General features: G+C 41.6%; 1 protein-coding gene across 1 annotated transcript; it reads right to left on the reverse strand.

Annotated features, from left to right (window-relative positions):
- Positions 1 to 12,678: 12,678 nt before the first annotated feature.
- Positions 12,679 to 115,410, reverse strand: ARNT2 (aryl hydrocarbon receptor nuclear translocator 2). Its single transcript, XM_082060530.1, has 19 exons — positions 115,190 to 115,410; positions 90,113 to 90,224; positions 84,128 to 84,175; positions 78,179 to 78,392; positions 75,945 to 76,158; positions 57,279 to 57,381; positions 55,590 to 55,655; positions 55,040 to 55,125; positions 45,110 to 45,186; positions 42,936 to 43,070; positions 41,987 to 42,061; positions 37,850 to 38,001; positions 30,995 to 31,067; positions 30,734 to 30,857; positions 26,733 to 26,832; positions 24,455 to 24,593; positions 21,884 to 22,049; positions 19,300 to 19,436; positions 12,679 to 17,328 (listed from the first exon to the last, which is right to left on the reverse strand). The coding sequence occupies exons 1-19, from the start codon at positions 115,218 to 115,220 to the stop codon at positions 17,230 to 17,232; spliced, it is 2,151 nt and encodes a 716-aa protein (XP_081916656.1). The 5' UTR covers positions 115,221 to 115,410; the 3' UTR covers positions 12,679 to 17,229.
- Between the last annotated feature and the right edge of the window lie 28,769 nt (positions 115,411 to 144,179).

The raw sequence follows: 144,179 nt of genomic DNA on the forward strand, positions 1-144,179 counted from the left end.
GTGGTCAAATACTGGAATAGATTGTCCAGACAGGTGGTGGATGCCCCATCCCTTGAGACATTCCAGGCCAGGCTGGATGGGGCTCTGAGCAACCTGATCTACTTGAAGATGTCCCCGCTCATTGCAGGGGCGTTGGAATAGAAGGTCCCTTCCAACCCACACTATTTGCTGGTTCTATGATCCTTGCCGAGGCTGGCAGCTCCCCCAGCTGCAGATCAGGACAGTGCATGGTCAAGGGGTAGCAAGCTCGTAGCAAAGCGTGAGTGTACATCTGGTGTGGATCACTGACTGACCTCATTTCCTTCCTCCTGGCTCCCTTGTTGCGCTCTGCCCAGCCATTTTGCCCAGGTCTGGCTGTTATCCAGTCAGTACCTAGTTTTCTCAGGGCAGGGCAACAGATAGCACTGTCTTCCCAAGGCGTGGAGTAGCTAGTAATCATCCCAATGAGCCTTCGTGGGTACATTTTCTTTCTCAGGACCCACCAGGTCTCACCAATGGCATCTGGAGAACATCCAGAGCTGATGGAGCAGTGAACAAGAACTCCGCTGTTATACCTGCCTGTACTGGAGACCACAACTAGTAAAACAGAGAGGAAGATTTCCATTCCCTTGGCTCATGAGGCTCTCTTAAAAGCGGGAGACAGGAAACATTATCTGTTAGGGACTGATCACTATTTGTGCTGCAGCAGCTCTGGAGGCTCCCACTGACATCCTGCTCTTGTTATTCTGGGCACAGCCACCAGATTGAAAACAGTCCTGGCCGTGAAGACTTTGCAATTGAACCCAACTACAATGTGACTAGATAGGGCCTGTCCCACCAGCAGACGCACAAACCATTTAGCCAGAGCCACCAGGGATCACTGTATCTGTGCAACCTGCTCAGCCTAGTCCAAGTCCAACCAACCCATCCCTGGCCACGGAGGATGCTACTGAGTCCATACCTGGAAGGACAGCAGCAAACACCTCCTTTCACTCCTCAATAGCTCATTGTTTGATTTATGGTTTTGATGCTTAACCTCATCGTCTTTAGTAATTCCCACAGATAACAAAGCCAGACAAACATCAGGGCTGGGTGAGAGAAGGTCAGAGGGTGCAGGTCCACAGCACAGCCAAAGGCTGAACCCAGGTCATCCAAAACTCAGTCCTGTGCCAAGCCAGCTGAACACCACCACTTCTCATGCTTTACCAGCCTGCAAGTCTTTTTCTTACATATTTAGGAAATGGTTCACTCAGTTTTTCAGTAAATACCTGTTTCTGGTAACGAGGACATTGCAAAGAGTTATTTGACTATAGTTGTCCTCCTGGCAGCTTCCTCAAACAAAGGCTTAACAAAAAAAAAATCACACTAAATCCAGGCATCTGCTCCAGTGACTTTCCTGGTAAGACACAAGGCAAAGAAAAGAGTTTTGATGTAGGTTCTGCCAGATCTTCCCCTCTTACTCATATCTTTTAAACCCCTCAAACCTGCACAAGGGTACACAAGACAGTGTTTCTTTTCCAGGAGAGGTTCAGCTGCTTTTAATCTCTCCAGCTAAAGCAGTATCTTAAGTTGATACTTCATTTATGACAAGAAATGGCAAAAAACTAGAGAGAAGCTTTGACAGATATCTGTCAATATCCATCAATACCATTAATAACAATCCCACTTTAATTTCAAAGTCATTGGTATATGCTTGGCTTGGGTGATACTAGGCTTGCATTACATTTAGGAGGGATAAAGGAGAAGAAACAGAGGGGAGATAAACTAACCATTTATGGAATATGCCTGAAGTCTTTTCTTTGTGTTTAAATGACAGGAAAAATGTTTTGTCATAGTCATTTTCTGGGGTTTCCAAATTGGAATGAGAAGCTCCCCAACTCTGCAGACCTCTCTCTTTGTAAATGTAGTGCTGCCTCTTCTTGAATGGGAAAGACTGAGTTAATTGCCAAGAAGTGGAAACTGTGCTATAATACCTTGGCGAAAGTGTGTATGATGAAGAGCTGCGTGTTTTGCTAGACTTGCAGTGCTAATAACATACATGTGTCTACTGGACTATGTGCCATTTAGAAGTCAGCTGTAACTTGAGGACCTGTGCGGTGTTGGTGTGGGTCAACCATTAATCAAAATCTGACAGCTGAGCCCAGGAGGGTGCAGAGTGGGCAAGGAATGGGCAGAGGAGCAGGCAGAGGAACAGGCAGAGGAGCAGGCAGAGGAGCAGGCTCTCCCCACGCCAAGTGCAGCATCAGTATGAGCTGGATCCAGAGCACCGAGAGACTTGTGGCTGCCTGGATCTGGCATCCTTCTCTGATCTGAACATACACACCAGGGCAGAAGTATCTGACCTCGGGATCAGTCAAGCACATGCATTAAGTGGCTGTAACAATGTGCTTATCAGTCTCTCATTGCTAAATATTATTCTCCAATGTCTGCACCACTTGCAAAACCTGGAACTGGCTGGGTTTGTTCCTCCCAGAAGGTATATGCGCAGTCAGCACTATTTAACCATTCCCAGGAAGAGATGAGCTTTCCTCAGAGGAAATCAATGTTTTATCCCCACCCAGAAAAATCAGCAAGACTGGATGAAATCTGCAGTCTGAGTTCTGTATGTGAGCCCAGGGGCATGGTTAGTGAGCACAGCTCCTATCAGCTCTTTCAGTCCAAATGAAATGTTCACAAAAAACGACTTAAGCCTGAGTTTCCGTACATTCAGTGTGAACCAGAGGAAGCCCAGCCTGGTTCGACTCCCCTCCATCCCTGTCTGTCACCTTGGCTTCCTGCCATTGTCTCCAGCAGAGGTGGGGCGGCTGCGAGAGCATAGGGAAAGGGGGGTACTTTCTTCTCTTGCCCACCATACCAATTATTCATGGTCCTTTCAGGTATTTTCCAACCCATATATGTTTTGCTCAAGTGTCTATATACGCACAGATACATGTGTATCTATACACGCACACACACCTACTTTAGACACATATTCCTGCATATACACACACTTGTATGGTGACCTTGGTCCTTCAGAAAGTGCGTCAGACTCATTTCTGCCATGCTTATGTATTTCCAGCAACAAACGTACAACTCCCACCTCTTTTCCTGCAAAATAATGACACAGAAGGGTAGGATGAACGCTGTGTGGGAGGGCAGCCTGGTGCTGTCTGCACTGCAACATGAATGTGGGGGTCAATAGGTGGCCAAACTGGGCTCGTCTTTGATGGTTGTGTCACACAGCTCAGCTTCTAATTGCCGTCTCTAACCAGGAAGGACTCAAACACCTATGTAGCTTTTGCAACATTGGGCCTTCAGGCCAGGCTCTCGGCTTGTCTGGGCTTTGTTTAGTGCACCTGGGCACCTGAAGCAGCTTTTCAACATCCTCCCTTTCCTCCGGGCAAATCCTGGAAGCAGTCCAGCCCCTGGAAGCTGCTTCACTTGTGTCAGCAGTACCGGTCCCCTCTGCTGCCTGCTCGCACCGTGTCAGTGTCACAAACATGTGCCCCTCCCAGACTCCTCTATTGCTTGGGAGACACTGGGTCCAGGAGCAGGTTCCTGTAACTGTAGATTTCCAGGCTGCTGAGGTCAGCTTTTCTTCCCTTTCCTGTTCCTGGGACTGGCCAAGGCATCTGGCTTTCATTAGTCTTCAGTGTTCTACTCTAGGAAGCAAATTCTAGTTTGACAAGGACTTTTTGCTTTACACATTATGCTTTAAAGAAACTACCGTTTTAAAAAAAATGTTTTCTCATCCAATGTCATCACCGGTAACACTGAAAGGCTGCTTTCAGCCTGCCGAAGCCTGGCCTCAGGGAGACCTCACCACCTGCTAAAATCCTGCCCTGAGCCGGGGCCTCTACAAAAACCCCGCACCACAGTCCCCGTCAGCAAAATTCAGAGCCTTGGGCAGCTTATGAGGCAGGTGGATGCTCTTATTCCAGCCTCAGAGTAATGGAGAGCAGAGGAACCTCACAAGAAAGCCAAGGCTGACAGACCCACCAGCAACCTCATGCAGCTGCCGACAGGCGCCCGGTTGGGACGGGGCTGGGGAACCACGTGGCATCTCCAAGTCTCTACCCAGCACAGCTTCCAAAGCTTCACACCTGAGTAAAGCTCGGCTTTATTCCTGGTGTAACATACAAGAGGAGCCCAGACCTGCCCACCCGGGTGAGATGAACAACTCTACTGACCTACCAAGGCCAGGTAAGAGGTTACATCCACAGCATAGCTAATGCTGGGGCCCAGCACAGACAGAGTCCACTCCAAATCCCTGCACACAGGGCATATATCACATTCAACACACCTAGAGAGTCATTTTCTCACCCATCAGGTGGTGTTAAGCCCTGGAGACAAATCCAGAGCAGAAAGGGCTGGGGCTGGGAAAGGGGAGGCCAAGGAAGAAGGGGAAAATCATGGAGGAAACGAAGATAAGAAACAAGCCATGAAATCTCCCTTCCTGTGATTTGCTCTGTGAGAAATATCTGCTCTCAGCCTTGCCAACGTGAGCGTTTTCTTTAGCATCCAACACTCAGACTTTCTTCCTGCCTGTATTAGGCATTCCTGCTTAATTAGCACACCTGAAATTTCTGAACCATCTTTCATTTACTTCACTGGGATAGTGACCACCTGTGAATTTTTATTATCCACTGTCTAACATGATAGCATGAGCAGAGCTCACAATCCCACTAAACAAAGAATGAAAATAATACATTATCACTAATCAGAGCTATAACCTGAGCTGAGCCAGCCCACTGCGCCTTTTTGTAGTGCTCGGCTCATTACTTACTGCCGTCACTTGGACTCCAGCCCCAGAAGGTCTCTGTGAACCTTGAAGACCTTGTGGAGCAACCTTGCTGCAGGTGACACAGAAGGTGAACATTTCTCTTTCATGTTGTCCCCGTAGTGGCAGTTCCAGTGCTGCATCTCCTGCCCTGCACATCTCCAGCTCTGCATGTAACTGCTGGGGAGGAACAGAGAAAATACTACAGATAAACGCTGCGGAAACAACATGGTACATGCCTGAGAGCAAAGCTGGGGGCTGAAACACGCTGTCACAGTCTGTGGATGAAGCTTCCCGCTGCTTTAGAGTGAGTGCAGAGCGGTGGGATCTGGGAAATGCTGTCACTTAGCAACTGCATTAACAGCAGAACCTGAATCAAACTCTTTGGAAGTGAGAAATTTCACTATTTTGTGATGCAGCTGTGTCCACATGCTGGAGCAAAGGGAAGCGATTTGAGTTCTGGAGCATCTGTGCCATGTACAGAGCCAAGAGAAGGGCCCTTGACCATGAACTAGGGAGCAAATCCCACTGAAGCCTGAAACACGTTTTCAGAGAGAAATCAGCTTAAGCAAGTGCTGGGGCACTCTACTTACCCAAAACCACCGCCTTTCATCCTCTTGGAGTGGTAATAAATGGCAACCCTTCCTCTGGTTTTTATAATAAAAACCAGCAAAAATTCATTGTATCAGATGTTGCTACAAATACGTTTGGGAAGATGGGTCACTTTGGTACTAAATACAACTCGTCACTTGTTGTTCTGTACCCTGCAATGCTCGGGTGAAAAAGGGGGATTTCAAAAAAAAAGGAATAAAGATCTCCTGTTGGGTAATTTGCCACAGCATACACCAGGCAAAGTTTTGTCTTCCCATAATACAGCCAAGATGAGAAAACACAATACTGAATATTGAGTGTGCTCGGAACTCATTATTACTCAGGAGTTTCAGGACTCACAAGATGAAGAGAGAGGTGCCTTCCCCACCTGCTGTATCGGCACCAGCCCATCCGTCCCCAAATCTGTAACAGCTCTCAAACGAGAAGCCAGCTCAGAAAGTGGAGTCTCGTAGAGTGGAAGAGGCTCACTGTTCAAGAGGAATTTCAAAATTCAAAACTTCAAAATTATGTGGAATTATTTTGTTTTTCCTCATTTCCCTATTTTGTGTTTGCATAAATATCATTTTGGAGGAGGGATTTAGGATTTGTGCTTACAAATAAAATAGACCATAACGTGCATAATGGGAGCAGTTTTACATGGTTGTCTCTCGGCATGTTTACACAGCTGGTCAGACACCATTAAAAGATATTTTCTCAGGAGGCAGTGTGGTCTAGTGGAATGAGCATGGGCCTAGCAGTCAGGAACTCCCACGTCGCGATTTTGGGTCACCAGTGATTCACTTTGGTGCACAAACCCAGTCATTTAACCCCTGTGTGCTTCAGCATCCCCAAAAGACATCTCATCACAGCTTGATTTTGAGGATCAATGTGCTAGTCCTGAGGTGGGAGAGGACTAGGGCCTGATGTGGTACCTAGGGTCGAAACACCCAAATAAAGACTGCGGAAGGGTGCATTGGCTCTTTCTCCTCTGTCCTCACCTCTTGTGAGTTTGGGTTAGCCAGTTTCTGAATCAGAAATGATGGATCTGACATGGTCTTATATAAGTCTTTCTGCTCCAAATTGAGATCCCCCATAAGCTTGCTGCAACAGTTTGTCACTCTTCCCAGCAGCAAAGGAGCACAAACCTTCTTGGTAAGACCACCACGGCTTGGCAGATCCTTAGCGAAGGGAAAAGGCGGACAAGAAGCAGTGCTAACTTGTAGCCCAGGTATATTAATAATTAAAAAGCACCAATTTCCAAAAAGCTGATGAACCTATCAAATATTACATCTGAACAGGAGCTTGCATGGCAGTGTGACTAGAAGTACCATGAAGTGCCTGACTCCAGTTCTAGATCAGACAGTTAAAAATCAAATAAAACCTAAACTGGTATTGAACTAGGACCTGTGCTGTGACACCGTTTTAAATTCCAGCTTTCCTTCCTAGATTCCTTCAATTCAGGATACTTTTGCCACAGCATCAAGATTACTGAGTAGACTTCACATCTGCCCTAGAAACTGCATGCACACCAATCCATATCACTTCTGGGTGATGATGATGGAAAATAATCTTACAGGAAGGTATTTTAGCTGGTAGCTAAATTGGGATCTTACCCATTTAATGTCCTTGTTGTTTACTTCGCCCACTGCTGTTACGTCTGGTAAGTGCTGTGTTTGCATTTCATTCTGCTGTTAATAACGGTTTTATTTGATGGAATATTGGAGATCATCCAGCAAAAAAAAGTTCCAAATCAGGCAATAGCTATTTGGTTGCTTCACTATTTCTTCCCTCTTCTTGGTTTCTCAGGGCCTGTAATAAAAAAGGAAAAGTTGCTTGCAAAACTCAGGGAACCGATAGACTGGATCTCTGGAGTCTTGTCAGCAGCTTGAGGGGATTTTTGTCAACAACTTGAGTCACTTTAGAGAACTGGTCTGCGCTTTGTAAAGCAAATTTCTGCAAAGGAGGACGGGTGTGGGAACAGCTTGGCGGTGTAACAGCTGACAGGCAGCGCGGCACAAATCACTTTCTCAGGGCTTCTGGGTATGGGGAAAGGACACGTCAAGGGGTGAAGGAGACAGAGGTGGCCACAGCCCAAGAAAGTCTTGTGGCCACGTATCTTCAGACCTGCGGCTGTTGTAACTTACTGAGGAGGCCAGCTGGACTGTTTAACTGACTCAGGGTCAGTGACAACATAAGGATATTGGTGTCTTCTCTGACAACGTGGTTGAGGGCTGGAGCTGACCCCACCGAACCCCAGGAATGCTGGAGGTGCAGGATCCAGAGACCTGCCTCCTCCACCTCCTGGGGCAGCGGGGCCCTCCCCAGCTTGACGGCTGGTCAACCAAGGCTCTGCCCAACCAAGGATGGAGACAGCAGGACCCCTTGGCAGCGGGTTCCCAAGCTGCACAAGCTCTCCAAGTGAAGAAGTTTTTCCAAGTGTCCAAACAGAACCTCCTGAGCTGTGGCTGCAAAGTCCCGCCGCCACCTGCGGTTCGGGAATCCACCCTCCTCCTCCATTGCTGCTGGGCTCCAAGTTCAGGGAGCAACCGAGGAAGATGGAGATGGCAACCGAGGAAGATGGAGATGGCAACCGAGGAAGATGGAGATGGCAACCACTTCAGCAGCATTTCCGGACACATCTGAGAAAAGTACAGTTTTCAAATTCGTTTTCATAGGTGATGGGGAAAGATTTTTAAAATCTGATAAACACAGTATCTAGTGCATATTCTCTTCATGAGAAACAACTGCAAGGAACTGACAGAACTTAAAGCCTTTTTTTTTTTTTCTAGAGAGATATTTTCTCTTCTGGATGGCAAACTTTACAACAAAGAAATCTGAGCCTTCAGGGTACCTTTAACCCAATTCAGAACCTCCTAGAAGTACAAGGTTCTAATGGACTTGTTGCTGGAAGCTCAGCTCCAGTGTTTTAAATGTCTGTGAAACACGCTCCTGTTGGGAAAACAAGCACAAAAACAAGAGAAAACCAGGGATCTGTTATCTAATATTCCCACCTCTGCTAATAAAGTTCTCTTTTCAGTGCTAAAGTCTTGGTTGGTTTTAAAAGAATCTTGTAAAATTGCCTTGACACCTTATTAACAACAGTACAAAAATCTACTCACCCACCCTTCGCTGACACGGTGGTACAACGGATAAAACACAGAATTTTACAAACCTGTCAAAGGAAATCTGTTGCTTGAGCTCAGAGTGGGTGTAGAGTCTGTGATGAAGTGTCATGCATATCTATAGTGGTCTATAAATACCAAATATTGGCATTTACTGAATTAGGGCTTTTGTCTTTTAGTAGCCTTATTTATATAATTGACACTTGCTTCAGTGGGTTTGCTCCAGTATTTCATTACCAGATGATATATCCAGGTCAGCCTCGGCAGGTTAGTGCAGAACCCCACTCCCTCAGCAGGAGCTGAAAATTTAGGTCAATTCGCATAACTTTGATGAATCTGTAGAACTAAAATGATTAAAGTGACAACCTCCATTGACTCCCTTAAGGTCTCTGACCTTAAATCACAGAGGTCACCAAAAATATGTTAAGAATCTAAGTGAACTCCAATTCAGAACCTCTCTAGATTAAGCATCTCTGTGCAGTGGGAGCATCAACATGACATAAAGGAAGTGCAGAACACTTAATAGTTTCTCTATAATTAAAACTTTTCATAGGAATTTCACAAATTTCAATGTATACCTTTTTTTCATCAACCCCACCCACCAAATGCAATTTTTCAAAGACTGGAAAGCATCAGAACTTCAGATGAACAAGGCTTCACTTCTGCAAATTCTTTGTAAGGCTGTAACAATCTAGTTTCAGGGTTTCATAGAATAAAATCAAGACATTTCAGTTAAAGGGTTTGACATTTTTTTCCTCACCGTAGGATGGATGCAAACATTCAAGTGTCTGAGGTTCATGGGCAGAGTGACAAAGATCCCTTCTACGCCACTGAATAAATCATTGCCCAAGAACTTTCCCCAGTTACACAAGACAACCACGATGACACATGTGCTTGGTATTAGAGGCTGTGATTAGTGTAAAATTAATGTCCAAAGCCAGACTTTATTGTACTATACCTAATTAGTTCAATTTTGAAGAGCTTTGCGGGTGCTCCAGGGGGTTGAGCAGTCACATACAGCGAGGTGCAGGGAGGACTGCGAGTCCATCTCTGTAAGCTGGTGCCAAAGGGACACTGCGAGTGGGGTCAGAAGCTCATTTTTCTACCTACCTCTTTTATGAAGAAAGGATGTGCACCCATGCTTTCCCCAGCAGACCACGCAAGCTGACTGCTTGCATCTTTCCCTCATGTCTAATGACCAACCTCAAGCCACCCTAAATTTTCACAGAGCAGTCTATGCTCTCCAGGTGGCTGGAGAAGGTGGCAGGAAATGAAGGATGTGATGTATCCATCCAGAGTTCCTTTACGAAAAGAAAAATTAATTCTTCAGTCACTGACACTGTACTGTGTTGCCTCCTGATGTCTTCTGCTCAAAATTACACAATCCAGAAGCAAAGCCATGACATTTAGTTGACAGAGCATGATTTACATGAAGGAACATGAAGGAAGGAATCCCACAGCATCTACGTCTCCTCTGTGAGTCATGTTGTGGTATCCCTCGTCCTGGGCCTTCACACACATTTGGCATGGACATGCTGAAACTGCACACAGCAAGGGAAACCAAGGGAGAGGAGGGCTGCTTTGGATAAATCCCACAGTACCAACTCATTTGATAAGTGGAAATATTTACAATCCAGTTGCCTCCCCGCTACACGCACCGAAAAGAAGGCAGTGTGGGTTGTGTCCATGTGTGCCAGGGCAGCATTTTCTTGTCTGTTTATTTAGCAAAGTGGAGGTCTCAAAACTACAAAAAAAAGCAACAAACTTAGGCCTTCAAAACGTTTGCTCCTCCGTGACAATAGGTCTGACCATCTGGCCAGTAATTCCAGCGCTAAGTGGAAAATAACCATAGTGTGATTTTATTTTGCAGACCGAAGCTGCCGCCTCTCAGGGCCACACACAGAACTGCTGTGGGCTCTGAGGGACGGGTCATCGGCCACAGCACCCGCGGGTGGGCAGCGCCTGGGGAGGCTCTGCGAGCCACCCAAAACACGTTTCGGATGACAGGGTGCACCAAAGGAGTTCAACCTTGCACTGCTTTTCAAGTCCTGCTTTTAAAACCGTTTCAAGTATTTAAAACCTGACATTCTTAGCTATGAAGAGGCATTTATTGCAGCAACGCCAAAGTGTTGGGTGATGTGTTCTCTACCCCGGTGTGTGTGTTGGGGCAGGTTTGCAAGCTGTGGTTGAGACTTTCTTCTGTCTCTCAGAGTTGCACCTGCGTATCTGCCATTACAGCAATGTGTGTACAGCTGTTATATTTTTGGCTGCAGGAGCCATGGTAATTGCACTTAAGCATTGCTCCATGTTCCATGTGTGAGCCTTGGGTTGACACTTTTTTCAACTGGGTCTCAAATGGCACATTTTGTATATTAGTATTTAGTGCTAGTCTATAATTAGAAGATAATTTTTTCCAGAGCTAATGAAAAGATGACCCAGCAACCTCTGGATCTGATCCCAAATCCATTAAAACCATTCAAGTGATTCTGTTTTACTTACGTGAGACAGACCAAGAAGTTTGAAGAAAGATGCTAGCAAGTATTTCCAGTCTGGAATATGCCAAAACTTGGTGAAAAAGGATGGAAGAATTCATCCTGTATCTGTTCCTCTTACATCCAACTTGGACAGAAAGTGGGAAAATTAAATGAGTAATACTTCCTGAACTATGATGCTGTACATTGATGGAAACGTGGCTAAGAATTAGCTCCCGTGGAAAAATTACGAAAAATACGTTTCTATCATTGTAATGAAGACTTAAGCTGTTGCTATTAGTCATTAGTGCCAGTTTATAGAGCCAAAGATGAAAAGTGCAGGGACGCAGGGAGCCTCAACTCCATTTCTGTCCCGTGTGCCAGCCTTTGCATGTGTATGTCGACCATGGAGTCTTGCCATGCTGAGCTGCAGCGACTATGTGTCACCAAACACTGAGCTCCGTTTCACATCCCGTATCTCCAAACCCAGATTCCACACCAAAATTAGCAGCTCCCAGCACTTCCACACTCAGTTGTCACCCTGGTGCCCAGAATAAACTTGGTTAAGCACAAGAGCATGAGTTAATGATGATCAATCTAAAAGGTGAGGTAGGAGGGATCCTAAAACAGCCCGACCACACCATAGCTGGCTTGGTATTTGTGCATCACCCGTTCTGCGTGCACCCTTCTGTTTGCATAATGTTCTTCAAAAGGAACTAAGAGCCTATTAAGATTAATCAAAAAAGCACCAGACAGTAGCGATGACGAAGGTACCGCTGCACTTTCAAATGGGGTTCATGGTCTGGGGCATCTCCATTCATCACAGATTTTCACAAGCGTCTGGGGAAATGCCCAAAGAACATCGCTTTGTTGAAAACCCAATTTTCACAGCAAAACAGCACGAACGGAACATTTTCACTGACCAACCTTTCTCTTTGGGATGAGCACTTAGCGAGTGGAGCCCAACAGAGCAGACGGGGCTGGTGGCCGTGTCAGATCAAGCACATCCCAGTGCCCCGATGGGCCCCAGCAGAGCCTGTGTCTGTTCTCCACAGACACAGCCCCAAAAATGCGGTATGGGCTGTGACACCACCTACCCTGCACCAGCACCGCATCCCGAGAGCACAGCATCTTCAGCTCCTCCTGCGGTCCAGTCATCAGCTGCTTGGATTTATTCGCAAGGTAAATCCTGCTCACAAACTACGAAGCTGACAAAGAAATACAGTACAAAAACAATGAAGAACCACAGCGAAAGGCAAACGCGCTTCACACAAGAAAGTCTGAAAAGGTCACCAGAATGTTTGTGGGAAGGATACAAGTTATTTTTTAACTTTGAGCAATGAGACTAAAAGGTGGACAAAGAAACCAGAATGTTGCTGCCCCAGGGGGTGAATAGAAATTGCCACATACTACGAATTAATTCTGAATCAATTGTGCTCTAATGAAACCCTCTACAATACAGATACGGATTCACACACCTCGGTGTCAGCACAACAGGGCTGTTAATGAATGTTTTTCTGAACTTCTTTGAAAAGCTCAGATCTCCAACCACCATTCCTCTCCCACTCCCTCCGGACCAGGACAGATAAAAGGGAAACTTCCCATCCACAACCACACAGGAGATTTCAAAGACAAAGATCAATGCCTAATCGCCTGATTTTTGGCACAAATCTTACCATTCAGGGTTATTTCCTACTTGACAATTCCCAGCAGTGTATCTTATTTATTTACAGAGAGACAGGAATAACAACAGCTCATGACATTTTTATTTTAATGAAATTTAAAAAGGCAGTTATTAGTTATACATACACACAACTGATTCTGTCACTTGTTAGTCATAAATATAGAACATTCAGAAGTACAAAATACACTTTATCCACAGCACAATTTCACATCAATATGAAGAGTTTAAACAGATAAGTAACCAAGTGCCTAACAATGACAGAAGCCCATTTTTGGAGTTCTTTTCTTTTTAAAATTTTTTAAATTTCATTTCTCCGCCCCACACACCCTTGTTTTTCCCCTTTTTAAAGAACATTAATCTACACAAAGTAAGCAGCGCCCACAGTCATCAGTTCCATGAAATGCACTCTGGTTTACAGTAGGAAAAGACCGACCTTTTAAAGACAATTAGATGCCATCACCATTTCTTTGCTCCATTAATAGAAACAAAACCAAGCCCACATTCTCCTCTTCTCACAGCGAACCACTGTGAAAAATAGAATTCTGGCAAAAATCACCTGAAACCAAACTTGAGCAACTGCCAGGAAAAGGGAAAATATCTGAACTAGAAATTAGTCCACTCGATACCTTGCAAACAAAGAGCAACAGCAGTATGACACTGATAAGGCATTAATGACAAAATGGCTGTATTACTCTCGAAAAAAGAGTACACCTATGTATAAAAATATATGTCATAGCAATTGGGTAAATCCAACACTATTTAACACTGTGCCAAAAGTAATTAAGAGTTAAAAAGGCAGTACTGCAAGAAGTATTTACAGTTTCATACTGTACTTCAAAAGAAGAGAAAAGGCAACAAAGCTACAAATGGAACTATCTGGTCAAAGCATCACCATAAGTACTGCCAGTAGCACTTACAACAAGTGATGTGATGGAGTCCCTCTTGTTAAACAGCATTGCTTGTCTGAATAAATGAATATAAATATTTTAGTATCTAAAAATCTTCTCAGTCTACATGCCCGCTCTTTGAAATAACTCGCCCAGACCATCACTCTTAGCAGTTTCTTGCTCCATCACTTTAAAAACCAAAAGATTCAGTTTCAAGAAACACCGTGTTTCCAACACAGTTTGATCAGAAATCACAGCTTCATTTCCAGCTTAAAAACCACAAAAGATATGAGAAATATACCACCTGTGAAATTCTGGAAACCAGCAGCCAAAGTGCCAGCAAAGCTACACCGAGGGCACATAATAAAAAAACATTAGCATTCCAAATGCACTTTATAACTTCAGCTATAGGATAAGTAAGTTGCTTTAGTAACGAAACATGTGACAAAAAGAGCACAGCCAGCACTATGCAGGTTTTTTGGCCTCAAGAGGTGGGACGAGGCTGTTTGAGAGGAGCAAGCCACGGACACGGCGCAGGACACGGCCAGGGCAGCACGGGATGCCCAGCAGCGGTACCAAAGGCTGAACTTACTCGTTAGCTCGGTCAGAAGCAGAAAAGTTGCCAAATTTTAGGCTCATTAAGCGTCCCCTCCTCGCCGTCTCGAGAACGGCAAACCCAACACCTTCCCCACGGGTGTGGGAACGCGCTGCGGAGATGGGATGGCCAGGAACGGGAGGGGAGAGAGGGGGAAACATCAAGAAGGAAGCACTGGGATGGGTGAACAGAAACGGGGACGGTAACGGCTCGCAGGGAAAACCCAAACCTGGCACTATCTGGACCGCTCCTCCACCCCCTTTCCCCAGCAGAAAGGCAGGAGCGGTCTACAAGGTGAGCAGCAGCCCGTGCTCTGATGCCTCAGGCGTAATGGCTTCAAAAATATAATACTGTGTTTAAAAAACAACAATGAAAAAAGAGAGATGTGCTTGAAATTCTGCTAACAGTGCACTTGCAGCTGCACAACCAAGTTCTGTACATGACAAGGCTTCTGCAGTAGTATAAAAACCATGACACACCGAGGAAGTCATCGCTGATGGCAGGAGAGAGAAAATTTAAAAGAACTTTATTTTTAGATTGAATTCAGGAGGAAAAGTAAATTATAATTATACTTTGAGCAGTTTGTTGGGTAAAACAAAAGAACAGCATTTTTTCAATTCACTTTTTACTTTTCATTTTACAGATAAATGCTTTTTAAAAATTTTAGAAGAACTGACATTTATCGTGTCAAGCGTCTTCTGGGCAGAGACATAAACTGCTCAGCCCCTCGTGATCAGCCCCTTTTAAAACGCTCGCCCTGCTGTACAGATGCTGACTGCCTTGCACAGCTGGCACAGCATCTGGCCACCTTTTACAGACATCAATGAATTTCATTCTGGGACAGCAGAGCTTTGCCTGTCTAATCCAGCGAGCAGCCGTTCGTTCAAGTGTGTTAGCGGAAAGGGAGAAGGCTCCAAGAGAATAAACATCCATGAATTTAAAATAATAGCGCATAAGCGCACGGCTTGCTCACCTAAGACGGTATTTTCCCGATCTCTGGGAGAGATGAAAGGTTTTTGTTTGTTCTCAGTGTGAATTTGGTGAGGCAAGTACAGACCAGGAGATCTGAGGCCTCTCCAGTGCTGCATCTAGAGAGATTAAAAAATGTTGTAAAAAAAGAGTCCCCAACCCCACTTGCAAATAGGGTAAGAGATTGGTCCCAGATTTAGCGAGAGAAACAGTAGGAAGGACTCTTGCTGGATAATGAAAGCTACACGCTGTTCTCGGGGAAGGCTGGGGAAGCAGAGTTGGATGGGACCACCACCACATGGGCAACTGCTAAAGCTGCATCCCTGGGTCATGCTGGCTGCAGCCCAGCTGTCTCTGTTGCTTGTCAGCACAAAACCCACGTAGGCAGAGCAGGCTGCAGGACAGACACCGCCTGCCTCTCAAGTATTACCCTGGCCAGATGGACTGCAGTGATGTGCAGCCTCCAATTCAAGAGGAGTGAAGAGAAGGCAGAGCTGACTGCTGGCAGGTCTAAGAACTGCTGCAGAAATCCAGGTCTTCTAGATGGGGGCTGCTGTTTCAAGATCTGTGATGGCCCCTGAATATGCAAAGGCTGAGGGAAGCTGCTCCCTTCCTCCTCCGCAAAGGCTGGTCACCACCATCCAACCTCCAAAGTCATGAACGACCTGCACGTGTGAACTCTGGGCTCCTTGTCCTTTATGGGAGATTCCTTCTCCTCCCATCCCAAAAGAAACTATCTGGATAAAAATGCTGACCTTACAATCCAACCTCTGTAACTTGTCATGCATGCGAAATACTGAATAAACAACTTTCTACCACATTTCTGATTAAGACATATGGTAGGGGACTTGCTGAAGAGGAAGGTGATTAACTTACCTCTGCAGAAAAGCATGCAGCATTCAGAATAGTCAAGAGTCCTCAACATACTTGGTAGGCTGAAAATCCCATATATAACAGAATAGGGTCAACAGGGTTTAACAGAAGTGATTGCTTGGGAATCCAAGCAAAAATTCAAGTTATCACTGTGTACGCAGTGGACAATAGTCCAATTGATATCTATTACCAACTCACCCTAAAAAAATGATACACTACAAAACCATCTCACTGCTTGAAGCAAATGAGCTTGAACGATTTCCTAGTAGTAGGCCACCACCTTGCACTGTTAAAATGTGAGGTTTCACAGTATAAAAAGGTACTTCACAGAAAGGAAATGCAGCTACTATAGAAAATGCAATTTTGATGTGTTTACAGTCATTTTTTACGAGGCAATATTTTTCGGGAAAGCAAGAACAACAGATACTAAAGCAGCCAGTGAGAAATGTGTAGAGTTATAGGCCTCAATTCAGTGCAAAAACAGACTAATAGCTTATGTAAGTAAATGTTTGTTCTGAATAGAGAACCACCTGAATTAAAAATAAGAACACCTATGTGAAGAGATGGAGACTCCCACGATATCTAAATCCTCCACATATATCATCGACCTTTTCAGTACACTCCAGAATGGACCCTTTGCAAAGGCAAAAGAAACCAATACAGGAAATCACTTCATACAGCACAAGATATACATAAAATACCAAAATGTACACACATTCAAGTTTAAGTTAGAAAAGGCGGAGCTGAATCTTCTGGTGAGAGAGGCCTACATTATGTTGCTTAATCTCACATTTAAAGTGACCTAAAAACTACAAGAATCAAAGAAAACAGAATACTGTGTCTGCTTCCAGAAACTTAAGCTTAAAGCAAGGCATCGAAATTGAGCGGTAGGCACTGTAACGACACATTACCTTACCTTTTCTCTGTTAGTCTTTGTTACTTCATTATCTATTTAAAAATTACCATTCAAAGGAAATATTAGGTATCATTCACATTCAAATATTTAAGACTCAGAGATTTTTTTTGTTTTAAATCAAGCAAAGTTTTTCATCTCTGAGGTAGAGGACAATAAAATCAAATAAAAAAAGGAGCTGTCAACTAACACTAACAAGTGCTGGAGCTCCTCTGTCGGCACTGACGCACCCCAAGGAGGAGAAAGCAAGCCCTACACCACTACCTGAAACATGAGAGATGTGGCTTCTGGTTTAGTAGCTTCTACAGAAATGCAACACAGAAAAAGCAGAGCCAAAATTACACCGAAATGGCCTTGGAGAAGAGCTTCCATTTCTGCTTCGCAAGCTACTCAGAAAATGGTGGAAACATGCCCAGGTCAGCAAAATCTTCAATGTTGTAATTGCCAGTACCCTGTGTCGGATCTCCCGGCATTGGCAGCATGTCCTGCACGATAAGGAAAAACCAAAGTGAAGTGTCACTTGCACGTTATCCAGACACAAACTGTTTCCTGTTCATCTTTTCAAGTGTAAAACCAGAAAAGTCCAAAGGTTAGATAAATACGGTGAAACCCAGACCTGTGCACGGGGCTGGGCTGAGGTTTATGTGCTGCTTATGTTTTGCTGGAGCGTTTCTGAACAGGAGGTGGGACTTTAGCAGGGCATAAGTTTTGGATTGTTCCTCTGAATAAGCACATTTGAGGTACCCCATACTCCTCCCAGGCTGAAACAGCTCCCCTTGAAACGGGTAGGTACATATGGAGAGAAGCAACCTCCCCGGTTTCACTATATGGGAAGTATTCAAACATCTCACACACTCCCACACCCTACAGAAGGAGCTCCTGCTGAATGAACGTGGGTTTGGGGAGGATCTCGCCCCCTCACCAGCGTGCTGTAAGTGCATTTATTACTGCTCTTCATCCTCTGAGGAACACTAAAGCCTGGACATCCACCCCAGCCGACAAGATGCCCAAGCAGCCTTCATGCATGTACAAAGGCAGAGGAAATAGCAGGAACTTCTCAGGAGAAACAGCATTTCATGGTAATTGCTCCCACGTGTCTTGAGCCAAGTGAGGTCCCTGCAGGAGGCTTCAAAAAATACTCAACCTTTCCTCTCAGCCGGAGACCGAAGCCGCAGGGAAAAGATATCCCTTGCTGAGAAAACCAGAGTTTACGCTTGCTTTTCCTGTCAGTCCTTACAATAACAAGCTCTTAATGCAAAGCCAAGTTTTGCCAGGAATGGCTCATTATCCTTACAATAAAAGAAAACCTAAGGAGCAAATAAGAAAGCTCTCTGAAGGAATAACTACCGAGAGCTGCTGTGTACTGAGAAGTTACCCCAAAATTAAGACAGATCAAAATCCATCTGAGGTCTCTGTGGCATCCCGGTTGATGCTTGTGAAAGAGGCTGTGAACACAAGAGGCAGTTTCTCAGCTGCCTTCATTTTCTGACCAAAACTTCCACTTATTTTATGTTTTCCCTCATGCCACCCCAGCATAGGGGGAGTTGCAGTTGTCCCCGCCTGTTTAAATTTCCATCTCTTTGAATGCATTTCTGCTGCTGGTTCCTCTGAGGCAAGGTCTCCTCAGTTACAAACCCTCTCGAGTCTGCCACGGGATACAAGCATGCAGACAGGTAGTTGATGGAGTGATATTACTTGTTCCTATGTGAAGCAATGGTCTGTTCACACATGATTATTTTCAGGCTAACGCCTCTTCTGCAGCGTTCCTGCGAGCAATTGAGCACAAGCCCAGTCCTGCAGGTGAATTTACTTTCTAAAAGATAATGAGGTACCCCACTTTCAAACCTTGCTTGAGGCTTGAACTGTCTTTCCTGCATTGTTTTGTTGCAAACTGTCTTCTTGATCTAATTGCAAAACAAGCTATACAAGGACAGAGACGTTATTAGCTAACTTACGAAGTCCCACTCCGTCTGTAGTGAAGCCCCAAATGATACTTAATATTGAAATTAAGGCAGTTGAAGAGGATTGTTTACCGGCTACCTGATATCTGACTGGGTTTAACCTTAAAAAATTACTGGCCACTATCTTCTATCCAGTATCAGCCGCCTTTCCTGCTTGAACTATCAAAGAGAATTACACTGATGCCTAACTGGACTCGACTGAGATTTCAGGGGCCAGCACCAGGATAAAAAGACACTATTTGAGACTATTTCCCTGCAAGACGCCAAAGCCCTAAGTAAAGGGTGCAAAGAGAAGGGCAAACAGCACTTTAAATCAGCAAAGCTAAAGAAAACAAAACCATGTCAGTTGTAGCTAATGGCAGCACAAACCCACGGCAGCACCCAGCAAGAGGCAATCACTCCAAGCCCTGATGGCGCCCCGCTCATCGAGGACCGTGGTTCTTCAGCGCCGCCGTGAGAAGTTGTCAGAAGTTGGGCTGTCTGGACTCTCCTCACCTGGAACACCTCGGTCTGACTGGGCTGCGGGTGCGAATGCTGGTCGCTGCTTTGCTGGTTGTGATGTTGGCTCTGCCACTGGGACCAGACTTCGGAAGGTCTCCCCTGGAACTGGCCGCTGCTCTGGCCTCCTTCAGCTGGCCGGGGCGGGAGAGAAAGGACAGGTCAGAGAGCAGCTCTTTCAAAACGCCTGCCTGCTCTTCATCCGTCAATGCCCGTGGTCACAAATGAGTCTTAGCAAAAAAGACCCCGTGGGGCGGAAGCCAAAGGAGTTTCAGCCCCAGCTGCAGATTGGGGGCCACCCCCAGAGCAAAGCTCATTGCCGTGGCTGCACAGACACGGCAGGTGAATCCCTCACAGCAAAATGCACAGTGACACCACAAGCCAGGCACTAGAAGACAATTTTCAAGCTTCCCCCATCACTTTTTAATCACTAATAAAGAACATTCACCATCTCACTTAAAAAACAGACTGCATCATCTGAATGCTCTTTCCCTTTCAAAGACTAATCCTTGTAGAGCAGTGGGTGCACAGTTGCCTACTCATCTAAGGAAAACATTTTCAGATCTTGTAAGCAGATTTAAAAACAGATCAACAGACAACAGTCTTGCTGTATTAAATGCAGACTATTGCTTGCTGCACTATCTTGTCCTCCAGGAAAATGATTTAACATGCAGCTTATAGCCATTTATTATCCTGTTAGTATGGTGATGGTTTCTTAAAAGTCTGAGGCCATTTAAATTTCTTCTAAAATTAAATATTAATTTCTTCTAAGTAGTCTACCAAAACAAAAACAAACATGATGCCACACACATTAATTTGATCACCTGTTAAAGGTACACTTTTCGTGACTATAGTCACAGGTCACACTTAAGCTGGACTAATTTTACCCTGTATTTCTACAGACTATGTATATGTATAAAATCTTCCTTCAATTATTTATAACGTCCCCGTTTTAGAAATGCTTGCTGCCAGGATTATACTTTTTCTCTAAACTATTTTTTTTAAAATATATCTACTCCTACTATTTTTGCCTATTTTCCCCTGAGTGCAGAGAATCGAGCTGGGTAGATCTGGTTCTCCCCAATTATCAGCGCCCTCTGCCAAGGGTGCCCAATCTCCTGTGCCAAACTTCCACACACGTGCTGTGTCAGGTCTCTGGTAACCAGACTCCATGGTGTCACATCAGCCACTACTCACAGCTGTGGCTTCAGAAAATACAGAAACACATGCTTAGTCCAGTCCTCTTGGCTACCAGCTAAACCACGCAAAACAGACAAAGTGAGCATTTTACAGGAAAGCAAACAGGCCGTAGTGACATATTTCTATCACATCTGAAGTAGATAATTACAGCTCTTCCCTTACTGACATTACCACAACCAATAATTGAGCTGACTCAGAAACCCTGCAGCCACTTCATGGGCCAAAACTAAATTCATCTAAGTCACCCTTTAAAAGAAAACGGCACGGTTATTCTTTTTTTTTCTCAGAACAATACATTGAAATTAACTCAGTGAGGCAAATGAAGCTTCTTTTCAGCAAAACGGTTACTGCTAGGCGGAGGTTCAAGACATTCATCTCTGTGAAGGCTGTGTTATTAATAGTATCCAAACTGATGTAGGTCAGGAAATGTTTCTCATTAGGCAAAAGGGTTCTTGCCAAGTAGCTTAGGCCTGAAATGCAAGGCTGTCTCATAAACAAATGTACAAAGCCTGGTGGAAATGGAGGCATGAATAAGGTCTCTGGGAAGAGCTCTGTTTCAATGCCCTTTTTCTAGTCAACGCAGAGCAGGTCTGTGCTCCGCGAGGTTGAGCTGCAACAGCTCTGCACCCATTTTATTCTCAAGGGATAACAGAAAAATGACAAATATTAGCACAGTGCTACCTACACTTTTTTTGGAATCGCACGTTGTTATCAGCCAGCAACATTTTTCAAGGACTCCAAATGGGTTTATCACTGATGGATTCATAATGTTTTTTCTCTTGAATATTATTGTGCTGGTGGAGTGCAGAAAATTTATGAAGGGGTCACCCACTGGGTCACAGTCTGAAAGCCACTAAATGAGCATGTAATAGGAAAAGAAAACCATTTCAAAACATGGCACCTACTCTGATTAGGTTAGTAGTATTGTGTACAAAAATACCCTGTTTGCAGCCAAACTCCAGCAAGCCACCTCTGGGCAAGAGGACATCGACATGCAGCCAGGGAACTTAACAAATGAAAAGAATGTAAATTTGTGCCATAAGTGTTCTCCTGAGAAATGAAAAGAAACTGAACCTGCTGACTACAACTTGGGAACATGTGTACTAGTGATGAACTAGCTGAATCTTTCATGGCATCATTCACTGAAGGAAAAAAAAGCCTGCACACCATAAAATGCCACAATATTCTCAAGTGTGTTGGATGTGGAGATGTAGCACAGAGGAAACAGGTCATCTCAGTCCACTCTGCTCAGTGGGAGAAAACAAAACCCTTTCACGCACTGGGCTTCCCAGCCAACCCATCAAAATAACAGGTTGGAGGATTTTTAATGAAGTTAACGCCGGAGAGTTTCATTTTGTGCGTTAAGTCATTTAAAACTTACCAAAGCCTGCACTTCGGTTTGCTAAGCTGGAGTAGGCGTTCCCACTGGGAGAAGAGGTGGCGGGGCTGGAAAGGGGGCTGTACGAGGATGGATCCGCCGGGTAGGTGTGACTGGTCCCAATCCCAAAGGGAGATGACTGAGCCTTGCCAGACTGAGACGGAATTTGCTGCGGAACAAGGGGTGAAAGAAAGGAATGAGTTTTACTGTTGAGGAATAGCGCAGCAGACTCACTGTTTAACAGTGTAAAGACTAAATAAACTCTGCGGATGCAAACAGGCACGTTATTCCTGTCTCAGCCGTATTTCATTTCTGTCAAAGCCAACTTGTTGCTGCATAAGGAACACAACAGACTACAAACCTGCTGATTAACTCGCACGTACTCAGTATCAGAGCTATTTGGAAAAACATGATTTCCTTCACCTCTGTTACAAGGATTCATCTCAAACTGAACAGCTACAAAGAATTCATTTGCTGTGTGTTTTGATTTTGCAGCGCGCCAGTAAAATTACAGTTATCAGAATGTCTTGCAGAACATATGCAGTTCTCAAATGAGTAGAGTCTCCAGTGCTTGGGGGGTAAATGGTCAAAGAGGTTTCAAAGCTAATGAGCTGCTTTCTCTCCCTGCCTAAGAAGTACATGCAGCCAAGTTATTTTGCCTTGTAAAAGGCTTTGGAGTGTGAATCACCAGCCCTGGGAGCAGGGAAGAAACAGTCTAACTTTGCTTTAGCTGGGCAGCTGAGTTAATTCAAGGGTATGAAAAACCACCTTGCTGTCATTTTCATCTACATAATGGCTTTGTCACAGGGTCTCCAAGGATGCTACACACATGATCAAAGGCTGCAAGACTGCTTTGAGACGTGTACCCTGAGCCTAAAGCGATGTGAAGTGCCACATCCGAAGTCTCGTGCTGCAGCAATGTGTAACGCTACAGACAGAATCTGCTTATAAACCGTTTCCTGCATTATGAACAAATCCAGCAGCTCCAAGAAAAACTCGCTGCCTAACCAATTCCAGAAATAGAAATTAAAGGTGATTACATGTCTGGATACTTCTAATGATGTGCAGTGTTATTGGCAATCAATGCACTCAAGTGAAGCTATTTTCTTGGACAAATGTAAGGGAGCTGGGGGGAGGAAAACAGATCCCAACAGGCATATAACGTGATGAAGATGCTATTAACTCTTTAGCTCAGTTCCAAGCTAAGAAATAGTACATTTCTAAAGCCTTCTACAAAGACAGTGAAAGCATGATGTATCACTTCTGCAAGGTTTAACTCTATTTTACTTTATTTACAATTGATGAATGAATTCTGATTTCCCTACACTCACATACAAACTTTGTTGACTTGGACAGAATTTGGATGGTAGGAGGGATGATTACTTTTTTTTTAAAGTAATTTTTAGAATACTCCAGATCACTAAAAAGGAAAAATTAATGTTATGACAGCATTTCATTAAACAGGTGTGAGAGAATAACAATGGTACACTGACGGCTGGGAAAAAACAGTAATTAATGTGGAAACAATTCAGTTACCAAATAACTATTCAGTGCCTGCCCCAACATGCCATTCTAACCTACTGTGAAGTCAAGAGTGATTAAGAGCAGTGTTAATGATAGATCAAACATGATTATTTCCTATTATTTGTCTTTAATGGAGTTTCAAAACAGTTTTTTTATTGTTGCACAGACCACAAGGTGATTTCTGGACAAACATTGTCAAGCACAGGCCACCTGATGGAGGGATGCGCTGTTCCCTACAGCACGTGAGCTACACTGGGCTCAGCAGCCTCTGCTCTGAATTCATATTATAGCTGGATTTGTTTGTGCCCCTTTCTGATAACTCTGCCAACTGAGGGTAACGTTGCTGGGTGCAAGGGCTTGGTCCAAGAAAGATTTAAGTCACAGGATTAACACTAAAGCTGAACAGCTGCCCTCCTTTTATTTCATTCAGTGCACATATAAAAATAAGTGCAGGGCTGAGCTCTTCCACTGGGATTCATGTCGGAGTTACGACTGCCACTATTATCGACACTATTACAAATTAAATGCAGTTACACATAGGGCAGCTCTCTCAAGGAACAGAAGTGGGGAAACTCATTGCCCTCCAACCACAAATGATAACGACAAAGTACATTTAATCACGTTATAAATGGGGTTTACTAATTCTTCTGTAGAAAGCACAGAGATTGCAAACCTTTAACGAACCTTTAACTACCTGAAGGGCAGTTCTAGCCAGGTGGGGATTGGTCTCTTCTCCCAGGCATCAGCAATAGGACAAGGGGGCATGGGCTTCAACTCTGCCAGGGGAAATTTAGGCTGGATATTAGAAAGAAATTCTTTACAGAGAGAGTGGTCAGGCATTGGAATGGCTGCCCAGGGAGGTGCTGGACTCGCCGTCCCTGGAGGTTTTTAAACTGAGATTGGACATGGCACTTAGTGCCATGATCTAGTAAACGGACTAGAGTTGGACCAAGGGTTGGACTCGATGATCTCTGAGGGCTTTTCCAACCCAGTCGATTCTGTGATTCTGTGATTCTGTGAACATGAAAATAAAACACCTTTAATCAATACCTGTCCTGGGAATGGTGGGCGATTTCCTGTCCAGGCAACCTGACTCTGGTTTAGCTGGCGAGAAATCTGTGTCAGATTCTGGCCCGTTGATGAAGACGACTGGATGTCGTTCACACCAGGCACATGCACCACAGACGAACTAAAGGAAAAGAGACAGCGCCTCGTTTGTAGGGTATATTCTCCATGCACAAACAGTATTTCACCTATGAACATTTTCATAATCACCTTAAACCTAATTGTTTCATCTCTCTTAATAAAAAATGACTTAAAACCATCACAAAACTATGAAAGCTTTTAGCATTCTAAAATGCCAGTTCAAACAGACACAGAGGGCAAAATTATTTTGAATGACACTTCTATAATGTCTTTAGAAGGGCTTGCAAGGATGAAGTCAGTCTAACAGACAGTGCACAAACACTTAGCTCCATACTAGTTTAATGTTTAATGCATTAAAAAACCTGCTTGTAGAGTGTATTCAAGCAGATGCTTTATTTATAATTTGTGCTTAAATCAACAGTACTTAAGGCATTTACTTAAATGCCATCCTAAATGAAGGTGTACAAAAAAATGACAGTTTTAAGTGCTGCTTTGTCTGTTGCGTGGGAAATGAAGAAGTGAAGTGTGCAATACATACTAAAAATCTGAGCTTTTAATTCCTATTTTCACCAAATGATTCTAAAGAAGGGTATGCAGCTATATACCTAGGCAAAAGAATAACCAAGACGGAAACTTAAACCAACGTAATAGATTTGGAATTAAAAAAAAAAAAGAAAAAAAAGTATTCCCAAAGGAACTTTTTATATGTTAACTGTTTCCTAATTACTGAATTTCACTACAGAGAAATTTCCCAGAAATTCCTAATTAGGAGGAAAATTTGATGAAGGATTGCTACACTTTACCATTTTAGTCTTGTGGAAGTCTTGAACAACTAAATCTATATAACCAGACTTGTGAATGCGCTTTTATATCATTTTATATATAAAATATCTATTTCTTATTTTAGATGTCATATATAAATAGATAAATGAATATAAATGAAGACACTACATATAAAATGGCTTTTGTACATGAATTGAAACAGCATGCACTTTGCTCCAATCCCTTCCCTATTGTCTGTTTTCACAATTATGCAGAAAGAGAAATAAACAAGGCTGAGCAGAGAGGAAGCAGGAATGTGAACCTCTGAGAAGGCTGACAAAACCCCTCCCAGAGCAGTAACCAAAACGTGGCAGGCATTTGAATACGGGAGTTGTTATTCTGTCTTTCTTAGGCTGCCTAAAAGCAAAGTGTGTGTTTAGAGAGTCTTTGCAGAGTTTGTTTTCTATTTCTTTATGTTTCTTTTTTGCTACCACAGAATCTCCAAAGGGGGAAATGTGGACTAGAAAGGCCACCTAAATCTGGCTGGACGCAGAAGGACATCCCAGCCTGACTGGCCAGTCCCACTGCCCAAGGGCCTGGACTGCATCTGGAATACGCTTTGAAACCAGCAGCCTGTAAAACAGCACCTAAAGGCTGCCCAGGCTCAGTGACCAAATGGACCAGCCTGGAGAACATTCAGGGACGACAGTTCATGGAGGGTGGAAAAGCTAAGCAGATGTGTCATTACTTGATATAATAGAACAGCAGTAGGAAAAAAGCTATAGGAATTAACAAAGGAAACAAATAAACAAAGGAAATGAACAAAATACAGGCCAAATTCCAAGATGGCAAGGTCATCTATTCAGTAATATACAATATCCAATTAAAAGACACTTTAATTTACTGTCATAACCCTCCTCCTCCAAGTTATTTTTTGTTTTAATTTGACAAAACAAACGCACGGGGATTTTATTTCTCCCCACTGACATTATTAGCAATCATAACTTTAAGAACACATTGGTTTAAATACAATTATAGTTTGCAGATGTTTTCTAATTCCTGGAACTTACAACCTCTGAATGGCTGTTCTTTCACTTTCACAATCTTTGTTGGTCTAAAACAGGAGAATGAAACTTCAGTATCACGTTCCCGGAACAGTGATATGAAGGGCACTATGGTGAATATCATCACTGTTACCAGATTCTTAGAAAGTGACTGGAAATGCAGGCAAACTCTTAAACTTCACATCAGCCAAACCTGTGCTGCCAGCTGGAAGGCAACAACATGCACCCTGAATATCTCTTAGCTGTGTCCAATTACCTCATCATAGCAACAAGTATCTACTTATCAGCCACTATTTTGAACAGAGATATCCAAATCATCTCATCTTGCAACTGCCGAGACATCATGTAGTCAGTACCTGAAAGTCTTTCCCGAATGTCCTGGCTGAAATGGGCTTCCCTGTGAGTAAAGCTGCTGGTTTCCTGCTGTGGATGCTGATGCCATCATTTTTTTATCTGCTACAAAAGGAAAACAAATCACAGAGTTTAGGGGATGAGAAAATTAAGGCAAAATTATTTAATGAGAATTGCCATGTATATATGCAGCAGGGATTTTTCTTTCCTTCTTAAACACTGATGAAGAAGCCCTATGGAACACATTAAGAATGACACAGAAGGGCTATTTGACAAGTCAGTATGAAACAAGAGGCACAGCTGGTTTGTGTCTACTTCATACCCGCTTCCCAGGATGTACCTCATTTATGTTATTGTTTGCATGGAACATAACACTGGTACATGCCCTCCAACCACGCAGCCCAGAGCTTCTCTGTGCCCGCTGGAAGCTGCTCCTGACCACACAGACATGAGGAGGAATGGGACGCAGAGAGTGGGTCTGGCCGAAGCAGACAGTGATGGGTGCCTGGGTCCCAGGTGGGCAGTGATGGGTGCCTGGGTCCCAGATGGGCAGTGATGGGTGCCTGGGTCCCAGATGGGCAGTGATGGGTGCCTGGGTCCCAGATGGGCAGTGATGGGTGCCTGGGTCCCAGCTACAGACTGGAAAGGGGATAAAAAAGTTTTCTGGAAGAAAGATGGGAGAGTCTGCCCAGGGGAATAGAGGAATGCCACATGAAACAAGCCTGGTCCAAAGAAGCAGCTCCAGAAGAAGCCCTCCAGGGCTGCCGCTGATTGCAGCCTCTTTACACTGAGGTAGTGGCTGAGACCTCAGATGCCCCTGGGCTGAACATCCCAAGGAATGGTGTCAAAGAGTCCCTGTCCTGATCAGGTGACAGCCAGAGAGGAACACGCAACACTTGGTGGCATGTCGGCAGACCTCCGGGTGACCACCTGCAAGCCTGGGTGATACTGCAGCCCCCACCTGCATTTCCATCTCACAGGTGGCTACAGGCACTTTGCTTCTGAGTGTCCCCAAGGCTTAAGCACCTGAGCTGTGGCAGCACAAACCACTGGTTTCTCACAGATTTTGCTGTCCTATATGTGGCTTGAGAGAGCCATGAGATGGGATGCAAGCATCCCAGTGGGGTGTAAAACAGACTAGCACAGTGAATAACGCACATATGGAGAAGCCATTAACTTTTATAGTCTACTGTTAATTAGAAATCAATCTCTAATTGAATGAAATGAGATTGGGTGAACAATGCCATTTGGTCCCTTAATTTAATTTTCTGCCACTGGATCATTCCAAAGCCCAGGGAAACCTCACTACGACTACTTTTCTTAAACTAATTTAAAGGTCTGATACACCACCCTTTATTCACTTTCCCCATCTTCCCTTACTACCTCCAAGCACAGAACATCCTGCAACTTGCTGATGGCTTTGCAACCATTTGTTGCCACATACCTCTGACAGGCCTAGAAATCAGGTCTGCCTGCTCACTTTCCCCTTTGCTCTTTTCAGATTCCCACTCATTTCACAAGATGCTCTCCTGGACTAAAGACCCACTCAGCTCACAACTAACAGAAGCATTTTTGAGTTTCCCCTAGCTTTTAAGACCTTGTGAGTGTGACTCATCAAAGGCCTCCAACATACACCAGATCTCTGTTATCTAAGTTCTTATTAACGTTATGTTCCTAACAAGAACCTAAGCTCGCCTTCCAAAGAAAAAAGTCACCTCAAATTACCTCACAGGAACGCTGGAGAAGAAACATGTCTGCCACTGATGCAAGCTGTCATTGCTTTTCCTCTGTAATGTATATATTTGTAGAAATTCCTCACTGGTTACACGTCACCCTGCACAGACACTGAGTCTGGGCTGCAAACCTATGCTCTCGTATAAAGAAAAAGGGAAAAATGGGGACAAGGTCTAGAGAAGGTCACATATGTGGTAGGAAGGATTGAGAATGGGTTGCAACATCTCTGAGAAGGACAGATGATTTTGCCTTCTTTTGTAGTAATGTCATTCTTGCATGAGATGTCCCATTTTCTAAGGCCAGCCTTTACAGGGATACCAAACTCTCAGGGTTGGAAGAGACTGAGCCAAAATCCTGGGGGTACTTTAGATATTTGAGAACAAGTCGCCAGCAAAATAGAGAGTGCCCTAAATGAACTGGAATTCCTCAAGTGGAGCAGAGTTGCCATGGCAGCTTCCATGGTCTGTGCCGCAGGACGAGGCCAAGACAAAAGGAATGGCTACAGTAATCGCAAAGAGCTTAATCGGCTTTAAAATCTCTTTCCTGAGTTTCATTGAATGCTCTTCAGCCTCTGAATCTGGCCCACATCTCTTCCAGCTGCGGTCCCACTCAGGACTTCACAAGCTACTTCTCTCACCTTTGGTACAGCACTGAAAACCTATTTTTTCTTGGTGTTTTTAACATGCATCCTTAGACTTGTTTCTCTCTAAACCCCATCACTGTACTGGTCAATGACATGTATTTCTCCCATGAGGACCAGAGTTTCTGCCTGTAGAATGAAGATCTCTGTAAGACCCACATCATCCTGTGCTTCAAGGCACTTGCATGAACCCGTGAAGCCAGGCTTCCTCTCCCACTTTCGTTTTTTAATTACGTGTGGCCACTGTATGGAATTATGGCAACAATCTCCCTATGTCAAAGCTGTATTTTTACAGAACATAGCAGAGAATGAGATCGAGTATGAATGTAATGCAAATGTCTTGCAGGCAGCATGCAGATTTGTCAATATTGGTTTTGGACAGTGTATCTCATCTCTGTGAACCATCTCTTTTTATCATTCAGAGAAGACCTTGATCACAGCTCCCAGGAGAAATTCAGACAGCGTGAATGTCCCAAAAAAAGCATAGCCTGTAAATTGATAAGAATGAAGAGACAAATGGCATTTCCAAGAACATAACCTCCCAGCTACCTCACAGCTTGATAGACCCTTAACCCTAACCCCTCCCCACAAACAGTTGAGAGCTGCCTGAAAAAAAGCCAATAAGGCAGCCAAAAAGCAGGATGTTCTTGCTTGGAAAAACATATTCTGGTGTTTAGGGTTGGAGTCTTGCTACCTTCTAATGGACCCCTTTTATGGCCTCAGCTGTTGACTTCACTGTTAGAGTAGACAGACGAGGATCAACAGGAATAACAGAGAAGTCCTAGCAACAGGAGGACAGACTATTAAGTCTGTCCTGCAGTTACAATGCCTTCTCCATTTGAAAAGGCCAAGCCAGGCACAAGAAACCAATGCAGTTAGGTCATCTCCACACACCCCTGGAGTCAAACCCTGTGGGTCGTTTCCTTCATGCACTGTGTGACACTGGCATGTTGATTTATTTAAAACAAATGTAAAAAACCTCTCTTCTTCAGTGAGGACAGTTGAGAACAATAAACAATTAACGAGTTCTTCCACAAGCAGTGGAATTAATGAGCCTGGTTTCCTACAGATATATTTCAGATGACCCCTTCAGCTGCCAGTCTTCTCAAGAGCAAGGACTCAATGACAGGTAACGTGACTGAAGATGCCTCAACTGACCAGAAAACAAGTATATTACTACAATTCATGGCAGCATATGCACCTGAAAGCATCAGTGCAAAAGCTGGTGATCTGATAAAAAAGTGCAGGCCTATCTTAATCCAGGTCTATTTAGAGAGATGAACTCACATCTGCTGTTTAAGAAAGAAAACATATACTCTGAAATGGCAAGTTCTGCTCAGTATGTTTAGTATCTACGAACACTGATCAAGGTGCCCCTGTGAAATGAAAAGAGAATCAAGCATAGGTAGCTCTGGTGACACAAAAGCTGTCCTTCCCTCCTTGAATTTACTCCTCGTCATCTTTAGGGGAAATATCAACTAAAGGCAAATTCTAGGAAATGTCCTGAAGACTGACATTGCTTGGAAATTTCTCTGCCATGTTGTAGTTTCTCTTCATTCTCTCGAAGCTGTGCTACATACCATGTAACCAACCTTAACACATATTAAAAATTAAACAGAGACATTCACTTACAAGCAGTTATTCCAGCAAACATCTCAGCAAATCTAGGATCTCTCTCTTGGGAGAAGATTGCATCAGGTTTCTCCACAGACTTTCCACCCTCATGAACATTAGCTGGTATACTGGGAACAGGCACCTGTTGAGATACACGGAGGAATGTAATTCCCTCCATCGTATGACAGTCACAATGTATTTTTAATTGTGCTGAAATCTACCATTGCTATGCATTTTAAAGGATCAGAGGCACAAAAGTAAAAACTTGAGAAATTCCACCTGAGATAAGTCATAGGATGACAGCCCATCTCTTTGATGTACTTCAAGTTCTGCTTGCTGCTGCTGAAGTTGTCTGCAAAAGAGACAAAATGGATTAGTTACAAAAAGCAATTAAGATGCAAGAAGGAAAAGCCATGGTCAGGTGATTTAGTAAATCCTCTCCTGTGAGATTCATCTGTTTTCAAACGTTTTTCATTGAGAAAGGTTGTACCACAGGAATGCAACAGGGCACACTAAGTTTTGCTGGAATAGCAAGAAATGTAGGTGGGTAAGTAATGGAGGATGGAATACGGCCTCTTTATAAAGGATTTAAGAATTCACTACTAAGACACCAAGAATGTCTCCCTCATGTTACTGATGAATATACCAGACCCCTTCACTGATCCTGCTGAAGTAAACAGGAACCATCAGTAACATTAACACAGAATTACGCCAGTGAATAAGAAAACGTGATCAAAGCTCTATCTGAAGCACATCATATCAAATGGAACAACCTGTTGGGACAGAAAGAACTGCATATAAATCCTTCTTTGTAATAAAACCTGCTTAACATACTGTGGTTCTACTTTCCTCATGATCCAAGTCCAGATTCTATTCAATTTTTGAAAGCTTTTAAGGGAGTGAATGTCCAGAAATAAATTGTTTGTGCTATTATATAAAATGAAGACATTACATGAAATCAATTTGTGTTGACAAGTGCTACAGAAAACACAAGTCTAATCAGAACTGAACAAAAAAGATCCGTTGTTCAAATGAGATAAAAATCACTGGAAGTAATAAGCCTTAATCCAATTATAAGAATTTAGGAAAAATTAAATGTGCAGCAGCAACAGAGAAATACTTCAAAAGAAACTGCCAGAGCTAATAAACATTAGGGGTCATATGGCAGAATGAAGAGCTTCAGTGGTGAAAACTCTGCAGATCCTTTAAATGCAGCTGATTTGTGTTTAGTGTCAGGCACTGTTACTTAACTACGACAATTAGCCAATACCAACAGATAAAATCATTGGAAGTCATGAGAATTAACTAACAGGCTGCCTGTAGGGACAGCATACAAGTGGTTGTAAGCCAGGCATATTCACATTCTACATGTGTAAATATTGCTTATTTATAAAAATCTACACATCTTTTATATAGTTGTAGTAAATCTATAGCACAGCGATCTTCTGAATCCACTTCTTCACTTGCTCTTTTTAATTCTGAAAGGACAAAAATTCAAAACTCCCAATTAAAAAAAAAAAATGAGAGACAGTTATATTAATCGTTGCTATTGGAAATTTTGATGGTACTGTAACAAAACTTCTACGCAAAAAGCCACTGTGTAGTACAGTTTATCAGAAATAAAACCCAATCTGTTGGAAATGAAAGGCAAAAGAGCTACTGATGCTTCAAGACCAGAATTTTACTATTGAAATGTGAACTCATGCCTTCTTGTTTGGACTTATGCCATCCTCAGGTTGGGATATCAGGAACCTCACTTGTCTGAACGCAGGTTTGTCCTATTGCCAAGCTGGCCCTTGTCTGGGGCATCATCCATACCATGGAGAAGGCAGAGCCCCTTGCGCTGGATGGGCTGATAACCATTAACCATAACCATTACTTCTGGCCTGAGGATGTGCAGGTAGCCTCTCTGCGAGGCTTTGGTCAGTTAGCAAAGAAGATATAAACCCCCCAAATTACACTAATGCTCAGAGATTCGGATAAGATTGGAGTTGGACTGACAAGAAAGTAAGCTCAATGCTTGCAAATGATACTTGCCAGTGGCCACAATTTCTGTATGTTTCTGGCCTCTTTCTGAAGGAAAAATCACCTAAAGGGACAGGAATTAAACACCACATGGGTTTTCTCCCTGAGAGACACCAATGTGACGGGCAGTAATAGATGAGATTTTGCAAAAGAGCAAGGTAACGGCTTTGAAAGTCTGCAAAATTAGAATACATTTTTCACCACAGCCTTGTATTTTAGATTCTTATCCAAATCTTCTTTTTAAATCTTGAACTAGATAGATTCAAATGTCAAAATACTGAGACAAACTTGCGGACAAAGTCAAATGTCAAATTAGGCACAAACTGACGGGAATGTGAGGGACCACTCAATGAAGTAAGTAGTAGATTTTTCCACCCCTTAATGCTTTTCCAGGAGACATTTTGCTCAGACACCAGTTACTAGGCTCCATGGCAAACTGGACAAAAATCTGTGACCTACAACAAACAGAAGATCGGAGAAGATGGCCAAAAGCCTTCTGCTAGTCTTATGTATAAGAACACATAGTATACAGAATCACTTCTGTCCTACGAGTAACATGCAGCAGATGTAACTCCTCCAGGTCATTAGAGAGCCACGGATGTTCCATGTTATTTTAGTACACAGAAAATTCCTAAAAATTACCACTGGAATGCAAAGAAATTCTTTGTTCGCAAGCATAAAATGCATAGTTTTCCAACAGAACTATGGGAGGTAATTTAATCACAGCAAATCTATGGGGAAGTTTTTCTAAATACCACCCTGTGGACAATAAACACCCATTAAATCCTGTTGTTAACGTGAAAGCTAATTACACTGTTTCATTTGTTTTTATTACCAATGACTTGGTGTGTGTGTCAATAAACAGCACATTAGGTCTCTTCTGTTCCGTATAAAGTATGTTTTCTTGATTCAGCCATATACATACAAATGAGCCAAACAAAACAGCATACTTACTAGTTATTTGTTTTGTAGGCACTTCTAACTTAGTGCTCCTTCACCCTTCTCTATCTTTCATCTCTAATACTCCTTAAGCTGCAGTACAATATAAATACCAGGTTGCATTAACAGCCCTGAACTTTGGGAACCACCTCCCAAATCCAGCTCCTATAAAACACTAATACTTAAGTGTATCTTCACTGAACTCTGCGCAAGTTACGCTGCACTTAATTAAGATTGAAATGCAAAGCCAGGTTAGCATCTTCTGCTGTTTCCTGCTACTGCATAAATAGTGCTACTGCATAAATAGTGCAAAAAACCTGAAAGAAACGGTGCAGGAATTCATGGACCAGCTGAGCAGGGAGAGCTGAGTGCTGCTGTCGTGGTGGCTTCAGACTGAACAGTGAACACATGTTGGTCCCTTCAGTCATCCAGCTGCTAGATTGTTTGTGTAAAGATGACAAAGAACAAGGGATTATTATTGATTTGGGCAAAACTCGAACTGCCTTTTGACTTTTAAACCAAAACCCAAACTATCCTTGGTTTCAATTTCAGTTTCACAGCTTCAAGGAGTAAATGCAAGAGGTATTTCCTGGCTTTACAGGACACCCAACACAGCAAGCAAGGGATTGTCTGGGTCAACAGAGGACTCTGCCTGTACTGCAGGAACTCCTGGCTCACCCACAGCTTTGGTATGGAACTGGAAAAGCCCTTGGCTTGAGCAGGGAATGGTTCAGCAGCTCTGAAGGTTTTAATAGTTAATTCAAATTTACTTCACTAGATGTATTTGGAGGAAAAGGGAAGATTTGACACTGGAGAGAATTTCAGCCAAATTAATCTCTCTCCATGAGCACTGAAGCCACCTGCTCCTTTTCCAGGCATCATAGTGACCAAAAAAGGATTTGAGCTTTAAAATTAACAGTCTCTATGGTGGGAGAGAAACAATACTGTATCCCTACCAAGCTATTTTTATGTATTACAGGGACACGTGCTTCCTGTGTCTGGCTTGGACAACAAAAGCCTTGGGACTGCCGTTGGAAAATCCTCTTTCAGAAACACCCAAAATCTCCCTAATTTAGCTTATAGCTTCAATTCACCCCCGTGAAAGGGTCTGTCTTACCCCAGCCTTGAGGGATCAGAGAGCCCCAGAGATGGCACAGGGATCAGGAGAACCTAAGGCTTTAGGACCACTACCATGGGCTGGAATTTTGTCAGAATAGTTGATCTTTTTAGTACTCTGGCCCATGAAAATTGGAGAGAGGAAGCATCTCTCCCACAGCGTGAGCCGATTCACCGTCAGGCTGCTCCAGCAGGGACCTCTGCCAGCTCACTCCAAAGCAAAGATCTTAGGACAACTGTAGGATTCAGAAACTCATGCAGAGCAACATAGGGCTTTGGGGCTTACAAAAATGAAACAGCAGAATTTCCAAAAAGGTCAGGAAAAAAAAAAAAATCTCTCAAACACTGCTCTAGGTGTATGTTAAATAAACACTGATCACAATTACTATTTCTTTTTGGAAATCAAACAGTCCCAACTACACAGGAAGATGTGGTCGAACAGGGACTCTTCAGCCGAACCCAGCACAAATGCTGAACGTTTAATGCTTCACTTCTGCAGGAAGTTTCTCTTGGATGACTACACCCAAGTAAAACTCAGCAAAGTTTTCTTTTCTTTTTTTATTTTGCAAGGAACTGAGTGAACATTTGAACCTAATGTTTCGTTATCCTTCCGCACAAAATGCAAGTTTGGAAAGTTGACTGAAGCTCTAAAGGAGGATCTTTATTTAAGAAAAACAAAGCAAAACAAAAAAGCCAAACCAACAAAAACAAAAATCAAGTAATCCTTCCACAACTGGAACCACCACTGCCCTCTACAGTCTTTTGGGAAAATGCTGTTCACCGGCCAATGCAAAATGAGAGCTATTCCATTAACAGAAACACAGATGTGCGTACTGTGGCATTAAACTAACTTAAAAAATGATTGAATCCTTTGTCTTTACAACTTTATGCTGAATTTTTAACTGCCTCACGCCTTTATTTTATGGAACTGGCTAGGATACCACAGCAAAAAATCAAATGGAAATGCGTCTCCGTGCAGAGGTGCCCAGAACCGCGCGGTGAACGCTGCCCTTGGTCTCCGTGTGAAGCCTTTGGCTGGACCCAGAGCATCTGGTACTTGCACCGAGACGTGGAGACGGCCCCGCGCACCGGGGTCGGTGCCAAACAACCAGCCCCAGCAGGAGCTTCGTGAGGAGGCGGAAATCAACAGTGACCATGGCGTGCAACTCCCCGAGGCAGCTAGGAAATCAGAAGTCAAAACATGACCCAAAATGTGCAAAAAAAAAAAAAATAAATAGAGAAAACCAGGCAGGAACAGCAGCACATTACAGTAAGTCCTCTTTGGAAATCTGAGAAGTGGGAGAGAAGAGGGGGGGGAAAAACAGAAAACATTTTGAATAGTGCATTCTTTCTACTATTCAAAAGCAGATGTATAATGTGTCGTATCTTGCCATAGGACTAGAACATTTTCTACATGACAGGAAAGAGGGAACATCCTCTGTGAAAGCAGCAGCGGGCAACTTCCATATTAGGCCAACATTTCTGGGTTGTTATTCAAGCCTTAGCAAGAGAGATATAACAAGAGCCAGAAGCTGGCACAGTCCTGTTCATCACAGCAAGTGCTGCGATGTTCATCACACGCCAAGCTGAACAGTATAGCGGAGGCTCGGAAAAAAACATTCCAAGAGTCAGCACAACATAAGTCTACAGCCCCGCTTTTTGATCTCTGGACTCTTGGGAACAAAGCACAATTAAGCCAGCCTGGGACAGATTTCAGAAGTCGCTTTTTATTTTGCAGGCCTGTTTTTGCATATACAAATTATTTGGAAAAGAAATACGGGACAGGAGAAATGTGGAAATATCTATTTAGATGCACAGTGCAGACAGGGAGATATTTAGCTGTCTCATTTCAAGACACATTTGCTTGTTTGCAATGAGCTTAACCATTCAGTGTTTAAGCCCGACTTTTTGGGCGTGCAGAAAAAACTGAGCAAAACAATCATGATGCTGGGTTTCAAGTGAGTGAAAGCCCAGCCATTCTAGTCCAGGTGTGTGTCATATTCAAAGGATCAAGTCTAGGAACACCCAGGGCCACTTACTAGCTTGCTAAGTTCAAATGCCAAAGCCCCAGGGGTTTGGTTTTGCAAGTGGAGCTCTCAGCATGCATCTCTACTAGCAGAATACTCCTTCAGCATTTCCATTACACAGCCTAACAGGTTGAGATCTTAAAATCAATAATTTCTTCTGAGCTAAAAACTTGGCAAAAAAAATACCTTTGGTCAGACCAGAAGCAGATTTTCTTTTAGAAATAGATTAAGTTTATACTGGAAAGAAAAAATATTTATAAAAAAACCCCCACACTATAAAGCGATGGATTTATCAAGGCCAGATCAGCTTCTGCAGTTATTCACTCAGAACTCAGAAGGCTCCAAAAGCAACTCTGCTCAGTTACACAGTGACGAATCTCCACTATACTCCTAGGGTGACCTCCTCCTAAAAGGTCCAATGACAGATGTTTGAAAATATTAACTCAAAGGCAGGATGATTTAACTTCCCTTCTAAGATAAGGGGTTGGATCTGTCCCCGTACTTGGGGATATTCCACCAGATCTTAACTGAGTATGAGAAACCTCTCCCACTCAGGGCTACTAGGAAATAATTTTGCCTTAAGTGTATCCACAGCTCAAGGAGAAGATGCCCAGAACTACAGAATGGTATGATCACCATGAGCACAGACACACCATTTTCTCTTTGGATTAGGAATCAGGCTAATGTTCCTCCAGTATCAGGACAGCTGCTCTGGTGCTGGAAGCTCTGTGCTAGTTTAAGGCAGCCTGGACCAAGATCAATGGGCTTGTCTAATGACATAACAGATAAGTGACGTTTCTCCCCCAGCACAGCCAAGGCCCTGGAAGCATCGCAGGATCATGACACAGATAATCAGCTACGCTGTGAGATTTTGTGATGTAGAAAACCCTGTTACAGACTGTACTGTCACAGAGAAAGAAATGTAGCTAGAAACAGGCTACCAAAAAATCTGAATGTGCTTTAGAGCAAAAATCAATGCTTATATTCTTTCACAACCACATAGGCGAGCGTCTGCAGAGGTACATACTTCACATTAGTGTTGGTGCAGATGATGTATTCGATCTCATCGGAATAAGGATTCTGAAATGTGAAGCTGCTGGTTCTGATCAGCATCCATTCCCGGTTTTTGGTACGAAAACGATACATCACAGAGAGGACCTGACCTTTCAGCTTCACAACCTGCAAAACCATTTGGAAAGGTTAATAAAAGGAGATTGCTACCTGCTGTGCAAGTGAATAGTAAATAGCAGTAACTGGTGTGTTTTAAACTTGAGTTACAGAAACTATGGACACAGCAGGGAGATTCTTAATTTGAAGAGAATAAACAAAATATGATTCATATTTCAAGCTATTTCCTTCAGAATGAAACCCTCACGCTTTGTTGTGCAAAATGCCGTTTTCCAGGCTACATATAAGAACAACACAGATTCAGGACAACAATCAGGTTGTGCTGTTATCCCAATGGGGAAGATTTCAGGAGGTTTTAATATGGAGCACATATTGAGATATCGACAGAAACCAAACTGAGGATCTTTTAAATGTTTATCAGTAAACCATAAACCAAACATTGCAGCTGAAACAAAAGCCCACAAGAAGAAACATTTTGACGTTGGCTATCTGATGTTCTGCACAGATACCTAGCTATGCAATTCATATATGTGATATACCAAATCACACATCAACATTTAGGATAATAATTAAGATTTTTATTTTTGGAAACCATATGTAGTTGTTTTTTGGCTTTGTTTGTGTGTTTGTTTTGCCTTTTTCTTTTTGTCCCCAACACATTCTAAGACCATCTACAATGGCAAAGTGCTAACAAGAAACACTTGCTTCTGTCTTTCAAAACAAGAAAGAGCGAGCCAGCCTTTGAATGGAGAACACCAATAAGTCACTGTCCATTTTAATAGTATTAGTGAAAACGTAAAGCAAATACTTTGCTTGGACAGCCTATTCATCTATGACTAAGAATTCTGGCAATATTCAGTTCAAATTCTGTCTTTGGTAGCTTAAGTTCCGTTGAAGTCAATAGTTGGGCATCAAGTGAGAAGCAGCAGTATGCTCAAAATAATACCTGCACACTGGCACTGTAACTGCTTTTTACGTATCATCTAACAATCTTGGTTTAAGTCAGAAGAAAACTTACATGGTTTCAAGTCACTGAGCTGGCACTTACCTGGGCTATCTGTGCTTATTTTTGATTGCTTGTCCACCAAGCTATATCAGGGGAAGGAAAGAGAATGGCTACTGCAAATAAATGCCACATCTCATTGTGGATTCTTAATGCGCATCCACTGGTATTTTTTATTAGCTATCTGCAGCCTGCATTGCCCAGTATTTACCCTCTGTCTTTATCAACAAGCAACTGGATTAGGAAAAATGCTCCAATTCTGGGGATTTTTGTCCAAAGGTCTGCATTTCAAAGTGATCGATTAGATACTGGATTAAATTGAAATAATGCAAATAAAAGACACAAAAAGCTTTAGCGATGCCCAGGAAAGTTCAAAATAATACTGAGCTAAATGCCTTTTTTTTTTTTAAAGAGAAAAAAAGCCAAGCTTTTGTAGTTTGAGTTCAGTGAGTAACATTCTTTTATCAGCGATTTTCTACCACCACACCCAGGGTAAAAAAACACAGTGCTTGTGTAAAAGTGTCCAATCTGAACAGCATCCTACTGGATATCATATAGCTGGATTCTGGATCCTTTGATACCAAACTCTATTTGTTGATCTTGGCCTTGTGACTATCTTATTCTGGACTGATTTTCCCACCCTGATGAATGAATTTATCTTCCCAAGGAAGTCAAAGCTTTGGGATGGATACTGGCAATAGACCAAAAACTGCAAAACCCTCCCTCCCTCCTCTGTTATGTACCAACCTGGTTCTGATACTGTCAGCAAATTAGAAATGTCGAGTTTTCAGAGATTTTATTGGAAATCACAGTTACCTTTTAAATGAAAATATTTCTGAGGCCCAACTAACAATAATAAAACAAACCGCAGTGGTCTATTGTCCTAACGTCTGAATTAAGCAAACACTAATTCTGTAATAATATATAAAGTATAGAGACTGCTGGTGGGAAAATCCTGAACTGTCCAAAAACAGTGCACGCAAACAAAATAGTGCAAAAAATGTCAAAGTTAATGTTTAACCTTTACTTTCTTACATTCTTTGCAAATAAAAACCACCTGGTGCATAGCTCAACTGTTTTCTTCAGTCTTTTATTACATGACTGAAATAACAGCCCAAATCACATCGCTACTGTACCGAATAAAAATATACTGAAAGAGGAATTGCCTACTAAAGAAACAGCACAATATTTTCACAGATTTGACACAGGTCGAGTGAGCAGGAGCTTTCACTTCTGATCTACATTTTTCCTGCAGTCTTTTTGCACGACCTTAAGCAAATCATGTAGGTCCCTGATCCAGCAAATCATTTATGCACTCGCTTCACAGCGAGCAGTGACAGCGAGGTCCACAGCAGCTGAGCCTGAGGACACACCAGCATCTCCCTGTCGGCGAGCACAGCGAGGACCAAGTCATTAACTGGAATGTTAGTTAGTCAGCCCTTCTGAGCCCCAGGCCATCACTGTAGAGATGGATGCTTGATGTGTTATTATCCAGCAGCTCTCTGGATAAGTTATTGGAACCAATCATTCGGGTGTTCGTGATAAACAGCGTACGTGTTCTCGCTGCTGTTCCTGTGCCACTGACGTGACCAGGCAGAAGTTCAGGGAGCTGAACCAGCTGAACGCCAGTCCCATGCAAAAGCGATTAGTTCCTTAGCTGTCCCACCCAGCACGTCCATCCGTGCCAGTGTCAGGACAGTAGGGAGGGTGGGGAAGAGGTCAGGGAGGAGAAAAGTGGGAACAGGACCTGACTCCTGGTGACATGTTACCATCAGGTAGGTTCACCTGCAGCATCACAGCCCCAGCCACGGTGGGGCAGAGAAGATGACTGGGAGTGGTGACCTCTTCCAAGCATCTGGCTCTTCACAGGCTGCTGCCAGTGAATCAACATCTTGAATTTAAAAGGTCTTTAGCTGCTGTTTGAACTCAGTCCGTTCAAGGGACACAGGTGTGGATGCAGAGCGCTCTCATAGTCTTTTCTGCCTGCTCAGCAGTGGGGTGGTAGTCTCCACTTGAGGGAAGGGCTGGGGAGAAAGAGCTCAAGAGTACTGATACCTTACACTATCTCAAATGCTTCTTTAGGAACCAAAACCTCCGTTTCACAGTCTGTTCCATGGTAACAGAACAGCATTTAGTTGTTTTCCCCAGAGAGGCTTTTCAAGGTCCATTTTTGCATGCCATGCCCGAATAAATAGTTGGCTATACAAATGATTTTAGAAGTCACATCATATCCATGTAACACAGCTGAAAATACATCTCAGCATCCGATGCAGGATGGATCAAGAAAACTTGGTTGAGCTATATGCTTTTGCCAGAAAATCTGGAACCAGTTAGATCATCTGAACCTCAGTAATGGGTTAAACATGCTATACCACGCTTTCTAGTGCAGTCGGGAAGGTGCTGAAAAGACCAGCAACAAGCAGAAGGTTTGGGGAAAGTACTTCTACTGTATGTCCCAGATTAATCTGAAATAAAAAGTTCTACAGCAGAATAAATGCCTTTGATATAGCTGATGTAAATGCGGCCCACTGTAAAAACTAATCCAGATCAGTAACTCTTTCCGTATGTTGTATTTCTTTTGCCTACATTTCAATTCCTAATAGAGAGAAGGGGCAAAGTCTCTACTGATGTAAAATGGTGTAACTCCATTAAAATATGAAGCATGTCATCTATGCTAGCAGAGAATTTAGGCCATAAACAATCCAGTATTACAGAGCATAACTGCTTTCAAATCAACAAACCACCTTGGAACGTAAATGTGCAGTGAACACTCATTTAATTTTTTGTAAAAAAGAAAACAAAATGTATAACTAGATGACTTATTTCTGAAAATGCAGACAACACATACTGCAGTTTAAACTACCATTTATGCAGTTTAACTGATTACTGATCAACAAATTGTTTCGTATCTTGCCGTTTCTCCTGCATAACAAAAAAAAACCCTTGAAATGTAAAATAAAAGCTACTTCTCTGAACAAAATAATAACAAAAGTACTAAATAAATTGTGGAAGAAAAGAAGGAGGACACAGCACCTGTTGGAAACTCTCTCTCAAATGGCTTTGATCTTCAGGATGGCAGAACTCTAAAATATCTTTCCCCAGAAGATCCTAGAATAAAACACAAAGCTGTGTGAAAACTCAAACTACAACACAAACCCCTGTGCAGATCTGCAAGTAACCCTTGCAGACATTAGATCTGCTCCCCTCGATGGTCTACTCAGTTAATCAGGGATGAATCATACAAATGAGGTTTGTAGGCATCATGTCCCAATCTATATTTGTACTGCTGCGCAGATGTATGTATTTACAAACAAACTTTAAGTGATTTTTTGAATAGCTGTAAAAAAGTGTCTTGAAAAGACTGACGTTCTTTAGTACAGCACATTTTATGGCTCTAATTTTTGTAAAAACAGTTATTATAAAACTACCTAAAATCAAAATAAACCGGAAAAACAAATGGGCAATAAATTATTTTTGCCTCTAAACTGCAGCTGTTGAGAGTTATCTGAGGAAAAGTTGTGGCAGTCAGAAGTTCATTTACTGTTCTACCCAGTTCTGTGAGTAGCCTCCTATTCAGAGGAGCAGATGTAAGCCTAAAGAAAAATAGATGCCATCAATGATGTTTGTTTACTGTTCAATAGATTGGCAGAAGTACAGATCTACAGGACTAAAATCCTCTTCAAGCACCGTTAACTTCCTACCACAGAAATGTCTCCACTGGGAAGCTGTGCAAGGTTTAAAGCATCTTGCTGTTAGAATTCTAATTGGATGAAAAGCTATAAAAAGATACTGTACATAACAAAGGGGAAAACTGCACATTTTACAGAGGTGTGGACAGCAAAAAAAGTGAACAGCATTTAGTACATGACATATGTATTATCAGCTACAAATATTTCATTTTTGCTGCTTTTGTCTATAGTGTCCAAATAGAATTCTCCTCATTAGCTCTAACCAGTCTCCACATTTACAGTGACTCACTGACCTGGGGCTGGTACCCAATGACACTGATGCACCTTGGGTCCACAAAGGTGATGACTCCATCAGAATTGTGTCTAGACAAGAACTCCGTGGGGACCGACATGCCGTTCATGTCCATGCACACTGGAGAGCTGGTTACCTACGACCAACGAAGTCCACAGCATTTAGTCCACAGAACGGTCACCTTAAGTAAAATTTCATTATGTAGCTAAAGAACATAATCTATTGGCAGAGTGCTAACTACCGAAGGAAGTCATAACGACAGCACAGAAAAATGACACAAAACAGCCTTTACTCTAGTTTGCAGGGCAAATATCTCAGCCCATGGCACCTACCAAGGCTTAGCAGCACAGCAAGCAAACAAATACATCAGAAGTTCCCAAGAAGGAGGGATGCAGCAAGGATATAAGTAGAGCTAGATTCATCTCACTTTCTGGCACCACATTAAAATTAGGCATCTTAGTTCCTACCTTTGTCAACCAAGATACTTGCAGAGGATGATTCAGTCCACCCCTTTTAGTACAGGAAGGTCAATCTCTAGAAGAGGCCAACTCATTATATCTATATATATGCAACAGGACCAGCTCAGACTAAACACTCAGCTTTCAGGTGAGATGAACCCCACCTGAAACACCCAGAGAACCTGAACGAAGGTCTTCAGAGGCTGAGGCAGATTATATGAAACCAGCAAGTGGCTGCTCATAATGCAAAAACACAGACACCTATAAACACTCCTCAAATCTCACCAGAGAGAATGATATTTTTCCAGCTCTCTGCCTGAAACCCGGGCAGTCAGGTCACTTCCAATCCATTCATTCCTACTGGGGCTACACATGAGACCACTGTTTTTCTTACAGCTTCCAGAGCTCTCTCTGTTGCCAAGGTCCCAAGACAAAAAGAGCAAAATCTCTTCTTTTTTTTCCTGTCTTAAAGCAGATTAGACAGTATAACTGTATGCAAAATTAACTGTATGCAAGCTTTCATTCTGCTGTGACAGAACAGAGTTTTTAATTAGTGCCACTTGACTTCTTTGTGATTGAGCCTACCCACAGAGCCTCCCTCACATACACCACTGCCCCTTCTAACCTAACATGTTTTGACATTCTGCATGCTAACAATGTGATTTTCTCGGGAATCGTCTTTCTTTGGCAGCTGTAACATATGAATCCCTGTAACTTCCCTCTATCCATATTATGCTCGATTATAAAAGCATGATTAACCTAAAACACATCATTTTTGTAGCTCTGCCATCACAGCAGAGACATACTCAGCAGAAGTGCTAATGCAGTGAAGTGCAGGCTGTTCTCCTCAGAGGAGATGGGTTTGGCACCTGTGCTCCCATGAAAGGGTCATGCTACCTTCTCAGAAAAAGTGACGCCATCCTAGCAGATGGCAACAAGTCCAGGGCAAGAGGAGATCACGCAGGAGGCTCAAACCCATGGCAGAATTCCCAGGCTGGGAAGACAGAAACCAGCCTCCCTGCTGCAGTGAAGGAGATTCACTGCGACTGCTCAAGCTCCCACTCAGAACTCTCATCAGCAATGGACAAAGAAAGAAAATGTAACACACCGATTGCAAACGCCTGGACAAAAAGAAAATAAGATTTTATTCTCGCAGTTCCATTGGCTGACATCACATCTGCATGCACAATACAATACACATGGAGAATAAAGTTGTTATTTGTGAAGCGTGACTTGACTGCCCTTATCTTTACCATTTTCAGGGTAACTCCTGCAATCACCGTTTGTCATGTAGTTGATTACGCAGGGAGAGAGAACGAATGGAAGAATGGCAGGGAGCGTATCACTGTGTCCAGAGCCACTTCAACCTGCTTTCTGCAGCACCTGCACTCCCATCTTTCTCACCATCTCAAATATCCCAGCCCTATGCATTCCAGAGACCGGCAGGTCTGTATGTGCTCCTGCTCCAGGAGCGTCTCTGCTGCTGCTGTTGGGTTAAATACACACATGCACCAAAATCGTATTTTCATTTCACTCTGTTGAAATGTTCTAAACCTGTCACTGGCTGCACACCAACATCAAGGCACTTCATGTTTTGGAGCCATATTCAAAGTTACAGTTTAGCACCAGAACTTTGTGCAAATCCTTTACAACTAAGGCACAAGACTGGTTATTAGTTCAGAAGTAGTTTATTTATATAAGGAAAGACTGGCATTACCTGAAGCCTTCCTATTGCCACGAGGCAATATTTACTACCTTGTCCCACATCGGTGTCTTCTTCTGGTATAGTCATTCCTAGAATAAACAATAACAAATACTGTTATAATCACGAAGTTGGGATGAACAGAGATGCTGCTGACCTGGTTCTATAGTATTCTAGATGCTCTGAATCATACAAAATAACCTTATTGCCTTCTCTAGGATTCGGGCATTACCTCTGGGTTCAGATCAGACGATCTTTCCCAGTTGTGCTGATCTTACATACCTCACATGCATATACAGTACCCACGACAGCAATTTGGGCTGCTGTAGACAAAACAGACACGAAAATTCCATTATACACCGAGATGGACGACAACATTCCCGTGAGTGCTGTTCTGCAGCATGTTACTGGAACCATGTGGTGACTTAATATGTTCAGTGAGTGGAGACATGTTCAGTTTTCTTTGTGAATAATATACCATAATGAGCCTTAAAAACAAGGCATAGCCCAGATTTTTCATTAACTTCATGCTTACATTTAACAGCCGGTTTTAGTTTTTCCTATAATGGACTAAATCTGGGTCATTACGCTGAAAGACTAAAAAAATCCGGATGCTTTGCTAAACAGTGCCTGTATCAGTTGTGTAACAGGAGTAACTACTACAAACACAGGAATAATTTCAAAACATACATGTGTACTGTTTTCCATCTCGGTGTTTCACAAGCAGGAATGTTCAGATTAGCTCTGTTTACTTGCTGGTTGTCTAAGCCTTTAGCTAAGCCTATTTCCCAACTCCAATTCTGAGATACTGGTTTCCTACAAAGCACTTGAAAAAACATCTTCCAAGAGTGATGCTGCTGACTTATTTTAATTGATTTGTCAACTCTTTCACAAGGCTTTTCAAGGAATTCAGTCACAACAAGCAGTGAATCATTTAAGAGGCACTTTAAAGCATTAACGACATTATTGCAAAGCAGCTACCAATTATAAAACAGCAGCCACTTTATTCTTGAAATTTACAACTCCCAATGAACGTCAATCTTTGGACTGTGCAAAGGATGATGGCATACAACTTTCTTAAATTATGACCCCGAAAAATGGCTATAAACGCTGCTGGTTGACCTGAAGTATTCTCTGGAGGAAGTTATTTTGTATCAAAATAATTGAATCTTATCTGACAATCAGTTTCTAAATATCACTCTCTACAGGTATTTTTCAGTTCCCATTGAGCTATATAATAAAATAAAATATATAAAGTATGAAAGAAAAAACCCCCATTTTTTTATGTAATATATTCAAACATTACTTGCAATGGAATTCACAATTTCGGTGGCTTATCTTCATTTGCAGCCCACGACAGATAACTAGGATTTTACTGGGGATCTCAAGAGCTTTACAATGGAGGAACATTAGTGTCCCTTCCAACAAGTGGCAAATTGAGATGCAGTACAAATTTCAACCTCACATACTAAGAGATGTGCAGAAACCCCTTGACTTCTACACAATGATCAAATTTGGCCCCAAATAACTCCTTAGCTTCTAAACCTATATGATATCCCTCACCAAAAGCTGGAAATACTCCTCTGAAATGTTTTCTTAGAAGCTGTATGAGAAAATTGATGTGGCAGTGCGTGACCTTAAGATTACATTTAAAAAAATCAGTCATTAAACACTAAAGTTAAAAATAACATTGGAAGAAATTGTCACACTATCTTTCAATTAAATATTATTTTGTGCTTCTGATAAAGGTTCATCTGTGGGTTACTAGGGACACAAACTCTCACTCGATATCCTTCACTGTATGTAGAATGTCCTTGAAACGAAGACAACCTGCATTGACCCCCTGTGAGACCGTTCTGCACCGCCTGCAGTTTGTCAGTTTATCCTTCAAGCAGTTAAATGACAGAACATTGTTTTGATTTTACACTCACCACTATTCCAGACTCTTTCCTGTTACACTCCAGGCAAACTACAAACAAGAGCCCCCACGCAAATAAATCCCATGCTCTGAGGTACCGGCTCAGCATGAAGAGCAAAAACCACTCACATCAAACTACAGTTAAGAGATTCATATTACAGAAGTATTTTGTTTTCCTTCCTTGCTGTTTCTACACACACAGTTATTTCTTCAATACAACACCTGGTAATTAGCTAATGACAGCTCAAATAGGCAAAGGAACTGAATTCGGCTGCCTCTTGAGAAAAAAAGAGAAACAAAATTACCCTGAAAAAGCAGCAGCAAAACATATATGCTTAAAATTGTGTCCACTTTAGACAAAAATTGGCAGATGCATGGCTGCTATTTGCTCACATACAAACTAAACGTCAACTCCTCCACATGAGCAATTCTAATTTTAAATAGGTAGAAAAAGGTTAACTGAGAGTTCTGTGCAGTTTGCAGGGGTTGATAACTGGAATCCAGCAGTTTCACATCACAAAGAGGTGACTAGAGGCGTGAACCGAGAGCACGACAAATTAAATGATGCAGCAGTTTAGGATGGAGCATGAGGGGGTCCTGGTGGACAACAGGATGACCATGAGCCAGCACTGTGCCCTTGTGGCCAGGAAGGCCAATGGTACCTGGGGTGTATTAGAAGGGGGGTGGTTAGTAGATCGAGAGAGGTCCTCCTTCCCCTCCACTCCGCCCTAGTGAGACCACATCTGGAATATTGTGTCCAGTTCTGGGCCCCTCAGTTCCAGAAGGACAGGGAACTGCTGGAGAGGGTCCAGCGTAGGGCAACAAAGATGATTAAGGGAGTGGAGCACCTCCCTTATGAAGAAAGGCTGAGGGAGCTGGGTCTCTTTAGTTTGGAGAAGAGGAGACTGAGGGGTGACCTTATTAATGTTTATAAATATATAAAGGGTGAGTGCCAGGAGGATGGAGCCAGGCTCTTCTCGGTGGCAAACAATGATAGGACAAGGGGTAATGGGATAAAGCTGGAATACAAGAGGTTCCACTTAAATTTGAGAAAAAACTTCTTCTCAGTAAGGGTGACAGAGCCTGGCCCAGGCTGCCCAGGGGGGTTGTGGAGTCTCCTTCTCTGCAGACATTCCAACCCGCCTGGACATGTTCCTGTGTGACCTCACCTGGGTGTTCCTGCTCCAGCAGGGGGATTGGACTAGATGATCTTTTGAGGTCCCTTCCAATCCCAAACATACTGTGATACTGTGATGCTGACCCTGTTGCAAAAGACACGCAGCAATGTAGAGAAGCAACCACAGGAGGAAAGAAAGCACCAGATGAACGGAATAGCTGACCTGACCCTTCGGGTGGAAGACGGCAGCAAGGACCACAGCCCTTCGGGAGAGGGATGAGGAGCCTCTCGCTCCTGAACTTTACAACCTACAAGTCCAACTTTTAGCTGAAAGAGCACCCATTGTAAAAGCCGGTGCCTGAAGCGATCCCGGTGACATTCAGACAGCTCAGTACAGGGGGTCGGATTTCAAAGATGGTGAGTGATTCCAGGTCCTACCACCTTCAGAGGACTTTCTTGGTGCATGCCTGGTACAGGGGCCTAAGTGCCGTTTTACGGAAATAATTTTATGCATTCTAGTTGGATAACCTTAACCAAAAGGTCCCTTTAACATGGAGTTTTCCATTTGAGAAGGACAAATTTCATGTATTTTCCCTTGACTTCAAAAGCTTTTTCAATCGTTTCCTTAGCGCCACAGTGTATTGCAAACAACAGCAAAGACATTCTACTGGATGGCTTCCACTTCACACAATCTTTTTTCTGCAGCTTTCAACAAGGCTTTCCATTTTAGGCACTTGGTCCATGCTTGCTACTGCCCAAATGAACTCAAAGCAACATAAACAATCTCCAAAATTAAACCTAGCTAAGCAACACCATTTTTTATGTCACTCTGTTGGCAATGGAGCCTGTTGTTCTAATTTTCACTTTTTTTTTTTCCAAGATGGATTACATTTGTTCCGTGTAACACACTGGAAAATGTATTAGCTGGGTTATACCACAAGACACCCTATGAATAAAAAGCAACCTGCCTAGAATTAATCAATATATGATTTGCTAACCCTTCCCTAAAAGTGCCTAGAGTAAAAATACACCAAAATGATTGTCTGCTTGTGTAGGTCTATTACTGACAGCATTCCGTAGAGTGAAATTGCTTGCTTTACTGTCACTGATGGCCACCAAGTTTCACACAGAATCACAGAATGTCAGGGATTGGAAGGGACCTGGAAAGCTCATCCAGTGCAATCCCCCCATGGAGCAGGAACACCCAGATGAGGTTACACAGGAAGGTGTCCAGGCGGGTTGGAATGTCTGCAGAGAAGGAGACTCCACAACCTCCCTGGGCAGCCTGGGCCAGGCTCTGCCACCCTCACTGAGAAGAAGTTTCTTCTCAAATTTAAGTGGAACCTCCTGTGTTCCAAATTGAACCCATTACCCCCTGTCCTATCATTGGTTGTCACCAAGAAGAGCCTGGCTCCATCCTCCTGACACTCACCCTTTATATATCTGTAAACATTAATGAGGTCACCCCTCAGTCTCCTCCAGCTCCAGAGCCCCAGCTCCCTCAGCCTTTCCTCACACGGGAGATGCTCCACTCCCTTCAGCATCTTGGTTGCCCTGCACTGGACTCTCTCCAGCAGTTCCTTGTCCTTCTGGAACTGAGGGGCCCAGAACTGGACACAATATTCCAGATTTGGTCTCACCAAGGGCAAAGTAGAGGGGCAGGAGAACCTCTCTGACCCACTGACCACCCCCCTTCTAACCCACCCCAGGTACCATTGTCCTTCCTGGCCACAGCTGTGGGTGAGCTTCTATATGAGATGCCTTGGCAGAAAGATTTACTTTTGCTTTGGCACACTTCCTATTGAAAATACTCCATTACAGACGGGTAAATAAAGATGTGTGTAAAGTTCTTAGTAATGGTTTGTCCAGCCCTTAACATAGTGATGTTAAGGAGCAGCATTGCACTAAGTACCCTCAGTATCTCCAAAAGAAGTTGCAAAAGCCTCCAGGAAAGCAGCCATGAAACTGTTCTTTAGGAGGTATCAACAAAATAAACATACATCAGATATTCACATTCTTTATGTGTAAACCCGAGAGAGGCTTTGTTTCTCAACACCAAATATATGCTCCTCCTGAATAACAAATATAGTGTTACGCTTGTTGAAGTTAATATCAACAATTTGCAAAGCTAAGCCTGCAAGTGAGCATCACAAATAGAATGCTGTGCCGTTAGAGGTTATATTTAATTTCCAAGTGTCCTTTATGCCAGCAAACCGTTTCCCACAGAGTAACGGCATGTGTTTGTGTGGACATGAGGAATGTTTCAGTTTTCCCGAGGAGCTTCCAGTTGGCTCCAACAACAAAACAGCTTCATTTTCTGCCTTCTTGCTCTATCCTTCTGCCCCATATTTCCTGCAAGACGCAGAACAGTATTAGGAGATTTGTGGTTTTACTTCACTACACTCAAAACCAAATGATTTATGAGTTTTTTGAAGGGTGTAATTGAAGTGTCCAGTGGTCACTAGCAATGCCCATTAACGTCTATCTCCATCAGAACCATTTCTGATTGCTACACGCCTGTGCATGAAACTGCACTGGGTGACTTTCTCTCCCATGCACAACAATGGAAAAAGGCTTTCACACAAAAAAGGTTGCAGATGTTTACAGCATACCAAGGAAAAATCTTGTGAAAAATCCCAACAAAAACTAAATTATTTTCCTTTTTTTTATTTTTTCTTTTTTAAAAAGCCTTAAAAATGACAGCACTGCAAAGAATATTCAAGCAACTATTTTGTTTTGTATTGGAAGAGGGAGTACTTCGCACAAACGTCCAGATTCTGGCCAACACTTTAAAATAACCTAACAGCTTTGGCATGCTGTGGTTAAGACGTTACCGTAAGTCTGACTTGGAAGACGAAAATGTTTCTTTTTTAAGATAAAAAAACTTAGGAGAAAAAAAAAAGATTTCAACATTATTTAACATTATTCTGGGACTTTTTATTTGATGTTTTCGAAATAAGTATCTATCTAAGCCTTTTCTTTACCACGTGTTTTTCTGCAGGTTCTGGCTTTGATTTACAGAAAACTACCAACACCCTGACAGACTGTATCTTCTCTCTCCACCAAATATTTTCCATCAATTGTTATGGCATGAAAAAAAAAAAACAAACACCCTATTAGGAAAATATCATATGGACCAAGAAAGATTCATTTGCTTCCAGGAACAAGATGCTCAGAGGGGAGAAAAGAGAAAAAAAAAAAAAAGCAAATGCTTCTAAGTTGAAAACTAAATGATCAGAAGATCTGAATTACTCAGTTTAGTGTCTGGTTATGAACCTGAAGCCTCGTCTGGGCTAAGGATCACAAGTTCTTCCAGCTGTGCTGCTTCGCTGGGAACAAAGGGACAAACAAAGACTGGAATTGGTGCTCAGACAGTTTCAAACAAGGGTCTTCTTACCTCATCCAAAATAATCCAACACTACACTCTCTTCCTTTAATCGAGCATACAATGTAACTGGGTGGAACGTTGATCTGGAACATCCGACTCCTTTATCCTTTGACTTCTACACAAAGTTTACCCCAATTACTCAAAGCCAACGCATAATTTATGGGGATATAAGCGTGTAGGTATCATATGCAAGGTTTTGCATCTGAGCTTAGTTTTACCCTTCTTTTGCAGGTGCAAGGGAGGAAAATGAATGGACCACTAACAACCACAGCCTGAACGGAGGGTTAGGTGTGATGCTCCCTGTCTTTTCTGTCCCATTTCTCAGTGAAAGACAGTCTGCCAGTAAGTGATGCTCCACAGAAGAGAAAAGCAGGGTTAGATGTGCCAAAGTGTTTTCATGCCGACCACAGACCTCAGCCATAAGAGACCTTAAAATACGCCAGCTGTCTGTAGCTTGTTTGTTTTCACCTGTTTAAAGTACTCAAATTACTTAAGAGATTCAGCAAGGACTACTCACAGCAGCAGCACAGTCAAACCTGATAGTTTATGACACTAATAATTATCACAGAACAGATCTTGTCTTGATATTTCTGTATCAATAGTGATCGTTCTACTCAGTGTGGGACTAAAAAAATTAACACATTGGCCACAGACAATGCAATACAACCCAGAAAGACAAAATGCCAGGTGCTAAACAAATAAGATTAAGTACAGATTAAGTGCATTTGCTAAATATATTTTAGTTCGTTTATGGAAGTATGTTTTATGTGTTGCATATTAGTTGTGTAATGCTCACACCACATTGCATGCTCTGAAAGAAAAGGATATAGAGTTTATATCAGAGTGATCACTTGGCAATTGGAAAATAAATGAAACTGATCCTATCCATCCTGAATTTTTAAACAGCTGTGTCTTAGCACATTCCCAAGAATCCAGAGACAATGCAAAGGCCAGGGGCTTGCTACTCTCTGGCTGATTTGAACAAAAGTAATTTTATTACAGGGTAGAAAAGTCTTAGCAAATCCCATTACTGCTGCAGTTATTTAATTTGCTTTGCAGATTATGGTTGAATTACCACTGGAAATAAGAACAAATGCAGTGATGTTGCCACTTATTTACCCAAACATTATTGGGGACCAATTCAGCCCCTGGCTAATCCCATTCAACTCTGAAAAGTCAATGGATATGTAACAACCACGAACGCCAAGTGGGCAAGACTGGGAGGGCAAATAAACACTCATGAAAGAAGCCCCAGTTCAGTACTATATGCCCTGAAAAAGGCACTCAGGCATGACTATGATGAGTAACAATTTGGACAGTAACATAAAAAAAACACTGAAATTCCACATAAGGCTGTCAAAATCAAAAACATCCCTTAGGATTGTGCTATAGTTTGGAGGCATTAACATTGTGGAGGAGCACTGGGATATCATACAGGAGCACCATGTGATTTTGAGAAGTGGAGTAATACAAATGGGAAGAAATTCAACATTACTAAATGCATAAGCATGCACTTGGGGACTAATAACAGTCATAAATTACAGCAACAGAAATGGGATGCAACTTTGTATTACTAATTGGAAGACCACACAATTAAAAGCTATTTCTGCTATGAACTGGAGTATCTTGAGTTGACAACTGAGAAGAAGTCAGGCTGGTATACGTATCAGGTGATTTAGGATGCCAGCAGGATGCACTATACAGAAGAGAAATCTGCTGTATCATGTACTGCCAGTCAAGATGTGTAAAGAAAATGATATTTCCTATCACTACAATCTCATCTGGAAGAAGAGTGTATAGGGGCAATGACCCACATTTTGAAAAGCTGAGAGAAAATACAAACAAGTGCAGAGGAAAGACACAAGGATAAAGAATAGAATGCATAGTGAGAACAGAGGTGTGAAGAAGAGGGCTGGTTTCACTGCGCATAGTCAAGGCTGAGAGGACTTGTCCTCCTTCTGGAAACACATCAGAGCACTGGAGAGAGACAGAGACCCACGGCAGGAAAACTCTCGCTTGATCTTCAGTGAAACATATTCCAAGAATACACTGGCATAAACTTCCCAACGAGAACTGGAAATTAAAGAGGTTGTTAAGCATGGGAAAGCAGTGAGGTTTTGGAAGAGTTGGAGAGAGGGAAAACAGATCACTAATATAAGGTGGAACTGAATGTGATACTTGGCAACTGGGCGCTCAAAGATCCAGAAGATCCTTTTCATCCCATGCTCCTGCTCTGCAGTGCCTGCTCCTGTCACACGCTGCTGACGTTGTGACCCAGCGCTGACACGAGTCCATGCGTTCGCAGCTCTGCATTAGCAACATACATCCCTGAAGGGTCCTTTAAATGTCCCAGAACATGCAGCAAGCCTTCCATTCAAGCTAAGCGAGGAGCTGAACGCAAGCTCGTTTGACCTGCATCTTCCTGAAGAGATGCCCTGTATATCAAGGCTGTATTCAATTATGTTTGGAATTACCAACAAAGAAGTTAATCTCTTTGTGGAAGAAAACAAAAAAACCCCACCCTTTCATTTTCATACAGCAATTTACACACAGTGTGCTCTCACTCTTCGGAGACAGAAATTAAACTGAAATATTTTGCCTCCTACAGCACACTGAAGTATATTAAATCCTATCAGCAACAAGAGGGGAGGTTTTCCTCTTCTTCCAAAACTGCAATTCAGTAGGACACCAACAAGAAGTTCATATCCGCCTGCTGGTGTCCGCAACCCATTGCACAGACCTGGTGCAAACCACCTCTTAGCATTCATAATCCCTGGACAAATGTGATTTATGCTTGTGGTATACGACCGCAAAAGGGCAGGACAACTCGTGGTCTGATTCACGCCAGCAGGCGCTGTCACATCGCAAAGTCTCTTCAACTACTGCAAGCGCCAAGGTCAACCAGCCCAGTTCATGAGGGTGTCTGGATGAGCTCCACTGTCTCCTCCTTGGATTTTTCAAAGGTAAATATTCCCATATGTAATACTGAGGTTGCTAAATGTTTTTCTCTGTAGTTCAAAGCAATATGCCAAGACCTGTTTGCCAGAAAAACAGCCTGAAAACAGAATTTATCACAAACACTCACAGTCTCCACTAACACCACCACTCTGAAGACTTACACACCTAAACTGAAATTACACATTTTTATACATAGATACTTGCATCAGTATTTAAATAGAAAAGCACTAGTTGGTGTTTTCTAGAGGTGCAAATGCTTTGTGTTTACCTTCTTAAAATCAGGCCATTTTTGTTGGTCTATCAGACTACAAACTTTTGGTTGCTGGAATTCTGCATTACTGGCAATCCCAACAGCTCTCTGTGCCAACGAAACTGAGAAGGGTTTCACATGGCAAAATGGAGAGGCCATGAGTAACAACAGCCGATTTCGTGACAAAAGCTTCTCAAGATGAGACTGAATTGGTGACCCCACTAAAATTCAGGCTGGTTTTGTACCAGTAAAGGAACCTGAGCCTGGTTTTCAACTGTCTTGTGGGCATCACCTCCAGGGAGACAGATACACACCTGCTGGTGGCCAAGCCTTGATATAGCCAGTGCAATGGACAACAGCGTACTGGGCTTCGCCTTCTTTTACTGGGCCAAGGCCATTCCTAAATGAAAAGGAAACACAAAAATATCATGTAGACTGAGATGCAGAATAGCTTTATGCTTTTAAACTACGACTACTACAGATTTACTGATTTTTGTGAGTTAAGTTAGAAACAACCAACCGCCAACCTACAATTCTGCACAATGTTGGCTCCATTACAAAGCTATTCAAGCCGTACCTGATTTCCATAATATTTCTCTGAGAAAGATATTGGAGCTTATTTCAGAGACAGAGCTGGTTAAGACAAAGAAGCTGAGTGACTTGCTCAAGGTTTGCAAAAAGATCCAGTGACTCTGCCACAGCTGAATTTAGTGGCGAGTTCTTGTCTCCTGAGACCCAGTGCTGTATTTAGGCTGTGCTAATGCAGATGTTTGTCCAGGTAGTTCTCCTGGACTGAGCATCAGCCTGGTGGAAAATGAGAGTGCTTATGGCAACTAACTGTCGCAGTAAATTAAGTAATCGTACCTGTATCTTTTTCTCATGGTGGTTATTCTGTTCAGAGGTAAATGATCCAGAGGAGCATTTCCACACCTGAAAGTAAATTAATATTTGAAAGGGCTCAAAAAGGAATACAAATACCCAAGAGAAAAATGCATTTTAAGATGTATATTAGTATATATAAGTAGACAATTATGGATATTTATTTCTGACAGAAAGTTGCAAATTCATGTTAGTAGACACTTAACTGTTTGCCAGAACAGACTATCTACTCCATCAAGTGAATTTATTTAACACTTGTTCCCATATGTTTTGTGATCTTTCTAACTATGTCTAACTGTATATTTTAAAAATCCATTTGAAACTAAGTAAATAAGGGTAAACCCAGTTCGTTTTCAATGGAAAAAAAAAAAAAAGAAAAATAACAATGAAATAAGTAATCACAATCACAAAGAAAGTTCACACTATTTGAGGCTCATTCTTCCCACAACGTTTTTTTCAATTCTTCTCTTTTTTAATACCAATCACTGCCAAGGAGAAGGAATGAACAATTAAAGTAAGAGTTAGAATTACAAAAACAATGGGGCTACTGGCATGTATGAAATGACTCTTGTGCACTGGAGTTTACAGAATCAGGGTGCTAGGAAATAACTGCAATCTCAAATGTTGTTTTAAAAGCTGAGGAACAACTGTAAACAGCACAAAGGAGCCCTCCTCGCATGGCCACTATGTGCAGCTTGGAGGAAAAGAAAGCAACGTTCCAAGTGTCCCTCTGCCAGGCTGTATTTCTTTCCCCTCAGTTAAATGGGGAAAAGGAGCTATGGCTTTGAAGTTGGATTTTGCAGGTATGAAATATATAAACCCCTTACAAAGGGGCACCCAGAGCCATACATTCAGCTTCCTCACAACTGGAAGAATTCCACCACATAACTTCAGTACAAGGATCTGTTTTGAAGTGTCAAATATTTTGCTTTGCCTGTTTCATTCCATACCAAATTCTGCATCACCTGTTTTCAACCCAGATATAGACTGCAGATGCAACTATGTACTTTCCCCTCCTAACCACACAAAGAGAAATTTATTGCAATAGCAGCAGGCATTTCATCCCATTAGCCCCAGTCAGACCCACTGGGCAGGCAGATCTCTTTAAAGAAGCCCAAGCAATGCAGGAGAAGTTGGGAAATTGCAAAATAAAACTCCTCTAACAATTACTCATTTATCTAGCATCAACCGGCTGACATTTGGTTAATTCATACCAGGCTTAGGTTAATTCCTACATGGCTGGCAAGTTTGCAACTGAATTCCTGTTTGTCTTCAAGATTCTTTTAATATTATTGGTTTTCTGAAAAAATACACAGAATTGGGCTTTCATTACACTTGCGAAAGCTTTGTTCCCAAAGCATTGATTTGAATTATTTGACTAGAAGAGACAATGGCTCACATTCCAGGGGTGAAGCTGTCATGAAGTTCTCTGGGGAAAGCATCCTACACCCCACACTGATAAAAATAACTGCAACACACAAATGAGGTGCTCTTTTGTCATTAATCATTAAGGAAGACAGGTTTTGATTTTACTTGAGTTCCAAAAGCAAGCATTCTGGAAACACTTAATGGGAGTGTGTCATTCCAGCTTAGTTTTTTAAGCAAGGTCAAATGTCTGAAGTCTAATCTGAAACGGGACTGTAACCACCATAGGAATACCAGGTAAACACGTACCTCATCCTGCAAATGAAAGAGCGCCTTGATCCCATGCACATTCTCATTGAGGACTGCTGACCCTCCTTCTTCACTGTCCCGGTCTTCAAGTCCAGGATTCGTCCTAGAAAAGCCACAGAGAGCAACTGATGTTCAGTACATAAATTTAATTCAATCTACTACAAACTAAGCTGACAATAAGTTCATAAGCTAAATGCCATTAACCCAGCTAGGTGGAAAAAAATACCAACAAAGAATCTTGATCCTGGTTCTCACATCAGCTATGTGCTGGCTTAACTCATGATTTCAGCAAAGCTGACTCTGAGTCATAACAGTGATGGCTCTTTTCTTGCTTGGCCAAAGACCAACTTCCAAGGCAGGGTCAAACGTCTGGAGGCAGAGAAGACAATGACAGCAAGCATAGCTTTTTGACTTGATCTGCTTGTTCCACTTTTTACCAGAACTGTGGATAAAGCAACGCGCATCATTCCCCTGAGAGCTGCTTCTCTTTCCCTGTGCTCTCATGTCTGTCCAAAATGTTCTCACCATATCACCACCTCACATATTCAGAGCTGCAGCGATGGTGAGGAACACATAAGACCAAGCTTTTCTCCTTTATGAGATACGGGATATGTCACAACAGCACTTGTGGTAGGGCCTTTTCATAGTTGATAAAAAACTGGCACATTGGCATATTTTCGAAGTTCATTTTCAGCCGGATCAGCGAGATAACCTGACTCACCACATAACAACATGAATCTATGCAAGGTCCGTGCTGAGCAGCATAAGCTGACTAGAAACCTCAGAATCTCAACCCGCAGACACAGCGCGGAAAAGCGATGGCAGCAACCAAGTCACCTCAAGACAGGACAGCTGATGCTCTTACAGTAAGTTGGGGCAGATCTTTATTAAAAACCAAAGGTAGCAAGGCAGTAACAAATTAATCTTTCCATTCTCCTGAGACAAAACAGAGGCAGCGATTGCTGCAATAGGTTCAGGTCAGTGATGGCAGGGTACAGGGTATCACCTAGAATCCTGTTGTGCATCACCAAAGAACTAACAGAAGAGATCTACAGCTCAACTGCTAACAGATGACTATAAAATCTTACACATCAGTAACACAGACGAGAAATGAATCATTGGCCCAGATCCACAATGCTTCAGGTCTGGATGCAGCCACAAAAGTGACAGTGGGCAAGAGAAATGCAGTGGAGCAGCTGCTGGACAATGAAATGACAGCGACCAGTGCTGGTGACACACGGCCATGAGCAATCCCACATGTTTAAGGTGGGTGCCTTTCAACAACTGAAACTACATAAGCCTTTTACTGTGATATAACTAGTCAAGTTTACAGCAACTTAAGACACCATACTCCATCTGTACTAAGTTGAAGAAATCATGCAGAATACATTCAAACGCTCCCTCACCAGATTCACTTTAAAGTCTCTGTCCAAAATTAAAGTTCTGAAACAACCCAACTGCCGAACGTTAATTTCAGAATTACTGTAACTGAAAATACCTCCACCCATGAATGGGAATAAAACCACTACAAAACAGTGTAAATATTAATATTTTAAGTAAGGAACTAGGCAGCAGCATTTTATTCTTAAGGTATACTCAAGGAAACTATTTCTGGAGGAAAGTCACCCTTGTCGACAGCAGGTTAGATGTCATTTGGTGTATCTTCAAGGTGCATCTCAGACAGTTAAGAAGTTAGCAAGCCTGGGAACAATCGCTAAACATGCTTCAATTCAAAGCACTGGGCTATATATTAATATTGATGATTCAAGTGTGAGCTGGGAAGAAATCGCATCACCGTATTTCCCAGCCCAGTTACGCTGACCCTGTGCTGTAGGATGGATCTGAGGTTCAAACACACTCCCCGCGCCTGCATCACAGAGCCCATCTCTCTGTCTCAATTTCTATAGCCAAAGCCACAGGCTATTTACACATCCCTTCAACTAATTACACAATTTAGAGAAATAAAATATCATTAGGCAGGAGGCAAACTGACTCTCAAACAAAGACAATACATGACAACGTAAATTAAGGCATAATATACGTGCAGGACCCAATGGCTGTCCAAATAAGCACGCAAGCCAAATCAAACCACTAAAAGCATTTTCCTTTTGGATACAATAACTTTGTCATGCACATAAACAAAATAAGAATTCTTTTCTGTGCACATTTTTTTTTCCATTCCAATAGAAATTCTTGAAGTGACACTAATAATCAAAAAGCAGTGACAGCAAACGTAACTCAGACAGCTAACAAATTTCTCAGCTTTTATCATCCAAGAGCATTTATAAAAATAAATATACTTCACAATTACGTGGCTGCTAAGCCCAAAATTGCTGACACGTGTTCCTTTGGCATGGCTGGAAGCCCCAACAATAAAAGTCATAGTTTTTAAATTTAGCTTTTTGTTTGGCAATGTCTTAAAAATATGTACCAGATAACAAATAGCAGTCTAAATTTTGCCCTGACTTACAAAATCACTGCAGGGGGTATGTGGGGCTATGAGTCAGAGAAATGTTTAGCACATAGACATTACAACAAACCTCTCAGCAGCTTGTTCCAATAGTCCGTTCTGCGTGTGTTAACCTTGTAGAGCTCTAACAATACAGTGCGGATTTTGATAAAGAACAGGCAGTTTGTGTGTCATATTTTGTTAGAAGCTTATGATCAAAATATATTAAAAAGGGGAAGAATTAAGAGGTGAACAGGTTAAGGACAAAGCTTTCTCTTTAGCTCAAACAAGCCTGTCAGCGCACCCCCTGGGATAAGAGGGATCTCCTAAGACATGGCATACCAGGGCTCACATCTCTGCTAGAGCTTTGAAGTTAATAATACCAGTGTCACCAGTGTGTGGAGCGTATCTGGGAGAGTAAACTGGGAAACAACTCTCTGGGAGGTTGTATGTGAGCTTTCTCTGGAGAGCTCTCCTGGTTAACAATGGTAAGCCAGATACAGCATTATCGCTTTTTATTTTCATGCTCACTGCTCGAAAAGCCATCTGCATCTCTAAATCGAGACTGACAGCGTTCAGTTTTTACCATATAATTGTAAAGAACCCCCGAGAGATGGGAAATGGTCAAGTCAGGACAAGCTGGAGTTGTGCCACAGCATTTGTCATGACTTCTTATTGCTGTGACCATCTGCAACTGCGACAATACAATGTCACCTGGTCTCAAGACAAGTCGCAGCTGTTTCTCCCCAGGCTCCTCGCCTGGCTCCGAGAAGGGGATGTACACACACAGCTCCGCTTCTGCCAGCGTGGAATTGCAAAATCGTCCTCTACCTGCTTTAATATCAACTACAGTTCGCTGCAGCTGCTCATGTGATGGACCTTGGCAGGTGCCACATTGCAGTCAAGCAAACTGGCATAGATCTCAACTCGGCGTCGCACAGACAGCTCAATTCAAGGGGGTGGCATGCTTTGATGACAGCTGTCACAGAACCATGACATATTCATACCTCAGTGTGTTCCTGCATCTTTTACACTAGTGCTGCTACCTCGGTGACAAATGCTCTTTGAGGTTTTTCCACAGGAAACAGACACAAAGTACACCTGATGTAAAAGTCGGCAATTATACTGTTATTAATTAAGAAATATTCTAGGATGCTCTGAGAGCTTCTGCTAACTGAATAGCACACGTGCATTTTTTTAATTTCTCCTTCCAGTTTCTTCAGAAGAACAGTTTTAACAATCCAGTGCCACCACCAGCTGGATCCCGTAATGAGCGTCCCCATAAATCGGTAATTGCGTGTCGTTCATTTTCATATTAAACTTTTCTCCTCTTCAGCTCCAGACACAACCCACAGACACAGCAAGTGCACAACGTGTCTCCATCACACTGGTGTGTTATTACCATTTACAGCAGCTGCACCGCTCAGAGGAAACCAGAGTTCAGTTTACTCTGCTACAAAAGAGAAAGCATATAAATGAGCAAAAAATGCTTGTTAAAACCAGCACATGTATCCCTCCTCTTGGTCTGGGTATAATTGACAATTTGTTGAAATCCAGCCCCGATGGTCCCCACTCAGAAGCCAGTATTGCTTAAACCTGAACTAAACCAGTTGTCCTCTGGGCAGGAATCCACCACGCGACCCAGGAACCTGATGTCAGCCGTCATTACAGAAAAGGGGGACCACAGAGGTGAGGACAATGTGCAAGAGATTCATTATTTGAGTAAAATTAGAGGAGCCACATAAAGCTCTTCCCACTGAAGAGATTAGTTAGTAACAGATTCAGGTACTGAGGATACATGGCAGAAATATCCTCTTTCTGTTACGCTGCAGCGTGTTTTCAAAGATGCTCTATGTTCTCATAATGATCAAGGGGACAAATGTTCATATTGGCACCGATATGTCCCTTGTGTGTGCAAACAGTGAACAGCCTATGCATGAACCTTTCCCTTTTGGATCTCCAGTTGCTACTGTGAATGTTCAAATACCTTTCCTGTGCTTGCAATGTTTGAGATGAACCTAAGCCAAGGATTGGTCTGTGCCTGCTGAAGTTCACGGGCTTTCAAATCTGGGAGTTTGGCTCAAATCCATCTTTACACAATAGCACCAGCCTGGTAGAAAATTTGTTCCTCCATGTAAAAGCACTGCATGCTAAGGTTTATAGCCTGGTAATGATACACAGGCTGTTGTTTGTTACTTTTTTGCAGTTGGTTTTTGTTTGTTTGTTTATTTTTGGTGGTTTTAAAACTCCATAAGGTTCGACACTTAATTCTACCACAAATGTCTTCTCTGCTGGATTTCCAGTTCCTAAGAATCCTACAGTCTCTCATTTGAGAGAAGGGTTGTTACACGAGGCCATTCTGCAAAAATTTCAGTGCAGGTTGAAATGGACGTCTCTAAAAACAATCACACAGTTTTCACATCCTCTTTTGCAACAAAAGTCTACCCATTTACGAAGATCAGGAGAAATTTGTTTTGGCCTCATGCACACAAAAATACTGCTGGCAAAGTACATTATACAATTTTCCATTTCCCTTGAACTCATCATCTTGGACCTAATAAGGAAACAGGCTGAATTAATATATGGAGTCTCACCTTGCCCTCAGTACCTTCAGCAAGCTTTGTGCTGTAGTTGATAGTGTCTTATCTTAAAAAGAACAAGTTAGAGATTTCATAATTATTCTCAGCCACTGGATTGTCTACATATTTCTTTCCAGGCAAAATAAAATAGAGGATAAACTAAGTTTGGCTTGGACAAGATAACAAAAGATGACTTTGTGCTCATCAAAAATACTCCACAGGCTGCTCAGGGAAGACAAACAGGACACAGGAATAGTGCACCTAAAAATCCTCCTGAAAACGAAAAACATCTTTATCTCACTATAAAAACGGAAAAAGCGAGACAGGAAGCAGGAAAGCAAAAGGAAATAATTAAAAAATAATTAAGTAATGGTCAAGGTTCTGATGCTTCTGGACACAGCTCCAAATATAAGCTGACCCTCAAACGAAAGGGTCAGAGAACAAAGGACTTCTTCTGTGGTGATGTTCTCTATGAGTACGTTAAGTGTTTAGAAAGATGCGTGTTTTCAGCTAAAACTACCGGCTGCCAGCCCATCACGCAGAAATGCAACACTGCATGTGAACTACTCATCATTTGATAAGAACAGAACAGAAAAGTTGTTACCGCTCCTGAGTGCAGCATCAAAAGCCAACTCTGCCACTGCACCTTGCGATAGGAAAGATGTGCCTGGACACAGCCAGGGCGGCTGGACACTCCTCAACAGTTTGTACCAATATCAGATACAAGGTGCTGCTTGGGATAAGCAATAAAGTTCCAGAACATTAAGTTAAACTCTTTGTTGTTTTAATTTTTCATTGATCAGTTTATACATACGCACTGAGTACAACTGAGCACTCGGCTTTATATCAGCTGAGGTATTCAGCTGGCAGATTTCCTCTTGAAAACAATAGATGCATTACGAATACATAAACAAACTGTCTGCAATAAGATTAAATACCCTAAATTTGACCAATTTATATCAAATTAATCTTGATAAACTCATGACAGAGCAAACCAATTATTCAGCATTAATTCAACAATTAAAAGAAAATCTAAAAACTTTAATAATTTATATCCTTACAATCGCAAGGAATAAAATTGTCTCATGTTTAATGCAGCTCAGCAAGTGATTTAAGCCCTATTAATTTTAATAAGCATACATCTACCCTGTGGATCCCAATATAAAAAAAACCTACAGGTGATCTAAAAACACATTAGCAATCAAAACTGAAATGCAAAAATGCAAACACAGTATTTGAAGGCTCTCTTTCCAGGAATTCACATTGACATAAACCAGAAGCAGCTCACAATACACAAATAAAACAATATACACATTAAAAAACAAACCATCAAACAACCCACACCAACCATGGTCATATAGCTCTTCTTTCAACATTATGGGTTTGATTATTTATGTAAAGGTAACGTTTACAAAAGCACAGACATATCTACTGTGTACATACACAGTCCCAGCCCTGAAAGCCCAAGTCCCCACTCTATAAATAACAAAATATCTGCTGTAGGGTTGGTGAGGCAGCTGCCATAGCACAGAAATGCACTGAAGGCCACCCAAGTGTCCTCTAGAAACACAGCGTCCCTTCAGCATCACAACGCCAGAGACAGGAACTATGTGAACACACCAGACGATACAATCCTAATAAAACTGCACTCACAAAATGTGGCTCTCTGATCTCTCATTGAGGGAAGGCAAACACATGAGCAATAAGAAGAACGTGACACTCAAAACAGAGTTGGACTTAACACCACCCTAACTTCGAACTACAAACTAAGGGCAGAACCACGTGAGTGGCACCAGTTAACACTGTGCACCAAACCAGCACTGATTTTCCAGCATGGTTTTCACTCACATCAGAGGTTACAGCGCAGCTCCCACAGGCAACGCTGCTAACCTGTTGTTTATTTTAACACCACTACTTCATCTTTGCTGAGTAGTTCATGGTCTTTTAAATCTACGACAAAGAGACGTGATAAAATTTAAAACACACCAAGAGGCCACGAAGAATACACAGTTCTACAAAGTATGAGCCTGATGAGGTTGTTTTTACAAAACAGATTTGCTAACTCGTGATGCTTAACTCATTCACCAAAACCCCTGCTTGCCCACAAACGACCCAACGTGCAGACACCGCACTCCTGACACACCAGAGGCTGCATCACCATGTGGGACCACTGCCATGCCCACAGAGATGCAGATGGGCTCCTAATAGGTAGCAGGCTTTTCTCTTTCATACTGTGGATTAAAGGTGTAAATATAGTCTTAATTCACATGTGGAAAGGGTCTGTTCTCCAGGCCCTGCCCCACTGCACACACCGCTGCATTACAAAGCATCGCTAATATATGATAAGCAAATATACCAGTATGCTAAATAAATAACTGGCTCCAAGCATGTACTTCCTGTTGGCAGACATGAAAGCAACTTTCAGAGGAGATCCACACTGTTACTGCTATTTTAAAGATGAGGATAATGAAACTCAAAGGTGATTTCTCCTGCCTGTGGTCAGCCAGCAGCAGAGGTGCAGTTAGGAACAGGGTCCAAGCTACATAAGCAATGTGAGTTCCCAACACACTGTAGCTGTAGATGAAAATTCTTAATGATATAATCCACGGTGATTCTGAAAGTCCATAAAAACTCATTACAACTATAGGCTTATAAGGGCATAATCAGCTTAAATGAGAAATAAACATGATGATGTTTTAAAAAAAAAAAGACTATAGGCTGGGTGGCTGATTTATCTTTCTTTATATCCAGTGATAACCCCTTGATGTATAGAACCTAAAACAAATTTGCCCAAATAGGGAAAAGAAATCTCACTTGAATTGAAGACTCCACTTTCACGATGCTACTTACAAGTAAGACATGCTCCCTACTGCTCATTTTTCCCTCTGCACTCATGAAAAAATTCCTGAACTACCTATCCTGTAACGACGGCTAATGTTCCGCTTATAAATATAAACCATCAAAGCTCACTTTCCTCACTAGGCTAGCTTCTCAGGGGGACTATTTGAACCTCTCTAAATATGTTAAGGTTTACATCATCTAATTGCAAAAGGCGTTGTATAAGCATTAGAGTCAAGTTATGACATTCTTACAATAGAATGAAGAGTCGATCCAATCAACAGCAAAGTTAAAAAAAATAAAAGAAGAAGTAATGCAATTGAAATGTAGCTATTTTTAAATATCTGTCTGTCCCCTACTTACCAACTGGAGACACTGACCCACAAAGGGGGAATTGAAAAGCTTTCTCACCCCCTCTTGTTTTTCAGTAAGAAACACGTTACACGGCTGTTCGCTTAATACAACTTGTTCTTATAAAAGCCCACGAGGCCAAAAGGTCTCCGCTGTGCCTGCCTTCATGTTTGACTAACCAGTCTGCATCATGTAATTCTCCACAGTGTTGGGCAAATATGCATCATTTTAATTAAATTAAAAAGGAAACTATGTGAGCTTTTGAGCCTTGCTATTGAGTTAATTTTAAGGGACTATCTGGAGGGATAGTGTTACAGATCACATGCGAGTCTCTCGGCTGATGGACCTGGAAAAACTGTACGTAAAAAAACAAGCAAATAATTCAAAGCACATGTTGAAAGTTAAGTTACAATGCACACAAAAAACCAAAACCCACAACATTTTAAGGACTAAATGTATTTTGAACTCTCAACAATGGTTATCTTACATATGGGAAACATTCAGTATACTAAATAAAGTAGCTTACAGAAGCCCATACAGATGTGTAAGCTCTCCTCAGACATAAATACAACAGCATCTATTTCCATTTCCAGTTCCCTATCTGTAAAACAAGAAGATGATCCTCTCATTTTTCATCCTTGCATTGTCCATATAAACTTTAGCAGCAGAAGCTTTATCTTGCTATAGGTTTGTATAAGTCCTGACACAGCCACATTCTGATCTCCGCAGGTACTTTCAGGCCCAGTCACTAACAAATAAATGTCACCAAGTTCATGGTTCAATGAGCCGGGCAGTTGGGGCAGCACTTGTGTTACAATTATCAGATGTATTTGCAGGAAAGCCTGAGCTGGAGAAAATTCTCATACTAAGTCCTGCTGGTGATCCAAGATACAAAGAACTCCTCAAAATACAGAGCAGACTTTCTATAACTAAGAAAAGGATGGAAAACCCCAGAAACAGTTACTCCAAAGCACCATCAGCAGAGACTCCCAAGACAGGACAGTTATCCAAAATAACTCTGCAATATGTAACTTATTCTTTTACCATTCACAGCTGCATAATAAATCAATACATAAAGGTTGTAAGTAGCTTTTAAATTAAACTATTTGTTTCACTCTAATGCTCAGCAGGAAGCTTTACCGAAAAACACTTCTGCCAAAAAAGCTTCAACTCCTGGCATTCTTATTACTTTTACTTCATTATCAAACTCAAATAACCAGTTTATATGCTTTAGTAGTAAATACTAGTATCATCTGGTTCCGAAATTTGGTTGTGATCTGTTCCACATCAGCCGGTGACACACCATGGAATAGTCCATTAGAGGAAACAAATAATGACTGCAAGATGACTTAGTGAGATATTTTGCTGGGGACAGAATTAAATTTTAACACATGAAGAGGGAGAGAGAGAGGGAGGAGAAAAAAAGGCCCAAAAATGCTGTCTGGTTGTTTTTATAGGCTACTCCTTTCGTTCAATTAAAATAAGGTGTGTGGGGCAAAACTTCATGTAGTTTTAATTATCTTTTTGGAGACTCAAGACATTTAGAAATTACATGTAAAAGTCTCCATGCTATGAAAACAGAAAGAAGAGTATTTGATGACATAAATTCGGATCTAAGGCAGTACAATAAACCAGATAAAACCATGGAAAACTGACAGTGGGCCAGGTGACCAGGCTGGTATGCGCTTTTCCCTCCGTGCAGCTCTGCAGGGTCTCAGTGTGGAGCACGTGGGTGCCGTGGGCTCAGCAGGCTGGGGAAAGGCCAGGAAAGGGCCAGAGACTGGAAATCCTGCCTCTGCTGTCCCAGTACTAATAAATAGGAGAGCTTCAGCTCAGGAAGGAGATGACAGCAGCACGGGATAACTCAATTATTCCCTTTGGAAGCAAGCAGACACTCGGGTGGAATATTATCACTCCCAGGCACCACTCCTCCCCCTGCCTCCCTAGCCTGGTGCTACAACTCACCACACAATAATAAAATGTTTTAGTGCATTAATTGAGACAACATAACACTCAAATTAGGCTAAAGGAAATTCTTGTTCTCCACAGGGCAAGATGTTAAGGGTGATACTGAATCCTCTCAGAGTCTGTGGAGTTCCCATCAAAGCAGTGAAGCACCTGAGATTTACAGAGGGTTGCAAGCAGGGACAGTGCCAAAAGGCTCCAAGAGGCACACAAACTGCTGTACTGGCGATGTGTTAACCAAAGACGCTAGGCAGGTACTTGTGACACATTAGTGTTTTTTAAAGGGAAAAAAAAAATCACTAACTCCATGTATTTCATTATGTTTAACAAAACAGAGCAGGTTGAATAAATATTGAACGTTAAAAAACCCCACCACCCTTGAAACCCAGCAACTGAAAATGGTCCAAACATCTGTGATAACAGACCTAAGTATCCGGCAGTTTCCGAGAGAGAAACTCAAGGTGAAGACTGAATAGTGACCACAAAACCCACTTGCACATGCATGCCCAAATACCTGAAAATTCACCCTAAGAGCATTCCCTACTGCTAATCAGGTGTCATAAGTCTGTCTCAAAGTACTAGGCTAACATTGGTCCCTTATTTTGGTAAAAACACGTAGTGGCCTCTCTTAACCACCATTATAATTACCAAAGTAGTTCAAAAAAAAATGCTACTCATTATCACTCGTTTTCCTTCCAGTACTATCCACCCAAATGGAGCGTCTCAGCAGTGGGGATACCACTGGGTCACTGTGTTTGTGTAGGAGTTGCTTTATGGACTGTTTCATACATAGCTGGCTTCTCCCAACAGTTGGGATTTTTTTTTCTCCCCAGAAACAGCCCAAGAGACCAAAGCAAAACAAACTTTGCTTGGAATCAGCTACAGAGATTAAATGTACCATATGTTTAAAATATGATCATTTTAAAGTACCTATTTTTTGAGAGCAGACTGGGTTTTTCTTATTTCTCTGGTATTGTCCAGTGTCTCAAAGGGCAAGAATGGAGCTCTAAGGCCTTAAAATCCTCTTTCTCACATAAACAGTACAAAAAGCCGAATTCCACCCTCTGCATTGCCCCTGTAAGACCATGGGACCGCAGTTGCTGGTCACACAGCCACAAATGAATGAAGGATTTGTTTCATTCACTTCAACTGAAAAACAAGGCGACCCACTTGCAAAGGCAACATTAAGTCCCGCATGTGTAATTTAATGCACAGAGTATTTAAAGCTTTCCTTCTCTGCCTTCTAGAGAGCCCAGCACAGCCACAGACTCGGACGGCTCTCGCTCACCCTTAAGCTTTTCTCTTTTGGGAGTCGGCAAACTGTGTTGGATCAAACCAAGCGATGACAGAAGAGAAGCTGAAGACATGGAGGCTTTAGGCATCACCTGTAGGCACGTGCCAGTGAGACGGCCAAGATGCAGATGCTGTATAGACACAGCTTCATTGTTTCCTAAGCATCTACTGCACTTCATTTGCTTCTAAAGAGAATGGGGATGGGAGAAGCAGAACATTCATTTCCTCCACCCTACATGTAAAAACCCACCAGCTGAACAGACTAAAGCTGAAACCCCACAAATTCCTAAGCTTGGCACTGCCCAATTCAGAGGCCATCTCTGGCTGGCACTGTGACCGTCCTGCTATGAGAACAAACAGTCCACAAAAATGCGGATGGACTTATTTATCTGGAACAATGGCACCACAACGGGCTGGCGCGTATGGAAATTCTTACATCTGAAACATCCTCTTCACTCTCCGCAATGCCGGTGGGACCACATAACTTCACTGAAAAACAGGTATCACATGCTGATTCGGTAGTTGTTAGCAACGAGCCAAATCCCTTCCAAGATTTCACACTTAAAATAGGAGAAGATGCCTTGCCAAAACTGGATTTTTCTACAAGAAAACCAGACTGAAACCTGAAATATTAATACTTCATTCGCATGAATCACTCACATTCTATACGTGGCAGTATGTTTCAAGAATTGTCCTCTCTTTTTCAGGGGACAATCTCAGTGTTGAAGCTTCTCTTTTCAAAAATCTCTCTGTTCCCCTCCACTGCAGGTGCAATAATCCTGGCACAGCTGCATCCTTCTAAGGAATAAATTGGGAGGTGTGTGGGTATGTGCGTGTGGGTGGAAAAATCATATAAAATAATAAGCGCCAAATTTCAGACGGACCTGCAGAGACATAAAAGATTTCAGGACATCTCATATCATGTATATGGAGACTTATTCTCCTGCCTGCTTTGCTGTGTGGTGTTTACTGGATGCCTGCTTGTCTTCCCTCTACAGGCTGTGATGTTTCTTGGACATTCAGTGAAAACAGCTGATGATGAACCAGTTTTACCCTGGGGTAAAACGCACAAGTAGCTATTAACTCTCTGTATAAACAGAAAATTATACAACTCATTCCCTACCTGCCTGGAGGCTGATGGGCTGACTGGGTCAGTCATCCTGTGCTTAGATGTTAAAATGTAAAATACTGGGATCTGGTTTTAATTCTCTGTACTCTGACTTTGTAAGCTGCTGGGCTGGGCACGTTTCAGAGACAGATGGTTCTTTAGGGTTCATGTACTTAAAAGAGTTCACAAACAGAAGTAAAAAAATAAGAAAAGAAAAGAATTCAAGTGCTGTCAGTGAAACAGCCCTTTACATGCAGAGCACCTTTCCAATGCATAAACCTCAGATAAATGTGCTCTTCAGAACCAAAGCCTAGAAAACATAGTCCCAAAGGAGCTTTACCTACAGCTCCTTGTTTTGTCAACTGTCTCCGCAAGGACACACTTCTCTGAACATAAGAAAAAAGAAAAAATCCCTTATCTTTTTATTTCTTTCAAGGAGAGTTAAGAGCTCTGGGTAGAAAAGCATCCATCTGTGGCAACTATCTGAATTTCTACAAAATATACAGGGAAGACAAAGCATCTGAAAACAGATTATTTGTATACATTTTTTGGCACCAATAACCATAAATAGACTTTTTAACCCTGTTAAAAAAAAATAGGCCTATCGAATTTCCACCTGAATGAGAAGCTCCTTGTATTGCTAATATAGTGCAGAAGTCATCCCATTAATTAAATGTTTTGATAATATTTGTTCATCAGATATGAGTTTTACTGTTACTGATGATGACATTTAGCGCATAACAGAATTACATTTGCCAGGGCTGAGTTTCTGGTCATGCCTCAGGTTAGCCTTTGAACTTCTTCGGAGAATTCTGCACATGAAGCCAAATAAGAGCCTCATCCGGCACTTCTCCATATCGGTTACAGTTTCCCCTAAATCAATCCCTGAGGTCAGAGTTCAGCGATCACGAGTTAAGAGCCACATTTGCATTCACTGGCTGGCTGTCCATATGAGAAGAATCCCTTTTCTTCTAAGAAAAATCATGCAGAAATCATTGGAAAACTGCCATGGAAGTATAAGAGGAGCTCACAGCACAAGAAGTCCTGCACTGATTTTCGGGAAGACCATCTATCGTAGAGAGAAGTTATTCCTAATCTTTTCTTTCACATGGTTATTTACCATTTGTGGAGCACTGCCCACTGGTGCCACTGGTCTCTGGCACTGCCCTCTTTTGAGTTAAACACTTATTTTTCTCATTTTTACAGATAGTTTGACTCTATCTACACCATCTGGATTTTGTGGCTCTGTCTACAAACTGTGCTTGGTAACAGAAAGTTTTGCAGTCAGGGAGAAAACTGTGTATGCTGAAACCATGATTGCAAGACAACACATGATTTGCACGCTCCATGAGATTAGTTCCCCAATCCAAATCTCTGCTTGTATAACATGGAGTGATATTTCCATAATATTCACGAACCACAGCAAATTGTCACACAATGGTCTTTTCTTCTAAAAAGGTGCCTATCAGCTCAACTTCTGCTGTGGTCAGTCACTATTTCCATAATAAATTTCTACTTTTTTGGACTTATAAAATATGGCCATAAAACATCATGCCAAGATTAAACTTGGCATACAAGTTCTGTCCAGAAGTAACCTCGATTAATCTTTCTCAGCTAGGAAGTAAATTGACTTAGTCATTTTTAAGTCACTTGAAAATGAAAGCTGTAGAGGTTCTGGTTCTCATCACTTCCCTGCAGTCACACATCTGCAGTTTCAAAGCCTCTTAAACTACTCAGCTAAAACAGTTTGTGAGGACACCTGAACCTGAATGTGCTCAGGAGGCTTTGTGCCGCGGATGGGATTACATTTCTGCTCCCTGTCTCACCTTAGCTATAGAGAGCGAGGCTGAAGAAAGATGTCATAGCTGGATTACTATGTGCTGTGCTGCTTGGGGCTCAGAATCAAATATAATAAACTTGGGTGTTTCCCATTTGGACCACTGGAGATGTTGGCTGCAGGAACAGGGACCTCACAGCCTTGACAAGAACATCTCAGACACACCATGGAATCACTTGGAGTTCTTCCAGGCAACCATACAGAGGTACCTATATTCCTCATTCTGCTCTTTCATGAATATGGAGAATTAGATTGGTAGAAATGAGTCTGGCAAAGTGTTCTGGAGCACTATATTTTAACAGAAAGACAATCTACTGCAATACTTGCTCAGTCAATTTTTGGAAAGTAAGTGTAGCAGAGGTATTATTCGCAAGTCGTTTTTCTTTGCACTTAAATCTAAGTTCTGTCAGTTCTCTGTGCCATTAGAAATTTGTTGTCCGCAGCTGTTCAGAGGCTCTCGCTTGCATTAGGATTCCACTGTGCTGTGTGTTTTTCAGCCTTTCACAAGTTCCAGCCCAGAACCTGCATCTGAACCCAACATCCATCAAGTTTCATGAGTGTATCCTAAGGGGAAAGAGGTTTTTGTTAATGGATCCTACTGTGGGATCTGATCTTCATCCATATTTGAAGTGATTTGTTTTCCCATCTGCAGATTTTCAAGAACAAAGAGGGAAAATAAATTATTACTCTGAATATCTGGCCCATTCTGATTAATCAGGCCAATGACGCATGTAAAGACTTCTTGGGAGCTCGATTTGTTGCTATCATCAGCTGCTGTATTTTCTAGAGTATTTCAAACTGTACATATACTTCACAGTTCAGCTTTCCTGTTACCACAATGTGTTAGCAATTAATGTGCAACAAACAAGCAGACAATTGTTCCATTTCCAGGGAATAAAATCTCCAAGGATATAAAATGGAATAGAAGCTATCCATCCTTCTCCGTATCCCGAGAGTTAAAAATAGAGCAAGCAATTCACTCTGCAAACACACCATGGGGTTTAGGCCATAGTTAAACAGCCACTTCCATTTGGCATATGGTTTTACTGCTCCTGAAGTCCTGTCCTCTCCTTACCCTTAACTATTCACCCCCGGCTTCTCCTTGGTGTAAGCACAAGAGTGCAAGCAACCATACGATAAGGTGGGCCAAAGAGCTGGCTCTACCAAAACCGTTTTTTTTTTTGCTTAGCTTAGCTCTCAGCCTTGATGTGACTCACTGTAGTACCATGTAGATGCCAAAGGAGGAAAGGGTGAGATGAGGTGAGGATTGCATAAGCTGGCGTGACTGCCAAAGAAACGCTCATGCAACCACAGTCCCAGTCTTCTGGGGGCAGAAATGTGACAGAGCGCCTCCTTTCTCCACCAGCTTCTTCTCCATCGCTCCCCTTCGGCAGTGGCAACTCCCAAGTCCTTGGGGTCTGGACCAGCTTCCTTGGGTAGCAGGATTGCTAAGAGGTGCTGGGAAAAGCCCAGAAATGCAGTGCTAATAATCGACACTAGTAACAGGACAAACAAATACAATCAAAGGACATGGCTCTGATGGAGGAGGTTACAGGGTTGAGAAAATGGACCCTGAGAAGATGAGGAAGAGAGGAAAATTAAAAATCATAACATATTATGACACTTTTGCCTGTAAAACTCTATTTTCCCTAAGCAGACCCTGTGCTCAATGGCCAGAGGTCACTAAACGATGGGGATTTTCCTGCTGCATGCAGCGAACTTCAATTTGAGCAGGAAAAATGTCAAGCACAGCTGGCTGGCTTGCAGTGCGCATCTCTTCCAAGCTTTGTGTTGCCCTTTGTTCTGCGTGAAACATAACTCTGGAAAGCCAAGAGAGACTTGGGGGCTGCCCAAATGGTTTGACAAATATTGACTTAAAGGAAACGCATTTGCCTACATGACTTCTTTTAAAATGTCACTAAGGCACCCATTACTTCTGTTCACTGCAACACCTCATTTGATTCGTACCTGGTACAAAGCTGCAACTCTCAATATGTCTTGTGTTACAGGAAGGACGGTCTAAGTGGTTGAGAATCACCTTGCTCCCAGAAAGGTATCTCAAAGGAGGGAGAGAGATGCTGCTGAATTCCTGCTGCATGATTTTTACAAGCAAATTGATGCTGGGCTGACCATCCTTGTAGAAGGCTGCTTTTCTTATTTAATGATACGTTACAGGGTCAAGGAAGTGCAAGTTCAATACAGCAAAATCTAGAGCTTTGTGTTTATCTAGATGCTTTACAGACTGATAAAACTACTAGTGTACTAATTAAATGTACTTCACCAGCCAAATTGTTAAAACAGAACTACTCAAAAAGCAGGAGTGTATTATGATCTCACTTGCTTTACACTGATTTTATTAAAAAGCTAGAAAAATGCATCAGACATCTTAAAAATTTGTTCTTTGATGATCTTACAAGACAAGATGTACATACAACTATATGTCTGTCTATATTCAGAAGCAGACGATTGTGTTTATGGCTTGTGAGATGTTCAGCTGGCCAAAAAATTGCACAGTACATGTAACCACAATAACATTGTAAAGGAAAACTTGCACAGTGTGCCCCATACTCTTAGGACCAATTACTTACTGTTCTTACTTGCAGTTGCTTGGAACAGTTGTAACTACACACACTCTCCAGTGTGTAAAAAGCACCTTTCTACATCCAGGCTGCCTCTGCACCTTAAGGAGTGTAGTTAAGCAGGCTACCCTGGCTCTGAACAGGCTGATGTTTTCCTCACACTGCAAAAATGTTCAGTTGTCCAGGTACAGCAGATTTACAGCCCTTCTGTGTCAACCTAACAACTCAAAAAACTCAGGCAGGGAAAAGATTTAGCCCTATAAATACTGTTATTTGAACGTCTCTTTCCACTGGCTACAGATTAATATTCAGTGTAAAAGAAAAGCACACGGTTAAAACTGGGGAAAACACAGTTGGGTTTTCAGGAGTGTTCTGTATTTGTTTAGTCCTGCTCTAGTTTGTGCAGGTTAAGCCCCATAACCGAGCGCCTTTGGGAGTTGAAACATGACTGTTCACTGAGGCTCTGGAATAAGTCCTTGGAAGAAGATGGTAGCATGTTAAAATGTAATACATGCTACATGATAAAAACAGAGGCTGTGCGTTTTTGCAAGTCTCGTGGAATGAAACTCAGCTGTTTTGCTCTGCACAGGTTCCCCTAACTGTTCCCTTGGTTTCAGTCCATCTGGATTTTCACCACAGAATTCTGAGTTTCCAATTCTAATACACAAATGCTCTGCCAAAACCACATCACATTCAAACCACAGGAAATCATGAATTTGGCACTGTTTTGACATGGAAGCTGTAAACAGTGTGCAGGTTCACTCAAAACTGGATCACTGTCCTTTGAGTTATGAAACACAACAAAACTTCCAGCAAACCAGGTCAGAATTCTGAATAACTAAAGGAAGAGGAAATTATGTGACTTTTGCATGGATCAAGACTTTGTTATAAATATTCTCCCCTAGCTTTTTTCCTTTAGCTGCGAACATACTATGTGGAAGAATAAAAAGAGAAGTTGAATTTCCTCCTTTCTAAGTTCAAGTCAAAGCAGGATTTAGCTAATTCTCATAGCTCTAACATACATGTATGTTATTAAAGACACAGGTAGTTTCCTACTGGCAGTCTTGAGTACAAATAACTGTAAAAGCCAGAGTTAAACTGAAGATATTAATATGGTTTAGTTTTATGTGCAAAATGGTAGGTAGTCAACTTACAGCTAACTTACACCACTGCTACAGGAGCAAGCCTCCCATTTAAAATCCACTAGATTCTTAGCTGTAAAACACTGCATTTTTTCCCCAGGATTCCTGTTATCAAGCCACAAGGAATTTTTATGAAAATGGAAAAGGCTAAAGTATGATTTTTGCCTTCAAAATACACACTGCCCTAAAGAAACACATATTTGTAAAGAAGTCACAAGTTCATTGACGACGACAGGAAAACAATCTAGAGTTCCAGACCAAGCCTGAAAACAATCCAGATTCCAAACCTACCCAAGCCAGAAGTTGGAATGCAGAGCTACGTGAAGGTGGATTGACTGAAGTCAAACAAATAGGAAGCAAAATGCAGTCATGCAAAAGAACATTCATATTATGGCACTGCGTGCAAAAATACGTGGTTAAATCTTGCTTTCATTTTTATCAGATTCTTAAACCAGGCATTTTGAATGTCAGAAAAGCTCTGTAGGGATCTGTAACACACAGAACCGTACATCAGACATATCTGACCTGTCATAGAGTTTTCGGATGTACATAGTTGCTCTCGCAGCTTTTCCACGTCGTCTGGATGAACCTGTTCATACAAAGTGCTGCCAAACCATTCAGACTGTGGCTGGTTCAGCACCGGAGTCACCGAATCCGATACGTAGATCACTCTTCCCGTCTCCGCTGCAACTACAAACAGGAACCCATCTGCAGCCTCCAGGATAAGATGTTTCAGTTCCTTCCAAAGAAAGGATTTTATTAGAATGCCAGCAAGAAAAGGGAATTAAATAACACATCTGTCACTGCCAAAGAATATTGTTTTCTTGCGATCTTAGTAGCTAATCACAGCCTAAGCAGATTTTTTCCCTGTATTCCTGGTATAACAACACAACTGAACTTGCAGCAAGCCATAAATTGCTGCTCTCAATAACAAACAACACTTTGTTTTCCTTTATTGCCTTTCATCTGTTCATCTCAATGCACTTTAAGAAAATTAAGTAACTAAAACTCATTGCATATTGTGTGATAGGCATCTAACATTAAAAAAAAAATAGTTATTTCAGAGTATAAACAACGGAAATGAACAGCTATAACTCATAAAGCAAACTCACCCCTTAATTAAATGTCCTAAATAATTTAATTGGAAAGAAACCAACAATTCTTTCTGGTTGTTTTGGTTTGGTTTACTTTTTTTTTCCCCCTCAGGATGAGCTCTATTTGTAAATTAAACAGTCCCTGGATAAAAGGCAGAAAGTGTAATGGGAACAAGGGCAGGAATCCCCAGCCTCCCCTCCCATTAGGGGGCCTGAGCCACTACACAAGATGGTTGTATCACTTCTCGCTTTATTTTTCCAGCCTGTGCACGTGAGATCCAAAGGGTCTGGAACACCTTTGTCTTTGGCCTTTTCATCATCCTGGACACTTCTGTCCTGAGACACCCTCACATCTGCCTGAGATGCAGCACCCAGAGCCCCGACCATCACACAGAAACGCTACCTTTGCTTATCAGAGCTGGAAAACCTCTCATGGGAAAGGATAACAACCACCACTCCAATGCCTGGGAAACAAGCTCCAATAGCCTTTGGTTGGTGGCTCCGGTGACCACCAGAGCTTGCTCAGATACTGCATCTGGAAGTGGGACAGAGAGCTTTGGGCAATCTGAGTCCCATTCCAGGTCAGCATGGCTGGTGTGCAAGCGGCAGGTATTAGCTGATAAGGTGAGGATCAAAATCCGGCAAATTCTACTAAAGAAATGCATAACATCTCAAGATACACTTAACAGACTGTCAACTTTTGCTCTTTGTGGAGAAAGCCACTGACTAAACTGAACCACTGACTGAACAAAAACCCTCACTGCATAGCTGGCTGCACTACATAGACGATAATGAGAGCTGTTCTGCATACGTTATTAACAAATATGAAGATAAACTCATTCTGCCAGGTTCAAAAAACCAAAAAGTTGCAATGAGAAGTGGCCAGGGTGCCCTACCAACAACCAGCAGAGTAGCACCGTCCCTCCAGAAACACGTCAGGAAAGCCAGAACAAGTAGAGATGGGAACACCGCGAGGTCAGCAGCAGCTGCTGTTTGTCCAGTATAAAGAAGTATTGCCTCTAGCCATCACTTACATGTGTAAGTGCTTAAATCCTTCAGACCACAAAAATGCACGTTATACCCATAGGACTTCAAAAACAATGAAGGTGGTAGGAATTTTCAGTGTGCTCGGTTAAACGCAGTTTTCCTGCAAGCCCTGGGTACATCTTCCTTCTTTTAAAAGTGTAACCAATGAAGTAACTCAACCAGTACAGAGGGGATTAATCTCTGCACAGTTCCGTTGCCGGGAACTTACACATAAAGACTAAACAATGTTTTTAACCTTCTAAACCATGAGCGGAAGGTCTTTCCAGATTAATTTTTCCCTATTTACAGGATGTTCATTAGGATGGGAAGAACGCAGTTCTGGAGGTGAAAATTCCTTGCCAGTGATGAGAGGAGCAAATGATTTGCTTTTCAGATGGACATACCTCAATGACAATAATGCCCATTTTGCTGCTCCAGAGAGAAAGACTTGTCATATAGTTAAGATCACGTCCAAACAGTCACCAAAAAAATGTCTGTATTCACACCTTGGACATGTAGCTTCTACCAGTTAGCACAGAACAGCAAAGCATCAAGCTGAGACTCTACTCCTCTCAGCGTTTCCTCACATCTTTTAAGACCACAAACGAGAAAAAAAAAAGGACATTGTGAAAAATCTACCTGTTCTGTAAGAAACGATGGCTTGTAAGCTCCATCAGTAGATTTGTTTCCAGTGCCCCGCATTGATTTCATGTGTGAAACGGCCATCCGAAGAATTGTCAACTTGTCAGGCTTACGAGCCAATGCGCTACAAGTGGGCACCATATCAGAGAGTTCGGTGATGTACTGTGTCATCTTATTTCTCCTGCGTCTCTCAATTTCACTATGATTCTCCCTGAACATTTAAAGAGACACCAAACCAACAGAAAAGCAGACATGATTAGTAAGAATTTCAACTGGAAGTAGCGAATCATAATACTTCACGCTTGTTTTGCTGTTTTCACCCCGGGAAAGCGAAGTGCTTTACAAAGCTAAGTACTATTATCCCTCAGTTTATAGACAGAAAATCCAGGCCACAGAAGGATAAATATGATTTGCCCACAGCTGTGAAAAGAGCCCATATTTCTAGCTATTGGCTTGTGGCCTTAATCTCTTAACCGTTTAATTTCCTGTGGTTTAAAGGTAACAAATGAAGTAGAGATGTGAAGAACTGACAACTGTCATCTCCAGCCAAACTCCCAAATTTGCTGTGATGCATCTCACAGCTTCCAGTCCTTGCTCAAGGTGTTGGATCTGCTTATAAAACGTTTGTTTTAGAGGAAAACGGCTCACTAACAGCTGTATCAGGTCAGCAGTAAGTGTCAGCACCGACTTACATAAAAACCCACTCAATGACAACACAGATCTCCAGTCCTGTAATGCTGCGTGGAGCATCCCACATCCCTGCAGGGAGACACTATATCCCTATGGGATCAGACTGCAGGACAGGGACTATATGTGGTATAACAGTACATGTAAAAAAAATCTCTGTAAATAAATAAAATTAGTATGAAAGACAGCAAGTAAACATCTGGCTTGTCAGACAGATCAGAATTTATGTTCGAGAACAATCTAGCACAGCAGGGAAACAACAATGACAGTACTTAATGCTGCCCCACTTTGGGCCGAGCTCCCATGTTCTCATCCTTTATAGCAAACATATGACTGAGGTGGTGAGTCAAATTTGAGAATTCTCAAAATGAGCAGTCACCGAAGTGTTTCAGAACTGAAGATCTGGAGTTCAGTTTTCCCATACTGTAAATCACCATTGCTTGAGCACTATTAAGGAACTATACCAATATACATCTGGACTGGTCCAAATGGACCTAGAATACTTCAGTGCCAAGCACTTATTTTTCCCATACTGTACCTGTCAGGTGGCAGCTAAACACAAGTACACAACAGGTACATGATGCTTCAGATGTCAAAGTAGCATCTTCCACTGATTTCAATGAGCCGTGGATGGCATTTTCTTGTGGGATCGCTGGCTGATCCAACAAGATGTGGAAGGTGATCACTTGAAGAGTCCACCAGCATTGATTGGTATGATAACGCAACATTAAAAGAAACTGCAACATTCTTTAGAGCTGACTGTTATGAAGACTGATCAGGAAAGCAGAAGACTTGGCACACGTTTTGGTTACTTTTAATAAAGGAGACTTTTCTTAAACGCAGGAAAGAATCCGAGCTGCAGTATCCTCCTACCTGAAATAGGGGAATGCATGAGCTTGCCCTGCTTTACAATGTGTATCCTTCCCCTGTACATATAGGTGTTATATGCATGAAGTATTGTCTCCAGAAATACCACTTGTTATGGCTACATGCAGAGTTATTATTCCTACTGATGCCTATGCTTAGTCTGATATTCACAAAATCCAGCCCCTTCAGTAAATTACAGCCAGTCCCTTGGTTAAGGTCACTATTTACTTAATTATCTGTCACACCGCATAGTGAACCTTTGCATTTCAAATGGCTGGTAAAGAGCCTCTGTGTGGGTGGGAGAGGACAGTGCCTGTGGGGGCTGGATCGTATACACACTCTGAATAGCTCGTGTGACAGTGCACATGTACATAAGAGCACAAACGCGAACGTGGGAGTTGGACTGTGTACACACAGGCAAGCAGAACAGCTACTGTGACAGTGCACATGTATATAAGGGCACACGTGTGTACATGTCAGCATATGCATCCAGATAAAAATGGACAAGGGGAAGAAAAATGCATTTTCACGTGATGAAAGCTTGCTCCAAGTTCAGCATTTTCAAAGAAATGGTGATCAAGAAAAGAGAGAGACAAAGAACACACATATTCAACATATATTTTACATTTATAAATAAATACTACATTGTCAGCCACTTTAATACTCCTGAACATTGAAAATAACCATTATAAAAGGTGAACAAAGAGACTGCAAAACTTCCTGAGAAGAAAGGGAAGAATACCCCACAGTCCATTTCATTTATGATCATGAAAGCTAAAAATTAACAGTATGTTGATCAGCGGGCCATGAAAACATTCAAGATAACAACCCCCAAAACTCTCCTGAAACTGGTTCAAATGTAAACCCTTAAAAGAAAATGAGGGGCTGTGCTCCTCTTCCAAGAATGCCTGCCCTAGGAACCCTGGCATTCATAAACATGTACACAGAATGATGTCCTAATTCTGTCATTTCTAACTTTGTTTTTATATGGAAATTTTGGAGAGACATTAAATTTCGGGAGACTGCGGGAGCTGATCGAAACCCACTTACATCCAGAGTCAGTATTTCTGATTTCAAGCATCTTTGGATCAGCCAACCCTCTTGATCAGTCAGAACGGCATCATATAAAATAAAAATGGGGGCAAACTGTATTTGATTTCCCTTTTTCCCACCTGGCCATCCTTTCTGTGTCAGCAGTACATTGATCATCCTCCCACCTAGAAACAGAATAACCAGCTCTCTAAGCTAGGGCACACATACTGAGATTTTTTGGACACGAACATCCCTCTCTTTTCTCCCAGCAGAAGAGCTCTACAGAACACGCCTACCTTGCAAACTTTTCCTTATCACCAGAGATTTGATCACCATCATACCTAGAAAAAAAAAGATAGTAAATAAATGCATAAGGGTTATACATTGCGTGATAGTCGACACACAGCAGAAAGCAAAGAGGTTCACTACTGCAAACTATTAACATTAACAGCAAGAAAAATGAGGGCATGAGAATGATAAAGCAAAGAAAACAAGAGTCTGATGAAACTTCCAAGCCATGCCGATTCAAAAGCTTCACTTATATATTTAAAAAACTTAGAGACACACTTCAGTGGAGTTATACAAACACTTTGACGTACACTCATTGCTTGGGAAACTTAACAACCAGCACCATTACAGAAAACACCACTGAGCTTTTACCGACAGCAGCCCATGAAATATTCGTTGTTGTGTTGGAAGTTAAAGGGCTGTGTCTTTTCCAGATTGCAACCACAGCTCACTCCACTCAGCAGAGGGCACTGATGGTCTACAGATAACATGGGAGGGCAGAGACACACGCTGAAGCGCAATACTTCATGTAAGGACACCTTCAGAAATAAGCTCTGGTAGGTACAGACACTGCAGGGAAGACTGGCAGAAGTCAGCCAGGCAGGTGAAACTGCTGGGTAAATAGAAGTGATATTAAAACTGGTTGAAATCCCTAAACAGGCATCTCATTCCTACCCAAATCAACAGAAGTCAGATGCCCAAACAGATATGTGCAGTCTATGGGCATCAACTTTACGGAGGAGATCCAGATCAATGGAACTTTTGCCCCGTGGGATTAAGGATTCACTGTTTCTGAAGCATTTTCCCATTTGTGACATGTGACATTTCACTAGAAAAATGACATGCGCTTCCTCCGTTCCCTTTCCTAAAAACATACTGATCATTTGAACTTATATTTTGCTAGCGTTGTTACAAAAAGATGCATTTGTTTGAAAAATATCTCACTTCTGGAGAAATCAAATCGCTTACTCCAAAACAGAAAATGTAGGTTTTCAAAAATACAAAAATAAGAACAACAGCTTTTCTAGAAGCGAAGAGTATTACTGCTCAAGAATAGTCAAGTGAGATTTTGTATTAGAACTACACCTTTTACTACAACAGACAGCCTATGAATGTCTCATGTATTAGCTAACAAATACAGCATAATTAAGCATATTTTCTCTTCTGAAAAACTAATAATGAGCTTTTCCTTTTTTAATTTTCTCAAATGAATTAAAACTGATTTTAAGTACTTCAACTGTGCAGGTTCCTCTAGGAGATTTCATATTTTGCTTCCTCATTGAGACTCAAGCACTGAAGACCAAGCTTAAGCGAGACTTGAGCTGTATTTCTTCCTATGTTAACACCAGTACCCTCTAAACATTCCAGTGAAAACACCACTTTATTCCACTTGACTCTGCCCAGAGAACAGACTGAGCCCAAAAAATTTTAAACAAAAAGACAGATTGAATGAGGAACGGCCACATGCGGTTAGGTGAGAAGGACATGCACACGCCTCCATGGGAGATGCCATGCAGATACCTGAGCTGGCCTGGAAGCCCCTGAGAAGCAAGGTGTGTTAACTGAGGTGCAGGACCGCACTAACACCGCTGCCTCCTCTGCTCCCACCCGCCTGGGGCTTGGTTGCCCATCCTTGTGCTGTGCTGAGGATGTTATTGCCTCCAGCTACTGTCTTCTCCCTTCCACGCTCCCAGCTGAGCCCCCTGTGTACGTGCTTCTTCAAAGCCAGCTGGGTTAGCTTAAACATTTAAACTAAGGCTTTTGCTAACCAAATAATTTGGATTAAGACAAGCTGGGATCAGTCACAAGAGCAACCTGGAGAAAAGTCCTAAAGGGACACAACTAGAAGAAGATGTCTGAACGTGGTGCTGGGCATCTCTGCACTGTTCTGCTGTACTCTCTTAAAGCAGAACTTGGGGTTTTACAGCATTTAAGATTTAATTATCAGATTTTGATCTGACATCTAAAATCAGAGTCTAAGCACACCACAGCACACTTCTCCAATAAAAATAATGGCTCTCCACACCACCAAACTTTGAGAAGCCGACACCAGGATAGAGACCGACCAACACATGTGCACCAGTGTGCCTGATGCTTACGCAGGCACAAATCAGGTCACGTTCATCACAAATCTTGTTCCCTTAACATGTATCTTCTAGCAAATACTTGGACTAGCCCTCAGATCACCAGTTTTAACACCAGAGACTGGAATATCCTTTCTGTAAATGACATCAGATAAACAGAGATGCTGCAGGGCTTATCTAGTAGGTTATGATACGGCGTTACAACACGTTCTCAGCATAGTTCTCTGTCAGACTGACTCGTAAGGTCTTGTTAAAACCCCACGGTGACAGCTGTGTTTCAACATGGTGGCTGCTAACGAGCAGCAGGTAAATTTGGATAATCAGTGGGTATCTGGAGGCCTCAAAGTATCCAACCCTCACTGCAGCTGCGTGCTTTCTAGTGAAAAAATGCAAACAGTGTGACCAGAAAAAAAAGGAAAAGTGAAAAAATGGCAATGATGCTTTAATGTTTGTTTTTATTCCTAGCCTAGAATGTTTCACGTTAATTAACGTTTATTTTGGCAAATTTTACTATACAGTTACAGCTAATGGTACATAATGAGCTTTAACCTTAAAAAAACAATCCACACCTCTAGGATGTGTCATATTGTCTAAGCAAGCAGTTTCACATCTGAAATAAATCCAAATGAAAATTCCTTTTCAGTGGCAGAAGGACAACTTCAGCAGTGTCAAATAACCACAGTTCATCTACAGCAGTTGAAATAACAAGTTAAAAATCACAATTTTTCTCATTTGACAAAGCTGCAGAGCGAAATTATGACATGACACGCACAGTCAGCTTTGTAAGCCAATAACTACGTTACACAGATTCCTGCCAGGACGTCCAATATCCAGAGAAAGCTGATAAAAAAAGCAACTAGAATTTAGGTCAAGCGTTGGCAAGTTCTTCAGCCATATTCATATGGACTTTATAACATCAGTAGAGAGATTGTTGTCTTTTGCCACTGAAAGAAGTCAGAGATTTGGCCAACCCTTTGTAAACACTCACCTTGAAAATTTGCTGGGTCCCTCCCCATCTTCATCATCGAAGTCCATTCTGTAAAAGCAAGATTTCCAAATCAGTAATTATGACATTGGCAGTGGTGACATGAACAGTCAAGCCAGAGGTTCTCGACCTTGTCTGATTTCTATTTTGACTGGAGGTGTTAATGACTATAGATTCCAGTCTTGCCCACAATCTCCAGACCCCCTACATCAGCTCTTCAACTGTCAAGAATACAAAGAACACAAGGGGAGTTTTTAAATGAATAAAACACCGTTCTCCACAGAAATCTGCACTGTTAAAATTAACAAATGAAATGAAATACGCAACAAATAGAGCTCTTGTGAGATTGTCAGAACTAGTATCTCTGATAGAAGCTAACAGAAATCAGTGGGGACTCTATGTTAGAGGACTGAAGTCTAAAGAAAACAAAGGCCACTGTTTTTGCCCCAGTCTAAAGCAAGCACGTTACAGGATTATCTACATCACCACTATTGATTGTAACTGTGGCACGTTCTTTAGCCTTGCCCTATATTACCAGTCTGCAGATGGCAAATACTTTGTGGTATTCCTGTGCTCATTACTAAAATTACCTATGGGTCTACTGTGTACCTAACTTACTTGATTTATGTCCCAGACCTTTTTCTTAAGTTAGTGGAAGAGACAAGCTCTTCCTTGGGCCAAGTCCCAACCCTCCAGTTGGGCTCCTCCAGGGACCCACAAAAAGCAGGAACCTCTTTCTTCATTTCTTATATGGAGAGACTGAGAAGATTAACTTCCTAAATTAGCCACCTAAATGAGCCTCCTGTGTTAGGCAGTGCGACTGCCTCCTTTCCACTGATATCAAGTCACCACAAAGTTAGGCAATAGTATAATCTCCAAACCATTTTATATGTTTTTACACCTTTAAAAAAAGGTGGACAAATACATATCCCAATTATACAAGGGTGACTCTGCCATAAATGCAGATTAAGAACCACGCTGATACAAAATTATCATATATAACTACCATATTAGTGTATTCATTTTAATGAGCAAATACATTTAGTATGATATACAGACCGTGATCAGTCACTTAAATGTAGTTCATGTAAATACGAAATCATAGGTTTGTTTTGCAAACAACTTTGTCAGCTTTCCTTAGCACTTCAAGGTTTCTAACATTTCAATGACATAAAACTTTATACAATTACAGATTCCACGTCTCTAACACTTTTCATATTCGTAAGTCATACTAAAGGCAAAAAAAAGTTACAATATTTCTCTCAATGTGAAAAGAAACCCTTACAAATTCAAAATTAAGATTTGTATGTTCATAGTGTGGGAACAATGATGTAAAAATGCTCTTTAAAACTACATCAGCACAGAGAAGTATGAGTGACAGTCAGGCAATATCACTTTGATAACAGAGACAGGCTGGTCTATAAAAGACTTATCTGAGTCCCAGTAATCTATGTACAATCAGGACAAGGGCAGCAACTAAGTACAGAAATTGGAAATGGTATTAGAAAAGTCACAATAATATTTTCCAGATGGTAACAGTGATTATTCATTTCTGAAGGAAGCAGAAAGAAAACCATTTTCCCTAAAGAGTCTTAAGAATAAGATTATGTATTTAATTTGGTTAAAAGTTTGATGTAGTCATCATTTTCACTATAAATTATATTTTTGCTCACCCAATTACCACCAAATGTGGTTTCAAAGCCAGCGGACCTGGGCTGCCTGGCACAGCCAACATGCTGCCACTTGTCCCCCCCAATGTGGCCTCCAGCGCTGGCACCAGCAGCCTGAATTTCCCCAGATCTGTTGCATATACAATACTCCCAACAATTTAACAACCTACGTGCTACTTCCCCACATATAATAATGTGCCTGTAGGTGACATTCCAGAACAAACTTCTGAGTTATTCCAATTGCAATGTTTCTACCGACACCAAAATTGTGAAAGTCAGCGTTACAGGAGAGCTGTTTGTCTACAAGCAGAGGTCTTGCTTATCTGGAACCATTCGCACAAGCATCACATCAGGCATATCCTTCACTGGTTTCACGGGCAACTGAAACACAACTGCGAGAAACCCCCAGTTTCAAACTTGGGGGATAAGTGTTGCAGAAAATATATATGCCTATGGGGAGAAGCCTTTTCTTCAGGGATTTAATTTGGTACGGATTCATTTTGTCTTTCTCTTCCATCCTCTCCAACACACCGAGATTTTGGTAGATTTTCTTAAGCTTCCAGCCAAATCCTCCAGCTGAGTACTAAGAGATGGATTTTTCCCCCAGAATCAAATATTAGTTCTGCAACATTTAGTCTGGTGTATTATTACTGGAATGCAATGCAGAGAATTAGGGAGACCCTGATGGCTGTTGATGGCTCCATCCTGCCGCCTGTGCTGTGTGCCGACTGCCAAAGAAACGAGTGGGACCAGCTCACCTATTTATCCAGCTGGCTGGGTGTCAGCTTCGCATCGTACCCGATGTTGATGGGTTAATATCCATCCGTAATACCCAACATGTTTATGGCAGGCTCATTACAGTGGAATCTGTGTGTCCAGGGTGCAATACCAACTACAGCAGTCTAAATAGTTAAATAACACCTTTGCGTTGTTAAACTACCTAAAAATCTTCACTCTATTCCAAATGCAAGATTAAAAAAAAAAAGAAACCTAACATAAAATTAAATAAAAAATGTCAATATTTGTAAAAATGCAACAGCAGATGTATCTCTGTCTCACCCTTGTTAATAAACAAGTTTCCTAATTTCACACTTCGCTGTGTAAAATGAAAAAAAACCCTTTTAAAACAACAACAAAAATTCTCAGGTGTAAAGTCAGTGATTCCAATGTCCTGCCTGAAGCACCATATTGCATTACAGAGTGAAAGATAAGGGAATCAGCTGTAACCTTTAGCAGAACACACAAAAATAATATCCCAACAAACTCCTCATACCCTGACAGATAAGATCTTCTGTTCAGATAGAATATATTGCACATTAACAAAACAGCAGAAGCAGCTTCCAAGAAGATAAATGACATCATCTCAGAAAGAGTATCTTTTATCTTCATTTAAAATTCTCATTAAAAAGAGACTTTAAAAAAGAGCTGCACTATGCTCTTTTGTTTCGAAGAGACAGCATAAATCTTGTTTTCTTCTTTCATACTGTTCATGTAAATCCTGAAAAGGCTTGAGGTATGAGGTATTTATTAAAATATATTTTGCTCAAAAGTCACGTGGGTACCATAAGTACCGTGATAAAAATATTTTAAAAGTTATTTATTTTTAATTAGGAATACTTTCATTAAAAAAATAATACAAACGCCACAAACACCACCCACAACAAGGTGGTCCTGAGCAGGTTAAAGAAATTGAGATGGGAGAGGGCTGGAACATTGCAACAAAATCATTACATAAAATTCCCAAGAAATGTGAAAAAGGGCTTGCTATGATGAGGCAGCGAAGGAAGGCGGTGGCAGGAACATCAGTAGCAGATGCAGCTGCGAGGCAGACGGGGATCTGTACTCCAGCCTTTTGCCCAGTACAATACTGGGGTACACTTGGGGAGGAAGGTGGGTGGGCTGCAGCCCCTTCCCCTCCACATCTTACAGTTCTGGGTCAGAGAAAAGACAAGGCTATAGGCTGAACTGAAACAAAACCAGTGCATCTGTAAAACAACCAAAAAACCCCACCAAGCCTCCTTCTCCAAGTACCAATAGCCTAGGAAGGTAAAGAAGCCACGTATCTTCTAGTAAAGCAAAGCCTAAAGAAAAATCACGTCAAATAAAAAAATTGATGTGACCTTAACCTAAGGTAGTCATTGACCACTGCAGTGCATTATTTTTGGCTGTCACTTTTTTCTATAAAGTACTTGGTATCATTTATAGAAAGGAAAAATATTTTTCCAAGCTGTCAATGAAGCTGAATTCCTGCACCGCAGAAACACCTTCTGGGTAGTCAATGACTTTAAACTGATCTACATTCTAGTCCATGCAGCAATTATTCTGCCAGCTTGCCTCAGCAATTATGAGAAAAGAAACAATTTTCAGAGATAACCGAAGCTGGAAAAGATTACTGTGTTGACTAGGTACATTCCTTTATGTTTGACACAAAGCATCCATTTCTAAAACGCCCAAGGATTTAGGTGTACAAAGATGTATCACCAGGGCAGTAATGAAAGGACCAAGCTGCAACTTTGTTCAAAGAGAAGCCGGGAGGAATTAGACACAGCACGCATTCTCTCCCTCAAGGTCTGAACATGTGCACACTGAACAAAAAAACCCAAAAAATCCCCAAAAAATCAAAACAAAATGAAACAAAAAAGCACCCTCAGCTCAGGCCTAGAGAAGGGCCATTAGTTTAGAGCTATGGCGCACAGATGGAACATCACTGGGTGTAACAGCAAATCTATACTACCTTTGTCACTGAATTTGCATGTTAAATACATCTAAAATAATTTGATTTTATGTTCCACCCACCCTCCCCCTACTCCACTTTCTTGCAAATAGATGATGATACTTAAAATGCAACGGTTAAAGCGTAGCTTTCAATTAATACCAAATCAGTACTTAATATAATCAGAAGACTTCACAGTCAGAAGCATCAACCCTTGGTAACAGTAATTTCTAAACCGGTATTCGTGGTTGACATGGTTTATGATCAAAAAAGAGATCAATTATCCTGCAACTCAAAAGTACAAAAGTTCATATATGTTAGGTAGCAATGAAAATATGCTAATGCTTTGTTTTCTCTTTTGAGTGGAAGGTTGAAAAGGCTTTTTCATTGAACAGTTTTGAAATAAAAATGTGATATCTGTCAAAGACAGATTTCAGGAGTTTCTCAGACCAATTTCATACAATGAGCACTAAGAGGGGGTAAACCTCCAAATTGTCCTGTCCAAAGGAAACCCCCCAAACAACCATCCTGAGTGTTCACATCACACCAGCGTAACTCCACGTCCAAGGCAAGGTCCATCTTCTCCCTTCTTAATTCATTCCAGGATGGAGACACCTAAAACAGTCAACGTACCTTGGCGAACAATCCCTCGAGTAGCTCTCACAAGGAATAATGTCTTCTCTTTAGGTGTCCATCAGTGACGATCTCACAGTATTTATCCTATTAAGCCCTATCACTGTCATATTTAGGCCGAAATCTAAGACTTACCAATCTCTTTTGCAGGCACTCCTGGGTCAGAGATATCTCTGAGAAAGCATCACCTAAAGACCATTATTTGTGATCAACCTTTGATAAAAAAGGGTCTTTCTGTTAATACTAGAGAGTAGTTTTCTGCCCTTCTGCAGCTCTTTATACATTTTTCTTCCAAGAGAGGATTAGTATGAGTTGTCAGAGAGCAATGTGATGTGGAAAAACTGTTCGTACACCACACCAACCTCTGTAGTTGGATAAAACCCAATTTCTACCTTAGCAGAGCACTCGAGCGAGCGCAGGGGCTGACCTGGATGCAGGCTCTTTCTCCCAGAATCAGAGACTACGCTGCATTTCCAGCAAGACCTAGAAAATCACAGACCACAATCTCTGAAGAGTGACTACTTGTGCTATTTCTGTACCTGTGATTATAAAGAATTCAAGGCCTCTACTTGAGAGATTCCAACTCCAAACTTCAGATGAAGTTGGATAAGTCTTCATGTGCAAGTAATAGCACATCTTGTTACCTTTATTCACATGAGAAATCCTTCTGAGGTTAAACAGATGTAGGCAATAAGCACTAATTACATGTACAACAGACACAAGTTCCAAACTCTGACCTGAAAGTCTTCTGAAGCATGCAGAACACAAACAATACACTTATCAGCAAGTTTGATCTTGCAGGAAGAGCAAATACATTGAAGAGAAAAACAAACCATCAGTGACTAATGCCATAATGTAGTTCACCTATATAAATATTGCAGAACAAACACACACATATAGGTACATTTCCAGACTTTCAATACCAGTCATTTCCAGTTTCAGACCTGAAATAAAAGAAAAGGAATGGCCTACCCAGAGCGGCGCTTTCCTCCTCTGGAAGGCATGGATCCTGCCATTCTCACTTGTCCGCTTGCCATTGGTGCCACGGGCAAGGCCACCGAGCCAGGAATATCTGATGCCATTTCTTTAATGCAGAGGTAGAGAAAGAGAAGGACAAAAAAAACCAACAACACTTTAATCCATTACCTTCAAGGGGAAACTTGTGATGACCATATTATAGAAAGGCCCCAAAAATGAGCAGCGAAAGTTTTCCTTTTTATTTCTAATGAAAAGTAAAGCTCTCCCTATCAAAGACCAGCAGACTCACAGCTCCATTAAAAGAAGCCCAGTTCTGTCAATAGCCATTATGAGTGCCTCGGGAGACAGAGAAAATTGCAGGTAGGTAACCTCTGTATTTCAATTTACCTAATGGTTCTAATTTTAATTCTCAGAGGGGCTGTCAGATGAAGGCAAACAACCTTTTACCGTAGTTAAACTGCCCTGTAGAGCAACACAGAGCTGAATTCCCAAGACAAATGAAGCTGTTCATCTTGGTACCAGGGTACAAAGAAACATCAAACTTCAAAAACCTCTCAGTTTGCCAGGGAGGTCAAGAGAAGGGACGAATTATCCAGTATAGGTTGGGAAATTACATACTAGAGAGCAGTGTAGGGGAAAGGGACCTGGGGGTCCTGGTGGACAACAGGATGACCATGAGCCAGCACTGTGCCCTTGTGGCCAGGAAGGCCAACGGCATCCTGGGGTGTATTACAAGGGGGGTGGTTAGTAGATTGAGAGAGGTTCTCCTTCCCCTCTACTCCGCCCTGGTGAGACCACATCTGGAATATTGTGTCCAGTTCTGGGCCCCTCAGTTGCAGCAGGACAGGGAACTGCTGGAGAGGGTCCAGCGCAGGGCAACAAAGATGATTAAGGGAGTGGAGCACCTCCCTTATGAAGAAAGGCTGAGGGAGCTGGGTCTCTTTAGTTTGGAGAAGAGGAGACTGAGGGGTGACCTTATTAATGTTTATAAATATATAAAGGGTGAGTGCCATGAGGATGGAGCCAGGCTCTTCTCGGTGGCAAACAATGATAGGACAAGGGGTAATGGGATCAAGCTGGAACACAAGAGGTTCCACTTAAATTTGAGAAGAAACTTCTTCTCAGTAAGGGTGACAGAGCCTGGCCCAGGCTGCCCAGGGAGGTTGTGGAGTCTCCTTCTCTGGAGACATTCAAAACCACCTGGACATGTTCCTGTGCGACCTCACCTGTGAAAACACTGGTTTTTATTATTTCTATTCTGGTGGCATTCAGAGGACCAGACTGAACTCATCAGAGCTCCAAGGTTTCCTGTATTTCTGGGGGGGGCCCTGCGGAGCAGAACTGAGCCCGAAACCCAGCGGGACATACACCCCTCTGCCAGTGCCCTGGGTACAGCCACAGGTCAGCGGGACCTTCAAACCTCAGAGCTTTGGCCTGAGGAACACCAAGAGCACAGCTCATGCAATGGTTTTCAGACTGCTAATGGCATGTACTTTTACACCCTAATAACAGTTCATTACACTTCGAAAAAGAAAGGTGGAATATAATGTACTTATACCCCTTTCTCCCATCCCATGGATTAGGTATGTTTTGCCTCTGTGCAACTCCTGTAAACCACGTAAGCAATTAAAAGTTTTTAAATGCAGATATACTTTATACTAATTCTGATGGTAAAATCCACAGTCACGTTTAATTATCTTAAAAGAAAATGCATCTTCCTTCAAACTTCTCTCTTTTACAACACTTAGTGGAGTATCTAGAGCTACAGATAAATATATTTACTAATGGAAAGCAAATCTGTTAAAAACTTGTGCTATTTTCCCCCCAACAGATAAGTACAAAAGAACTTAAATTATGGAAACAGGAATCCATGTTCTCTCATTATGTCTGGAGACCTGCCACACGTTATATAAATCCATTATGCAACATTGTGCATTTCAAATAATAACATTTTATCTGTTCACTGATTTCATGAATTTCTTCTTGTACATTTGCTTTTATTAACACATTTTCAACTGAAAAGCAATGAAGCAAAGTACTATCCAATATTTTTCAGCAAAGTATGCAAGGACAAACAGTGAGACCTCTGCCTACAACACCACACCAAGGAAAGTCCCGTTGTGTCTAAAGCTGCTGCTATGTGGAAACGCTACGTTAATGTATATAAACATATTTCCATACAAATAAAAGCATGAGCATCCAAACAACTGTTAAATCAGTACTTCCAGAACAACTACCCTTAGTGGTCTAATGCAAATAATTCACATTCAAACTCACATTTCATGGATAGAACTGAAGGTCATTTTCAAATGCTCTGCTCACTCATTTATTAAAGCAGATGTTAAAAGCCATAATAAATGTACCTGCAAATTGTCCCTGTCACTCAAAACCATGTTTCAGTACAGACCATCAAGGAGATCATATTTTTTTAAGTAGTAATTGTAAAACAATTTCAGATCAACTCTGAGCAGTATTTTAAGAGAGTGAAGACAATACTGTACTTGTGATTGTGATGAGAAATTCTTGTAACCTCACTTCCCTCCATCTAAAACAAAGACGATGAAAAACCAGGCCAAGGGTTGGATTCATCTACTCTTAAAAGTCTAAAAGCCAAATCTAATTAAAGGTAACTGTATAAATCACTAAAAGGGAAAAAAAAGCACCATTCTTCCACTACTATGCATCCCATGGTTAGAGGTACATCCAAAATTGGTTGAGTAAACCTCTTTCTATAGGTTCCTTGCTCTCGCTGCTGAGAACTCAGGGAGACCCAGACAGATAGTTTTGACCCGATATTCAATTTAGGCAGTTGAGGCTAGGCAGAATTAGTTGGTTTTCTGCACTTATGTTCAGCTTTTATAGTATGAAGACATGAGAAGTAAGAGTAGTTAGTGAGTTTCAAGTAGCAAGGAAAACCAGAAACTCTGTATTTTTTATAAGAAAAAAGCAAAGGCCAGAGGAATAGTCAAATTATAGACTCAGTTATATCAGTGTCCAAAAACACCTGAAAGAAAACACTCTGCAAGAAATAGATCATTCGTCTACAAGGGTGTAAGCTGAAGAGTTCCTGTGTAGGTATCTCGAACCTCTAGAACGGTACATCAAAAACAGCGCAATGAAGAAAGTAACTTCTTACACAAAATAGCGTTCAAATATGTCTTCACAGTCCTGGGAGAATGAAACAAAGCTCATTGAGCTGTCTGTTCCAAAAGGATGTTTTAAAAAGTTGCCATTTACAAGATATAAGCACAAGAAGGAAAAAAAAAAAATAAAAAATCAAGGGATCCACACAAATTAATCCACATGAAAACTCAACTAGGAGGGAGGAAAGCTTCAGGCCCTTCAAATCAGAAGACTTTCCATTATGGAACAGCCTGAAGGTGTGACAGACCTGCACATCCATCACACCCAATTTACCTTTCCCCTTCAGAGTTTCCCATGTGAAAGAGACACCAGCCATTGCATGACCTACTGCAGCTTTCCTAAGACCCTTGGTGGTGGACAGCCACTGCTAACAAAAGCAGTCGGCTTTCTGAGATTCCTTTCCTCTCACAACAGGAGTTCTGCAGATGGAGATGCCAAGAGGGCTGGTTGTCTTCCAAGCCACATGGCTAATACAGCAAAGAAAGCAACTCCAAGGGCAACAGCACCATGGAACATGGAGCACCAAGAACCAGCCAGAGCAGCAGGGAAGCTCCTCACACCCAGTCTCAGTGCACAAACAGTGGCACCAGAGCAGCACAGGAGGACTTCATGGACAGAGATGATAGAGTGACCCACTGCTCAGTTGCAGCCAGCTGGGTGTTGGAAGCCACATCAAAGTCGGATGGTGGTACAGAAACACAAGCGCTAGATTGTGGTTGTAGAAACTCTACTCAAATGGAGCAGCTCGCTGCTGCAAGAACTTCTGGGGAGACGATGGAACATATCTGAGCCGCTTCCCAAACTACTCCCTTCTATACTTATCCACAAGCATCTAAAAGGACCAGATCTTTGATGATATTTTTACATCTACAAAAAAGGGCTAGTCAGAAAAGCAGAAACATGTTATCTCAAAAAACAGGGGCCAATCTGGGAAGGTAGAGCTGGAAGATAAATCTGATGGAACAACTGCTCCTCTGACTAAGCACCCGAGGAGTTACCTGTCTGTGCGTGCTCTGGGAAGAAAACAAGCGAGACAGAGGAAAAAAAGACACCCACAGACTGGAATCTCAGATAGAAATACAGTGGTAGAAGGGCACTCCAGGGAGGCTATTACCATTAGGGAAAAAATAAATAAAGTGTCCATCAGACACAGACCTAAAGAAAAAAAAAAATATATATATATATATATAAAATCAGAAGGGTAACCTGCGACTGTGTAAAGTTACATCAATATAAATGTAGGGCAGCCCCTTGAAAGTAAATGAAGCTATTCTGTTGTAGCATAAACTAGTATGAAAGCCCAGCACTGCCAAGGCAGGTGTCAAGGTGGTTATATGAATTTTAAAAAAGAAAAAAAAAGACATGCTGGGTCAACAATCATAAAGATCATGTTTCCAGGCTCATCTACAGCCACATGCAGCCAGATGTTAACACCGATGTTCACAGAAGTGTTTCAGCAGCAATGAACATTAGGAGACAAGCTGTTCTCTGAGTCTGGACCTTCTGAGAGTGGACCTTCCTTCTGCCAACTGAAATAAAACAAGTGTTGCTTACTTTACCTAAATTAAAACATGAGCATAAAGGTATAATGTTCAGAAAGTAAAACAAGGTCAGGTGGAATGCTGATGAAAATCATCTACAACCATCATGACAGTGTTCTGAAAAAAATTATTTAAAATAAGTTCCTTAGTGTCAAATAGAAATCACTTTCCTGCTGTAAAAATCCACACAGTATTTGATTTCAAAGTTCGAAAGTTACCTGGGGATCTGCCAAAGAACACAGAAATGCTATTAAAATAAAACCCAGTACAACACTAACAATCTCAGTAGCTCTTCTTCCAGTTAGATGGCACCTAACAGCTCTTGTCTTATTGCTGTTAGTCCTGGGCACAGGCCTGATCCTGCCACTAACGCTGAGGTTCACCCTGCGGATCCCAGAGGAGCCACATGAACCAGGGACAGTGTAAAAGCGGCAGAATTAGTCCCTCCATTTCTGTCCAGAATTAATTTCACTGCTGAACACTTCCAGCTTGGATATTAGACTTTCCTCCAGCGCCACATGTACATCACCCCCCAAATATTCAGGGATCTTTTTGAAATAAAAGACAATCTGAAAACATACATTGAAAATACAGGGATAAAATACTGGGATTTATTCCAAATAAATTCCCTGTTCATGTCAAACTTCTGTACAAAAAACAGCTACTGTTCACTTTCCAAAGCAAACCACAAAAAGCAAGTTAAATGCTGCTCAAGGATACCTTGAAAGTGTATGTGAACTACAACCACAACAAGAATTACTGGACAGTGCAACACGCCAGGATGAACATGGACTTCTTTTTTTATCAGAGAATTATTAAAACATGACTCTTAAACCCAAACTTTAAATCTTGAGCCCCACCCCAGGTCCATCACCTGAAATGCAGCTCTAACCCATCTCCAACACCCAAATTCGCAACTTGCCAAGACACCCCCATGAAGCGCAGCCAGGTATCTTCAGTGCCTGCACCGCACAGCCCCGGAGGTGTTTCCTGCTCTGCCCCTCTCCAAAAACCACAGCCGAACATCTTGCTGTGAAGCTTTGAAATACAACCAGACGCTGTGCATGACAAGACTTTGTAAGTCCATCTTACAAAAGGTCCTATTAACCACGCGATTTTCAGCCCCTCGGGCATCTCAGTGTATACCATCCTCACCTACAGACACCAGACAAGGGCTTAAGGCTGAAACCTACAGGAGAAATGCTTTTGTCAACTTAAATGGAGTTTGAATCCCCAACATTAACTTTTAACAACCAATTCCAGGTTTGTTATTACATGTCAGGTACTGAGCATGCTCTCCATAGGGCTCTTTATCCTTCACTATCTACTGTAATAAACGGGATTAAAGTCAGATACCAGCACCTGATTAAATGAACAACATTCTACTTTTAGCAATACAAACACGACAGATTTCCAGCCGCTGATCCACAGAACGACTGAGATGTCAATCACCTCCACATAAATGTGGATCTAAGGCTAAACGCAGAATTACGAATGTTCCGTCTCCCATGAACAGCATCACACACAGAGATCTTAAATGTTCTAAGAAAGCAGATTTCTAAAACTTATTTAGAAACTGTATTTTTCCATACCCTGAAGTCATACGGGAGCTAGATGCGTCTCAGCAAAAAGGGTTTTGATTGCAGTCAGTTGCAAAGGGGATTTTCTGCCTAGCACAGACATTTAAGAATAAACTAAATCATAATAAACTTTAGAATATGCCAATGAAAACAAGAAGCCATCATGTAGCCAAAAATATTTCACAGAAACACCTCTGCTAAAAATCTAGCTGTATCCTCAAGTTATTGCTTTTATATGCTACTGTAGAGATTATAAAACAGAGCTCGCTCTCAGAGAACATAAAAAGTAAAACATTTTCATTGTTCCTGATAACTCAGTTAATACTGTTTTACTTGCATTCCATTGCCAGATACTTTAAATAGACTCCACATCAGAAAGATCTACTGTACAGAGAGGATATGCAGAAAAGCAAAAACATTCCTTTCCATGCTCTTAACAGAATTACGAAAACAAATCAGGAAATATAATAAATCCCACCTTTAAGGAAGTCTCATGCAAAGATGCTGTTTCCTTCCTCTAAACAAAACCTTCTCGGCGAGAAATTTTATCCGCATATAAGAAGTGTCAGAAACCTCTGGGAAGAAATGTAGCAGCATTGGTATTCTGCTCAGAAAATGTCATCACAGATCTGTTTACCTTAACTGTGGACCATGATTCAGCCGGTGACAACCGTCTTGCATACTGATCAATTTATTTGCAGCAAAATTACTAACATTTTCTACTTTAACCATTTAGGTTCTGGGAACAGCTACTAAGACAGGGAGGGCTTTTATGAATAACATATAAATCCTACTTAATTTAAAAATTTCCCCTCCACCAAGATGCGCTGTACTTTGTGGGGGGAGGAGGGTGTCCCCCCCCGTAGTCTTGAAGAAAAAATTAGGGCATGCTGCAAATAGTTACTAGAGAAACGCTCCCTTTTTAAAATTAAAATCAGAGCTTTATCATCTGTCTGCGTCACAGGTGAATGTTAAGTACACATGCAGGGGAGGGAGATGATGCAATTAAGCTGATAATTTTGGGGGGACTGACTGTTCAGCAGAGACAGTGACCAAACATTTAAGAGAGTGGCCTAGCTGGTGGTCCTGAGGGCAGATCCAGTGATCTTGCCCACTGCCTTTTACGCCGTTGACTCTGGAGCAGATGCTCAAGTCAGTGCAATGTAACACATCTAAGAGATATCTACTGTATGTCCCACCAGTAGACTGGGAGAGCAGGTTGTGAAATCCGAGGCGAAATCCTCTACAGTGCCTCCATCTCCACTGTTGCATCCATACAACCCATTTGTGGAGTCCTGGAATCTCAGCATGAACCACACTTTTGTGTGTGCCCTCTAGTTCAACACCACCACGGGGACGTGCAAAAGAAGGCAGGATGCAGGCACAAAATTTTGGGGCGAGTTTTGGCCTACTTTAGGGGAAAATTCTTGCTTTTAAGTGCTCGGCTTGAGAGACAATGCAAGTCAGATCCCTGCAGGATGAGCAGCCGACACTGAAAATCACAGTCCTACAAAGCATCTAAAGCTGGGCACGCAGAAAGCACAGCACCCAAAAACCCAGTTGTGGAAATGTCAATCTTATGATTTGTAACACCAAAAATGGTTTCATTCTGTACTTCTAAGTGATTTTGAATGCTACTTTGACAACAGTTCTTTTCAATTCTAATTTTCATGCTAATCACTCTCATTCCAGTCATGTCTGGTAATTCCATTCCATCCAGATTTACCCTGTGGTCAAGGCACAACAATTTCCACATACATCAAGGCATATATATTGAATAAACTCAGAATGGCCTTTAGCATGATGCAGAAGACCTGGAGTCACATCTCTGCACCTACTGCAGAGATTGTTACAGACTAAAAATTCAACTTGAAGTACAGACAGAAGATATCCATTATTATCTGAGGTTAGGCTGGGAAGAAGGGAAAGAGCAGCTGCTCCTTCATCCCTCTTGTCTTCCTGACAAATGGCATGGCCCCAATTCACCTTCTCATGTACGTCCATGCATCTCTCCTCAGCTATCTTTCCACTTCTCATTCATAATTCCTTGTTATCTCTTCTCAACCTATTCAGCCTCTGGCTTAGATGAGCTATTTCTCGTACTCCCTCTAACAAAAGCCAATACATACGACAAGTCCTGCCAAACTATGACCATTTCCATCAAGAAAAATAGGTTGCTGGAATTCAAAATAAGGAGGAAAGATTAAAAAAGAGGCCTTAATGACTCTTGTTCTGAAAGCATGTGTCTAGTCTTGGAAAACAATAAAACCCCTCAGAATTAAAACAAGGCTTCTGTCTCCACTGCAGAAGCTAAGCAGCTGGCCTGCTCTGAAATTTGATAAATCTTTCTCACCATAGGAGGGGGGATTTAACTCAAGCAGAACATCACCTAGGTCTTCACCATGGTTATCCTGGACTGGAATATCAGAAAAAAATCACTTCTCACATCCAAAGTCTGGAAGTGCACCAAAATGTAAGCTAGAAGCAAATCTAAGGACCTGGACTAGCCTTACATTGAAAACACAACCTGAGCCTGCAATGCTTGGCAAGTCTCTCAGGTATAAATAGTTGCAAGTGGGAAAATACACATGCAAATCAGGCAGGGAAGTAGGGCAGCCACTGTAAAAGGCCAATTGGCAGAGAGGATGAAAATCTGGCTTTGAAAGGCTTTTTCAGGATTGATGGAACCTTTATTAAAAGAAGAGAGGAGGGTTCTTAGCTTCCATGAAGGGCCACAGTGAAGCTGCAGTCAACAGCAGCAGGGTTATTTATGCTGAATGTGACCCCACCTGGTCTCAGGCTGTTATATACATCATCGTGCACCGATATAACATAGTTCTTCACTTAATTGTTTTCTACCCTAATTTGCCCAGGTTTTATTGATATTATTAGTGGCATGTGGCACAAGTACTAAACAAATCACCAAAAAGAAACAGGCTCTCCAAACTATGCATCATTTCCATTTGAAATGAATGGTGATACTCCCTCCTCCTCTGACATTTCGTATTTGCCAAAAATAACTGCATAATTATAAGTTGTGTGCAAGAAACAGAAGGTAACATTCAAAGTTATTTTCCATAATTTTTACTTAGCATCAGAACTAGCAAATACCTTATATGGCTCTTCTGTTATGCAGAAGTGGCCAAAGCGAACCCATTAATGAACTCACCAAAACTGCAGAAGCACACACCCAGCCTGGCAAATAAACACCATGAAAAAATAATAAAGTGTAATGACCTTTCTTCGAGTTTCTCAGAGGCATATCATGCTCAGTCTATTAACTCTTCATTTAACAGCTCTGTTTCGTTTAGCTTGTTTTGGTTGGCATTCATTTAGAAATGCATGTACAGCACATTTTTTCCCCTTTTTTAAAACAGAACACTTGCTGTATTTCATCCAGTGAAACATCAGGAGGTAAGTGGAAGCTGCAAGACAAGCTAAGGCTACACTAAAGCCCGGCACAACAATACTGGATTAGGCAAAACACCTGCACATGGCCCTGACCCACAAGATTATCACTAATTGCTTGTTAAAAGGGCTTGGTAAGATCTGTTGCTCTGTAGAAAAGCAAAGAGCCAACCGAGTAACTCCCGATTTGTTTCAGTGCCGGTTAAAAGAGGCAATCCACACCACCACATACCATTAGCTTTACCGTGATTCCAGTCATGGCCAAGTTCTGTTACATCTGCCTCCGCTCTACTAAGACTTGCTGAGATCGGACTTCAGTTTACACAGAAAGAAAAACCCTCTCATCCAACCATTCCTCATTTCCTGCCTTGCTCGACGTGATGTCTCTTGCTGCCCATTCTCATGACCACATGTATCAAGCAGAACAGCCAAACTAGATTCCTCCTCCCATTGCATTGCTTTGTCCCCTCGTGGGAGCCACCCCAAGCCTGTTCACTCCTCAAGGACAATGCGAAACGGTTTAGCTACTATCAAACCATCCCACAACTTGCCACGTTTCCCCTTTTTCACCTTCCCACACCCTCACTTCTTTGGCCAAGCCTTCCTGACCAGCCACAACTATCTCTGGATGCCCTAAACTCTCTGCGATGGGAAGCTGTGGATGCTGGAAGTTTCTGTGGGGTTTAGCAGAGCCTGCCCAAAATTGTGGAAAATAAATCCACTGAGTGCTACAAAATACAAATGTCATGCCTGGCTCAAGAAGCCTCTGAGTCACACACGGCCGGAGCGTGGGAAGGTACCCGGGGGAAGCACCGAACACCCTTGCTCTGATTTTATAATTCGTTCAAGCACCTGCTTTTGGCCAGTGCTGCAAAAGGAATGCTGGGCCTGGAAAATCTTTATTTTTCAGGGACAAGACAGCCCATTTTTACATCATGAGCAGGGGATGCAACATTTCTCATAAGTGCGTCTTCTACAAAGGTAAGAAATTAGCCAACTACAACTATTAATTTATTTCATTAACAAATCAAGCATTTCCCTTGCTTTAGATCACTGACTACTAGTTTTATACCATCATTGCTATTTGCCAGCATCACCTGATTCTTGTCCATGTTTTCTGTTAACTATAATAGACATCAGCTGTCACATTTCATGTGTGTGCAAGGCAGTATTTATGACTGCAACTTTTGGTTCAAGTTGGAATAACTTTGATTAGATATTTCTTAAATAATGAGCAGAGATGTTTTTGTAAATGGATTCATTCCTGGTCCCTTCTTAAAATTGTTTCATGTTAATATTCTTATAGCCCATTTTCAATGAGGTGGACAAGCACAGTGAACATTGTGTAAGTTCACAGCTGCAAGTATTTATAAAACTTATCCTAAATTTAAAAATTTGAAAATTCAAGGAGACAGAAATGGTATCTTGAACCTGACATTCCTACTACAACAGAGCATGGGGTCAGCCACCAGAAGAAACAATTTCTGCTCGTTACCATATCGAGCTAAGTCATGGAGGGGCTGGTAAGGACCACCATGAAAGATCTGCACAAAGTATTTCTGAGGAAGTGGCGACTGTCAAACCACATGAGACTGAACCGACCACTGATGCTGTGGTGGTGGCCCATGAGCTGCCCTGCAGCCACTGACCAAGCTGGCGTCAAGGACTTTGTGATGCACCCACCCATATGGAGACATCCACCGCACACTAGCTATGGGAAGCTCAGCAGTCCGACTACACAGATATAAAACTTAGACCACTCCGATTTAAACTATTCATTGAAAATTACTTACTCCTGCAATTCAGATGCCTTTATTACTATTACAAAGATTTTTTTCACTGTGCCTCAGAACAGTATGTTAATTCTAAATTTTGTTCAGAACAGCAATCACTTAATTATCAGTATATTTACAGTGTCTTTGGGCACTGCTGGGTAATCAGAATGCTATTGTTTTCGTTAAACAGTATTTTATTGATAGTACTAACGACTTCAATTCTGATCAACAAGCAAATGGTGCTCTTTTGATCTTATGATAACTAATTGGCCTTTCAGGTGTTTCCACATCCCAATTTATTACCAAGAATGAGAATATTTATGTGAAACACCCTAAAAAGAATGTCACTATGCATCACAAAACATGTTCTAAAAATAGCTTTAGTACTTCTCCATTTCCTCACAATTTCTAATGCAACTTTTTCTGTGTAAAAAGTGGGTGGAGAAATCCCACATTTAACTCCCTTCTGAAAATCCAGCCTGAGCCTTGCATATTAAACAGTAAGTTCCTTTTATCCCTCACTGAACTTCCACTAAGTCAAAGGAGATTTTCTGATCAACATTTCCTTCCATTTTTTTCTCTAGAGATATAAGAAAACAGCTAACTTCATTTTCTTGTAGTGGTAACAAGGATCAAAAACTTCATATGCCTCAAATGAGATGTCCAAGTGAACAGAATGGTTGTATCATCTATCACTCCAAACCATTATTTTTCCAAACTCCAGGCCCACTTTATGAAGCACTATAGTCCAGCCCTCAGAGTATGGAAAAAGGTCTGTGGGTCAGAAAATTGCAGATTCAAATCAAAGTGGACCTTGAAAAGCCACCTGAAAAGAGTATGCTGGTCTTCCACAATATTCAACTGGGACCTACCAGAGATCTGGATGTTTCCAGGTAAGTTCTGCTTGGCTTTGAAAAAGCGATCAGCTGTAATGGCCACACTCTTCCTGCTCTTTCATAATTAGAAAATACAAGAATTCACTGGATGTTATACCAGTGAACTACTAAACAAACAAAAATGCAAAATAACAAATCATTATTCTTCCATGTCCCCATATTGATGCTAAACATGATTCGACATCCATTACAAGCCACTTTTTCCCAAAAGCATACAGACAGTTCTGTGGATATATCAAATACAGAAGTGAAGAATGATACTGAAAAAATCCTCACTATAAACAAAGCGGATGTTTGTCAAAAAACAAGCTGAGTGTTTGTCTGTAAATATTGACCGAACTAAGGGGTTTGCTTTGATATTTACTGACTGAAGAGCAGCACAGACAAGTACAAAGGACATATAAAATTGGTCTGAATGCCAAACTCGGTGATCAGGTTCCAGCTACTACAGGGACCCTCCACAACCACACAAACAACTGGTGGCAACCAAAGGCACTTACCAAGCAATCACAGGAATACTTTGTCATTGCATTGCGACATAACAAAGAACCATGATTTGATTTCTGAAAATGTATTTACTTCCAGTGACAGCTCATTGACTTGATTTAAAGAGTGGTCTGAGTTAACTTACTAACCAAATACCCACATATAATGCTTTTTCCTACTTTTTAAAATTCAACTCTCAAACACACAACCAACACTTGAAAACGATCTCATCATTTTCACTCTGTGTAACTGTGTTTTGCATACAGTTTGATCATTTCTTTTGTGTATGAAGCTACTAATATTTTGTTCTCTATATTAATTCAAACTGTAACTGACTGAGAACAAACTAATGTGTCTTCAAAGTCACAAAAGCAACCATAAGTCAAGATAGCAAGAAATAAATTGTAAAACCTATATTAATACTTTAAAGCTAGGTGGATGGTTGGTAGTTCAGCACTGAAATAGCTACCCACCTATGCTTGTGTAGATTTTGCCGAGACACTTAAAAAGCACATTATCCCAACAGCATACCTACTGTAGAAAGAAAATACAAATCAGTGGTTATTCATGTGCCTGGAATAAATAATATCTGCTGTTTCCAAGGAGAAAGAAGCTCTTTGTTCTGTTTTTTTTAATGTCCCCTTCTTCCCAAAGGGAGAAAAAAATCTTTGCTAATCCAACATAAATGTGTTTGCAATAAAAGCCTGTTATTAAAACATTATCAATTAGTACATCACAATGAAAAAAAATTCTCTACTTGCACTCCACACTCTCCTACAAATATGTCATTTTATAAACCCCCTTGTAATTGATGTAATTTCACAGACACACATGATAAAAGCATCTCAGAATACACAGTCCTACAAACAGGACATGCAAACTGGAGGCAAGAGAAATGGAAACAAGAATAAGATGACTTAACTGTGGCATGGGAATATGACTTGTCAGAGGTTAAGTAGGAAGTCTGTGGGAAATCTGAACCCTGCCCAGTGCCTGTACCACAAAACTCTCTCCTCTGCCTGGTCAGTTCTCAGACATGAGAGCCAGCCAGCAATAAAAGTGAAAAATGCAGGCAGCTGGTAACAGCCAAGAATTTTCCTGCAAAGTGAGAATTTATTGGTCTCTGAAATTCTTACTCATAATTACCACAGTCATTTTAAATTTAGCAATGATGAAAGAACATTCTGTCCTTAAGACCATCTTGAAAAACCAATACCAACAAAGGCACTGAGGTGGAGACACAGTGAGGTCTGGAGCTGGACTCAGGGACAACGTTATTAACCTCCATACACAACACCCGAAGAGATGGACCGTGTCCCCCGTGCGTGCCCTTCCTCGAGCGAGGCGAGGACTGGCACGCTGCCTGTGTCTTATTTCTGCCAAGGGCAGAAAGGCTTCGGCACATCATCAGTAGATGAGGCAGAACCAATTCCTTAATGTCATATCAACCTTTTCATCAAAGTAGTCAGATACTACTTTAGAGAGGGAATAAAGAGGCATGTGCCAGCTATGAGACTAATGAATAGTTTTCCTCAAGCAAAACATAATTCAGCATGAACTTCATGTTAATGTTCCTTCCACCCACTCACACATCTCCAACTGATTCTACTCAACCAAAATGCCAACAAGTAAAACCACCCATCTTTTAATTCAGCTATCGTGCTGCAGCACTAAGACTTTGTTTTACAGTGCCATCCTGCAGCTGCCTAACCTCAAACATTACTTACATATTATATTTACATGGCCTCCTTTCTTAAAGCATGCACGGAACCTGCAGGATTTCACTAAACTGCTAAAAACCATCATAAACCTGAGTCTCCTTTACAGTTCTGAACCAAAGGGCTTAAGAAGCAGAAGGAGGACACCATTTAAAAAATCAGATTAAATCTTGATTCAGGAAACAATTTGTAAACGTATGATATTAGCTTGTTTGAAGGGTGAAAGAGTATCAAGATGTATCTAGCCAGAAAAGTATTACATCTCAGGAAGGCACAGGTTCATTTGGTGTATGAAGAAGATATCACAGAGTACAGCAAGTACAGAAACACACGGTTTAATTTAGAATAAAAACAACAGCTGTGATCATTCAAGAACCAAGTCTCAAGCTTGAATAAACTACAAGGAGCCCCAAAGACTCATATAAACCTAAGTACTTCACAATGCCCATCAACAACAAAAAAGGAAGAAAATTCTCGATCGCTGTCCTATTCTCCAAGTATCCACAATGAAAATTGTATACTTTATTGTAAAATGTCTGTGACAGGCTACTTTTAGATAGAGGTTCCATGTAGCACAAGTCTGATCTAGCACATTTTGTTCTTAGTGAGAATCCAGTTCAGCCTTATCTCCCCAATAAAAGAAACGGTTTCACTTGGAACAACCTTAACTCATAGATGCAGAGAGCTCCTGGCAGAGAATCTACACAGACATTACACATCTTTTAAGGACTTGTGTAGGAGCTGCAAAATTTGGACTCTGGAAGCCTCAACACGTGGCATTTGGGAAAGATTTTAATGCTCATTTAAGACATTCTTAATTCCATTAGTCCACTGTACCCTTTGCTGGAGATCCAACATCATGATGGGAAGGTGACAAGAACACAGGTCCTCAACACCTCAACTGCTCATGGTTATCACTCAGAGATGCAGCTCAAATCCACTCCGTTAGTCTTTAATCCACAGCAGGGCCGTGGAGCAGCCGAGGTGGAGCACAGACATTGTGCCCTCTCAGCACTGGGGTGGTGACCTCCAAACCCCTTCAGGCAGGAGGACCTGACCGTGGCAGCAGGAACCCGTCCTCCTGCAGAGCAGACAGACGCCTCTTCCATGGGAACCATATTTCACAGTCAATGAAGGTCTGAACATCCCCAAACAAAATGTTTGGTCTGATACGATGTCTACCAGAAAGGAGCTGAGGAATATTAGGACTTCAGTCCAGCTTTTAAATATGTTCATGCATTCAGAAAGTCTTACTGTCCAATTTTTGTATGAGAGCTTGAAAATGCTCCTGTATTTTTCTTAGTGATGGTTCATCTCCTTTAATTTCAACAATGAAAATGCATAATTCAGACCTTCACTAGTAAGCAAAAATGCAATGCAGCTAAGATGCAATTGCTGTTCCCAGAAACTTGATTGCACAGCAAATTCAACTTTTTTTTTGTTTCTTTTTTACATAAACCAGAAAAAAATTCTGGTTTATGTGAAAGCATCAACAAAACAAATTAGCAGAAGAACATTCATCTCAGAAACACTGGAACTTTTATATAGCTCCAGTAATTTGCCACTGTATTCCTAAGGCCACTGACTCATAAAAGTAAAGGGAAGTTTTCATTAGACAGCCTTGTTTTCTACTGATCAAACCACTACTCAATACAGAAAGCACAGAGCGTTTTCAGGGGTGACAGAGCTATGCACAAGAGGCCAAGCAATTTCTTATGGATGCTTCAAATAAAAAAATTAAACCTGAGGACACCATTGGTGTCCCCATTTACTACGACATGAACGTGACTCACAGGAGCCATCGTCAGACTGACCTCTACCTTCCCAAACCCCCTCGCAGGACCAGCCTCCACAGACTGCTGTTAAATGAGCTGCCTCTCGGTGGTTGGGAACACAGGAATTAATTTATTGAGCATGTGCTTTATTAAGCATTTCAAAAACAAGCTTTTCTAGATAGCACTATTTTAAGTCTTTAAAGTTGGACTCAAAACTGAGGGAGCAACTTTGCTATTTGGACACAAAGCAGTTGAAATCCAGCTCGTCCATGGCGGTACTGGCTCTGCAGTACCAACAGCAATAAAATTTTGTCAATAAACAGATCAAACATGACTCAGAGGGCAGTGACACACAGTAGCTAGTGCCATTTTACAGCTAATTTTATGACTGTAATCCACTTCCCACAGCTACTGTTATGAACGGCACCTAATTTCAGTGGTTGACTTCTGCCACATGTTGCGGGTCACTGTGCATTGGGCAGATCAACCGCTTTCCATGTAACAGCAGCTTAGCAAATTAAAATACCAGCCGCACAGTGACACACTGGTGAGCCACGTAACTTCACCAGCCTGCCCCTCTTTAGGACATTACCAAATAGCTTCGAGAGCCGTGCCAGATGCAGTCTGGTTTTACCCACTGCAGTAGTTCTGGAGGATGGGGATGCACTCTGCAAAGCACCATCCCCACAACAGAAGACATCCTGCATTCTCCAAAGAATTAAACTGTAAGTTAAATAAGACCTGAGACTACTGATGTGATCTATTCATAAGAAGTTACTTTAACTCTCCTTGCACTCAAAATAATCAGTTTTATCCTGAATTTTAAAAGCATATCCAGTTCAGTTTGGTTTTCCATCCAGATATTACAGGCAATACAGTTTTAAAAACACATGCATTGCAAGGGCATTTCACAGCACCCAGATGTCCACCGACCTTTACTAACAGAAAGAGCCAGCAGTAACAAGTCCCTACAATTTTCTACTTGCATGAAATTCTGTTGTCGATTATAACTGGGAAAGTACCAAAGACCATTTCTCAAAATCAGGCCTGTGTATCCCACAGAAACAGGTTTTGCTTTTACCTCCGAGGAATACAAATATGCAGTGTTTTTGTTCTTTGCAGCTCAGTGATTTACTGGCATGCCTCTTCCCATAAAATATTTGCATATATCTGAGAGTCAAACTGTTCTGATACATTCTGTGTTTGCCAGGAAGTGAACGCTTCAGTTCAGTGTAACTGCACTTTTAAACAAGGACAGGCACCAGGACAAATGGCAGCATAATTAACATACCAATGAAGAGCCAGTTGTTAATTACTATCCATTTCAGGCATTTTGTGTGAGCAACCTACCTGAAAAGCCTTCCCATCTGCATGTTGGCAAAGCCAACAATTAAACAATTCAACATCCCTTTTGCTTGATGAGAACAAAAATCATAATTATTTTATGTTATTCTATTTATCACATGCGGTTGACATTTAGATGAGAAAATCGGCAGCAGCCCAAATCTAAACATTTGAAACAAATGTTATGAGCTGTCCTTGAACAAAACAGCAACATGTATACATCTAGGGTAGATGTAAGCTAATACACATTGCTAATTGGAGCCAACTGATTATATCTTACAGTACCTGCTGGGTCACATGGAAGGCAGCACAGTTGTTATGTACGGCAGAAAAAGTACCACTTTCCTTTAAGGGGGACTTTAGATGCTACCTATAGAATGGAGTCTGAATTTATAAGCTGTTGAAAGACTTGGGGATAGGCCCAGTACAATGCCAGGATTAATTTACATTTAAACAACAGTAACTAAGAAGTCAGTACTCAGCTCAGCATAGCACCACGGTTAAAATAGGGTAGTTACAGGAGCCGTAAGAAAGGTAGAGGCATGTGAATGGAAAGCAGGATTGAAACCACAGGATAGAAATACCAAAGATAGACAAAATAGAAATCACAGCTGACAAAAGAGAGGAAGCAGAAAGTTTAGAAACATCCATCAATATGTAGAGTATGCAAAACAAAGGATTTCTCTTTCTCCCTGTGCAGATGGCTTTGCCCAAGGAAGACTAGCGTGCTTTGGGTACAAAAAAGGAAATTACATCTATCTTGAAAACAGCTTCTAATTCATTACCCACCGCATGACTACAGTCATTAATCTACGTAAACAATAAAACCAAGATCTATTTGAAATTTTGACTATCCAAATACAAGTTTGAACCAGCTCTTATTAAAACATAGGCATTCTGTGCTTGATACTGAAGTTTCAAACCATGTAACTTATGCAATTTAAAGGCCATATTTTGCTGAAATCCTATAACTTTTTGTGATAAAACAGTTCATTCATGGGAGTAGCCGAAATATGAGTATTTGGTCCGTGTGGGAAAATCAACTGATTTTCATTTGGAGTTTTATTTTAAACAATGGAAGATGATGCACGATTAATTTTTGAAGTTTCTCTTTGCTAACAATGTGAATCTATCTTATCTGGATTATAATCAGAACGTAGAGAAAATGTACAATTGCAGCCTTATAAAATTTTTCCTCATTTGACAGGATGATTGATACAGAAGGGGTGCCAGGAAATACTTTACATCTGAACAAAGGAAATACTGTTAGCAAGAAGTCAACTCTACAATTTGCTCATAGAGCAATGAGATTTCAAATTTTTTGCCTGTCTTGTCCAGCAAATCTAATTTTTTGCACAAATTATCTTACAGACTGGGTGGAGAAGCCCCTCTATCTTTGTAGATTTCCTTCCTACATAATGTTTATTAAGCACACTCTTACAGTCAAGAAGATATTGTCACTTGGGTTGGTATCCACATGCTTCTGCAGCCAAGGCAGCGTCTGTGCGCTCCACAGTGCCGGGTGGAGAGAACAGCACATCCAGGGCTGATTCATCCATCTCTAAATTCAGCCGGTCACCCAAAGACACTTTGCTATAGATAGACTGGAAAATCTGCCAAGGATCTACAACAAGACCCGAGATCTAAATTCCCATGTCTTAAACTCTAGAGCAGGGATGTCAAACTTGTTTTTTACCACTTCAGCCTTGCGGATGCCTTCAAAGGGACAAATATCATTTTGGGACTGTATAAATGCAGGAATAGTTACATTCATACAGTCCTCAAATTATATTCGGCCCTTTGCACGCAACCATGAGGCTGAAGTGGCCCCCGGTGAAAATGAGTTTGACACCCCTGCTCTAGACCCTTCTTTCCCTTTTCCATTGCAAATTTTAATAACATTGTACTTTCTGCAGGTAGCACTGAATTAATGCATTTTCCATTCTTACTTGCCAGTTATCAAGAAGTATGGCCCAAAAAATTACCCTAAATGATACACATATCTGATCTTCACAAGCCATTTAAGCATAATCTCCAAATACATCTTCATAATGACAGTCCCATTTTTGTCCTCTTAATAACAATAAGCACTACGTCAACAGTATTATTTCACCTTGTCTTTTTGAAAAGGCCATTTTTTTTCCTTCCCTACCTAATCTCTATAGCAATTTTTCTTACTGGAAATAAAATACCATCTGGTATTACAGAAAAACGCAATATTTGTTTTGGTTTGCATTTTTATTAAGAGGTATGGGAAACATTATTGTATTTGAAAAAAATATTTGGAACTAACCACAAGCTACATACCCAAATTTTAAATAAATATTCTGTGATAGAAGGGATAACCTGAAGTCAAATCTGTTGTACACCCTATATATTAGAAATACCAAAAATTGACATTTCTTCTACGCAAGTTACTGTGTGGTACATAGTCCTGAAGGACAAAACATCACAGAACAATTCAAGAGGTGCTATCATCTCATACCACAGTTTTACTGAAACGAGGACCAATTCTACAGTAAGGAAGAAAATAGAAGAAGAAAAAGATCTGCAATTTTAACCTCACATTAGCTAATGAGTTTTCTGGTTTTGAGACCTTTGGTTTAACATTATCTTAGAAAGAATACCACTTTTTTGCATCCCAGCAACATCAGAGCCCATTCCGACCTCCATCACTACAACACTCCATTTACTTCCCAGAATGCTGTTAAATTGATTTTGGAGTTTACTGGATAGTCTATATTGTAATGAAGGGCAAAGCTGTTACTACTGTAGCAATAAAACACAACTACTCTTGGGCTCTGAGTTGAATAGACAATTTTGAAATACAAAACACTAAAGTAGATTATTTTTTTTTGTCATCAATTTCAAAGCTCTATGAATACATAAAAAAAACCATAAAAGAATGGCCAAATTGTCAACTTCAGAAATACAATTCCTTTCAGGAATATGGAATAGGCATCGTCAAGAAAATTCACCCACAGCACCTAATATCTTAGTCCCCTGAGTGCAAACGTAAGACTGGCTAACAGATGACTTTGTTCTCAGATTGTCCAGCAGAAACAGGAGAATGATTTATCTCAACATTTAACTCCCAAGGTAAAAAAAACATACAAACAAAACCAATGCACCCAGAACCCAAGACACTTGCTTAAGACAAGAGCCCAGACACAGGGCTGAGTTACAAGTTTCTGCTGACAGGACATAAAATTTGCTGTTAACTCATTATAAACCAAGAGCGAGCTTATTTAATCATCTTTCTTCAAGGTTCAACACCAATTATTTTCATATATTGGATTAGCCATAAGCTAAAAGTGCCCACCATCAGCTACTGTGGTTGTGACAGTGATGTCTTAAGCCACAGCAGTTGCTTTCGCTCACGGCCACCAAATGCCTCAGTCTCAACCCATCTCTAGTAGACATCCATACGACATGTTGTCCTCCATACTTTACACCTTTGGTTCTCTGCTTAGTAAGAAATCATTAAAGGAGAGTTAGTAATTATGTACAAAACTCATTTATGGTTAAATGTAACAGCTTGGAGAAGAGGAGACTGAGGGGTGACCTCATTAATGCTTACAAATATATAAAGGGTGAGTGTCAGGAGGATGGAGCCAGGCTCTTCTCAGTGACAACCAATGGTAGGACAAGGGGTAATGGGTTCAAACAGGAACACAAGAGGTTCCACTTAAATTTGAGAAAGAACTTCTTCTCAGTGAGGGTGGCAGAGCCTGGCCCAGGCTGCCCAGGGGGTTGTGGAGTCTCCTTCTCTGCAGACATTCCAACCCGCCTGGACACCTTCCTGTGTAACCTCATCTGGGTGTTCCTGCTCCATGGGGGGATTGCACTGGATGAGCTTTCCAGGTCCCTTCCAGTCCCTGACATTCTGTGATTCACAAAATCTTAAAATATAGCCAAAAATACATCCTAATGGGTCTGCCCTCTAGCGCAGGTCTAGATAAACTCTGAAATCTCATGTTTTACTCTGACTTGACTTAGTTTGTGGCTTTTGGCAACGCATCTGTGGGTACCACCCAGGGCGGCCCTTCCATCGAGGGATATCTCACCAGGAAGAACTGAAAAGATATAACCAGTTCATTTCACATCACCCGGTCACAGCAGAAAATTGCTGCTGGGGGACCACCCATCAGACTGAGCCAGATTGGAACTTGTCACCCAAGACCAAGTAACATCTCGGGAAAAGAAATGCTGAATTCATTAAGAGTTTGATGTTTTCATCCCAACTTGGCCAATACAAGAATCACCACGTTGTGTACTCCACCACAAGTTAAGCAAAATTTGACCTCAAAGTAGCAACAGTTATGGACAAGTTTGCCTTCCAAAAATATACACATTTAAAACAGGCATGGCACTAAGTTACTTTGCTGCAAGCAGTAATTTATGAGATGCTTGTTACACCTCCACAGTTTTTTTGTTCTTAAATCCCATTTAATATGCCAATCTTATTTCAGGAGGAAATAAATTAACTGTGATGCTTTGTGCCAATGCAGATGAGCTTCCCACACACCTGTATTGTGTTTCGCACTTCAGTTAGTCATCCGGATTACGACAAACGAACAAAGTGCTTCTAACCAGATCCCATTCCCAAGGTTAAGCATGTGGGAAGAGAAAGAAAGACGACTATCTCACAGAGGCACCCCAGTTTTGTCAGTGCCAGGTCCAGTTGCAGCTATGGATGAACTTCACCAAAAAGAACTATCAGTTTAGATCTAACAGAGCCCAGGAGCCCCACAGAGGTGGTGTTATCCCCACCATGATTCAGTCCCTGATACTGAAATTCCCATGAGCCACAGCCAGGACAGGCTGCAAACTGCTCCCACTCCTATGAATTTTTGTAACTCAAACTCTCCATTAAAAAAAGGATCAGTGGGGAAAATGGATCAATCGGCATCTAACGGGAGAAACATGATGACGATGCAGAGCAGTGCATGGTTCTGTACCAAGAGATCCCACACTAAGACTTTCACAGCCAGAGTTACAGAACACCCAGCTTTTCTGTGTCCACTAATCCCCGTTTTGCTATGTAAAATATAACTAAAATCACACGTATTTGTATTGTGGTAGCTGCAAGTTAATGTCCTGCCTAAATTATCGACTGGTATTAGAACCCCAGACAATTGCTTAATAAAAATTTAATTATATTGTAATTTCTAATCATCATTAAAGATGCTTAACAAGTTAATCTCTCTATTGTCCTCCCCTAACGTTGCAGATGAGATAGCCAACTGGCATCAGGCAGCACAGCTTCACCAATATTATAGGGCTACTTTCATGTTACTTCAGCTGAGGGTCTGGCCCCAAGATAAAATAACAGTACCAAAATCCTCTTGCTACAGTTTTTGTTTCTCTGCACTACTTCGCAGTTAATCCAAAAAAACAACAAAAGCAGCAGATTGTGACATTAACAAAAATACAGCATAAATCAAGGTATTTCACGCAGCTCTGTCTTTTGCTGTCCATGGTAGAGGAAACACGGCACTGCAGTACAGATGGGAGGTCCCCTCTCCTCACCCCTTCACAGCTGAAAAGCTCCCCATTTTAACGCTGTCCACGCACAGCTACGTTTGTCTGACAGCAGCGCTCACACACAGAAAACCTGAGCGGATCATTAACAGCCAGTGAATTTGTCTTTCAGCTCAGATCTGTTCCAACTGCCTAGATGAGGAATGGAACCTCTGTAACCTCAACCCTGAAGCAGGCATTGGTTCACTTCAACAAACCAACACGTCCCCTCATCCTTCCCATGGACCAGCAATCTGTGTCTAAAAGTTTGAGGACCACACTGCAAGTTGACTTCAACTGTGTCGTATCACTGCCCAGAGATGCGTACAGCCAACACACTTAGCTCGTTTCCCTCATATATCTTTATGTTTCTTCAAAAATCCCATAATGCTCTCTACATTCACAAAGTGAGTATTCCCTGTCTCTGGGCTGATCTTTCTGTGCACGGCTTGTAGGAGCTGACAGGGCAATGGCAAACCAAGCCAAAAAAGGCTGTTTGTTTTTTATTTTGTCTGCAAAACAGCTCACTGATTCCAAATATGTGTGCAAGCTATGAAACTGTTATCATGCGCAGCATGGTATCCTGGAAGCTAAATAATATTCATTTAATAACCTTCCATTAACTATCGATTTTCATTTAGTATGTAGAATTCCAATATTAAAACTTAATCTGACTGGCAAAGATGTGTTCCTTCTTACTTTATTGACACTTACTGAAACAAATTAATTGTTTATATCATAATATTTACGTTCAGTATGACAACCACAGGACCAACTACAGCAGGATTTAATCCAAAGAACAGCCTTTAAACATTAGTTGGCATTTACTCAAGTAAGCCCTTCATTGTCAGAACTGAACTCGAGTCTGAAAAACGACAAAACATGATCACATACCAAAACAAGTAAAACTGGAATCCGCTTTTGATAAAAATATTCTTCGTTGGTATTAAGCCCAGTGCAAGATCCATAGTTCCACTTATTTTTAGTGTGGGATACTCGATGATCCAACATTTGGTTGATCCACGTACATCTCCAAAATACATACTACAGCATTTCACCCAAACCCATTTTACTCCACCACGCATTCATCAAAATAGACGTTGCATCTCAGATATGTAACACAACACCAGGGGAAAGTCTTCCCTCACCAAAACTTCAAAGAGAAAGTTCATGTAAGTTTCTTCTCTTAACAAATAGGACATTAACACGAAATGTTTATTTCATCCTTTGGCAAGAAAACAAACACGTGGCAAAGACCTCACAGGCACCGAGGTGCCCTTGGTCAGTTTCGACGCCTTGTTTTGCTTCGCAACCCCATTTTACTTCCTGGCAATGAACTTGGCCCAAGGTACTGGCAGGGAAACCAAATACTCGCACCAGTTCCCAGGGCAGACCCAGGTCTGCAGGGTGCAGCCCAAACCCGCTGCCGCCCGCCCCACCCGCCTTCGCCTGGGGAACACGTTCCTCTCGTTCTCCTGCCATATGACCGCGGATGCTTATGCAAAACTGTTCATTTCTGGGGTGCCAACACCCCAGGGCAACAACCCGGGGTGAGAGGAGGCAGCCGGACTCCCGCAGCCCGAGGAACCCGCCGCGGTGCCGGGGCGAGCGGGCGGCTCCTCAGCCGGGCCGGCCCGCATCTCCCACCGCCGGTGTCGCGCCCCCTCCGGCCCGCAGCCGGCGGACCCGCCGACCGGGGACGAGCCCGGGGGCGCAGGGGAGAGCGGCGGGGGCTGCCCGGCCTCATGGCTGCCGAGACCGCACCGCCCCCGGGTGCGGGTGTGTGCCTGGGGCGGGGAGGGACGTGTTGTGCGGCGGGGCCACATGGGGCGAGACGCACTCCCTGCGGCACAGGGGGCGACGGCACCAGCAGCTACTCACCGGGAGGGTTTACCGCCGCCGGCGTTGCCATCTTGTCTCTGAGAAGAATTAAGACAAATGCAAGAGGGGAGGAGGGACGCTCTGAGCAGCCCAGGGGAGGCGGGGGAGGGGAAGGCAGCCAGCGCCGGGGCGGGCGGGCCGGGAGGCGCGGGGGGCGGCGGGCTGCTCCCGCCCCGGGGGCTGGCGGCGGCGCTCCCCACTCCGTGCGGGGCGGCCCAAGATGTCCGATGGCCCCCGCGCCGCGTCTGCTCATGCGCTGCGCGCAGTGAGCATGTGCTGGGCGGCCGCACATGTGCGCTGGGCCCGCGCCCGCCGCTGTCCGAGCGGGACCCCCCCGCGTTTCGTCCCGCAAGGGCCCGGGTGAACGTGCCCTTGGCCCCGGTCCCAAACCAGCCGCCGCCCTCGGGACTCGAACCGGGGGATCCGGAGCGCGCGGAATCCCCGAAGGGAGAGCACTCCGGTGGAGGCTCGCGGGGTGGCAGTTGGGTCCTGCGCGCCGCCCCCAAAATTGATGGGGCTGGTTGGGGTCCCGCCCGCCACCCCCGAAACTGAGAGCCCTGCTGAGAGGGTGTAGGAGGAAAACCGTTAGTCAACATCACCCCTCTGCGTGTCATCCCCAGGCACGATGGGCGTCCTCTGCGAGATGCAAGTGGGATGGAACACCCCGACTTCTTCCACTTTCAACGTTTCCTCCACTTGGGGTTCAAGGGATGCTGTTCTGGGGGTCCCTGGGGTCAACACACACGCTGACGTGTGGCTGGCGTTCAGCTCAGTCAAGTGTGAAGTGAGCCCTAGAGCTTTTTTGGGGAAAAAAAAAAAGGAGCTTTGGTGTCATCTTCACATTACAAATACACTCAGCGTATGTCTGCAGGATGGAGGACTCGGTGCGTCAAATGGATAGTGCTACACAGAAACATCTCAGTCCTTTGTTAATAATACTAATTTCCTGGAATTATAACAGAAAATGTAAAACTCTTGTAGTTCTTTAAAAAAAATATCCAGGAATTCAGAGACAGGTCATTCTGCACTTCTCCAGGTGGAGCACAGAAATTGTATCATGTCCCTCTAAAATCCATGGTTTATCTCACACTATGTTCACGTTCAAGCCTAGTGCAACTGAACAAATGATCCTTTGTAACTTACTCAGCTGGCACTTTAAGGGATTTACATTACAAACACAAGGACTAAAAATACACTTTCAATGAAATCTGAGATTTTTCTCATAACCTCATAGCTCAGATCTTTAGAGGGAGAAAAAAACCCACATCACCACAAAAAAAAACCCTACACCAATATCACAGAATTAACAAACTGCAAGATATGTGAAAAGCCACGGGTGTAATAACTGCAGCAGTCACCTGTGGCATGTATGTTATACTAGAGGGGAAAAAATAGGCTTTTTCACACCCTGGAATGCTGCAAAAGCCTGTTAATCTTTAAGCATCTCCCCAAGGCTGTGCTCAGGTGCCCTGAACAGCCTTGCAGAAGTTAATGGAAGTGCTCAAAATGAAAAGTTGCAACTCAATCCCTTGATTTGCTGAATAAGTAACCTGAAAAGAGTTTAGCTACTAAAATGTAAAGTGGCAGAAAAATGGAGAAAGCATGGAGGCTGTGTTTACTTGTTTCCTGTAGATGAAGTTAAACAGAGTAGTGTTAAAATGCTCCTGCTTATCTGGAAAGTTTACTTTGATTTATTGTGCTTTTGCCTATCAGATGTTGAGCTGTTTTTCTAAGCATCTTACTACTTTAGTGCCTCCTGATGCTGTGGAGTTTTGGATGCTCAGCAGGCAATCTTAATTCTCATTTTAAGGCATTTACCCTTGCTAATAATAAAACTGTATTTTATAAATACAGCTTATTTCCATTCAGATAAAATGTCATTGTGATTTGAGAGAACCTCAGTCACAGTATTTCTATATTCTTACCCTTAACGAGGAAAGCAACATTCAGAGTAACTTACCTTGCTGCAGGAAACGGGTCACAGGTCAATTCCTTTAGGTTTCTGTAAAGTCTCGTGTTCAAATTGCACATGTAATACTGCTCATGAAAGCTTTTCCACAAGCCGCTATTATGTCAAGTTATATATACATGCATAAAAGTTAAAGGGCCAAACCCCTAATACCATAATGCTAGGTAAATACCGTATAAAACCATAATTTATAGCATTAGGCACTTCTCAAGTGTCCTCTGAAAGCATAGGTTAAATTCATAGGTTAAATCTTATCTCTCTCTTACCAGAAAAGCATTAACATTTCTTATTTAGTTTCTATTTTAGAGATAAGGAAGCCACCCTAGAAGAAACAAACCCAGAGGGATCTGACAGTGCACTACCATAGCTTTCAACAGACGTATGGAATAAACCAAACAATGACTGCATATAAGCCAATGAAACCATTCAACTGTGTGTGCTGTCCCCTTGCATAATATCCCGTGAGATATTAGATTAGCCCAGAAAGAGCACATTACAGCCGACATATTTGATATTTTGCTCTACCTCAGCAAGACCTTAGGGCTTAGGATGGAACATGTTCTGTCAAATTTACTGTGATTCAGACAATTACGCAAAATAAAGCTGCTTTTCGGTTTGGTGTGAGCTTTGTTGACTCGCTCTGTTCAGTTCCACATGCAGTTCTTTGTTCACTTAAATAGACTGAGAAATGAGATTGATTTTTTTTTCTCCTCTACGTGTTCTCCCCTCCTCTATCTTAATAGGCAGTATTAGCAGGGTCTTTCAGAATCCCTGAAACAATCTATAAATGAATGGAACTATTCTCTCTTTATCCGTAATAAACTACTTCCCTGCTGTCTCATTCCATATCTGCTGTGAGATCTGTAACAAAGGTAGCAGAAGAAATGAACTACTCCTGAAAGTTTGTCCTATTAGTAGTGGAAGTGCATGCTCTGTGTTTTACTTTTGCTGTAATGCAAAAAACCCACACACAGTAAAGCATGAAATCAATCTAGTGACTGAATTCATGTTTCTCTAAGTTCATGCAAAGCTGTGTACCTTGAAAGCCAATTTCCTATGGAATGGGGTTCCTCACAAGTAAAAGCAGGGACAGCGCTGGACTCTGCCCTTCTTGGGAGATTAAACAGCACTATATCAATACAAAGTGCACAACAGAAGGCATTCACAAAATCACAATGTGCACAGTTTTCACTGTTCCTCGGGGTGCTTCGCTTAGCACATTAATATATTTACCAACAAGTGTTGGCATGATGTGTTGCAACAGGAAAGTAAACAAATTAAGAAGAGCGATTTTTCTCTCAATCTTGTTATTGCGTACCAGAGAACATCTGTTAGGTGTCTTTACAATGGTTGTTCCCAGTTTTGAGGGCTGTTATCACTGACACTGTTGCTCAGCACACACGTGTGTTCTGCACCGTGGCACTGGACGCAGCAATAGATCAGTTGGGCACTGCAGCTCGCTGGAGCTGCTCTTCCTTAATACTCTGCCTTTGGAAGTTGAGCACTGGCTTGGAAATTGGAAAACCTGAACTTGCACCTATGTGTTTTCATCCCATGCCAGGCACTAACAATTTCTAAAAGATTTTTATTTTGTTTAAATGTGGAAAAGTTGGGGGAGTTTTGCTATTTCCTTTAGAAAAACTGACGTCTTTCCGAAATGGTTTACTCCATGTGAATGAGTAAAGTCCAGAAACAAAAACAAAAGAAAAAGATAATAAATTGGATGATATAGGATGATAATATATGATCAGTGTCAAAAATGGATGAAAAAGGGTATTTGTTTTTTTCTTACCGATTTGTGACAATTCCACTTTAACAGAATCAAAAATCAAGGTCTGAAAGCTTGAAGCTACACTTCCCCAGGAGAATTTTCTTTTCCGTGGACATGAAGAAGCAAAGGGAAGTTTCAGACATTTTAATCCTGTATAATCAAACCCAGAGACATTTTAATAAAGACTCATACTTTAATAAGACCTCCCAGCTACATTCTTTGATCTGTGTTTCCATTGTAATTGAGTTAATGTATTGCACCCAATTCATCCAAAAGTCTTGGATAGTTTGAAGCGAGTATGATATATGTATATTAAACAACCATATCCACCCAAGTACTCGGAACTGGAACATTACGTGCCCTTTCAAAATTTGTTTCGTCATGTATGGATGACCACACTTGCCTAAATAAGCTATAAAGAAAATGATGAAATTTAAAATATGAACTATCATAGGAAGGTCTTAAAAGCATTTGTTAAGGAAATTACAACCTTGTTCTTTAAACTATTCCATATAATTTAAAAGAAAATTGTATTCTTCCTATAAAATGCAGTAAAATACCTTGATAGGAATGTGGAAGTTACATTAATCTCTATTCAGTCCTGGAGGTGTAGAAATGTAATTTCTATGATGTTCTCTACAGTTATTGCTGTTAAAATCTGCAGTGCTTTTCCTCCAGGGAAAACTGGAGAAACTCTCCTAAAGGTGAAACGGTTGTGACAGTTCTCTTGTCTAAGAAATGTGACTGAGATCAGACAATACTCCTGTGTTAGTGAGAGTCTGTACTAGGAACCAAACACAGAGGCATCTTTCCTCTCTTCAAGCTTCTTCTAAGTTTGTATAAAATTAACTATGTACTAACAGCCAAAATGTAAACAATAAAGCTTGATTATCAAGCTTAAGAGGGGAATAGCTGGTGCAAACACATTAACACATAACTTGTTTTCTTTACAATGTTTATTAAGCAGATTTTGGTTTATTTCCTGGTATTAATGTCACTCACTGGAAGAATCACTGCCATCAATAGGCACCAGTAAGCTGGTAGGGGCTGTTTGTGGTTATCTCGGGCAGAACTGGACACAGCATATGGGAATATAGCTTTCACAGTATATACCTAATTATAACCCTGAAACCATTCTGTGAAGCAACTGGGTAAAAACCAAGAAGCTATAAACCATACTGGTCTACTTACCAAAATCCCAAGCCATGAACAAAATGACACATCCTCGAAATAGCACTGAATCAGCAAACCGGCACGGAGATCAGAACTACACGAGCAAAGCCTTTTCCTCCAAAATGCCTTGTTTCTCACTTAAAAATAAAATAAAAGTTTACTCATTTGAATGGATGTGTTTCTGGTGTATTTAAATCAGGATACTACGATTTAAAGCAGGAGGTGAATGAGGCAGTTGAGTTGGAGACATAGAAATGGAGTTCCAAGTCACTAGACACTCCTGAACATCTTCATCCCCTTCCAGTTTCAGAAATAAGGGCCTGAGCTAAATTCTGCAGAAGCAAATGTGCACATTAGCATCACCTCCAGCGAGATAAAGGCTTCCTTTAATGATCCTGCCACTGTGCCACATCCCTTCAACTCGTGAGCCCTATAATACCAGCTGGAGTGAAAAATTAGACAGTTTAATAAAAACCAGAGCTGGTCATTTGTGTGGAAAAAGAGCCTTTTATCACTCACTGCTCATGGTGGGACCAAACTGCCAGTTTCCCAGACTCCTGCTGCCCCATCTGCTCTATTACAAAGCCTGTGAATGCAATAACATGTAAAGATTCAAGTAATGTAACATCCACGCATCTTGACAAAAGTATGTCATTTCTTGGCTCATGATTTCTAGGTTTTCAGCAATATCTCTGGAATCGACCTGTCTGTAATCCACAAAAGACTGATACTTTGTGACATACAATAAAACTAACAGTAGGACTAGGACACGTTTACATTTACGGCAAGGCGGTTTGAAAAGTATAAGAACATTGTATATTAGAAAAATACTGCTGCCAACTTGGTGGAATCCTTTGCCTTGTTTGAAATGAGAATGTATGAAGAGTATTTTGCTAAGGATTACAAACAACATTTTATCCTCTTTACAGAGTTTTCTTTATCTCATCAGAGAGATTTACTGAGGATCATAAGCTGCAAAAAGCCTAAAATGGCAGAAAATCTTTCACAGTTAATTGCAACAAAACTGTCTGAGTCCCATGAGACAAAGAAGGCAATCTGTATCCTAAGGAAAATAAGAAATTGTGAGGAATCTGAAGCACGCTGTGCTATTTCATTTGAGCACAGGACAGCTGGAAAAAACAAACATGTGCAGGAAGTGCCTGTCTGATATTTGCCCTCTATTCTAATGTGCTCCTTCTCTGTTTTCTTTAGCCCCTCTTTCTCCAGCTATGCAAGATACCAATTTCCAGGAACCATTAAAGAGAATAGAAACACATGCATTATAATTGTCTTATAAATTGAATTATGATTTATGACAGGTTTTGCATTTCACCAGTAAGATATTATGCAAATTCTCAGCAGACCTTTTCATTTAAAAGCTTGCACAAGATACTTTTGGTAGCTTCCCACTTGATTTTATTTCTGAAATAGACAAACTGAACACGGGTACCTGAGTCCCAATGACCAGACAGTAGATGCTTAATCATCTTCAAAAATCTAACCCCTGAATTATGGAATGCAGCATAATTCACTTCTGTATTAGCAAAAGCGTACTTTAAAAGTGATGGAGCATCCCTTACCATATGCTTTATGGTTCTTGCATTTGCATTTACAAAGAAAGAACAACCATCCTCAATGTTTTAATAGCTAGATGTATAGGCACAGATAATTTTTCTTTCTAATACATCCTATCAGATCACCTTGAATATTATTCTTTTACTGTATCAGCTAACGTGTAAAAATAAAAGTGTATTAGTGTAGTTGTGCTAAAAACAGTTACCAATATATAAGAACTAACCAGAAGATCCACCTGGCCAAACATTTTGTTTCTGACAACGTCCACTGAGTTGGCAACGCCTGAGAAAAGAGGGTGAAGACAAGACAAATCCTGAGTTATAGTTCCCTCTGCTGTACTCTTGCAGCTTCCAGCAAACTGCAACTGAGGGAAATCGTGAAGTAGGAGGTATCATCAGCGTAATTAAAACCCCTCTTAGCATTAGCCCAGTGTTCTGGATTAATTGTAAAATGTCACATCAATTTATTTCTATCCAGCTGGGCTGGATTGTGTATTGATCCCCTCAAACAGAAGGCTGAGTGTCAGGAGTTTAAACAGTGAAGCGATAGAGTTGCCACATGGATTCCTGTTTCGTAGCTGCATCTTTTGGGGTAAGAGAGAACGCTACAGTGCAAATAGCACTGAAAGGCACACCGAGATGAATGCTTATAGGGAAAGGACTGTGGAACAGCAATGCCTAATATGTGTGCTTTGAACTGGACAAAATAGTAGGGAAATCTATCACAAAATATCCTGGGTATCCAGAGATCAAAATGCATTTTGCTGTGTTCATCTAATCTGTATTTGCTATGCCTGCCTGCGTGTTTTACATCCACAAAGTTTTCTGAGAACAAGGCACCTGGACAATATTAGGCAAACTCATTTTGGGGGGGTTGGAAGCAGGAAAATCAGCATCTTCCTTTTCCCACTCATCACTATTTAAGGAGAGAGAAAAAAAGGAAGGAAAGAAAAAGAAGATGAAAAAGTAGTTAACTGTTTCACAATTCAATCAACACGTTACAAAACACAGTGTGATGTGGGCTGAGGTGATACTTGGGGCTTTTCCTGTTCGCTAGCAGACCAATCCACAGCCCTGGAACAGCCACTTACTACCACTCCAGAGCAGCTTTTTTCCCTGAGTGTGCATGGAATCCACTCCAGAGCAGCACACTCACAACAAACTTGGAAAAGAAATGCTTTTTAACCTGTGTCAGTGGGATGTATGCAGGACACTGTTTTATCATACTGCCTGTTTCATGATGTATTTTATCCTGTCTGTTGGTGTGAGGCAGAAGGACAGATAGACCAGAAGAACGGTAGATTGGTGACTGATTCTTCAGAGCCTGAGCTATCAACTCATAATGTCACGTTTACAGGTTTTGTCAGGGATTTGCCATTCTAAGCACGTTGTTCTTCACCTCAAAGTTAAGATCTGTCAATTAGAGTATTGAACAGTGATGGAAGGCAAAATCAGAGAACAGGATTTTCAAGACATGCCCTTGGTGCATTGGAGCTATAGAGGACCACAGAGATTATGCTAATTCCCAAACCCCAGGTGGGAGGATATTAAGGTTGTGCAGCTCTGTCTATCTGGACAGGGCTGTGTGTTTTCCCCCATGTTAAAATTACATTGCCAGCATCTATGGCAGTGACAGTGCATGGTGGAGATGGACCAGAGCAAATGCAGGAGGGAGCTGTGTGAAATGTGGTTAACCAGAGCCTAAGTAATAATGTGAGATCACAGGAAAATACTGTCCCAAACACTTCCTGGGGTGGTGCTGGACACAGCTGACCCTTGGCTAAATTTGCCTTTAGTCACGCTCAGCATCAGCATAGTGTTATCTTTGCTTGAAACAGATGGTGTCTGTAGAGAACAGTAAGACTTCCAAACAGTGATCACACTGCCCAAAAGCTGCTGAATGTTACAGAGATACAAAGGCAGATTCACCTCGTGAATGGACAAGGCCTGGTAATGAAAAATATGTATACAGTTTTGACATTGTCCAGTGCTAAAATGAGGATTGGGTGGGTTCTGCATCACTCCATCTACTGTCAGCTACCTCACTGAATTGAGGATGTTCAAAAGGCCTGGGGAGACCAGGCCTTTGAGAAGCTCATCCTGAAATGAAAGATGGTCATTAAAACCAGGGTTGAGTACTCTGCATTTTCCCAATGAAGAATCATAGAATAGTTTGGGTTGAAAAGCTCATCCAGTCCAACTCCCCTGCAATGAGCAGAGACATCTTCAACTAGATCAGGTTGCTCAGAGCCCCGTCCACCCGGCCTGGGATGTTTCCAGGGATGCAAACATTATTTTCTTCTCATTCCCAATGGACAAATTATTCGGTATATGGGGTATTAGTTGTTGTAACTCTCACTGCCTTATCCCAGGAGCACAGGTGACCAAAATAGTAGGAATGTGTCCTGAAGACTAGCATCTGCAAAATACATCTTTTCTTGCAGTACTTTTTCATGGAAAACATACTGACACAATATTTTCACACTACCATGGCTAATATCAAATGCTGTTCTTAGACATTATTCAAATTGTTTAAGAAAAAAAAAATGAACTTCTATTAATACCATATGGAATCAGATTAGCCCTGCTGCTAAAATATTCGTGAAGAAGGCAAATCCTTCCATCTTCTCCTGCTTAAAGCAATAGCAAAATAGACATAAGTTGTGTGATTACCAGTTTGCAGGTGACAGAATTTAAGGTCATGTTGAATTACTAATCATCTAACCATCGCTTGGCAACGTGCACCCACGCATGCAAAGCCCACTCCACTGGGCTGTGTTACAACAGGATGGCGGTAACAGGGAAGGAAAATAATTCCTTAAAATACCAATTATTTTTCTGGAGTTGACACCATTTTTACCCCTTAATTTTAAGAACTGATTAACTCTAAATTTTGTGATTTTCTGTGTTGTGTCTTCAGAATCAAAACTCTGTCACAGTCAAACAAAGGTTCAAGTACCTCCAATTAAGTGGTGTGATTCAATGTTTTCAAATTCTTCAGTGTGATGCTGCAGGGCATGTCTCAGGATTAAAATAGAGAACTCTTTAGCGGTAACTGCTCATTTATTCCCGTCTTCACTGCCAGGCAGAAGAAATGAAACTCAATACATTCATGGCTTTCCCTCACCACCGCATCACACAGAGTTGGAGCTGCTCTCCCAAATCATCTGCCGTCCCTCGCGTCACCCATCGGCGTCATCCTTTTGTGCAGAGGAGCCTGCAAAAGGGGGCAAGAATTGGAGTTCCAATTAACAGCTAATATCGAGTACTTGGCCTGATGCCACACACATCCTACAGTTCGAGTGTTTTCCAAAATTAACTTCCTCTCTAGTCCTTCTTGATTATGGGGGTGTAGGGAAGCATTAGCTTTTTGTATTCATTACATTGCTTGAATGATCCCCATGATGGAGGTTGCTGACATTTCTTGAATGGAACAGTTTTTTTCCAGAATCTGGAGTTTCAAAGCGTCCCTTTGGAATGGGCTTTTTTGGCCTTTTTTTTTGGTATTTTTTTGCCAAAAGGAAAAAAAAAGGGGGGGAGGGGAGAAAGCTGGAAGCATTTTTCACTTACCAATTTTATTTCAGTCATATCAAAACTGTTAATTTCGACCACAGAAAAAACATTTAGCTTTCTCTACCATCTTTATGTATCTGGTTTATACTTTTGTAATAGATTTTAATAATACTTTAGTATAAAACTCAACGTAGGATAAATCGCAAAATTCAGCATCAAATACTTCTGTCCTATTAAACTAAATAGGGCACCACAGCTTTCCGGATTTAAATGCATTTGTGCCACATCAGCCCCTGCTAAAAATTATGGTGTTTAGACTGGCAATAAAGTCCTTGAGATTCTAGAAATCCATGAGAAACTGGAATTCTATTTCATTATCAGCTTTTTTTAAAAAAAGGGTTTTGGCTGTATTTCTGAATACCTGTGTTTAGCATTGATGATGTTATTGGATTGTTGACAATATTGATATTTTTAATTAATGCCATTAGGTTTGAGTGCAAACAATTAAATTGCTGTTATTTTCAACAAATCTACCTGGCTGCTGTGCTTATCCTACAGTCCCAAGTGCCTTCAAACTCTGTCTAATTGCAAAAAAACCCCACACATACCTAACTCAACAGCCAAATGGTCTGCAGAAGTTCTCAATATAAAAACCTACAAGATGATAAAATACTGAGATTGTGTCTGTAGGATTAAAAAAAAGTGTGAGTGCATTATACATACTACATCATTTATCTATATTCACTAAGACTGTCAGTTTTAAATATACATTAAGCTTCTACACAATTTTCTTTTTACCAGAGCAGATTGTGAAAGAACATCTCAATTCTTCTGCAAACTTTATGTTTCATTCTGCTGCAGAGCACAAAGAGCTTTAATACATAACACACAAGTTGTCATGTTCTTGTCTGGGGAACAGTCTTGAGATCATTAGTCAGTTTGCCAGCATAAGGAACATAACTCCGAATCTGCGAGATGCATATGGTAACAACTTTACGTCTTATGACCAATCTGGTTTTTATAACTGTTTGTGAATACCTTTAAAATAAATTAGATCTATTAATCTATCTCTGATTTTTGATGGGGTTTTTATCTCATGTCAATAATTTCTTTGCAGATTTTGATGTTTTCTGCTTTAAACATATGTTCTGTGATTAGAATACCAGAGTAGATAGTGATCATTATAACAACATTTTTCATCTTAAACTGTTATTGTTGGTTTTGGAGCATATCTGGTCCCTTCAATTTGTTCTCCTTAAAGAGAAATAAATGACTTCATTTCCCTAGGAAAGTCCAATCTGTTCTTGAGAAAGCCTTGCTCTGACACTGCCTATACTCTCTATTTGGTTTCCATAATGCTTTTTATTCTGGTACTTTGTTTTGCCAGCGTCTGTCTCCAGGAAGGCAGTTTTGCCGATGTGCCAAGGCTGACACGTGGCACACTGCAGGGGAACGTGCACCTTGGCAGGAAGGCCTCGTCCCGCAAGAAAAACACTTGGTCTGAAAGTGTGCAGCACAGCTCTAATTAAAGCATAAATATCATTGTTCTAAGGTTCTTTAAATTAGGTTTATTAAGCGACATGCCACATTTTGGAGTGCAAATAATGCATGCCTAAGCTTTCCATTTGGCTGGCTTTTATGGGCTTAAACTCTGCCAGGGGAAATTTAGGCTGGATATTAGAAATTCTTTACAGAGAGAGTGGTCAGGCATTGGAATGGCTGCCCAGGGAGGTGCTGGACTCGCTGTCCCTGGAGGTTTTTAAACTGAGATTGGACATGGCACTTAGTGCCATGATCTAGTAAACGGACTAGAGTTGGACCAAGGGTTGGACTCGATGATCTCTGAGGTCTTTTCCAACCCAGTCGATTCTGTGATTCTGTGATTCCATGTCTTTTAATGTCACAAGGGATGTATTTTATACAGTTATTTAATATTTCAACCAAAGTCACAGAAACTGAGATTGGGCAAGTTTGTTACAAATTAAAAACCAAATAAAGATCAGTGAATCAACATGTTTGTTTGTTTCTGGCAAGAGTATTTTCTTCTGCATGTTATATTCCTTCTGTAACTTACGTTTCAAAATCCTGCTCCCTAAAATAAAGGATTCTCCTGGTTTATGGGCGAGATCATTTTTGTCTGTAATTACACGAACAATAACTTTCACACAAGGGTCACAGGAGGTTATTTAAATTATACGAATGTCACAGGGGTGTAAATAAATGCCCAGATTCTGCCTTCATTGCGCAGGCTGGATTGTGTATTAAATTATCAGCTGAGCCACTGGACTCAAGGATATTACTCTGAACACAAGGTTTAACTGCATAAGTAAAAGAAAGTCCCAGAAAATCTCTTGAGTTTGTAATTTTAAGAGACTAACTAAGCCTCATGGACCAGTTTTAGAGCAGGTTAACGGCAGCACTTGAAGGATCACATGCCATGAAACATTTTCCTTAAAGCGTAAGGAGAAGATGCCATATTGCAGAATTACAGGTTGGGGTTCGTCTCCCCAGGGTCACACTCACTTGTGGACGGCAACAGGATGGACACAGATTTAATAACCAGAAATGCTGGACTCCAAGTTCCTCACGCACCTGAACAATTAGGTCTGCAGGATCCTTTGGACCTGCAAGAGTTCTGAGGAAACCAAATTATCCCACAAATAATACGGCATCAATGTCTTACTGTCAACACAGTGCTCAATTACTTGCAAAGCTTTAAATTGAAAGAGGACATGGTGAACAGGCAAGGTGCAGGACACGCACTGTGTAAAAAACCCTGCCATTCAAGCTTGCTTTTATTAAAAAAGAGATAGGTTTACAGCGAGGAGGATTTCACATTTCATTTCTTTACATATCCCCTCTTCTTCACGTTAGTATTAAAGGAAATTCGGCAGTTCTCGCATAATGAGCAAGTGGCTTAAGGAAGTATGCAGATGCAAGACCTCATTGTAAGGAATGAGTATTAATGAACAGTAAAATGAGACTGAGGTACTGAATATCATTTAAATCACCAAGAGAGCAACTCTAGATGCAAAACTTATGCTCCATGAGCCACTGAAAAAAGCACCAAAAATGAACAAAACATTTAAAAACGCATAATGTTACTCAACTATTAAGATCTCTTGGTTATTTGCTTCAGTAATTTTGCACCTCTGCTCCCACACATGGAATAACTGGCTGGTGATGGTGCAGCATTGAGGTATTCTAACATTTTGCATTCTTCATTTCCATTAAGGACGTTACTTGCAGCTAGGAAGACATTTGGGCTTGAAAGCCTGACTCATACAAGTAACCCTTAATTTTGCAAAGAGTCCAGATTGCAGAAGCAGAAGCAGCAGAGAGGGATGAACGTCAGTTAATGAAGGAATAGCATGTCTGTTAATGTAGGTGCATTGCTTAGGACAATGTAATTATTTTTTTTCTGAGTCTGTTCCATTGACAAGTAATAGGTTGATGTAAGGTCAGAAATAGGTTAGTTTATTAGCAATAATAATTTTTCAGTAGATTCAATCCATGAATACGGTTCCCCTGAGAAGAATGCATTATTTACTACCATCTAGATAAATAAGAAGTTAAACTTTGGATCTACTGAAGAGCTCAAAACCAATTCCAGGAAACTGTCATTTGGGTGGAAATAAATAAACCTGAGATGTTGAGGCAAATACACCCTTGGTGCAAAGGATGAATACAAGGTAAATAAAAGACTGAAGATGCAATGGTAAAGACAGTCCCAGTGCAAAGATTCTTGACTGATCACTAGTTCATATTTGTAATGAAAAAGAGCTTAGGATCCACAAAACGAAATTCTCGCATTGGTTATGTCATCTCTGAAATGCTTCTTAAAGACAAATAAGAGTTTGTTAGTAAGAGCTTGCTAAACCAATGATCCCTAAATATGAGGAATGCAGAGACAGTGGTGTTTTGTATTACTGTCTCATTTGGCAAAAATAAGAAATAGTATGTATGCAGGCATGAATTTGGCTTTGACCCAGAACAGCAGAAAGTCAAAAAATATTTATTTAAATCCAGTGGAATTACATCTGACCAGCATTTCCAGAAATGCCTTTTTAAATCCCCTAATAAACTCAGTGGGCTATGAAGTAATCTTGGACAGCAGACACAGGGCAGCAAGAGGTAACTATATATATATTGTTAGGTTTATTTAGTTAGATTACTGTTGGAGCACATGCTGGAAGAAGGAAATGCATGGACAGACACAGAGACACTGTGTTTCTATCCCGTTGATCACATATGAACATTTGGGGAAAAAAAAAAACAGGGGACCAGATCATCAAAATAATGTAAGGGGATGGAAGTAATTTGTTTCTGTGGAGAGCCTTCTTTGGGAACGAGTGTCAGAAGACAGAGAAAATACATTTATACCTTGACATTCAGTGCATGTTAACAGTATTAGATGGCTGCATAAAAAGATATTTTGCAATTTTCCTGGAGCTAAGGCAGCCTTCCCTCTGTCAAGCAGTAAAATTACAGATCAAAATTAAGAAAGTTCTGTTCATATGTTTAATTTTTCTGCATATGTTTCTGTCTTTTATCCAGCTATAAATGATATCAGTGCCAATGGGAAGACTCCGAATAATGTCAGCCAGAGATGCTGAGTGTTTTTGACCATTAAAAAGGTTTCATTATTTATTTGTAATATTTTTTTTCCCAAGGAAGAAGCTTTTTTTTGGTGCTGGATTCAAAGGATTCATTACATTTGAAAATCAAACACAATGTTTGTTTCGTCCTGTTATGTTGAGTAAGAGTAGGAAAAAAGGAAGAGAATTCATGGGAAAGGGTCAAGAGTTTAGATGGAACCAAAGCAAAAATGCAGCAGGAATCCTGAAAATCACTATTGATGGAACATAATGAACTTATCTGAAAGCAGATGTGTTGCTCCCAGTTCTCACATCCCATGTTTGCAGCCCATGCAGAAACATATCTGAATGCTACACATTTCTTTTTTTTTCTTGTCAGGCCCATCAGTCTTCATAGGGAAAGTTCACTGAGGGTTATGGCTGGTCCAGGGCAGTTAAGTATTAAAATACTGTGCTCACAAATGACTGTTCAGTCCTACCCACTCACTGAACATACCTGGCAGGGTGTCAGAGTAGGGTGTCCATGAGTCCTGTGCCAAGCCGGAAACATTAATGTCATCTATTTTTCAATCACCCTTCCAGACTCACTTTTTCCAAGTCCACGTGTTTCTTCCAGCGAGGATGCTGTTGAGTAACAAACTGGAGCTGTACATGTGTGATGATTTAAGAGCTGTCAGTGCCTCCCTTTTGATGGCAGGTCCTTGGGGTCAGCTCTGAGCCTTCCTTGTCCCGGCCGGGGGCTGAGAACAGGGTTGGCCCCCAGCCAGGATGCCCAGAGTTGCTTAGGTGGATGTTAATTCTGAAGAGGAAGATGAACCAGGATAATACATCACTCCAAAAACTCTGTGGCACAGTATTTCTGGTAGACTTTATAATCCTCTGCTTCATGAGCTAGCACAGTTTTACCTTCAGTGGAAACATTAAGGTAGTTCTCTACAGAGGTGAAACAAATGATCTGTAGCATTGCTCATTACTCTGTGCTGGCATTAATCTGTGGGTGGACCTGGACAGCTAACCCCACGTTGACACAAACTGGGCCAGATGTGTGCCTATAGCACAACTGACACACAGTCTTATTGAGGAGAGGCTCAGCTACACCATAAGAGTTTGTTAGCAATTGCTCAGCAAACTGAATAATAGTTGAGACCCACTGGGAGAATCTTGAGCACCCATAAAAATGCAATATTTATTGCAATATCCACCAAAGGGTCAATCCAAAATGGTGATCATTTGCCACAGCTTAGAAGCGTATTCAGGCCTTTGTGTTCCAACTGTGCAGACTCCAACGTGGAGGTCACTACTGAATGATCTCTGTTCTGCTGTGGTCTATGACTTTTATACTGCAGAAGAATTTCATCTCAGAAAGCTTAGGGTTTTCCTGACTATTTGTACAAGAAATTCCAAGTTCAAAAGCAATAATTCAGTGCTTAACTGAATCCCACTTGGATGGGCTGTTGTTATTATTTTGTAGCAAATATTTATGCAGCATGTAGTAGCCAACTCATTGAGGCATGAGGATAGTGACAATCCGTGCTCCATGGTGCCTGAGCTCAACTGGTGAGCCACAGCGGACAGACAAGACAGTGGGATGGGATGGGAGGCAGGCACGATGGGATTCCAAAACATCCCTAACAAACCCCAGTCCGGGAACCAGCTTCCTGAATATTTAGTAAGGTTTTCGAGACTTCAAAGATAAAAGAGTCATTCCAAACACAAACTCTCATCCCACACAGGCGATGCTTGTACTTACACGCTGTTGTCCTGATGAGCTTTTTGCTGTCAGTGGAAAACCTTTTGCTGTGAGTTGAGTTAGCAGATGAGATGTTGACTGCAGAGAAATGCTTCATGTGGAAGGTCACAATTAATTTGTTGAAGGGCTGTGTATGACTTGGTTTAGCCTGTAAACGTTAGGATCGGCACTAAAGGAGACAAAGAGAAAAAAGAGGAAAAGAAGGGAAAAAGAAGAGGGGGGGAAAGGAAATGTGTCATAATCATGTTCAAACAATGTGATTTCCAGAGGAATTCAACCTAAAGGGACCTACTTCCCAGTCAGTTTCAATGCAATATATTCTTTTACTTAGAGTTTAAGACTTTTCCTTTGCCACTGGCCAATAATGTACAGAAACACAAGCAATTATTGCAGCTCAGCCAACATGAAGTAGCTTGATGAACATTACTTGATGAACAAAGGCATTTTACAGAACATTATGAGTAAAGATAACAAGATTTTTTTTTCACTGCATAGAAAGAACAGCCTGGCTAATTCAGAAAAATATGAGCACAAAAATAAATCTGAATCACAAACTATGAGGAAACTTCAGCTCCAAAATGCAGTTTTAGAGTTTACCTTCTTTGTCCATTGACAATCAAACCCCATCAAATACCTGCGCAAATCCTTTTAGGAACCAGATATTTCTAGTTGCCATATGCCCAGGTGCACTAGGATTTACTTCCACCTGCTGCTGAAATAAGCCCTGAGCAGCAGGGAGTTTCAGCCCACACTTTCCCAGTCTGTTCAGTTATCTCCATCCTTGGGCTCTGCTCCGTTCCCTTCCTTTTTCAGACTCTTCCTCTCATCCCCAGGCAGCTGCTCACAACCCACTTCTTCCTTTCTTGTTTCAACAAAGTCCTTTTAAGATTCATATTCTTTTTGATCTCTGGGCTCTCAGACTTGGCAAACCAACTGTTTAACTGCCTTGGGCCTGGAAAATAGCGTTTTCCCAACTCATTATTGAGTTATTGTTATTTTAACTCCCTTGAAGTTGGTAACCCCAGGTATCATGTCTTGATGACTGTTTTGTTGCCCATTGGTTTCCATCTTCTCCTAGACTAAACAGCTTTCTTGGACTTAACTCTATCAGTAATCTTCACATGCACAGGCCAAACCATATAAACTCTTCATGAAAGCAGTGTACTTAATTCCCCTGGTTCTCCAAACCACAGTAGTTAAGATCAGCTTTCTAGAATGTTATACTAACAATTCCCAGATTTATAGGTTAGATCATTGGTGGAAAAGACTTTTGTGCTGCAGGGTCTCTAACTCTCGAATTTGCTTTCCTTTGTAGGTCTTCGTGAGTCATCACCTGAGGCATTGTGTAACTAGGTATTTTCCTTCCAAAAAATCCTAGCAACTAGAGCTTTCATGCTTTGTAAATTCGCTTGCTAAGTATTTCCCTTTGTTTAACATTTTCTAGTTTTCCAACACTTGTTTCCCTACTTTTTTTCTCCCCCCCCGCCCCGCCTTCAATGTATAATATTTTCACACTGCTGCTTTTTGTAAACCATTTTATACTAAGAATAATTTTCCAATACAGCCTGATGTTTCTTACTATTTTGGATTTCTTGTCAAAAGTGAGGGGAACAAAATACAAGAGAACACTTCCAGCATAAAATGGGAAATATTCGTCAAGGCTTCTTAAAATATACTATCTGTGGGTAGAACAATGCACTTCAAACAGAAAACAGTGCATCCTGCTTCTTTGCCCAATTTCCCACTTTTGGTGCTTACAATTAAAATGAGATACACTTAAAACGTAAGGAGACAAGCATAGATACCTAGAAGAGGAAAAAGAGCTTACAAATCCATTTCCAGTCTTCTTGGAAAACACAGCTTAAATCAGCATGTGTGTCAGATTTAGCAGCTGACATGTACAAACAGCAAAGTTATCTGGTTGACACCTCTGACATGATGCTACAAAAAGCAGCACTGGGAACGAAAGAGGAGATAAAGCTACAACAACTGCTGTTGTTGCCTCTATCCTGTTCAGGTCCACATAACACTGTATTAGTATCTTTTGTGTCTCTTGATACCTTGAATATGCCTGTGTCCCAGTCACTGCTAACAAGGTGGCACGCTACGGCAAAAGCAGTGAGAGAAGGACTGAATCCATCTAGAGGCATCTTCTCTTAGCAACACCCAGTGCACACACTTAGTGTCAGGCTGAACAGTTTTCTCCTAATTCAGCATCAAGGTGGAATTGCAACAGCGAGAGTTTTGCAGCACTTTGTAAGAAACTGCTGGAGCCACTGCAAAATCCACCCAGACAAAACACCCATCTGCTGTATAAAATGTAGCATCTCACCGCAGAATTAGGAAACCTTCCTTTGCGATGCAGGAAAACTATTCAACAAGCCGGTATTTATAAATAGCCACACATCATCACAGTCATGAGCTTCTGGAGGACGCATTCTTTCCAAGAAGAATGTCAATGTTAGTCCACTAAAGAGTGAGTGGGTGAGTGTGAGAGGTGCGGTGTGGCTGGCAGGGATGCGGCAGGAGGACTAGAGCATCACTCTGTGCTCAGCTGAGGATTGCTCACCTCCTGCCCCAACCTCCGTCCAGCAGCTGGATCCTCAAACCACTGCTACCAGCAGAGCTGAAAACCTTGTGCATTTGATGAACTGTGCTATCTTGATACAAAAGAGATATAAGGACATAAGGAGCAGCTTCAGGACCATGTTTGTGCACTGACCCTATGGCAAAAAAATGTCCTTTCCCAGCCTTTGAAGGCTTCCTGTTGAGCCACTTTTGGGGTTGGCTGGTTCCCACAGATTTTGGGATGCCCATGACAAGAAGGTCTGTCCTGTGTCTTCGGATCCTCCTGGACAATGGGGCTCACTGAGAGGAATTAATTGTTTTTTCCACTGGCACATGATGAAAAAAATCCATCAGTGTGGTCTGAGTAGCAGAAAGGAGTAAAAGTTGTTATTATCGATGTATAAGGCTTCTCAGAAAATAATAGAACAAGCTCTGATTCCCTTTTTAGCTGAGCAGTGAATGAGAAAGTCTGCAAAGGGATTCCCATGAAGGTTTCCATCAGTCACACTGGGATGGTTTCTCTGATGTGAACAGGCTCATGCTCAACTGAGATAGGACTCAGATTTTTTTTAAATGCATTTTCATTACACTGAAATATCGAGAAGCACTAAATAAATGGCAAACCTTGCTTATTTTTTCAAATGTGAAGAGAAGTTGCAGGTGGCTAAAAAAATTAGAAGCTCGAAACCCTAAAACACCATCATATTGCAATAACAAAGCTGAGGTCTAGAAGGATTTTTTTCCTGGTCTTTCAGTTTGTGGCAGAGATTTTTAGACTGTTTTAGTAAAGGACAAATAATCCTAATACAAGCAAAAATTAAAATAAGTTAGTTCAGTACTGGACCGTTCACAGACATTTGGTCATAAAACAACAAACAACTCATCATTCTTAATGTTATTCTTCTCTAGGGAACTGAGCTTTTTGTTTCCTGTAATGATCTGTTTAATTGAGCTCAACTTTACTGGAGCAGAGCTTTTTTTCTTCAAGAGCTGAGAAACAGAGATTTGTTCTGATTTTAAAAGCTGTTTGCAGCAGAATAAATATGCATGTGATATAACCAGGTCCTTCTGTGTGTGTAAAAAAAAATTACATTCTGTTACTTTTATTGTATATTTCCTTTTTCAAGAAAAGGCATTTAATCTTCGTTGTTAATATACACTGAGCATAGAAGATCAGATGGCAGATATTATAATGAATTGTTCTTTGTTTACAGAAAAAAAATGTGTTCTTGATTTTTTAATAGTGTTTGACAGTTTCAGCATGAAGAAATTGAAGTCTCTACTGGAATTGTTGTTTGTCATATGCCTGAGGCCTGAGGTTGATTTATTTTGTCACAAAGCTGAGCTGATTTTATTGAAACTAGTAACTGAAACTTTTCTTGCATCTTTTGCTATGACAGTGCAATAAATGAAATCCTAAAGCACCAGCTGTATCTCTCAGAAAACACCTCATTATCTGAATGCAGGCTTTCCCTCCATTGCCTGTTAATTTTTAAGGCTATAGTGTTTTATGAGGAGCTACATGTAGTAGGTAAATGCAAATTGAGGGGTTATCTTTGCTCTTCCCTCTACATCTACAACTCTGATCAGAGCTGATCATTTGTGCCAAATCAAGCGCTAAATTATAGAACAGAGTCATATAGAGTAGGTACGAGAGCAAAATAAAAATCCTATTTATGCATCTTCATCTCAGGACCATAGGGAGGTTTGTGGTGTGGCTGGATAATAAGCCCACTGGTCCAATTTAAATACCATCTTACCAGGCACATCAGCTAGAAAACCTCAGAGATAATAGTTCTTCTCTAAATTGGGCTTGGCATGCTGTTTTACAGCACCCCTTGGAAATCACAGAGGATAAGCCTGGAAGATGATTCTGTCTAATGAAAAAAACTGAGAGCATGTAAGCGTTGCCTTTCATATGGCCAAAAAATTCCCTACAGAATGAAAAGGACTGTGACAGCAAAACAAAGATGCGTCCCACCCAGAGCACATCATCTGTGGACTCAGTAACTAAAGGCCAATTCCAAGTGTAATTGCACTTCCAGAGGAGCATCAGCTCTGCTGAAGTGCACTGTAAAACAGCCAGTGAGTTTGGGGTCTATGATTGCCCCATTTGGATCCTTGGTATGCACGCTTTTTACATCAGCAAAGAAAATCTTGGGACTTGGGGCTGGTTGCCATTTAGACAGTGGTTTACTTCTAAGCACAGATCAAAACCTCAGGAGGGAACTTCATGCAGGTGAAATTTCCTTCTCGCATTCCTGCTAAAGCCCAGGTGTGTAAAGCCATGACATTTTCTCTCTGAACACAATTCTATTTTGAAGGAAAGTTTGAAAAGAGACAGAAGATTTTCCAACAGACATCAGTTTATACGACTCATTTAATATTTTCACCACTACTCAACAGAATGAAGTTGTCTTTGTACAAAAGAGAATCAGAACTTCTTAGACATTTTCAACCTTCAACCTTTTCAACATAAACCAAGGTTTATGCTCTTTTAAGGTGTTTTCCCTGCAATTCTCTGAACTGCAGCAAGATATCTGCTTCTTGCACAGAAACGTCAAAGCATCTATATGGCAGGAAGGCATGGTTTGCTCTCTAGAAAAAAAAAAAGGAAGGAAAAAACCACACACCACAAACCCTTCCATTTGGCACGATGAACCATTTTTTGTTCCAAGTCCGTATTTTAATTTTGGTTCCCCCAGTCATAAATGTCTTGTGATACTGAGTAACAACAACATAATCTGAAAATTATGCACAGATGAATGAGATCATTCATAGCTGTTATTCCTCATCTGACTTACACATTCCACATATGATGCATTTTTTACCTGCATACTGTTCCAAGGGATACATGCCATGCACCATGGTAAATTTTTGAAAGGAGCCTGGTGTAATGTATGACCCTATAATCAACAGGCCTTACAATCCATCCTGTAATAACCCATTTTTTCATGAGATCGTCTCCATCTCTTAAGAAGGTCTCACTGTAATTATTTCTTGATTTAATTTTGTTTCCTAGACATCTTAATACACAGATTTTTAGTTGTTGCTTAATACAAAACATTAAAAGCAGATTCACACCCAACTATTAACCACTTGATGTATCCAGACATTAGCTAAGAAGCTGAAATTCATGTGTTGAAATAAATTCTAATAGCCTGGGTCTGCCTTCAGAGACCATCTGAAATGAACAGAAGAGTCTGTCCCCTCACTGTCACTTAAAGTAAGTTCCAGGTCACCCACCTCACAGAGTAGGAACAACAGTCATTTTGACTCAATTCCATGGAGGGACTGAGCACCTCAGTTTCCACAAAGCAACCAAAGGAATCTGCTTTCATGAGGGCCCATTAGCTCTCTGTCCCATCATACAAAAGCCATCAAGACATGGAGCAATCCAGTTCTCTACTACGATAACTCACAGGTGTTATTTTTTAACATTTGATATTAGGTTCTTTAAAGCATTACTTGCACAAACCCACCATTGCCAGTGTCAGTCTCAGAGAGAATCATGGACCTTCAGACCTAAATTCCTCTCTCATCCCAGGTCCTCTAGATTAAGTTAGAAGAACATCAATGGGACAGCATGGGCACTCTGTGCACTTGCCTTTCTCTTTGTAGAAGCTGTCTGCATAGAAGACCCATTTTCCTAAATCCTTCATTTGCAGCCATATCTGCTATTGCTCTTCTTTTCACCCAGCATTCTGAGTGTTTGACTCCAACTCTGAGAGGAACAAGAACAAAGATGTGCAGATAAGGAGATCATCAGATCATACACATTCCCAAAGACACAGGAGAAAGAGAAGAAAATATTTCTCAGAACTCATTCAATTTTTGTTCTCTTGGAGGCTTTTGGGAACTGGCTACATAAAAATAATTTGGTTTATACCTCTGAATTTTCAATACCAAAGGAAGTTTGATAGGTAGAATTAACTTTGTTCGAATGGGAAAGGAAGTTCATTACCTCTCACTGCTGTGCAATAAATAACTGTCACAGAAAAGCAGTAAGAGACTGGTCACCCGTCCCAGCTTAATCTCATGATCTGTATCAGAATTATGAATTTCTAGCCTCTGTCCTGGCACAGTATGTGATCTCTGGGACTGTGGTTTGTTCACAACCCCCAGGTCTCACTTTCTGTTTTAGTTCAGCATATCTAAGAGGCAACTAAAATGCTCTTTTCTGAAATGTCACAGCACTCTCCTCAGTTGCTGTTCCAGACTCTCAGAAGCTTCTGTCTCTTGTGGCAACCACCTCAAGTTCTCATCTCTATGTTGGCAAAACCAAGACTGTACCACTTAGACTATCCTCCACCCTATGATTATCTCTGATGAAGTTAAAAACACCACCAAAATGAACACAGAAACCTTCAGAGTTTAATAATAGTCATTTCCCAAAAAAGTCCAGTGGCAAGATCCAAATGCAAAATATGTTTGAAGAGACATTCTCTGATCTCATGGGCAACCCGAGCTGTCTGCATACCTTTCAGTTCACATCATCTGCTTTCCTCAGTAGCATTCTGCTCATCTTTCCCTTGTGCGAAATATAAACCCGTAACTTCCCACACCTCCATAGTGCATCTCCCAGAGCACATGTCTTTACCAAACAAGGATCTTTAGGGCTGGGCCTGCCTTTTTGTCACCTGTGAAGGGCCAAATGTATTTTTGGGCACAGGGACTACTATTGTTGTAAAATGTTCTTGAATATTCTAAATTAGACCAAGTTCAAGTACCATGATTCCACTTACAGTTTTACTGGGGCCATACCTCAAGTCGCCAATGCAGCAAGAGGATTTCCATTTAGTCTTGACCTGAGAGAGAACAATCATATAGGAAGGGTTAAAAAAGTAAGGCTGAACTTATGGCTTTACATGGAAAATGTTGTAGATGAAAAGTTGTGGATCAAGTAATATGTTTTATTTGTAGCAAGTCAGTAAGAGTAACAGTACTGAGAGTAACAAAAGAAGAAAAGCTGAAACACAGTATGAAAGAGCACAAAATCTGATAATTTAAGAGAAAAACACAAGCTAATTAAGATATTGATCCCACAGGTAATTACCCCATGAAATTACAAAGTGTGTCTCTAATTCAAATGAGATGCTTTGCTGAGTAAATATTCAGTTCCATTTGCTCATCTCCACAAGCTGTAGTATCTTAAATGAAATAGGATGGAATCAGTTCAAGAAAGATTTGGGAATGTCCTCCTAGACAGGACAGGTACTACTCCTGTGCATTCGCTTTTACTGGGTCTGCCTATGTTGGCATATTCAGGAAAATTCACCTGAAATAAGTAAAGATGCGTATTTAAAGCAGATTCCTAAAAATTGTATTCCTGTTTAGTTTGTAGTTATATACTTATTTTGAAAATCATAGTTCAATTTAGTTTAAATAATTCTGGAATAACAGCATGTCAGTGTTATAGTTATGAATGGGTGCCCATCTCACACATTAAACACAGTTTAACTGCAGTAAGTTTCATTCAGTGTGCACACAAATATGATCTCACATCAAACCAAGTATTATTTTCCTACCTCTTAATGTGCAAATATCTAATTTTTGTAATGGATTTTCTTCTAGGATACAATATCAGGCAGATTTTTCTCTAACTACTGTCATAATATGATGTGTAGTAATGAAGTCCTTTCTCCAGGGCTTGATTTCTGTGGGTCGCAGCGCAGTTGACCACAAAGCCAGATGAGAGGTGATGAAGCAATATTTCAAATTGGAATTAAATATTTTTAAAATTAAGGAAAAAGGGTGATCTTTTGCCTAACTCTTCGGAAGGCGGCTCAGAACTTCCTTGTCTCTTGATGACCTGGAGTTGCGCTCTCCGAGTTCTCTGAAGATTCAAAGTGACCTGAGCAAGCTTGGCTTTTTGTTCCCCACCTGAAGCGGGAGTGACAGTGTGACCTTCCTGCACACACTGTCCTCCAGCTCAGCAGCCCACTGTGCAGCCCATACTCCTACCACCAGTTATCTCATGCTATCGCTTGGACTGTTAAATGCAGCCACAACAAACCTGTTTGGTATATTGTACCACCGTAACACTTTGATAAAGGCATATCACAGCTGCTCCCAAATTCTTTCAAGCTCATGGAGTCTCTTCTTGACACAACTATATTGCTTCTATATAAATCTTTTTATATTTATGACCATCAAATAAACAAACTTACAATAAACATAGATTCAAAAGTGAACACTCTGCACTCTATGGCTCTCTTCAATATTACACGTCCAGAGTCAATTATGAGCCCTTTATGTTTCCCTAGCAGGAAGGTTAAAATTCAATTCTCTTTTATCGCAGTTTACAAATATAATATACTCTCCAGTTGGCTTGGAAAAGCTCTTCAATTAAATCATCTTCTGCAACATTGCTTCTTAGTCACTGGTACCTTCCTACTCAACAACAAACTGACAACACCACACTTCCAGGCTCTGTTCCTTAAATGTGACAGTTATTTTACAACATACTTATTTTTCATTGAAATGACTGCATAGACAGCTTTGGGTTTGGGTTTGTGTTTTTTAACTGGAGGCACAACTGTGCTTTTAAATTTAAAATGTCTCCTAAAGGCTTTAAGTCAACACTGTTGTCCTTTGTGCCTCTCCTCTCCAGTAAATCAGTTGCTCAGTTCTTTTTGTTTTCAGCATTTAAAATACTGTTATACTAGCAGAAAGTAAAGTGATGCGTTAGCATAGCAGAGTTTGCTGTGTTATTGAGCTGAGGCAAGGAGCCCAGAAAACTAGAGGAAAATGATCCACTGAAGTCTATAATCCTTCCCTCTGCCCACACCACAGCTCCTGAACATGAGATTATGATACTCGTTAGAATAACCACTTATCTACCCATGGCCAGGGCTGATGTCTACTGGAATGTTTAAAAAGTCCACACCTAATTACTGTGCTAACTCAATTATTTTTGTCCAACTCAAGCTTTAAAGAAATCCATTGCATCTTATCTCCCAACCAAGGAAAGTAAATGGACTTATTGGAAAGATCAATGTGCTGCAAAAGGGTGACAGAGGAATAATGAGGAAAATTTGAGTGCCTTTTTAAAGGGTCCTATAAAAGCTGAGGTCCTTCAGTGCGAGTTGTTTCAGCTATCAACACTGCAGCTCCCAAATCTGGACAGATTCTCCTGCTCTTCTTGCAACAAGGCTGTCCCCTGGCAATCCTGGTTGTTACACATCTGCATCATTTTGTCTGATTTGTACTGGATACTACTTGCGACAGGGACTGTGTCTTTTCTGCATATTAAGAGTTAAGACATGAGCACCTAATACAAAATGATTATATTCATCAAACTTAAAATTCAAGGCACCTTTGTGGTTCTTACTTTCTATGACTCAACAAATTTGTTACCTTGAGGTGCTAAACACAGCTGTAAGTACAAGAGAGAAAAAAAAGGTCAGGATTTCTTATTTCATAGAAACCCACTGATGCTGACACCGATATATCATGTGCTGGTTTCCCCTCTACTCCGAAATGTCATTTTTGCGAAAGTGCAAACCAGCACCTTTCCAGCATTATCTGTCAGCCAGGCAGATTGAGTATTTTTGTCATTTTCACAGACAGAAATTACAGTGTGGAAACGAATACATGCAGTACCAAGGATGCTGAGGGGTATCATAGAAAGCTGCACTGACACAGAAATTCCAGGAAAAGCTGAAGTTTGGCTAATACAACACTTCCCAAAGGGAAATGTGACACCTTCCTTCTAGATGCCTGTCCTTGACTGCCCTTTTTCTAAAGCACCCGATTAACATTAGTGCAAAATTCATTAACCACGCTGTTTTGGCAGCTGGGATTTCCCCACACCCCGGGGAATTCTCAAAGCCATTACTAAAGGGGTTAAAGCCTCCTCTCAGCACCACCAAGCTGCTGCTGTTCTCAGGAGGTCTTAACCCTCCCATCAGCGGCAAAGAAAATCTCCCCTGCCCAAAAGCTTCAGGGGGATGAGCAAATCGACACCTTACACAACATCTAGTCTTAAGAAATCTTAATTAATTATCACTGTGTTACATACTGGGGCACCTTTATGGAGCAAGCATCACATCTTTACCTCCAGGACTGCAATGTATTTGTTTTCACCAATTTAGCACAGCTGGTTAGGCACAATTACCAGCAGCAGGTCACAGGAGGGCTGGTGACAGGCAAGCACAGCACCAGAATGGGTCTGTTCTCCTGATCGTGGCTCTGAAGGTCAGGGCTGGAGCGGGCGGCAGTCGGCTTCACAAAACTGCTGGTCCGTACCCCTCACCTTGAGCTGGTTACAGGAGATGTGAGGGTAATTCCTTCACAGCTTCCCAAAGGGCCAAATAGTCACCACAGTGAAAAAATTAGGATCCCTAATGAGAAATCATTTCCTGCAGCTCTTGCTCTTTATGCCTCTTTACTATTACTGCTCATTACTTCTACCCCATCAGCATTCTGTAGGACCAGTCCCCCTACCACACAGCAACAAACACCCTACAGCACGCAAGGGTGACAGTTCCTTCTTACAGATTGGAGCAGTGCTTGGAGCGTGTTAGATCTGGGATGTTAATCCATGAAGTTTTAGGCTGCTACTTTTTGATTATACCCTTTATGTAAGCAGGGCTGGTACAGTCTGTTTCAGAGCTAGGAAACCCCTCCCTTTCACTGGTACTTCTGAAAAACAGGAGATTAAGTTCAGTTGAAATGTGTTTGTTTGTTCCTCAACATCTAAAAATGCATTGATTTGAAATTGTAAACTCAAGGTCTCTCTGAAACATAAAAAATTGTGCTTGGCTGCAAATTTGACTGCAAGTTACAGAATACAACAACTTACACTATAAAGAACCGTCAGGCGAAATGAAGGCATCCCCAGCTCCTTCGCCTTTAAAATGCCATGGAAGCACTGAGGCTTTTGGCAGAACACCTTATCTGCTCTCCAAAGCTGTGACTCTTCATCCTTTCCTTATGAAGACCCAGGGGATTGCTTACTTAGCATACACCAGAGGCAATGGATAGGGTGAGCAGCCGCTGCAGCCAGAAAACCCCAGTACCGAGCACAGGCAATTACCCTCCACATGCAGAGACTTTGGAGCTGAATTGTGCTGAATAGAGAACCCCTCCGGCTGCCAGAGCCATGTGTGCCCAGGAGGAGCAGCCACTTCTGCTCCGCTGAAAAGCAATGCAGTAAGTGACTGGGATATTGCAGCAGCACCGGTTCCCAGGGTTAATCAGGAGCTGAAGCTTTGCAGGTTTTGCTGGGAGAGAGAAACAACCTCCAGTCCGGGAGCAGAGTCAGAACTGCATGATTTTGTTGTTGTTTTTCTAAATGAAGTGAGGGGATGGAGCCGATCTGCAGGGACACTGTGTGGTTTGGCATTGTGTGGATGTGTGTGTATTGCAGGGGAGCGCTCGCTGGCTGGTCCTGTGCTGAACTAGTGCTCTTGGGTTTGTGGCTTTTCTCTGTAGTCGTGTTTGACAGCATTTAAACAGAGATGGTGCTTAATAACAATGTCAGCATACATGTGTGTGCTGTTTCTTAATTATACAGCATGCTTCCTCTGCTTGGGTGCAAACTATTTTCTGTACTAATACTCTTAACACTAGATTTTCAGGGACTGTGCCATGGGATAATAATAAATTGTAGATTGCAACTGTGTGAATGAGCACCTTGATGATGAATAATACTATTTGACTTCAGTAGACCCGGCTAATTTCTAGTTTGAGGTAAATACTTCCATGTGGTCTGAAATTGCAGATGCTTTTTTGTAGATAAATGTTTATAAGCAGTACTTTATCATAGCATAGCTATGGTTTTCTTCCGATTCAAATGTTCTCTTTCTGTACTCTGCAGTAACAGCTTTCAATTTGTACTGGGTAGGAGGGGGAAAGCACGATTTAAAGTTTTATAAGAAGGGGGATTTTTACATAGTTCGAAACTGTTTGCAAAATTAGAGTTTGCACAATAATTGCAGGCCTTTGGAAGAAACTCTGTGCAGCATTTAAAGCAAATTTGACTATGCAGTTTTCATTCTGTTAATTTAGGGGCTAATATTAAGCTGTATTCCTCTGGTTTCTCGATACAGCTTTCTCAGTGACTTATGA

Source organism: Streptopelia decaocto (genome assembly GCF_964273445.1).
Source record: "Streptopelia decaocto genome assembly, chromosome: 9".
NCBI lineage: Eukaryota > Metazoa > Chordata > Aves > Columbiformes > Columbidae > Streptopelia > Streptopelia decaocto.

What these genes read in the sequence shown, in the direction of transcription:
- ARNT2 (XM_082060530.1), bottom strand. Translation starts at nt 115,220, where the DNA reads ATGGCAACGCCGGCGGCGGTAAACCCTCCCG. An exon ending in TCTTTCATTTGCAGGATGAG is followed by an intron (nt 55,656 to 57,278) that starts GTACGTGTTTAC and finishes ATTTACTTTCAG; the next exon opens with GTGTGGAAATGCTCCTCTGG. An exon ending in GTTTGCTGGAATAACTGCTT is followed by an intron (nt 26,833 to 30,733) that starts GTAAGTGAATGT and finishes TTCCTTTTGTAG; the next exon opens with CAGATAAAAAAATGATGGCA.